Source organism: Vanellus vanellus, assembly GCF_965231255.1.
Source record: "Vanellus vanellus genome assembly, chromosome: 5".
Lineage (NCBI taxonomy): Eukaryota > Metazoa > Chordata > Aves > Charadriiformes > Charadriidae > Vanellus > Vanellus vanellus.
Window position 1 is genome coordinate 31,590,238 of NC_138910.1, and position 130,623 is coordinate 31,720,860.

A 130,623-nucleotide genomic window follows, 5' to 3' on the forward strand; every position below is an offset into this window, starting at 1 on the left:
GCTAAATTAAGCTTGCACTCTTGCCCTTAAAATAAATGAAAATAGTCTAGATTTGTGTTTTTGTAAATGAGCACAGGATCCAAACTAATGCAATACCTGTTGAGTACCTCTAGAGTTAGTTCTTAGGCTAGTGGTTTAGGTACACAATGATGTTGTCAAATGTGTTCTTACTGTTAATTTTATTGCTTTGAACTACCAAATGTGAAAGTTGAATATTCATTTGTATGTATACCTATGTTGGCTCAGCTCAGCCATTTCATTTTCTCCCTCTCAAACACCTTTGCAGTCTCCTCTCCTCATGGGGAAATGATCCATCAAGATTCATACAGCTGCCACTGCATCACTTTAAAACCTCCTTTCTAAAACAATGTCTGTCAGAGTGCCAGTAATGTTGTTTGGTACAGATGAGTTAAACTGTGAGCTGGCACACCTTTTTTTAACAGTGAACTTCTATTGTCATTGTTTCTCCTTAGCCCTGCTCCCCTCCACATTTTCATCTCAGTCACCTACTGCACATCTGTTACGCATACCTGCTGATGGTTGCAATGGGCAACCACATTTCTAAATGAATGTTTTAGATAAGAAGACCACGAGGTTTTATAGATGTAGTGGTCTGTCTCCCAATATCTTTGCTCACTAATCTACATCATCCCAGAAATCCTCACTTCTGTTATGAACTTTGCTCAAAGCTGGTACTGGGAACCTGTCCTGCTATTTAATCCTCCCTACCTCCAGTACATCTCCCTCACCTTGCGCCCTCTCCTTACCTACAGATGAATGCATCAGCTATGTCCTACTTCACCATTTTGCTGGAAAGAAGGAGCAAAATAGTGGGTAAGGCAAAGGAGAGGAGGGCTGAGCACTAACAATGCAGTGAATAGCAGTGATTACACTCCAGCTCTGGGAAGGGGCAAATTTGATAGCTTAGTTGTTCAGAGGGATCTAATGGTATGGAGCAGGCCTGAGATGGGCCGCCAGGAAGTAAAGAGCTATAGTGTAGTATTACCGTGGTTACTGTGCTAGTAATAATATATCACTGTCTAGAAAACATTTGGCAGTATGTACTTTTAGAATGTCTGTTCTACTGTAATATTGATACATTGCCCATCACTAATTTGTACCGTGTATAATTCTGATCTTTAAGATTTTCATGTACTAGAAGAACAGAAGGAGTGGATAACATCAGTTGTGAATCTCAAACTGGTTGTAGAAGTGGCAAAATGGTACTATTTGTGATCTGCTCTTCATTGCAAATATTTTCAAAATTGGATGCAAGTTCTTTGAAGTTCATCGGGTAACCCCAGAACTATTTCAGTGTAGTATGGATCACAATTTGATTTAGAAAGAAATATATGTTTCAAAATGGGAGGTCTCTTGCTTGGGAGGACAATAGAACTGGTGCTTATATCTTGTTCTACAAAGACTGATATAAATGCATATCTATGTGTGTAAATATTACAGTTCTACTTTCTTGCTGGAATGCTTTCAGTCAGTAAGTGGCTAAAGGAGTCACCTGGTTGTTTGATACTTAGGAAAGCAGTATTAATCCATATTGATGGCCCATGTCTTATAGGTTCCAAGTTTATCTTTTGGAATCTGAAAGAAAATATAAAATTCCATCATTTTGCTAAAGGGAAAGAAAACTTGCTGTAATTCACAAATGCATGTTCCTTACCAGCCATTCAAATGTCATTGCACAAACAAATCCCCACTTTCTCATGTTATAAAAGGTTGTGAAATCAATGAACTTACCTCTAGTCAACAGTGGCATACTTGTAATTGAAGAGGTAATTAAGCACATACCTCGATAGCACAGGTAAGCTCACATCCTGAAAGGCTCAGATTAGAGGAACTGACATATGAGGTTCCATTATGCAACATGGTTTAATGAAACTGCATTAAATCACGGAGGCCATGGTGTTTGCAAGAAAATCCTACATTTCTGAGGGCATTCCTGGAGACAGAACATCAAGTCCTGATGAATGGATAACAACTTCACCTTTATTTAAATTCAAAGTTGTTACCAAGTGTTTGCACAACACCTAGCCCACAAAGGTTCTTGATCTTGGTTATGACTTCTATCAATATGAGAAAGTCTCTCACTGTGAAAGACTTGACCACTGGATATCCTGCACAGAAGGTAACAGAAGTGGATGGATGTGGAGTTCACAGCCCCAACCTCCAGGCAGGTTGAGGTCAGGGGGTCTCTACCTGGCTACCATTAGAAGAGAGAGGGGCCCCCAGATTTGCCTGACCCTACTCATGTCACTTTTCATAGAGAAATTTTCAGCCTAGGGTACAACACAGTTGCTCAAACTCAGGTCTGTGGGGCTTTTTAAGTTGAAAGCTTTAATTAATGGACCTCGTCACACTTTGGTCTGGTGTTTCTTATTTTCCAGGCCACCAAACTGTTTGTTTAGTTTGCCTTCTGACTGGATTGAGGGGAGAATGGCTGCTATACTCTTGCTGTTTATCTGTTTGATAATTGCTCCTATACTTTACTCCTTTCATTATTTTTTTAATTATTTTTTTCTTTTTCTCTTCAACTTATAAACAAACAAACTTTGGGTAAGTGACAATGTCTTAAGCTATTCCAGATACATCTACTTTTACAGTGCCAAAAGGATGAGTACAATGGAAAACCTGTTGAAGTGGGACTGAAACTATTAAGTTAGAAAACAATGTCCTCGTTCCTGTCTTGCCCTCTTTTGTGAAGAAACCCTTGCGTGATCATTGTTGGCTAGGACAGATAGGAGGAGAGAAGTTGGCTCCTGCCTCATAGTCTTACAAAAATAAGTACTCTCTGGCAGGTTGCTGCTCTGTCCTGCCAACCCCTTCTAGTGAAGGAAGTGCAAGATACAAGAAGAGCAGACTGAAGGTATTACTCTGGAAAGGAAGACACAGAGAACTACAAGGGTAAAGGTACATTTTCTTGCCATTCTCATTTTGAAGGAAGCAGAAATAAAGCCCATAGATGGTTATCCAAATAACTTCAGCGACCATGAGGGAAATTTCAATAAAAGGGCACAGTCCACCAATTGTGGGTACCTGTTCAATCTGTGTGAGAGGGAAGATATTAGAAAATAGTGGTATGTCAAAACCAGCCAAATTTAGCACTGTGTTGCACTTCCAGAGTGGGGAGCTGTACTGTTCTCAAACCTACACGTCAAATCTACAAAGTAATTACGGTGCCTGAGATAGGCAGAAAATGGGCATCTTGCATGTTTGTCAAAAAAAAAAAAAAAAGGAAGATTGGTGTATCTGAAGTCCATTGTCCTTCTTAGACTCCATCATTTCAGTGTTTGCTGAACGTCTCTTCATTCCAGAAAACAAACAAGAGAAAGCATGACTTGAAGGTCAAGGTGGAGGGCTCTTATAAACCCAGCTGGAAATGGATTGTACCATGGGAAGAATCATTGCTAGCCTCTGCTTTTTTTTGTAAAAATCAAGGATGTGTTCACTCTAGCAGCTCTAGGAATACTTCTCAGATCACGACACAGAAAACGAGCTTATAATAAGTAACTGGGACCTAAACAGTTTAGGCCTTTACAGTGAATAACTTAAATTTGCACCCTTAGATTCTGTGGATGCCACTGTCAATGGTGATGCTTGCATGGAAACATAAATCTAATTTTTTTTTATTTGGGAGTGCTCCTGTGCACACAGCCTGTGTTCTAACCCAATATTATGACAAGACCTGGGTGCATGTCAGCCTGTATTTCCATCTCCCTGGTTTTCAAGGAAGAAAAGAAGGAATCTGGGGTAGCTGGTTCGAAGTGGAATCAGTCTAGACCAGGAGCAGAGGACAAGTGGTAGAACACACTTACTTTGTGTCTAGGCACAGTCATAGTTCCTAATAGAGATGCAAATAAAGTGACACTAAAACCAAAGTCAGGCTATAATCTGAAAACTACTTTCAAGAGCTTTTAGATTAAAAGAGATACATGAATTGGAATCATTACCACTGAGAAAATAGCATAGGTTCCTCAGTTCTGGACTGTCAGTTCTTGTTACTCCATCAACATAGCTGAGTAAAGTGCCACTGATTAAAGTACAAAGCTCTGCTAATTGTCGTATTATGAAGAAAAGAGATTTAGCTCACTGATTAGTCTACATGCACTATCCATTCAGATTAAAGAGAATTGGGGAGTTGGCTGGCTCACTTAAGAAATGAAAACACCCTTACCATCTCAGTAAAGACATCATCACAGGCCATTCGAATCCGCTCAACAGTCAAGGGGCTGTTCAGTGTGAAGTCCAGGGGCAGTCCTCTTTCTTTCCGTGCAGCAGCCACAGCATCTCGTATTGCAAAGAACACGGAGCTGCCCAAGAAGAACCCGGCCTCGCCCACGCCCTGACAGAGGAGAGAGGGAGCTGGAGACACTGGCCTTAGAAACTGGCAGCAGAGTTAAAGCAGCACATCTCTGCTGCAGTTATCTGAAATACTGAGCTGGTGTGATTCAGTGTATTTGGTCAAGTCCAGCATATTTGGATTCAACAATTTTCCTTGGAACTCTGAGAACTTTCAAATTGGAAAAACATCCAAGGACCAGGATTTGGATGATGGGGATAATTTTAAAATTCACATTACAGCTAAACTATCAAAAAAGCTTCCTGCTGGGACTTCAGTGCTCACATTATAAAGCCATGAAATAACTCATGACTTCTCACATAAGCTACCTTTTCTGTATCCAAGTGGAATTAATTCTACATGATGAAACAGGACAGACACCCATCCCCACCACCCCCTGGCCCTTGTTGCATGGATAAAGTTTGTGTTGTCTAATTGTGATAAGAAATGTGCTCTTTGTCTCTATCTATTTTCTTCATGTGGAAGAGCTTGTTTACTCATTTACACTTACATAGTGTAAATAGGCCATAAGAATATGGAGTGGATTTTCTTCTGGAAATTCCTATTCCTTTGTGTACTGGTTTTAGCTGGGATAGAGTTAATTTTCTTCATAGTAGCTGGTATGGTGCTATGTTTTGGGTTTGTGATGAAAACAGTGTTGATAACAGAGGGATGTTTTAGTTACTGCTGAGCAGTGCTTATACAGCATCAAGGCCTTTTCTGCTTCCCAGACTGCCATGCCAGTGAGAAGTCTGGGGGTGCACAAGGAGTTGGGAGGGGGTACAGCTGGGACAGCTGACCCCAACTGACCAAAGGGATATTCCATACCATATGATGTCATGCTCAGCAACAAAAGCTGGGGGAGGAAGAAGGAAGGGGGGGACATTAGAAGTTATGGTGTTTGCCCTCCCAAGTAACCATTATGCGTGATGGAGCCCTGCTTTCCTGGAGATTGCTGAACACCTGCCTGCTGATGAGAAGTAGTGAATTCCATTCCTTGTTTTGCTTTGCTTGTGCACACAGCTTTTGCTTTATCTATTAAACTGTCTTTACCTCAGCCCACGAGTTTTCTCACTTTTACCTTTCCAATTCTCTCCCCCATCCCACCGGGGGCAAGTGAGCGAGTGGCTGTGTGGGGCTGAGCTGCCTACTGGGGTTGAACCAGGACACTTTGTCATACCTGCTTTAGATTCAAGGCTGGAACAGTGGGCGTTCCTGTCTTTTAGTAGCTAGAGGCCTAAACTCCCCAATAATTCCCCTTTCATTTTGAGTTGCTTTTTTTTTTGCTTTTATTTTGAGTCTATGAACAGTGCCCAGTTCTAGTAGTGGGTACCTCCTCAAAGGATGATGTACCCCTAGAAAGAATGGTGCTCTGCCATGGTTAATGGAAGAACTGGGCTCTATTCCCATGCCTATGATAGGTTTCCTGTGTGATTCTAGAAAGTCACTTAATCTCTTATGTCATGACTTCTCAGCCTTTAAAAAGGATTATAATATTTCTTTCTTCCATCCTTTCTCCTGTCTAGGAAGTTTAAGCTCTTCAAGGTAGACTTTTTCACTTTTGATGTATAGCACAACGTGTAGGTACAAAAAAGTTTCAATTTTGATTAGGGTTTCTAAGTGCTACCGTAATACCAATAAATTATAGGAAGAAAATTAGTCCAAACCCTCAGAACATTGGTGTTTCACAATTTAAGTACAATTTGTTCCATGGCTGAAACTGGTTGTTTGTTGTTTTGTTTTTTTTGGGGGGGTGGGGGAGGGAGGAGAAGTCTACCATACCCTACAATCACTTACAGTTTTGCAGCAGAATCACCTGGTGTGCTTGCAAACAGTAAGTTTGGCGTGTTTACCTTGGAAGAATAGATAGCAATTGAGTTGCGCGAGTTTGGCAGTAAATAGACATGGAACTGCTCAGGAATGTCACAGATGGCAGGGATCTTATATGTATCTGGGCCAACAGTGAGCTGCTCTCCTTCTGGGGAAAAGTAGATTTCTTCCAATGTATAAAGACCAACTCCCTGAATGAAGGCCCCTTCAATCTGAGCAAAGAAAAAAACAGTGAACTTTTACATCTCATTCAGTCATTTTAAAAGATAAAAACATATATACAATTAGACTCACTTTCTAAGGTTACACATGAACTGCCACCTTGCCTTCCAAAAGCAGAAATTAGCCAACATAGACCAAAATAGGACCAAGCTGTCCTCATCAGACTTATACGAATATTTTCATTGGCTTGAGTTCTACTTTTCCTTATTCCTAGCTAAACTCACTGTAACTAGTACAGTTACCTCTGATTCACTTTGGCAAACTGGAAAATTGAGTCAAATCCACTGACTTCAAGCTTATTGCCACAGGAACTCCAGTGAGGAGATAGTTGCCCAGGGACTATGACATATATAGTCTGCTCAATCTGGAATTTGCTTAAAAAGATTTGTGGATAGCTAATGAAATTTATTCTAGAGACAAACATCTCAGACATAAATAGCTGATAGGTTACAAGAGACTGTCCTAAAGTAGGAAGGAACAACTAGTGAGTAGACACGTGGGCTATGACAGGGGTGACGTGAACACTGGTGCAAGGTGAACATAGAATTGAACTGCTAAGAAAGAACGATTTGACAAATTCGGCAATTCTTGGATGTGCAAAATAAACATAATCTTTTAGGCAAAGGACAAGTATTTGAGGATGAGCCTGTAATAGGATAAATAAGCAGGATAAGAAAGGCTTTTACATTTAGGTCATATTTTTAGGAGCATTTCCTTTAATTCTGCAAAGAAATGTAAAATATTTTTTACACTATGAATTCACCACCACTTTCTTATTTACAAACTACTAGTGAGTGACACCACTTTTGTCACTATTCAGTTTGTCTGTAGGTATAGGTAGTTGAATTCATAATACGAAGCTATGGATGTAACAGACCTTTAAAGAGAGGTTTGTTCCATGTCAATCTCTTTTTCCATTACATTTGAATTTCTTATCAGAGCTGAAGTCAACAGTGTTCTGCAGCTAGTTAAGATTTAGCCCTCAGTCCGTAATTCTAGGGTAGAGTAAATTGGTCAGGAAAAAGTCATAAGGAGATTCAGGGTGCTAATCCCACAAGACATTTCCGGTCTGTTGGATCTTCTCTTCTCATCACTTCTCAGAAGATGAATAAGACGTAGAAAATTTAACCTAGTATTTTTTATAGCTGTAAATAAAACCAAATACTAGTACATTGTCAATCCAACATCCCCGAGTGTTAATGGGTAGTGTCTCATAGGCTTCGGTGGCTATTAAATTGACCAATAACAGCAGTCATTTAGGCACAAAGAGGAATGTTCACTGACATCTAATATAAAGCAAAACTATGGAAGTTCATACCTGTCCTATATCTATAGCTGGATTTATGCTAAAACAGGCATCCATGACAATGTCTGTTCTGACGTTCTGTTAAACAAACAAAAGGTGTTATAAAGTTATATTTAAAATACACAACAACAAAGGGATCCTAAACAATATATAGTCTTACCCATGAAAGATGTATCATCACAAGTGTTACAAATTTATTCTGAAACAAGAAAGTTACTTGAGACAGGCTGTGTTGATGGACAGTTTATCTAGATAATGCATTTTTGGTGGTTGCCTGAAACTTGGAATATGATGTGCACATCCCATGAATAACAGGATGATCACGAATTCAAGAATGGCTTTGTTGCTTGTTCTTCTACAGAATCTGAATTGCTTGAAGTGATATTTAGCTACTTCCTATGCTGTGAGCGTGGAAGCACAGGCACCTGAACAGAAGTTCAGGGTGGGGACAGGGAACGATATCTACTGGGCTGTCCTTATATGAGGTCCAGTGTCTTCTCCTAAATCCCAGCCTGGTGGGTTCACAGACCTCAGGGATTTTGGAGTCTAACTCCTCATGGGCTACTAGATGTCTGGCAGTCACTGCACCCAAATGTGCTGCCCCAGTAGCTAGAAGACATTGGGTTGGTCTCCATACAATGCTGCTGAGAGCTATCCCTGTGCTAAATCCCCTTTGCAACAGGTCATGTCATGTGACTATGGCTTCACCTGTTTTAAATGTAACTCTGTTGAAAAGGGGACTGTAACTTATGATGTGGTCTTGTCGTTGAAGACCTGTAGGAAGATGTTCAGAAAGTCTAATTGAATTTCAAATCCATCATATGTGGTAGAAACATCAGACCTTTATTTTCTGCTGTTCTTATAGTGTTTCTTATTCTTATGGTTAACATCAGACTTCTATCACAAGAACTGGCATTTTGTTGAGTACATCCAACGGACTATGTCTCTGTTCTTAGTCAAAAGACGCAAAAGAAAAAGATTGTCATATCAATGCAATGATGGTGAGAAATTCACCCAACTCTGCTTCCAATTCATTGTATTTTTTGACACTACCTTGTGGGCTCCTGTTAAACAGTCAATTTCTACTTCAGAACACGCAGCTCCAAAGAGAAAATATGGGAAGGCATGGCCTTTCTTTGTGTCCCAGTTCATGTTTGTAACATAACCTCTGGAGGAAGTAAGAATATCCCTCAGATTAGACGAATTTGATCAAGATGCGCCCCCCTCTGCCTATCCTTGTCCTCACTGTTGAGACCACTACAGGAATCATGGAATCGTCTAGGTTGGACCTTTAAGATCATTGAGTCCAACCATCAACCTAACACTGCCCAAAACCACCGCTAAACCATGTCCCTGAGCACCATGTCTATCTGTCTTTTAAATACCCCCAGGGATGGCAATTCCACCACTTCCCTGGGCAGCTTGTTCCAATGTTTGATAACCCTTTTGGTGAAGAAATTTTTCCTACTATCAAATCTAAAGCTCCCCTGGTGTAACTTGAGGCCATTTCCTCTTGCCCTGTCTCCTGTTACTTGAGAGAAGAGACTGACCCCCACCTGGCTACAACCTCCTTTCAGGTAGTTGTAGAGAGCAATAAGGTCTCCCCCAAGCCTCCTTTTCATATAACATGATATATCCTAAACTCTCTAAGCTAAGTATTTTCATAGGATCTCTATAGTCAAAGACAACCTAGGGTGTAGCACCACTGATAAATATATGTTGTGTGGGATGGTTTGGGAGGATAGGAGAGTTGCAAACCATTATGGCCATGGAACAAAAGTCCTTGTGGGCCTCCTGTGTCCTACTGTAGTTGACCTTGGAGAAGACTCTGCGCATCAACTATTAAACTAGCCAACCAAGAATATCAAGTGCTTCTGAAATCAATATGGGTTGAAGAGAAGAATTCCTCTTGTCTAAACACTGCAGTCTCTGGTCCAGGCAACTTCTTAATTGTTTGTGTGCTGCATCTGATGTGGCCTTGAGAAGGTTGAATGGGGACATTCTTATCCTTCCTGCAACTTATTGACAAAGTAGCACCTCCGATGACAAGAAATTAAAAAAGACTAATTGTTTTCCTTACTTGAAATAGCCAGTAGCTGAAAGACTGATGCTCTGCTTGTGAGCCTCACTGATCTGCAAAAGGTATACTCATTATTAAAGAGAGAAAATTAAAAATTCTTTATCTCATATTTAAAGAGAAAGCGAAACTTTAAAAAAACATTTTTAAAAAAAAGGAGCCCTGAGTAAAAGCTTTACATTCCCTTGTACTCTGAACGAGTGTTTAGGAAGGCACACATTGCAAGAACTCTAAAGTTGGGTAGATTTATTTGGACATTATGTTGCACCACTTGCTTTCACACTGTTTCCTCTCCTCCAGTTTACTTCACACAAGGAGGCTCCTTCCTCCCTCCAGAAGAACGGCAGCTTTCACTCTGCACTGATGGGTTAATCATAATCTAATAGTAAGAAACAGAGAGAGACATTTACCCAGTCTTCCCATTTGCCATTAGGATTGTCTCTTCGTATAGTGTCCAGACGCTTCCAAAGGATTTGGCAAGCATCCTAGGGAGGAAGAAGGTTGGGCATCATTGACCAATCCACAAACCCAAATCTATCTGTTGTTTTCAAAGCAATATAAGTTCTTTCTTGGTGAAGCTAGTTTGTTAAATTCATTCTGAGAGTCATAACTCTGTTCATTTACCTACAGTTTACTCTGGTAACTGCCAGTTAGAAAGCAACACTTTGCAAAGAGCAGCATTGGCATTTGCTCTAATGTAACTGAAGTCTTCACATACTAGGCTATCACTGAAACCACCAACAAAAAGAAGATAAAGGACCTGACTCTCCTATTTTTATTTACGAGATAGAAAACCACTGACTTGAATGTTTTATTACAAATTAAATGAAAGCAGAATTGGTGTCAAAGCACTTAAGTGGATAAGGGCATTCCAGTCTGATTATTAAAAAAGTACCTGAAATATAACTTATGCTAAACTTTCCTTTAAATTGTGTTTAAATACAGAATAAAGTGAAAATCCATAAATTTATCTAGTGGCAATCTAAAAAAAACACCTCATTTGTAAATCTTATACGGTAAAGCCAAAAAGAAGTGACCCTTTTAAAGTGTTCTGTAATTTGCCTTGCTTTAAACTATGCATATAAAATAGATTTAGCAAAAGAGATTTTGAGATAAAAGAATTCACAGCTGCTCAAAACCAAAACCAAATTATGAATCCTCAGAGGGACATGCGTTATTCAACAGAACCACCGATTATGTGAAAAAATGGTAATAAGTCTAACCTGGACTGCTCTTGCATTGATTTCTGTTCCAACTGATCCTGCTGTGTATTTGCCATTAGGTACAGTTGTTGTGCTTGTTTCACAGAAATGTATATATGACAATGGTATCTTCAGTTCACGACTGACAATCTGTAATAAATTAAACAAGAAGATATCCAGTCCCACTTGAAGATGCAATCTCAAGTCAGGAACTCATCTTGCCATTCATCTCTCTATGTATACACACATGGATAAATGACCTAATTCAACCTTAATACTATGACTAGGACAAATGCAGAAGTCTTCCTTAGCAATTATTCTGTTAAAAAATATTATATAAATAAACTCAGATAACAAAAGATAAGATAAACCAATATAATGAAATATTATATGTTTTGCCTCTAATTAATTGCTCTCCCTAATTAGCTTTTGGTTACATATGGAAAATTTTTAATCAAGTTTTAAAAACAATGACTCATGGATTTTCAAATCTTATCTGTATATTTTATTGTCTAACTATCTCACTTGAAATGGCTTGATTAGTTTGCGTTCCCACTTTTTTGTTTTTCACAGTGTTCTAATATTCAGGTGTTCATTCAGCTCATTTTGAAGGAGCAGCCTCAATTTAGCCCCAGAAATGACCTATTTGGCACATAGTTTTGTTTATCACTATTTACACCAGAAATGTATAAAAATTAACTGATGACATCATTGGTGTTGGATACACAACAAAGTTAAATTTTCAGCACTTTAACTCCCTCTGAAAAAAAATGTTGAGTCATTTTTGCATGTGCTCTCTGTACCTTATTTATCCTGATAACAGTGATGTTTCCACAAAGATGTTCATCTCCTTTCCAGGTCTTGAAAGATCACTTTGATTATAGCTTATATTTTTCCTAAGTTCTATCTTCATCAGTAACTTAGAAGCAACAACCCAACATTAAAGTTAGCTTTCTTATCTCTATATTTGCCTATTGCACTTCTTTCTGTTGGCTCAGTTACCTTTCCTGTTGTATTTTGTTTACCCTCAGATGCTAACTCACTCACCTGTAACATCTTAGTGTGAATTCCTTGTCCCAGTTCAATTCCACCATGAGTGACTAGCACAGACCCATCTATGTAGATATGGATGAGAGCTCCAGCCTAGAGAAAAGCCACAGAAACTTAGTAATTTTCTTACTGCACTGAGCAAAGGCGCATAAGAAAAAGAACAAGGCAAAACCAGATTTCATTCACAAGAATCAGTATATTATTAAAAGGGAGTGGAAATTCTCCAGCAGCCTGACAATAACAAATTTCACTGCTCTAAGACAGGATAGACTCTAAATGAGCTAGTAGTTATTCACAGGAGTTCTGCAGGGATCACAGTAATTAGTTAAAATAACAGAAAAGCATATTTTTCTTCTTGTGAAATTGGGTGAATTAAGAACATGCTGCCTCTAGTTATGATGTATTTGTAGCCCCAGATACTATTCCCTCCTCATCCACAATAAAAGGAGGACAGAGTAGAATTTGAACCTAGAATCAAAGGCATTTTGGACAGATGGCAGGTATTTCCTGCTATGAACATCTACAGAACTTTTCTTTTAGAACAAACAATAGCAGAGTTATACTCTTGTTTTTCTGAAGCTGAGTGATTAGTCCTAGTCCTTTCTGTTTGCATGTATACATACAGGGTAATAATAAGCTGATGTTCATAGTATATAATTTTGATGGAGCAATGACACAACTGCTTTTCCATTCTCTCTCATAGGCTGTCAAGAGGATGGCTTAGAACCTCATTCACTTTCTGTTCGTATTTTGGTGCAGCCTTGTATTAATAAATAGCTATCTTAAACAGGGGAAATGCAAGAAGCAGGCAGGAATGGAAGTGATTCATAGTAAAATCCAGAACAAATAAATTCCCAAGGAATGGTGATGAAAGAAATCAATCTCATACAAGCCATCCACTCCTATGAAGGAAAAAGTGGATGTGAAAGAGAACTAGAAATTCTGTAGAGACATTTTGCTGTAGTGTGCAATCAGCTACCAACACTCAGAGAGCAAACAGTAGAGCCTGAGAAGTGTTGTGAAATACAGTGCCTCCAGGACATCTTCTTGTTATTAACTCTACATTGAGAAATAATGGTCATGTGATCTCTTTGGTGCCAACTTGTGAAGTATGCAATCAGATAACATTTTGCTGATGTCAGTTAGAGTCTTAGCTGACAGAGTCAAGATTAAGCTATAAACCTCCAAGATTTAGATCTAGATTTCTGGAAATTCAATGCAATGCCTGACCTTTATTTTGAAGGTTTTGGTGAAATGTAACTATTATTTATGCCTTTTTTTGACCTTTTGTATCAGATGAATTGTGATTCCTAGATTCAGTGTTTCTTTACCACAAGAATATGAAATATATTAATGTCTCTCTGAGCTCTTAATCTACAAACTTGTGCAGAAACAATCAAGAGATGGAACAAACAACTAACATATGGACAATATGGATTTATTTTTTCATACATTGAACTCTCATAAACAAATAAAAATGTTTGGTCTTTTAACCTGAAACTCATTTGAAAGAATTTTTGCTTCAGGGCATGAATTAAAAAAAAAAAAAAAAGAGCTGGAAAATTTCCCCAGAAATACCACTATCTTAAGCCACAGAAAAATCCAGTAGCAGAGGTTAACCTATCCTATAAATGGGACTATCCACACTATAGGGGTGATAATTTTTCTCACTATGGACCAGATTATGGAAGGTTCCAAGTTCCATGTTTTTCCAGTGAATTATTTAGCTTTATGCTGGATAAAGATAACATTTTGGGAATTAGAAATTCACATTGCAGTCCTGAGTAATGTGCTCTAGGCAATCCTGCTTTAGCAGGGGAGTTGGACTAGATGATCTCTAGAGGTCCCTTCCAATTCTGAAAAATCCGTGATTCCGTGATTTCTGTGAGTTGAATAATCATAGAATGGTTTGGGTTGGAAGGGATCTTCAACCCAAGGGAAGATCATCTAGTTCTTCCTCCACTGCCATGGCCAGGGACATCTTCCACTAGATCAGCTTGCTCAAAGCCCCATCTCATACTGAGCAAGCATTTATAAAGACATCAGCAAGACAGAGTGATATTCTTTCTGAAAGACAGTATATCTCAATGGATGATATTTTATGCTAGTCCAGCATGTTGGAATTATTTGCTCTTTCTCTTTCCTTCCTGCCTGTAGAGATTATACTTCCTCTAGTTATGAAGAGGAAAATAGAGATCTTATATCATAAAAGCACTATTTCAAAGAGGTTACCTGATGAAAATAAGTTGCATTAAATCCAACAGAAAACTTCATGGGAATGATGGCAATCCCTTTCTTTTTCCAATAATTTTTCATGTTAAAGTCTTCCACCATTGCTTTTCTGCTGTAGTAGTCAGACTTATCCAAACATTCTTCCCAACATTTCCACAGATTCTCTGCATCAAACTCATCTTTGAAGGATGTTAGGTTAACTCCTTTGTACATGTTTATTTCCCTAACCTAAACAGCAAACAAATTTACACAGTGCTGAAAATAAACATCACCTTATAATATATTGACATATTATATGTAATATAATATGTGAGATAATGATTTAATGAAATAATTAATAGTTATCTTTAATAAACATAATGTCATATCCTTTTCTCGAAGGAAATCACTGCTCAAATGGCCTGATTTTTTTGCTCATGTCAAATGCCTGTGAACTGAAGTGGTGTCAGTGGGATTGTTCACATGACTACTCAATGCAAAGAAGGTTGGTAAACTCAAATTGTATATAAGACTAGACAAAAAACACAGAAAAACATGGAGCCCGGTGAGAAGCTCAATAGCAGTGAATGAAGAGTATAATGGATACCTGGTAAATCTCAAGGAGACTTTTGAAAGTGGTGAGAGAACACTTGTGACATGTAAGGAAACCTTAGAGCAGCTCTGGGCAAGGCCCTAAGTTGACATGAGGAAATCAGTCAAAAGTGTGGAGCAAAGCTTGGGCTTGGAGATAGCAGGTGGATAAATAAAAGCAGAAGTTAAAAGCTAAAAAAAATGTCTAAAAAAACCCTGTTTGGCCTTTGGAGATGTGTCTGAAAGCTTTCCTGAAATGTGGTAGTGAACAGCAAGTAAATGGGAGAGGGAAAAGATTCAAAGAAATAGGGAAAAGACATGATGGTTGGCATCCTAGGAAAGTAAAATGATTTATAAACCATAGTTTGGATATACAAGAGGTTGGTACGTACGAAAGAGGAAAAGCTTACACTATCAAGGCAGTGTGTAAGGATAGATCTTGAAGAGTGGAGACGAAATGGCAACAATTAAAACTGTTGGGAAACTGTCTCCGAAGGCTGGGGAGAAGCCAGAAGTGTCAACCTGGTAACTGAGATGATGGGAGCCGGCTAACTAAACTGTTGATAGATGGATGGATGGATAGAAAAGATGGAAAGTCCAGTTCTGAGAGGCTGAGATGCAGGTGATAGCAGAACATACACAAAGTGATCTCAAACTGGTCAAACAGTACAAGAGATTATACTGTTTTGACTGAAACTGGTCACATGAATGGCAGTCATCAAACATTTTGCAACATATCCTGGGCCAGTTTTCTCCACTCTTATCTGTATTGTATCAAATATTATTCCATGGAAGCCTAGGTGCTGAATAAAGTACCATCCAGCCCAAGTAAAGTTAGTAGATCTGGTTCTACAAGAACTGGCTTAAGCACAAGGAGCTTCCAACAGTCTAGGTCCTAGAATTCTCTGTTATCCCATGTTTTATTTGGCAGTGTTAGTTCTTTTACCTTCTCATGTGGTATGCCAGTCTGAGTCGCCACAGCCACAACACAGGTCTCCACAAACAGACCGGCTTGGGGAAACCCAAATCCTCGGAAGGCAGTATTAGAAGGCAAATTAGTCTTGCAGGCATGACCCCTGACTCGGAGATTTGGGATACTATATGCATTGTCCACTTTCAACACAATGTACTCAATCACCTGTAATAGGAGATTATAGTTGTTAAAATGGATCAATTTCCTTTAGAAGGGAAACCTGTGAAAGACATTCAAGAGACCAATGAGATATAATTCTTTTAAGGAAGAGCAGAACTACTCTCAGGAGGCCTGTTCTGCTGTTTCTTACACCAGTGTAAGTAAAGAAACTGTTTAAATCAGAGAAAGTACGTTTAACTCATAGGAATTACAATAGCATAAAGAAGAATTACTGAGGGAAAAATCAGACCTTCAGTTTTGGTGAAGTGAAGGAATAACTTTATGACAATAGACTACCTAATAAAAATTCTTGTCACTCTGTCTTCACTGAACTTTTAAATCTGAATTTTCTATGTCCGATATCACCTGAGAGGAAATATTGTACCTCCTTAATGATACTCTGTAATCAACATCTGGTCCACAGATGCATTTTTATTTTAGACAGATGAGAGTTGTGCTTAACAAGAATAGACATATTCTTAAGAGAAATAAATTGTGACAAAGAGCTGTTTTTTGGGTTATTTTTGTGGCCAGTTCAGTCAGCGTAAGTGGTATCAGCAAAGAAGGACTTACCAACTCAGATTCATCTTTTGTACAGCCACCATTTATATAGCACTGAAAATCTGCGGCTATGATTCTACCATCATTCATGAATCCAACCTGTAATACAGCAACTGATGCATTAGTGGTCTTTTCTCTCATGTATTTCAAACTTCTCTTTAGAAATAAGATCACCAGTTAACAAATACCACCTGAGCTTCACACTACAGAACACAATGGGATTTTTTCCACTGAACTGGAAAAATTACTGGGTTGGTTTCTGTCTATAGGATGGTATCAGTTTGGATCTGAATATGCAAACGGAGAGCAAAATACATATAAAACCCACAAATCGTCAGAATATGCCAGCTGCCCGCAAAGCTATTCTCCCATGTAGACATTGACTATACACACACAGAATCGGAAAGCTTTTTCGCCACAAATATAGAGACCACAAAAAGGATGACAAGATCACTAAAGAAAATATTAACCATGATTATGATTATTCCGCTTTCTGAAGTATTCCTTTTGTAATCATCTATCATCCTGATGATTTCACCACCTAGACAACATAACAACATGAACCAATGATGCATATATTTTGCAGATTATGTGTTCAGAAGTATCCACCAAATTTGATTTAATTCTAGTTCTGGTTCCTTTCTCCTTAACTTTTTTTTAAACAAAGTAATATATAGGTTTATATTTTTAATAGTTTATATAATAGTATTTAAAGGGGAAACGATAATGAAAACTGTAAAATAACTGGCAACCAACTTGTTAAATGATGTAAACTTATGCAGATCCATCAGGATTAAGGACAAGAAAATAAGAGATAATGAATATTATTGCTGGCTAAATCCTGTATAGCTGCATGGACAGGATAAGAGATGGGACTGATTGGGAGAGCAGTTTTTGCTTACTGTAGTTAAGCAATTAATGCAGGTTTTGCAGTTATTACATTTAAGTAAAGGGAAGGTTAGAGTTGGGGTTAGAGTTAGGATTAGGATTTGAGAGATCAAGATCAACATTCTTTCTCCTTCAAAACTGTAACCATTACCCAAACTTTAGGAAAAAAATGGGAAGTTATAACTACATCAAAACAAAATCTGAACCATAAGTCTACAGGGACTTATTGAAAATTCTGTGAGAAGGATAATTCCTCCATGTTTTTTTTTTCCTCCAAAAGCATAACCTTAGTCATGATTCATAATCTTTACCCTAGCTTTAAGATAGCTAATTAATGAATAATGGCACCAGAATGAATATGATTAATTGTTTCTTCTGAATATGATTAATTGTTTCTTCTGCTCTAAATCCATACCTAAATATTTAGCTCCATGTAAGATTGGACAGTAAGATGGAGCTCAGGGGCTCAGGAAAGACTGTAAAAAAAAAAAAAAAGAATCAAACTTCACACTTTCCCTTCCCCCCCAATATCCTAACCCTAGCTTTTACAATACTCTGGTAAACAGTATCTGCATGAAAACTAAACGTAAAGCATGCCTCCTTTCCAATACCTACTCCCCTCCAGGCTCAGGTGCTAATGTAACATAGGAAATCAAACTATAGAATATTTCCTCTCAAAAACAGTAACCTTAATTTTGGCCTAGCTTCTAGAATCCTCAGGTAACCAGTATGTGTGCAAAATTTAAAAAAATGCTAGAACTTCCTCCAGAAATTCTTGCTATTGTCTATACATGACTCAGCAAACTTATCTTTGCTTGTTTACTTTAACATACTTCTAAATCTAAGCTTTGCCTAAGCAATTCTGGATAAGTGATATCTGAATCAAAGGTTTGAAATATATGTCGAATATAAGGTATGACTTGGTCCTCATCATAGCTTAAAGGTCCATGTAAAATTTAGAAAGAAAGTCCTTTTGCTTTCATCTTCCTAGGGACATAGATGGGTTCCCTAATGCAAATCTAAACCTATAATGGGGATTCTCAGTTAAAAGATGACTGAACCAAAATGAAACATAAGCCAAATTCTGCTTTTCCAAGATACCTATCATAGTACTTCAGGGACCCATGCAAGTAAAAAAAAAAAAAAAAAAAAAAAAAAAATCACACTTTTTATTCAACCCTTGACCCTAGTCCTGACCTTAGAAATATTTTATTTCTTCAGCAAAACTAAACATAAGCCAGGAACGTCTATCAACTGCAGCCCTCATCCTACCTCTGGTACCTGTGTAAGACTCAAAAAAGATCCAAGATTCTAATTTCTTGTTTTTCCTAAACTTTACTGTAATGCTAATAGGGCCGAAAATATTGCCAGTGCCTTCATCAAAATTAAACAGGAGAGTTCCCTTCATTCTTTTCATGATTCCCAAGTGCCTATGGAATAACTCAGGGGAAAAATATCTTAGCCCTTGTTTTCTTCACTTTGTTTCCAACTTTAACCCTAACACTACCATCAGTGATATACACATAACAGGAAGCTGCATGAAAACTAAATATAAGCCTTTTCCTTTTCTAAAAGCAAGGCTTATCAGAATTTTGAAGTTTGTACATGATACAGCAAAAAATCAACTTCCATTCCTTCTTTTCCTCATCTCTGCCTATATCTGCAATCTAAATCCTAATATTAATAACACCACTGTTATCAATATCTGCTAAGAAGTTTAAATAAACTGTTCATCACTTAAAACATCACCATCACCTCAGACCAAGGACAAAACTGATTATATTAGGCCTGTCTTCAAATGTGTCGGGTAACAGCTGTATGAAATATCTTGGCCTGGAAGTTTTGGGTGATTGATATACACATATGCAGTATATGCAATTACTCAGACCTGTGACCCCTGCAGGAGTGAGAAATAGACCAAAATTCTCCTTCCATTTTTTTCTGTGGCCATAGTTCTAATACTATTCCTAGTATCAAATATATATAGATGACCTATATATGGTACAGCAACTCTTCACTCAGCTAGCCCTCATCTTCGTTCCTGAAGTCTATGCAAGGCTCGTTAATAAACCAACTGCTTAACTACTTTTCCCCAAACCACAATCCTGCCCCTAACAACATATTTTATCCTAGATACAACCATAATCAGGTAATGGATATGCAGAAGAATATGAAATACATATGCTATTGACATCTGTCAGTCACAATCCTGTTCCTTGTCTTATGGTTACCACCAGATTTAACCAAAAATTAAACTTTTCTTCTTTCTTTTCCCAAACCAATTCTAAACCTAGTCTAATCATAGGCAGAATCTAACAGTATCTTTGTGAGCAATATCTTCAGCAAAATAAAAGATATATACAGTCTGTCCCAGAAACAGTTGTCAGCCAAACTCTACAGCTCACGCAAGAGTCAATAGGAAAACTAGCTCCTCAGCCCTTCTTTATCCGAACCATATTGAACCGTAAACCCTGTCCTGGAGGGTTTTAGTATGTGCATATCATACACAAACAAAGAGAAGGGGTTTTCCCCTGCTACCACCAGTTGCCAAGCTGACTTCAGTGCTGGCATTGTCTACCCACTTCTTTTTAATGTAATGATTTAAAAGTCAAAAAGAAGAGTTTTGCCACTAGCTGAATCTTGCATTGCATTGCAGGGCTGCCTTCATATCTGAGAAGTGGGTCATATTAATTCTGACTTATGTACTTGTCATCTGGGGATGCGGTAGGCCTGCTGTTAGCAGTATTTTGGAGTAAGAAAAGGGATGGATAGCTCTGCTTTTTCTGGATATTGCATGGGCTGTAGGAATACGATGATAGCTGTTGTTTTGATTCACAGTATTTGTCAGGGTACTGTTAGGACTCGGGCAAGGTTGGTACTGGGTTAAGATTTCAGAAGAGAAGGAGTTTGGTTTCTTGCTGCATCTTGCTAGTCAATGAAACGATGCTGATTTGCCCCAGAAGAAACTATCACCCAGAAATTAAGCAAAATACCTTCTCCTCTCACTCACTTTATATTTTCCAAAGAAAGGGTGCCGTCCACCAGTGATTAACATATCCATATTTCTTTCAAGGGCAAAACGAACTGGACGCCCGGTCCTAAAGTGAACATGAAGAAACACACTTTTATTACAGCCTATTCATGCAGATTGCAAAGACATTACATGTAGATGGTCAAACGCCTAGAGGTGGCAATAAATCAATCCATTCTATGTTCTAGTTTCTTATTATCTACCATGCCTGAGTTTAAGCTGATTCATCAGATTTAATTTTCTTTTTTTTTTTTTTTTTTGGCTACAGAAACAAAGTAGAGGAAATAAGCTTTTCAGCAGTTTCCCTTTAGCTTCTCAATAGGGGGATGCAAGTTCCATGAAGCATGCACAGGACATGGCAAGGAAGCCAGAGTAAAGGACAGCTCTGGCACAAAGGCCTGATGTGAGCACAGCTATGTATTAGGATGAAAAACCACTTGCACTGAAGATGTGGAGTGAAATTCAAGCCACTGTGCGTGGGAAAGGCCTGAATGGCTGGGACATCAGCCCTGAGAGAAACTGTATGTGGCCTTTGTTTTGGTTCTCAGATAGTAAATGAATTCCATTGTCAAAAGCAGAGAATTTTCAAGCCTCTGTCCAAGACATACTGCCAAAGAGATAAGAAAGATGATGTCATCAAGATAACTTCCCGAGTAGGGTTCAGGACTGAAGTTCCTTTTTCATTCAGTCTTGTCATTAATTTGTTTTAGTTAAATCAGTAAATTTGATTTAATTAAATCAACTTACTTGTTGGCTGCCACTGCTGCAATTACAGCAAAGAGTGAAGGTTTAGTAATCTTCCCACCAAATGCTCCACCAACACGTTTCACATGGCACATGATTTTATTGGACTGGAGATTTAAAGCTGAAGCCACTAATTCCTGCAAAAGTGAACATTCAGGATTTTACCGAGAATTGTTACCTACCAAAGTACATAAAATAATGCCTATTTTCCATGGCTAACCATATATTAAAAGCTAACAGGTCTAAGAGTCCTGGGCAGAAAACTAGAGTTGCTACAGAAACAAACAAACAAAAAATATTTCAAACAAGTAAAGATGCTAATGAAAGCACAATCTAGTCTTTAAAGAATAGTGGAAATGTAAAAATAGCTCCATAAATTTGTTTGATTATCTGATGCCAGATATGATAAACTCTACATAGAAATGCAAGCTTCAGCTGCGGCTGGAGATAAAGCATCCACTAAAATGTCAAGCCGAGTGATCGTTTACAGCACACTAGACAGTGTAGCTAAAATACTGATAAACCATTGCCTGCTTAAAATATCTCTGACAGTGCTTCCAGAGATGCAAATAGAGGTTTAACTTGCTGGGCTGACAGTGAAAGCTTAAAAAATGCAAGACAGTGATAAACTGCAAAAGCTAATCCAAAACATGTAGAAATTGACATATATTCTTTGAAACTGTTGTTTTCTATAGGTCTACAATCCAATACTGATGTTAGCTAGGACCTGTTAAATTTCTTTCCACGTAATTTCATGATTCATATGTTATTATTTACATATTATTTTATCATTATTTACACATGATTATGACCCCATAATCATCAATATAACTACTCACATAAGCAACACAACTTGTGTGAGTACTCTTTCTAAAGCCAAAGACACTCATTGCTGTAAAGAAGTGATTGTCCAGGATTGTACTGAGGTTTCTCACTGATTTTAGGAGGATTTGGCCAATATATCCGGGACAGAACTAGTCTTTTCTCAACAAGAAGATTACAGACATATTATCTATTCAAGCTATCCTTTGTTCATCCCATAGTAATACTGTTAATTTGTGTCTGTACTGCATTGGGTAATACAAATAACACAAGACCTACCGTTATATTCAGCTTCATCATTAGTAGTCAGGCCTCTTATTTTCATAAAAAGATTCAGATCAGTTAATCTCAATTGGAAACACCATTAGGGAGTTTCAAGAGAAGCCCAGAAGACTGAAAGCAACTTGGGGCCACACAGTTCAGCTTTAAGGTTATTTAGGTAAGAAACATGTATCATTAATACTTTGTTTTACCTGTACATCTGTTGCATGCTGAGTTGACACATACACATCCATTTCTTTATCCTCAACTCTTGGAATAACAAGCACACTGTTTGTTTCCAGGTAAAAATGTTCCTGTCCTCCCATGTGTAATTCACCTGTTATGTAAATAATGATAGGAAAAACTGAACTGGATTTCAAATGAACGGCAAGGAAATTTATATTTGCCTATATGTATATATATCAGGGAAAAAGAGTTTTGTCACAGTAGAAAAAGGGTTTAATTTATTTTTTATTTCTTTGTATCTGAGATTGACACCTTCTGGGACCTCTGTTTATTGAGAGGAAATTATTCAATCACTTAATCCTTGTTTAGTTTGATGGTTTTGGTTTTTTTTTGTTTGTTTGTTTGTTTTTTTCAGGATAAGATCAGTATCAATTTAATATCTCATGCTTTTTCTTCTTTAGGATGTTATATCTCTTCTACTATAACAGGATTATAATGTCTTCTTCTGAATCATTCTGTGACATGACATTTGATGGTGAACAGTTGGAAAAAGTCTAAAGAAAAAAATCATCAGAGATCATAAACCTACATAGAGAGACTGACAGAATTGAGGGGGCTCAGCCCAAAAAAGTGAAGGAAGACGTGAATCCTGAAATCCATGGAAGGCTGCTGCAAAGAGGAAGAGAATAGCCTGTGCTACATGGTCACAGTAGAGACAACAAGAAGCACAATAGTACTTAAATTGCAGCAAATTGTTAGCAACGAAGATAATCCTTCTAATGATAGGAGTGGTAAAGCACTGGAAAAAATTGCCTGGGGAGACTGCAGAGTCTTCATGCTCAGAGGTGTCCAAGAGCAACTTAGATAAATCTGATCGTTCTTTCAAACATGATACAGATAGAACCGATGTTGGAAAAAGGAAAAGGGGCTGATGGTCTGCTATGTTCCCTCCTGTGATCAAGCAGGTGTCAATTCATGTGTAGTTAGTATTCAGTGAAGAGAAAAACTCAGCTGCAGAAATTTGAGGAGTGATAACAGCAGAAGGTACGTGTGATAATATATGACATGAGAGGACAATCAGAAAAGCCCATAAGCAGGATACATGAGTCATCTAAGCATTTATAAGGTGCTCATTAACAAATTTCAGAGCTGCATTCAAGTGTTAGAAACACAGAATTAGGGGAAGTATTAAAACTGGCCAAGCCAATGTTAAGAGAAGCATACAATTATATCATATACCTTAATTTCAGTAAGTCTTTTTACACTGTCCCATGGACTACTCTCATAAGCCAGTTGAGAAGTACAATCCAGATAAAATCAAGCATACAACTGATTGAAAACTGCACTCAGAAAGCACTTGAGAGGATTGGCTGTCAAGCTGCAAAGATGATGCATGTAGAATCACAGAAGAGTTTCTTCTGAGTCTAATGTTGCCCCATGGTTGCTTTAATAACTGATGAGTAAACTAGGAATAATATCAAACTAGAAAGGGCTGCAAGCCCTTCAGGTTCAGATTTGAAAGTGATTTTTCTACATTGGAGAAATGGCCTAAAATCAATGTCATGAAGTTCAGTATGGGTAAGTTGCAGTACTTTAGATAGCACTATTGAACAAGATCCAAGCAGGGATTACAGAGGAGTACAACTTGACTGTATATCCACAACTGATAACACCACAACCACCTTTATCTCATTCTGTGATACTAACGTTTTATAGAATTTCTGGGAGATTCCACTTGGCATTGGTGAAACCTAATCTGAAATATTACCATAGTGAAGCTGGATGTAGTGAAATTAGAGATAATGGAGAAGTGAGCAGTGACAATGATAAAGGACAGCAGACGTGACTTATGGGGAAAAGAAGAGAGGATTCTGTTTAGAGGGTGAACCTTTAAAGTTTCCAGAAAGGGAGATTTAGATTAGGTATTATAAAAAAAAGGATTCTACTTTTAAAGAGAGTTAAACTCTAGAACTAACTACAATAGGAGCTCGTGGAATATTCTTCAGTGATACTTCTTAAACATAAGTCTAATACTTATGGCAGAGTACGCTCTGGGACTACTGGATCATGTTTATTATTTGAAGACAGTGAATTTGTTGACTGTAGGACTGGTATTCCACACCAGTTTACTCTGATCCCTTTGTTTCTGGGATTAGCCTTAAATCAAGCAGTCAAAATGGTATGAGTTAAGTTAGTTGACACCCATAAACAAAGCCTTATTTAGCTGTAATGTTTGTCCTAGGATTAGGGCACTTCATTTTAGTTAGCTGGGTTTTAAGACAAGGAAATAGTAGAGTTTAGTCCACATGAGCTAGCAGGTGTTAGCTAAGCTTCATTTAAACATGACCATTTCATCTCCATTCTCAGTGAAAGGGAAGAAATTAACAACAGAGTTAAGTTTTTTTTTGAGAAGAGAATAGAAATTTAAATTCAGCCACCAGCTGGAAATAGATTCTGATCTAGTATAACTCCCCTCTCTTGCCAGATGCCCTGCACGTATGAACTACCTTCTATGATTTCATCAGCAGACTTGAATCCTTTCTCAATATCTCCTTTTTCTATTTTCCTTTCTTCAGTAATGTATGATTTATGTTTTATTGCATCCTGCAGAAAAAAACCAAACCCAACAAACAACATGTTAATTGTAATTCAGAAAGTCTGATGGTCCTTATATAGTACAATCTTTCATCACACATATGATCCTTTTTCAGATGGACAGATGGTTGTAGCTAAGTATTAGAAAGAGCAGGATAGTTGTTCCCTTTCCACCATCAAAGAGAGCGTGTTTTTTTTTTCATTTTTTGTAGTTCACATAATTCTCTTCTTCCTCCAGATTAGAAATGCAAAATGTCTGTAAATGGCATTCAGAGCTGCTGAAAATACGTCAAAATCACATTGCTTGCTACTGAAAACCTGCCAGACTTGAAAATTTTCAGAACATGGATGCCGGATGTGTGATTCTAGAACTTCTGCAAACATAAGCTCTCAAATTCAATTCTATACTGACGTACTGCTGCTCGGAATTTGTCTCCTAGAGGCATGGAATTGCTCATTTAAAACTTTCTGAATATTCTTAAGCAATTTTGTTCTAGATCTACAAAGACCAGTCTCCGACATACTGGATGAATAGGTACCTAACAAGATTTTCTTTTTGTGTTTCTAAAAGTAAAACTTTGGAGGCCATTTATAAACTTTTTACACTTCAGAACCAATGAAGTAATATCTCATGCCAAAAAAAGGAAAAAAAAAAAAAGAAAAATCCAAAGCCTGGCAGAGCTCTGCACAAGGAGGTAAATAGTGAGTGAGGTGACTTATGAGCTCTATCAGACAAGGAAGAGGAGACAGATTTTTACCTCAATGGTCAGAATTGGCTCCAAATCTTCATACACTATCTTCACCTTTTCAGCGCCACACTTTGCCTGCGTCACTGACTCTGCAACCACAGCACAGATTATCTGACCAACACAGATCACCTGCAACACACCAATGTATTACCCAAGGAAAAAACACAGGAGTGGTTAAGTTTCTGTACAGAGAGTGTTTTGTGGAAATAGATTCTGCTCAAATGGCAATTTTATATTCTGTTTCTCTATGGATACTATCCCAGTGCAGACTTATCCTCATTAGATGAGAAGTCTATTAGCTATCTTTCATCTGCTGCAACGTTTCTGGCATTAGAAATGCTGCTGACATCAGTAGTCATGAACATTTCCCCTGTGACCATCCTGAGGTGGCCAGATACTGTGCTAAGTAAAATCCCATCTGGTACAGACTGCTTTCCTTGTCTGTACTCAGAAAGGAAGGAAATTCAGACAAGAAGGAATAGAGAGGTAATAGCAACACATTATGAATTATTCCTGCCCCATTGCAAATACAGTGTTACTTGTGCCAGATACAGCCTGACGCCTGGGACATTCTGTACAGTCACGCTGGCTGCAGGGATCCTATAAATTTCTTAGCTCTCTTGATGCTCAACAAAAAGAAACAGTGTTGTCTCCCATTGCCATATTCTACTGTATAATCTGGCAATTAATTTAATATTGGTTCCAGCTGAGCAATTCTCATTTTATTTATTTCATCTTTGGAACTCTCAAATGCCATGGCTATTTCATCCTTTCTCGGAATCCATGACAATCACTCATTTATCGGCCCTTAAGGAATTATGGCTCATTTATTCAAATCCCACGTTATTTAAGGGAGCTTTTACTTTCTCTCACTGGGGAATGGTAATTCTGTTCAGCCCAGCCTGCTCAGCAATGCATTAATAGCTCTTGTACTTATTTTCATTTCAATGCAAGAAGATGATACTTGCAAACACACTTTCCTTTTTTGAAAATAATTGATGCAAAAGGTCTAGACATTCCTCCAGGAGCAAGAAATACCTTATCTTCTGCATATGCTTGCTCATCCTTGCCATTTTTCCCTGGAACATCTCTTGCTGTCACTACATCAATCACTCCTGGCACCTGAAGGGCTTCTGATGTGTCAATTGACCTGGAAAGTAGAATATGCACATAAATGAGTACAGTACGTGGTACAAATATCTCTAGTATGAGTAGTTCAGCGAACTTTAGGACAGAAACATAATCCACTTGGTATTTTCACCACAGATCTCTACATAGAGAAGAAAGTGGAAAAGTGTTGATTGGCATATTGAGAAAAAATAAATGGAAGGCATGAGCACCTGTGTGTGAATGGCATAGAACCACTCGTTAAATTCTAGTTCCAGTACATGCAAAATCAAAGAATATATTTTCTTTCTAATTTTTTTATATTAAAAGGGATGAATACATTAATATGGACTCTTCTGTCCATATCTGACGCTATTTAAAGCACATAGTAAAGAAATTCTTACTTCATTAGTAATGCATACCTCATAATATGGCCAAATCAGACAATAAGAATAGATAATACTTGTTAACATACTTATGTGCATATAATTTTTTCTTACTTACATAATCTTTGCATGGGCTTTAATACTGGTGACCACAGCCAGTGAAAGTTCTCCATCCACTGGACGAATGTCATCAATGTAAACTGCTTCACCTGTGGCATGCTTAATACCAGACTGGTGCATGATGGGACGGCCCACAGGATCTTGTGGAGACTGTCCTGGGTCAACATCCTGCAGAACGGGAAGATGTTATTCTCAAGCCAGAACAGTAATTATAGAAAGCTTTACTCAAAAAACACTTTCTGAGAATATTTTGTGGTCATAAAATCCATGTGGAAACCATCTAGATTTTATGACAATATTTGTGGGGATGCATTACAAAGGTCTAATTCCATTTTTAGAATTTGTGCTGGCACCAAGGTGCACTGACAGAGATCTGAGAAATATACTGCATTAGATGCCATTCATGCCTCTAGTAAATAGCAGTCTCTTCTGTGGAAAGATTGCACTAAATAAATAGGGGGGGGGGGATCAATAAAAAGAGAGGTAAAAGGGACAAAATGACTAGTCCATGCAGTGCAACCATAGCAGGCAAAGGAGAGCTAAAGTCTGCAAATTATAGCCAGCCTGGCTGCTGGTTCCATAGTGCTTCTGGTTGTTCCATTTATTTGTACTGAGGACTACTGGACAGTTTGACTAAATTCTGCTCAGCTCTTGCATAGCTGAAAGCTGTGCCCCTGTTTCGGCAGTGTCAGGACAGTCTGATGCTGCACAACACCTTGAGGGCAAGGAGTGCCTCTGCACCATTTCCTAGAGAGGAAATCTATAAAAATATAAAAGATTTCCCACAGGGTCAACTGTTTCAGCAGTTTCATATTACAATTAGTGAAGACTGAGGAATGAAATGTTAAAAGGGCAAAATACTCATTAAAATAGAGGGTCTGTGGCAGTCCCAGCTACAAACACGCCTCACCTGATAAATTTGGACACCTCGGGGAACACCACTTTGTAGCATTCCCAAAGCACTCATCTTCTCCTGTGAGAGCTCAGCATACCTGAAGGGATACTGAAAGGAAAGTGATGTCAGAGCAGTGTTGTCAGACCCTTATTTCTAAACCAAAAAATTTCCCCTCACATATTTTGAAGTAAAGCCTAGCACTTTTACCCTTCCCTCTCATGTGCCTTAATCTTTAAAAAAGCAGAGTTTTCCTGATGTGGGCATGCAATTCTCGTCCAGTCCTTACCATCTGATGTAAACCGTGTAATACTTCCAGGTAAAATCTGAAAAGGAAGCTGACAAGCAGAGTTCTTCTATATTCTACTTTTCCACCCAGAGCTGATGGCGGGAGAAAAATTTCCTCCAGCACCAGTCTGCAAGCTTCATTCAGCATCTGATCATTCCATTGCCTGGTAGAAAAATAGGCTAACATGAACACACACTTCTTTATAAGTAACAGGCAGCTAAAGCTATTGTGAAGTATGTGGGAAGTAACAAGTGAATCAGCATAAGTTATACCAAGAAATAACCTATTGTTAGGGAGGACAGGTCAAATACAGATTGTGAGAGGCTGATGATGGGATCTCCGCTGGCAGAATCAAGCAGATCCCATGCATCACACGGCGACGCCTGCATTTTGCTTAAAGACATTAAGCTATCCAGTACCTTCCTATGAGTTTTTCACAGGACTTTCTTGCACTGAGTGTGGTTGAGCCAACGCCTCCATATAAAATACTCAGATCTACAATGGTGTCTGTGCCTGGACTGAAGAGGACTCGCATTCCAGAATTCACTATGGACAAAGCATTTTTCTGCCTTTCAGCCTGTCTGAAGGCTGAAATAAAGTCATCCTAATGGGAAACAAAGGAAGGAAAAATTTCATCAATGGCAGAAATTGACTGAAAGAAAACAAATCTATTATTCCTTGTATTTTAGGTCTTACCATTGTACAAAGATAGCAACATTTTTAAAGAACATTTGCTAGAATTACTGTTTCAGTAAAACTTTTTATTTTTCTTGCTGTCCTAAGATAATCATAGACAGACATAATAAGAGGGGACATTATCTGAGGTTATCTATGTGTAAAAAAACATGCCAAATTTTAAATTTTATCAGCAGTTTAATGACTTCAGAGTGCTGGAAAAGCAGTCCTGATATAAGCCACTTCACATATGCCTGGTATGTTCTTTAAGCTGAATTCCAGCTTAGAAAATAGTGATTTCTTCTCCAGGACATGGAGGCCCCACTGTGCTAAGGGACCTGATTTTGTGAAGATTTTACACTCAGACTTTTTACCTTTTATGCTACGGTAATGGCATTTACAGAGGAAGACCCTAGAAAGAGCTGGGCTTTCTATTGTCAGAAATACTTTGTTCTGGAGACAAATCCACACACTTTAAAAGAAAACATAACAGCAGTTTCTTTCATGATCAGGCACAGATAGGTTCTTTGGAGAAAGTGTATAAAGTGCTCTTTCTGTAGCGCCAGAAAGAAACTTCAGATTCAGACAGCCACAGCATTTTTAAAGTAGGGGTTAGCAGGTTAGATCTGTCACTATGAGTATGTGATACTCTCATGACAAATGTAAAACTCAGGATTACAGGATGAACAGTGAGTCTTGTCAGAGATGGAAAATCCTCTCAACAGGATTTACATTGCTTCACTGAAGCAATATTCACATCAAGCTACCCAAAACCAAAAGCCAGCAGCTGACAGGTTTCTGTCTATACTTTCTGTTGACAACTTGCAAAAAAAAAAGTGTGCACGTGCCTTTTCGTTGTTTCAGCAGAGTTAATCAAAAAGGCAATTGAGCATGAAAGTGAGTGGCAGAAGCAGCCTCCCTCCAAAATGGTATTGATTTGGTGAGGCTGCAGAATCTCACATTATTCACATGACTGCTGACAGATAAATTTCCTGCTCTTCAAAGCGACCTTTTGAGTGTGCTTGCAGTGTTATTGTCTTTTTTTCATTTTGTTGTGTCCACCTCTGCTGTTCTTAGGTGCAACTGTTTCTCTCTGAAAGTCAAGATTCTGAAATACCCTCTGTGACAGCTTTAGTTCTGGAGCACAACTTGTCATGGGACAAAGCAGGTTGGGATTTCTTTTTTCTTTTACTTTGTGGAGGGAACTAACATTCCTCCTTAAATTTCTCTTCCAGGCTGTTTTGCTCTCAAATCACCATCGAGGCTCAAACTTTCTGGGCAGCAGAAGCACTGTTGCTGCAGCCAGCAGAGATTATGCTATTGCAGGCTTTGAGCTCATGGGAATCTTGTTGTTTTTTATGGGAAACCTGCCATGGCTGGCCAGCCAGCCTCTCATGGGCAGAAGCACTCCTCCAGCATGAGGCCACGTTTACTATGCTGCATTGCAGTGGGCAGCTACTCTGGGGACTGACCCTCTGATGTCAAGGTTGGCAGAGACTCCTGTGGTCACTCCCTCATTGATTTCAATCACAACATACTAGCTTGTAGTTGGGTCTTCCTCTACTTGCCCCGTACTTTTCATCACATCCACTAGAGGGATATCTAAGAACACAGTAACAATAACACCACTTCCTCTGCCCTTAACCCCCTAAAGCCACATGCTGTCACCCTTGGTCACAGTAGTTAGAACCTTATTTTGTGAGTAGTTACAATGACAGCTCAGGACTGTTCAGTGTAAGTTGTTAATTAGTGAGAAGAGGCCAGAAATGAGCTTTATTATTGAAGACTCTGACAATATGGCACTTGTTCTGGAATATTCAAGCAGCCCAAATTTCTGTGTCTGGAAGGGGCACAGGTGCACTTTTCAGAGTGGGGGAAAAAGCAGTAAGAGGCCCAAAGAAGTAGAAGATGATGACCAAGCTGGAAGAAGTGGGAGAGGTGATGGAGGTATACCAGAGCTTTCTTAGCTACTTCTAAAGCAGTAGTAACCTGCATGTTTCAGTGCTTACTGAAGATAATTGAAATGTTCCTAATAACTACACTGGAACCTGAATGAAACCTCTGAAACATCAGGGTCTTACCTTCGTAGAGTATGGGATGAGAACAGAAACAATGACCTCCTTGGGCTTTATGTCTGCATGCTCACAGCCAGCAAGAAACTGGTCATCTAAAAGAACCTGCCGTTTACCATCTGTTGGAGAAAACTGTAGTCTGTTACTGAATGTGGAGCAAGAAGGAAACATTTCTGCATTGCAGATTCAAATTTCATCAAATTTGTGCAAAAGAATATAGTAAGGTAAATATGGCCTTAGTACAGCCAGCACCATTCAGGCTTTAGCCTTAGACTGCAAAATCCTTCAAGTGGAAAGCCCAGTCTTTATGATACATGTTAAGTGCGATATATTTCCCTACATGAATGCTATAGTCCCCTATCATACATAAAATACTGAGTATTTTATACTTTCTAGAAAATATATGTCTTACAAATGCTAATAATATTCAGAAATGTAGCGATTTAGATTTATGTATGGCTATTCAGTTTCTGCTCAAAAGCTCTTAGACCATTAAATTACTAAAGCACAGTAAGCTTTTGAGAAATTATCAAGCACTGAGATGAGATGTTGCCAAGATTTTCAAAATACCCGCAGATTCTGTGTGACAAGGGTGGGACTTGCTTGGGCTTGATTACTGGAAGTGTTATTTAACCATGATGCACATGTATACACACACACACATACACAAAAGTACCAGTGACTTCAAGAGAAGTTTCTAGGTGCATGGCCCTAGACAATGAACAACAGTTTTTCTTAAAATGAGGCAGACATACACAATAAAAGCAAACAGTGGTGGAGTTACAAGATAAAGCTAACCTGCCTGATAAATGGAGCAATATAGCCAAAGGCAGTGTAGAAAGGAGACCTTTCTGCCTGCCCGCCTTGCTTTCATGAGATTGCTAGGTGCTAGGATTGCTAGGTTTCATTTTGACTCGTGAAACAGAAAGTTAGTGTTTTCTAGTGGCAGACACTTTTTGCCAGTTGACAGGCAATTACCAGGATAATGTTGTCCTCCATTCAGCAACATGTACCATTCTAATTCATCTAGGAGATGCACAGTAGTGTTTCATTTGAAAACTGTCACCCATAGCCATATTCTTTGTTGCAGTGTTCTGCCGCTCCAGCAAAGATATTTGGCAGGGAGTCCAAAGCTTACCGTCTGATGCCAAGTTGAGGACAGATTTGCCAACTGATAAGATTGGGTTCAAGTCCCAGGTCGATCCCCTGCTTACAATGTGTCCTCCTAAAGACTTTAACAAACAAGGTTATTTTTAGGCTTGCCCTTCGTACATTTAACAGGGATCTATATCACCACCTAATTTTATTCACTTAAAAGGCCTGTTGGAAGAACTTATATTTGTTTTGTTCAGTCTTAACTGAAGTCCTTAAATGTGAACTGAAGTTCACATTTGTACTTTTTAATGTGATTTATTGTTCCCTTCAAAACTCCTGTCTCATATAATCTCTGTTGAGAGACCAGGTTTACTTTTCTGTCCCCCGCCCCACAAAGAAATCGCTATTCCCTTAATTAAAGGAAGAAATACAAGGTATTGAGGTAAGGGATTTTTAAAATAAAATCAGAGACAAGATCAGAGATACCTAATACATGATGGGTAAAGAGCTATGCGTTGATAGTTAAGCTAAAGTAGAATTGGCTGCAGGGCATGCAATACTTTAACAGAGAACCCCACTTTTCTTCTTTGCTCAGCCTCTTCCATTTCTCTGCTCAGCCAGTGAGCAGGGATACCAGAAGTTTCTTTGGTTCCAGTTCTCTTGATACTTGCCCCTGCTAACCAGCATAGGACTCCCAATTATTTCACACAACTTTGTGATGGTATTAACTATTTAGCCTTATGAGGCATGATCCCAGCCTCACCCAGCTTTTCTCCATGTATTTGTAAGTGACATTCATGCAGATATGTCTGTAGTGTTGGCTTATTTACTGTTACTGCTGAATACATACTGCCATGCTCCTGATCTGTTCTCCAGCTAAAGTTCTCAGGTGCTGCAAGAGAGCTTGGTAGATTTTTGTTTTCTCCTCTGGAAGTTTTGGGACTGTCTCCATCAGGATGTCTCTGAGCTGGGCCAAGCAGCAGGCAGCTCCTATTACTAGCCCTGAAATCAAATGAGTTTAAACAGTGAAATCATAGTGCCAAAATATAAATGTACCATACAGCTGATAAGGCCTCTTAAGATTTGCTTTTGTACACAGCTCTTGCCAGCAGGATGACAAAGAGAAATTCTAGTAAGATGTGTTTTATATTACATACAATAAGAAGTGCAAATGCTATTTGCTTATTCAGCAATGGTTCCCAATATAAGCACATACCTGAAAAATATACATTGCATATTTACACACAACAATGCACATCCTTTTTTTGTGCTGTTTATCCCCCAAAACAACAGTTGACTCATTGACTCATTAGGATGAAGGATGACCAAATTGTTGGAAACGTCCAAGACCACTAACACTCGATGACACTTCCAGTAGTATCCCAGAAGCCACTATCAAGGACTTCAGTAAACACTGGAGTAAGCCTGCAGAGAAATCTTCAAGTGTTGTGAAGCATTTTTTCTGAACAAAGGGGCAATGTTGTAATCTTTTATTGATGGATCTGCTTAAATGCAGAGGTGCACTGATATTAGCATAATAATTTGAAAATATTTATAACTCAGTAGCTGCTATAAATCATAGAGCTAGGAGAACATAAGGAGAGAAAGAGGCAACTGTAACAAACTTTTAATTTCTCTAATGTTTAATAGCTTGATTTCCCATGAGGAAGATGCTGCATTTCATTCTTTTGCTACAAGTGTAGTGCCTCCCCTCATGAAGGTGATGTTCCTAATAGGTTGGATTCTTGACTGATGGACATTAGTACAGCCCTTGTGATATCAATGCATCTGTGAAAAGAAAATCTTGTGATATTTTGGATTGGAAATTTATGCCTAATTTTTTTGTGTTGAAAACCTAGCCCTAGCGTAATCAATGTTCTGTGGACTTTGTTAAATCAATGGTTGTGACAGAAAGGCTCATGACCAGTGAAAACATAAAAAAAAAAAAAAAAAAAAAAGACTGATTTAGGGCCTTCCCCTGTGTTTGCTGTCTGCAGAAATTTGAGATTTGAACATATATATTTTCACAGAACAGATTCATAAATTGTCTGTCACCATCCATCATCTCCAGACCATAGGTGAGCTGACATATTGGTTAAAAGGCTTAGTGAAATGACTGCTACAGAGAGAAAAATCTTAAAACATTCCACACCAATGACAGTCAACAGTTCTTACTGCTTCTGGCATCAAAATAAAATCCCCAAGATAATTCAGTCACTACTGTTTGTACATCAGTAGAGGTAACTTGGATACTTACCATCATTCGTGCTACTCACAACATACATTTCTGGAATCCTAACAGGATGAAGAATGATTGGATGATAAGCATCATGGTTATATTTTTTGAGTCCTGAAAGGCAAAGTATGATAGTATGATTAGAGATCTGTTTAAAGAATTAACCATATTCCTTGACATGGAAACCGAAAGTTCGAAACCACTGTAACTAAGTAGTTTCAAAGTCTTATGGGTTTTTGTTGTGCAGTATCTTGAATATCACATTTTACTGCTTTTACCAGGCCCACTTCATCTGCTTCTTTCTGCAGTCCAAAGGCTGATCTGAAGTCCAAAGTCCAATATGCTGTTTCCTGACTCGTACTCCTTGTTCCTCTGGATATAGGAAAGGTTTCTGGTCCTTTCCTATATCATATTCAGATTTCACCTCTCACCTCAGAGCTATACACAGTTCCCCACCTGCTTCATCATATTTCTAGATACTCACTCCACCTTTCCATATGAGCTACAAAATTTTTGTGCTTCCCTTGTTCTCTTCTTGTGCAATGTCTTTTAAAAAACGTATTCCCAAACTAGTTTATACATGTAGTAACTAGATTATCTCATGACCGACCTCTCTCTGTTGTAAACCTCAGGCTTTCTATGTGTTGTGGTTTGGGCTGGACTGGCCACTGAATGAACAAGAGACGCCCTCTTTAACCTCTCTCCCTTCAGAGCAGGTCACTTCTCCCTTCAGAGAAGGGAGAGAAGAATGAGAGAGAGAGAGACTTATGGATTGAAAAAAGAAACTAAACTACTTTAATGAAGTATTAATGATAAAAAAGAAAAGATAATAATATTAATAAGAAAATAATGAAATATATGCAATATATACAAAACCTGTTATTGAGCTTCCAGGATGACAATCACATCACTGCCAGACACTGGGAAAGTCCCAGACTGGCCTCAGTGACGGATGAGAACTGGATTCTGGATTCAGGAATGCATGGATTGAGATTAAAGGCAGATGAACAGACAGAGTCCTCCTCAGATGTCAGCCATTGAAGAAAGAGAGCTAACCCCTTTGACCCATCTGCTTTTATACTAAGCATGATGCAGATGGGATGGAATACTCTGTTGATTAATTTTGGGTCTCCTGTCCTGTCCGCTCCTCCTGCAGGTACAACCCTTTTATGTTCTTCTGCTTCCAACCCTCCAACTTAGTACATAACAAAGTCAGCTGACTTTGGTTGTTATAGCATTAATTATAAGCAGGAGCCTCTCTGCATACCATTCTTTGGTATTCATTATAAACATCAGACCTTACCTGATAGAAGTGGACACAGTCTGAAAAATATGCTGTTAATTTCAGAGAGGTAGAAGATGCTTAACTGAAAAGTAAAATTACTGAAAAGAAAATTGGTTCTGCTTTATCTCAAACCAGGACACTATGGTAGTCCTTTTCATGGGCATTATTTATTTTGTGATGCTCAAGCAACATGGATGTGAAACGTTTGGCTCTCATCAGCGTAAATGAGCTCTTCCTTATTCACACAAATTGTCTCTCTGAGGTCACTGGGAGACATTAGGCAGCACAAATCCTGGGCTCAGGTGATGGTTGTACTAGTTCTAATCTAGTTATTAATATGCTACAAAAAACCCCACAGGAAATGATATTGTTCTAAATACTGAAGCACAATCATTGCGATGAGAGAAGGCATTAAGGATCTCCAGAAGATAAAATGCAAAATTACATGCCCACTGCATAATGTAATCTCTGTGTCAAAAGATCTTTCCATACCCACACTGGTGTTCCCCACAACAAGGGGTGCCTTTGGATACTTGGCTTTCAGCTCCAGAAGCTCATTCAGGCTAGTGGGAGAAATCCACGTTGTTTTCTTGCCATGGAAAATCAAAGTTCTTTGCTGCTCTTGAGCCATTCTCTGTGGTGGAAATGACAAAGATTTGGTAATTTCAACATCAGTATAAACAACCATATTGCTAAGTAGGACACTGTGCCATGATAGACAGCAAGACATTAATCACAGAATGACAGAATGGTATAGGTTGGAAGGGACCTTTGGAGATCATCTAGTTCAACCTCCCTTCTGAAGCATGGTTCACCTAGAGCAGGTTGGACAGGAACTCATCCAGGTGGGTTTTGAATATCTCCAGAGAAAGAGATTCCACAACCTCTCTGGTTCTCTGTCACCCTCAAAGTAAAGAAGTTTTTGCTCGTGTTGAGATGGAATTTCCTGTGTTCCAGTTTGTGCCTGTTGCCTCTTGTCCTGTTACTGGGCACCACTGAAAAGAGTCTGGCTCCATCCTCCTGACACCTGCCCTTTAGATATTTATAAGCATTGATGAGATCCCCTCTTAGACTTCTCTTCTCCAGGCTAAACAGACCCAAGTCTATCAGCCTTTCCTCGTAAGAGAGATGCTCCATTCCCTTGCTCAACTTTGTAGCCCTCTGCTGGACTCAGTCCAGTAGTTCCTTGTCTTTCTTGAACTGGGGAGACCAGAACTGGACACAGTACTCCAGATGTGGCAGAATAGAGAGGGAGTATAACCTCCCTTGACCTGCAGACCACACTCTTTTTAATGCACCCCAGAATACCATTGGCCTTCTTGGCCACAAGGGCACATTGCTGGCTCATGGTCAACTTGTCCACCAGGACACCCAGGTCCCTCTCTGCAGAGCTGCTTTCCAGCTGGTCAACCCCTAGCCTGTACTGTTTATGGGGTTACTCCTCACTAGGTGCAGGACCCTACACTTGCCCTTGTTGAATTTCATTAGGTTCCTCCCCGCCCAACTCTCTAGCCTGTACAGGTCTCACTGAATGGCAGCACAGCTTTCTGGTGTGTCAGCCACTCCTCCCACTTTTGTGTCATCAGCAAACTTGCTGAGGGTACACTGTGTCCCCTCATCCATGTCATTGGTGAATACGTTGAATAAGACCCTACCCATTACTGACCCCTGGGGAACATCACTAGTTACAAACCTCCAACTAGACTGTGCCACTGATCACAATCATCTGAGCACTGCCATTCAGCCAGTTCTCAGTCCACCTCACTGTCCACTCATCTAACCCACACTTCCTAAGCTTACCTAAGAGGATGTTACGGAAGACAGTGGCAAAAGCCTTGCTGAAGTTGATGGGACTTTTCATCAGAGGTTCTTATAGTGCTGTACAATGCTGAGCTTTTAACATAACCATATTATTGCTTGAGACACCGAGATGAGAACCAGCTAAATGACTTGGTAAGAGACACACTAAATAAGTGGCAGGAGAAGATTAGTCTTATGTTTTTCTTTCTCCTGTTCTGATGATTCTGAAAGAATCCCTTTGTACATAATGTAAACAATAAAGCAATGTGATTGGACTTTGTAGGAAATCAGGATGCCAAAATCTCACTGCATATGTGACAAAGAATACAAGAAATGTGTGTATTCTCTTAGCCAAGGAGGATCACTGCATCCCCATTTGCTGAGTGTCTTGTATCTACTGTAACAAACCCAGACTAGTTTCTACAATATGTAAAATGTTTTTGAAAATTAAAGTACCTATTTTCCCATTTGTCTGCAAGGACTAGTCTTTTCAGAAATATTGTCTCCTTGGGATGGTTGATGAGTATTTACATTTTTGTTTAATCAAAGTGTTTTTCAGGCACTTCCTGTCTTACAAGACTAAATAGATCCTTTTTTCCCCTGGAGAATACCACACAGAGCCTGGCTCCATCCTCCTTCAACCCACCCTTTAGCTACTTGTACGCCATAATAAGGTCTCCCCTCAGCCTTCTCTTCTCCAGGCTAAAGAGTCCCAGCTCTCTCAGCCTTTCCTCATAAGGCAGATGCTCCAAGCCCTTAATCATCTTAGTTGCCCTTCGCTGGACTCGCTCCAGCAGTTCCCTGTCCCTCTTGAACTGGGGAGCCCAAAATTGGACACAGTATTCCAGTTGTGGCCTCACCAGTGCAGAGTAGAGGGGGAGAATGACCTCCCTCGACCTACTGGCCACACTCTTCCCTATGCAGCCCAGGATTCCATTGGCCTTTTTGGCAACAAGGGCACATTGCTGGCTCATGGATAATTTACTGTCTACCACAACCCCCAGATCCTTCTCCTCCAAGCTACTTCCCAGCAGGTCCGCCCCTAACCTATACTGGTGCCTAGCATTCTTCCTCCCCAGGTGCAGGACCTTGCACTTGCTTTTGTTGAACCTCATTAGGTTCTTCTCTGCCCAGCTCTCCAGCCTGTCCAGGTCACGCTGGATGGCAGCACGGCCCTCTGGGGTGTCAGCCACCCCACCCAGTTTGGTATCATCAGCAAACTTGCTGAGGATACACTCTGTCCCCTTGTCATTAATGAATATATTAAACAAAATTGGACCAAGTATTGACCCCTGGGGGACACCACTGGTTACAGGCCTCCAACTAGACTCTGTGCCGCTGATCACAACCCTCTGAGTTCTGTCCCGCAGCCAACTCTCAATCCACCTCACTGTCACCTCATCTAGCCCATACTTCCTCAGCTTCCTAATGAGGATGTCATGGGAGACAGTGTCAAAAGCCTTGCTAAAGTCAAGGGAGATGACATCCACGACTCTCTACCATATATGTTCTTTTCATATTTGACAAGTGCCATGTGGAATCATGCTTTCAAAATATGCAAAAGCAATCACCAAGAAATGCCTGTTTTTGCACACAATGCCATAAACAAACAGACCAGTTGCAACAAACAACTGTTGCAACTATGGGCTGGCCTTAGAGGTAAAAGACACGCCTGAAACACCAAAAAGGAGCTATGTGCTTGTGGAACCAGTCATAATCTTAGTGATGTGGGCACCCCTCCTGCCATAGAAGAATCTGTCACTAAATATTACTGCCTAGATATTATTACAGCTGCTTTTCACATGCTTTTTTGAGTACTCCAGACATTTAATGCACATTCACCAAGCAGGTCTGATTTCTAAACGCAGGGCTTAATGCTCACCCTGTTTAAATCTACTGATAGCTTGAAACAGACTCCAATGGGATTTGAACATGCTTGGCACAGTCAGTGAAGGTCATGTTGAAGACCTTGTGTAGCCTGAAGAAGCAGTTTGCTCCTCCTAGCAGTTCAGTCTGAACATGTAGAACAGATGACAGCACCTCCTTTCTGGCTGAACAGCTTTTTAAGCCAGCAGCAGTTTAGCCAAGATCTTTAATCCAAGTATAGAAGTTGCAAAAAATGTCCACTTAGTACTTGCATTCTTAAAGCATGAGTCTCTCAAAGGCAGATCAAGTAGAAAATCTGCCTTCCACTTCAAAATTACATAGAGAAGCTTATGCTTTACCATGTGTGTTCTGCACTGAGAGGCAATCATTAAACAAGGAAGTTATACTCTATGACAAATACTTACAAAGCCAACTGTCTTACAGCAAATAGCATTCTGTAATGCAATAACAAATCAGAGAACCACGCCATGCTTTCCCAGAACTCAAATGAACTTTTGTGCCTCTGAGGTGGTTGTGCAATAGCAGCAAGAAGTGCCCATGAGTATTTGCACAAGGAGTGCAAACAACAAATTTCACAAGAAGCTGTTGAAACATAAGTGAGGATTAAAAAACCAGCCTGGACCTGCCTGCTTGGATTCTACTTAGCCTGGTCTGGGTAAACCCTGTACTACCATTTTCACAGCTCTCTTCTTTTGCCTCTCTCTGCAGATCATAGACATTTTATGCCTCCTCCTTTCAAGCCTCTATCTGTCCTTCTGTGACTCTCCAACAACTACTGCAATAAACCCTCTTCTTTCCTCTTCAAGTCCTTTGCCTTTCCTGTGGACCTACAGCATTTCCCACGTGTAAGTCCAGTATCAGGTTGCCAGGGTCTATGTAACAGTTGAAAGGAAACAATGGGTCCTCTGGTCACTTGAATGCAATAGAGAATCACAAGACAGGAAAGATGGAGAAGCTCATTTGGGAACTTTCCAAGAAAATACTACATTCCACAAAAAAAGGCCAACTGTTCTGAAATGAAATAGTTCTGAATAAGGAGTTCTTTTGGGAAAAGTCTGGAAACATAGTTTTGGTTCTGGGGAGGCAACCAATTTCTTTTTTGAAAATACAAGCTCTTTGTAATAATGACAACATATGGATTATCCACATTGAAATGCCTCATTATGTTTGACTAAAACTGATCTTTTCTTCTTATCTGAAAACAGATCTTTCAGCTTAAGAAAAACATCATGTTTTCAGCATCTACAGGAACTCAGTCATGCTTGCATTACAACAAAAGTCAATAAGGCCTACCATTAGTTCAGGAGGAAATATAAATTCCTGTGTTGGATCCATGGGTGGGAATTCTGGATTGCAAAGACCTGAATGAATCTGCAAAGAAATTGGGGAAAAAAAGGAGAATGCACATTTTCAGAGTAAGTTACAAGTCTTTGTCAACAGATGAGATTCTTTCCTGAGGTGACATTGACTTTTGACGCTTTATAGGTTGAGTTGCATTCAAAAATTCAAGATGTGAAAATTGATTTTTAATGTTTAGTTCAGTTACACCCATTCACAAACTACTCTAAAGACAGGAGACTATCATGCTAGTCACTCTCAAGCCTTTGCTTGAAAGACATCAAGCCTCAAGAAAGATCTTGCAGTATTTCCTGAAATTGGTCATAGCAAATGTGTTGCAGACATATTGAGCACATTGAATGAAGTGTCTACTGTGGGAAAATGCAGTGCTGGATGTACATTTATGTTCTTTTCGTAAGCTGTGCCTGTTTAAGGAGCTTTCTGACAAAGAGAGTTTGAGATGACAACAAACAATGTCTCAGTCCATCTGATCAGATAGACTTTTTTTCTGCTTAAGGAGAGCCTCTCCACCCTTGCATAAGTACTGCAAAAACTGAATGCTGACAGCACACCATAAAAATTAGCTTTTTCTACTTGTTTACAAGGCTTTTTGCTGCTGAGGCCTCTTGTGAGGCCATGCATCTTCGGAGCTTTCAGGAGCTTACATGAAAGGAGACTCTGGGTGTGCTGTGTTACCAGCACTGGTTAGTCTTTTCTGCCTCACTGATTTATTTTCAGAATCAAAAATCTTATCAGACCAGGTAGCAACAGGTCTTAAGTATATTGAATAGGAAAAGAGATTGACATATCCTAGTCTGAAGTCTTTTATCCCTTCCCCAAACAGTCACTATCTCTGGGCACTCTGAACAGGTCGTGGCCATGGTAACGGTAAGATCTAGCTGTGGATGACCTAGTTTACTGACTGACTCCATTGATGAAATGGCAAAAAATTCTGGCTCTTCCTTTATATTCACAATAATTAGGCACCTGGTATTTACCGTGGATGAAAGCAACTATGAGGAATGCAAATCAGTGAAAACCAAATAAAAGAGCACTCAAACGAAGTGCTGTTTTGTAACTGGCAACAGCTGCATTGCCAGATTCAATGCTTCAAACCACCTTGGCAGCAGCCAGCCAACAATTTGCAGTTCCTAAAGGGGCAGAGACAATACACACAGGCACAAACACACACACACATCCAGTTACACTCCTTGGGACTCTAAGGTTTTTCACTGTGAAAATAAGTTTTCTTCCAATCACCAAAGATATTTTACTTTAGAGTCTCCTTAAAGGTTTTCAGTCAGAGGGTCAGAGGAAATTTATCCAAATAGTTCAATTTCTCATCATGAAGCAAGATGGAGTCATATTAGGGCACTATGGCCTCTTGCAGGTGGATATACACAATAAGTTCTGAGATACACACAGGGAACGGAGGAACTTTAAGACCTTATGTGTACTGGAGTTCCCATGTGTACCCTTATACATAATAATTGTGGAACCTTTACCAGAAAAACACAAATGAGGTGACGTGATTTTAGAATGTGCATATGTACAGTGAGAATAAAACAATGTATTTTGAAGCAATACCAATATATCAATTACTATAACATACAGAAGAATTAGACACTTCTTCCCTGGAGATCTTGGAGCTGCTAATACACAGTAATGCTTGTGAAAGGCTTTACAAGTACAAACTGACATTGCACAGGAATAGCTTTGTTTCATCTTCAGAAATTCAGAGTTGGTGTCTCAAGCGCACAGAAACAAGCCATGCTGATGGCTGCAAAACTTCTGTTAAGGGAGTTCAACTTCAGATCAAGACCAGCTTTTTTAAAGAAGGTGTCTCTGATCAACAGTTTTCGTCCCCAAAAAACAAAGCAGAATTAACTGTGTAACATTGAGATCCACACTCTCACTAGAAAATGTCACTAAATAGGTCAAACCTGCTTGCATTCTGACTACACAGCAATGCAGATGTGCTTGTGCTACCTTTCTGCAGCTCCAAGAACACAGAGCATGGAGTTCAATCTGGGCTAAATGCCCAAGGTCAGAAAAACAGCTGCTGCCACAGTTCAAGATGGCCCTTTCCTACAAATTTTATAATGCAAACAGGTGATAACGAACAAATCTAATGTAACTTACCTGATTTCCTGTAGAAGATGAACACACACATTCTTCCTGATCCAAGCAACATTGTCCAGTTCCTCTGAGTTGGCAACATGTTGGATCCTAAAGAAATCATATATTACTCTACAAAAGCAATGAGGCAGCTTTGTGATTTACTTGTAAATTAATGTTTTGATTCTTCCTGTTCCAAAGCAGATTTGTTCAGTCACTTGAATTTGCTCCACGAGACCTCTTAAACCATAGTGCCCCTAAGAGTGAGTTCCCTTTGGGTATCCAAGTATCCATAAAGTACATGGAAAAAACTCAAAATTGCTTCAGTGGTGCCTGGGTCAAGTAACTGGAACTGATGCAAAGGATTCTTAAATGCATTGCAAGGGTACATGTAAACCTAAAGTCAGTGGCAGCTGTAAGTGCTCAGCACATTTAATAACTACAAGAGCCAGATTTTCCAAAGGCCCAGCCAAAAAAGAATTTCCAAACAAAGCTGATTCCAGATAGGTGCTTCAGGAAGGCTCAGCCTTTTCAGATACCACCAACTGTCCCAAAATAAGATATGCATTTGAAAATATCGACCTACCCTAGCAAATGATGCATAGCTGTCTATAATTGGCCTGTATCCTGTGCAACGGCACAAATTACCTGAAATAAACCATATGATAATCAATCATAAGAAACCAGAACAATGTTTGGGAGCACTGGCATAATTTGGAATGGTCTGGCATCAACCCTGTAGATATGAAATGCTGAGATTTATGTCCTTACTCTCCAATGGGCAAAATTACATCTGTAAAAGTAAGAAATATTACTTTAAAACTGATTATGATGTATGATTAAAATTTATTATTTTAAAGGCCATTTCTTATAATATTATGAAGTATTTTTATGAATGTATGTAAAAAATCAAACTATGAAAAGCATCCAAAAGTAAATACTATGATTGCTACTACCACTACAGTCTCTGGGTTTCATAATCCAATCAAAAATCTACTGCCATGCATCACTATCATGGTTTTCATGTACAATTAATAGCACTAGTAAAATCTCTACTGGAATTTCTGGCACTTCTCTCTTGAAGTCAAAATCTTCTGGTGGGAGAGGCCAATTCTTTTGGGAGCTATAGGAATGTTAGCAAACTTGGGACTAGAAAGCGAGTTGAAGTTGCTTCACCTACTGCAGTAAATCTTGCTTAAAGAGCAGACATTTTAGCACAATGAAACATTGGCATGTAATCTATTTCCCCTGTAACTGTTGAAATCTTTATTAGGGACTTCATATTACTGGTAGGTGAGTTCTTACACTGCAGACAAAATAGAACCTACTTTTCACTGTATTCATTGTAACACTGTACTCGTATTGCATTATATTGAAGCTGCTGGTGTAGGAGGCTGTTCTAAACACAGGGATTTTAGAAATATTTAGCCAGTGCTAAATGCCACTGTGTATCCCATCTGAAGTCTCCAGTGTGAAACATCTTTTTATGATTTTGAGATGTCCTTAAAACACCATGCTATAACAAAATACCGCTTTGGAACATCATCTACTGCTCTTTGAATCAAATCATACTTACGACCTTGGCAATCAAATATTTATCACTTTATTATACTTTTTACAATTTATTGTCTGAATCCTACCATCCAGAGCAGAAATTATCTGCTCCATAGAAGGTTCCGCATGGTTTCTCAATAAAGCATACATGGACATCACCATTCCAGGGGTGCAGAAGCCACACTGGGAGCCATGGCATTTGGCCAGCCTTTCCTAGAAAAAAAACAGAACAACAGGCCCTGAATTCAGGATATGGCTTCACTGGCTTTCTGAATAGCCATCTTCAGGTATGTCATTTACATGGCTGTAGGCCAGTAGCAGCATTTTGACCATCCTGCTATGAGGAGAATGCTCAGAGCAATCACCTAGTTAAAGGATATACCTGCTCCTGTTTAGACCCTTGTGATCCTAATTCCTTGATGTGAGAACAGAATAAGGCCCAAGACTTTCAGTTTAGACTTCAATCATATGTTAAATATTTCTAACCATGAAGGCCAGAACATAGAACATCTCCTCAACCAGAGCTTCTGCACAGACCAGTCCCATAGTCAAGACCCTTGGAAAAAAATACTGAGAAAAAAAGATGAGGTTTAGAAAACTTTCTTCAATCTATGTGGTCCGAGTGCGCTTTTCAGGCACAAGCCGGAGTGGAGGAAATAAAAGGCTGACCTAATCCAAGGGAAATCTCTGGCACACAGGGAAAAAAATGTCTAATTAATACCTGTCAATCTGGTTGCCACCTGGAGTTACTCATCCCTTACTACAACATATGCAGTATGTTGCCCTCAATGAGATGGCCAGATGGTATGCTGGTGACTAAATGAAATTGACTGATGCTCTTTGTTCTTCCCCACCCCCTTCTGAAAGCTGGCATCCTACATGGCAAAGGGTTGGACAGCCCTGTGTTGTGGAGATCGTGATGTGAGCCCTGCATGGTACTACATTAAGAGGAGCTCCTTCCATGCCCCTTACAGGGCCAATCACAACCCAGCAATTGCTGTATTAATTCCTAAAAATATCTGTTCATGTAAAAAGATTAGATAAAATCCAGATTTTCTAGAATCCCTTCAGAGACTCTACATTGCATAGACTCACAGCACCTTCTCACAGATCCCAACTTCATTACAGATACAGGACAGGAAAATCTCATTACCTTGCAGCCCTACACAGTCCAGCTAGGTCTCACCTGAATTGGATGAATCCTGGTTTTTATGCTTCCAACCCCTTCCACAGTAGTGACAGCAGCACCATGCAGTGAGCATATGGGGAGAAGGCAGGAGTTGGCAGGGCGATGTCTTTGATGTGTGAAGGAGAACTGTGGTGTTAAATAGCTTTGTCGTATGGGTTCATGGAAGAGGAAACAAAGGATATATACTGCAGCTAATCTATAAATGCTCAGATTGAGCAGAAAGACATGGGGAGAAGGATATGCAAGCATACAAAATCCTGCACTTGGTCTGTGAGAGTATGCATCCTGCTCCTGCAGGTGGGACTTAGGCATTAAGGGGTAAGTTTTTCTAATTAAAGAAGTGGAAGGTTAAGTTGGGAAAAAAAAAAGAAAAAAGAAAAAAGTACTACCTATTTTGTTGAAGCCCAAAGTCTAGAGCCAGGTGTGATGAAGATGTGAACAAAGTTTCAAGAGCCAGAGAGAGAAAGTAGAACTCTTAACTTTGCTGTGAGCAAAACTGTACAGTTACAATGCTGAAGTCCATGGAGAATTTATCAATGCTTACGTGAAACCTCTAGTGAAGACTTATTAACAAGGACATATCTGCAAATAAGCACAAGAGAGTCAGGAGAGGCAGATGACAAATGGGCTGCTGAAAACTCAAATCATAAGGAATACAATTCAAAAACATAATTTCCCCAGAAAGTTGGGGAGGAAAAGGGGAGGGTTGGTGCTGGATTTTTGTTTTGTTTTCAGAGATTGAAGGGAGAGGATCTAAATCTCTGCTACTGTGTGATAGTGTGGCCAACCCCGTAATCACCTTTGTAGAAGACGACTATAGGTAAGGCTTTTAAACATGTACCAGAACTCCCCAAAAATCATCTACATGGAAAAAAACCCGAATATTTCCCAGTGAATGTCAGTCTTCTCAAAACACTAAATTATTCTTTCCAAATATCAGTGTGAGGATACTGTATTTGCTTGGCAACTGGATCGTATGTGGATATCATCACAGTGCAGGCACCACAGCTTCCTAGTCCACAGCCGTATTTTGTACCTGAGAGACGGACTGCAAAGGAGACTGTTAAAGAAAAAAAGTTACAACATTCAAAAGTTATTTTTTTTACATTGTTGAGTCTCCCTTGGTTTATGTGCATGGAAGTATCTTCTAACCAGACAGCTCCAAGAGACAAGAAAATGTGTACAAGATAGATGAAAACAGAGCACATAAAGAGATAGGAAGGGTAAGGACAGAGAGAGAAAGGAATGTGAGGCAGACTTCTGATACAGTGTTTATCAGTCTCTACAGTCAATACCTGATAAAGTCACAAAAGCCTGAAATCAGGACCCTGTAACTGGGATGGGTTGAAAAAAGACCAATTGCTGTATTTCTATTAGGCTTATTCATAATACTTTCCTAATCCTTACATATAATTATCTGTATCTTGCATTTGCAAAACAGTACCAGCAGATCTCAGTATGTTTCCAGTGCTGCTTCCTGAACACTCAAGGAGTATAGTAATTTAAAATGGAGTACAATACCCAATTGCACACACCTAAATTCTGTATGGAAAGACTCCCTCCATTATGTGCCTCAGTACATAGGCTCCACCCTCAAATCACAATCTCCTCTTTCTGGTGTGTCGCAGTGCCCTGCAGTCCAGTGGAATCTACCATTTTCTTTCATCTTCATTTCTTTTCAGAATGATACATAGTCCTATTACTCTTCCCGCTGCGTGTGTGCATTTGCATCCATTTTGCTTAAGTACTAGATGATGTCTTCCATCTGATTTCATCATGTTTCTAGATTTCTTTAAACCCGGTGTAATTTTATCCACTTGTGCATTCCCACTGGTAATCAACATATGACTAATCATATCACACTGCTTGACTGTTAGAGATGTTAATTATTCTACTGAATGCTTGGACAATGCACAATGCAAGCTAATAAAAAAGCTGCAGCTAATAAATTACTTTCCACTACTGCCTTTCTCCAGTTAATCCTTAAATTAATGTTGTTTTGCTTCCAGCCTAGAAGGCTCTCAGCAGCAAAGCTACAGACACCTGCTTAACTTTATAATCTGCATGGCAGCAGCTTAGCTGGCACAACTTCCACTGAAGTCAAAAGAGCCCTGACAACAGTTAGCAACCGGGAAGACTCTCAAATGACAGAAAATAACGATAATAACATAATAAAATAAGCTTATGCAAAACTCTTTCAAGGACTGGGGTCTAAATAAATTATTTACTATGTAGGTAGTTCTGTGTTGATTTCTTTAGTCACTATTTTCATCACAAATGCACTGAAAGGTTTTTTGTGCTTTGGGAAGGTGTAAAGAAGATTTAGGCAGTATTTAGAAGAGTTACAACCAAACATTACAATGTTATACCCACATAACTAACACAAAATGCACATAGAGCACTGGATTGCTCTGCTGAGAAAAATTACAAGGTGAGTTTGTTAATTTTGCTTATTGTTCTGTTCACATTGGTTCCCAAAGAAAAGTGAAACAAATCCTCTTAATCCCCATTTGCAGTAATTTACAGAATTATAGAACTCAAAGGCAAAATTCAAAAAAAAGGATATGCTTCTTTCTTAGATAATACAGCAGCAATTCTTTGGGATCTGCCTGCCTCTCTATTACCTACATTATGAAATAAAAAAAGACGTTATGGGTTAGAGAGGAATCCAATATAATCGTCTCACAAGGATTAACTATGATGTTGAAATGCAGTGATTGTGGATTAATGTGGTGTGTTTGTTCCAGCAACATGATCCTGTCACTTGATCACAATCTGCAAATAAATAAATGAATGGGTCAGGCAGTATCCGTCAAATATGTCCTTTTAAAGTAATAGAAATAATAGTTTACTCAGAACTGAAAGGAAAGAGAGGCTTGAGTAAGCACTGGATGGACAAGAGTAGAAAGAAAAGCTTCTTTGGACTAGATCCTTTGTTGATTATTATCAGCATGAATCAGAAATCCCTTCATTTTAAAGCCATGGACTTGTGTTTGTGAAAATTCTGTGTGTTTTTACCTCCTTGAAGTTGATATTAACCCTTTCATTTGCAGAGACACATCAGCATAAAAGCAGAGGAAATTCTTAGTGTAAGAAGAGCAGGAAGGATATGTAACTAAGTATACTTTCAATATGATGAAGTTTAATGTGCATGAGTGAGCGTTATGTAGGCCTTGCTTTAACCTTGTCTCAAGAATGTTGCTGTATCGTCGGCATGCTTCAACTCGTTGGAGACCAGATAATACAAACAACTTTGAAAACATTTTTAGGATCCATTGCTGCAGAATGAAAACAGACTGAACCTCAGGCTTCTCTCGACAGTTCTGCTATACCAGCAGCATGCTCCAGTTTACCAGGTGTAAGACAACGTGAACTAGTTCAGGAATTTATTTAGAACTGCAGAGTGAAATAAGGTCTCAGAGTATGCCTTTAAGCACAGTTGGCACGTAACGACAGATAAAACACAACAGACAGAAAAAAATTGCATTCCTTTTCCTTAATTCACCCGGTAAAAAAAAAAAGCCAGTACCCTCTCTCTAGAGTATAAAAACATTGACTGAACAACTGAAAAATATCTCCACAAAAATACATAGCAAGGTTTGTTTCTTTGTTTGTTTAACAAAGAAATACATTTCCTTCATTTCAGCTTATAACATATTTTGGTGATGTGTTTGTTAATAGGAATTCTCATTCACTTGACCTGCAAAGTAAGAAAAGGTGACAAAACGTCTTAGAAAATGAAATGTGAGCCTTGGCATCAAGAACAGAAAAAAAAAAAACTACTAAACTACTTTTGGTGAATTACTAAAATTATATTAGTAAGCAGCATCTTTTTTTACTAGTGTATTTACTCCAACTACATCAACTTTAGGAGTATATTAGTATAAGGTTTTAGTAAACAGATAATTAATTATAATTCTAAAAATTCTGTGATATAAGAGGGTGATACAAAATCACTCAGACTACGTAAAAACTGGTGGAAAGCAGGATGCTATAAGGAAGATCGAAGACGAGACATGATTATCCATGAATAAACTGTTACTCCAGAATAATAGCTTTCCTGAACAGGAACAGTAAACATTAAAGTAGTGCTGTTAAAAAAAAAAAAAAAAAGGTGTTTAAAAACTTACCTTCCTGCCATTCACAAAAAAGACAAGCTCATCTGATTGTTGGGGGCAAGCCATACTGTTGTGTTAAAATCTGAAAAATAAAGCTTTACACATCAAGAGAAATGAATTAAATGCTATATGCTCCTAAAGGTCAACTGAGTTTTCTTTGTTCCGCAGAATTTATTTTCAGACTGAGCATCAAATTAAGTAGATGGGGAGGAGCCAGTATAATGTATGCCATTACTCAGAAATTAATGCATGTTCAGATGGTAATGCACCAAACTTTCTACCCCCTACCTCAACTCTTGTCTTGTGAGCTGGAATAATCTGGGAAGAATTTGAGCCCCTCTAATTCTAACCATGTAAACTAAGACATAAGGCACTTATCTGTGAGAGGGGACTTCTGGGTTTGAGCTACAACTTCCAAGCCTGTTCTTTTTATATTATCCAGTAACTGATGAATTTAGAATATGAACGAATGCCTGAAGCTAGAACCCGGGACATGCAACATTACCTGCTTCTGTGGGGTGTCAAGTGCTAAGCTGTGGAGCCATGCTTCTCATTTTAGCTTGTCACTGACCTGAACTATATTTTTTTTTTCCTGCAAAGTGACCAAGTTTTAACAAAATAAAGATTACTACTACACTCACATTTAAAATTTCCTTCTGGTTATGTCTATGCCATGCTAGCTCTATACCCTGACTGCTGTGGGTGCCTTTATAAGATGACCATACTATAGATATACTATGTTCTTAGAGAGAGAGAAATCCCAATTCCTGACTTGGGATTCTAGATTCTTATCCATTTCTCCACATGTATGTCCAGGAAACAAGGCCATTAATCTTTAAATGCTTTATTACAGCTGGCCTTTATCTTTTTTTTAAAGGGGACTTAGGTATACAACTTTCAAAAGTCTTCATTTGTATCTATACGTCTTTTGTTTCATTTACCATTCATACATTTTACAGCAAAGGTCTCTTTCATTTAGTCAGTGTAGGCTTGCAGGACAAGGTAGTCATTCCCACATCTTTTACCACTCCCTACTAGAAGGAAAGAAAATGATTCTCAGCAGAGATAAGCTACTTCTTTTGTGTTTTAGCCCCTTATGTATTCCTGAGAGCTACCACAATGCAAGCACTGACGCAGTCATTAGGTACTGCAGGCAAAAGCCCTAATAAGTCCTGTCAACTGCAGCACTGCAGTAGTATTCCACATGTGTTGTAGGTACAACGATGCAGGTTAAAAGGCCTACGAAGAGAAAGAACCAGACCCAATGCTAGATTTTGGCAGTCCAGTATATTTCTAATATTCAGAGTACTAGGCCTCCAAATCAGAACCTAGTATTTATGTTAGGTGTTTTAGCTTCCACACACAGAATGGGAGTGCTGAGGGTCGATAGTTACAGAAACACTTAATTTCATGAATAAAACAAGTAGAAAGAGTTCTTCACAACCATCTCAACTTTGGGTGTTTCTGTACAGTGCACATTAATGTGTCAATAGTCATCCAACATGTCAATGCCTTTGGAGCCCTAACCTTTCTGCTTATCCAACACCCCGAGTATGCATATTTTAAACAATATTAAAAATGTAACAAACCACCCCTCTTTAACACCTGTATAGTCTAAGAAAATTTCTTTCATAAGATTCCATGTAGCCATAGTGTCATCTGTCAGGATGTTTAATTGCTGATATTTCTAACTTCCATGCCGTTTTTCAAACACCTAGAAGCCAGACGAGAGCTTAATACGTTTCAGCCCCAAAAAACCCAACAACCTGTGTTTGCTACGTGTATAGAGACAACCAGACAACAGCGCCACTTGTAAAGAGGCAGGGAGGAAACTTTGCTAATAATAATTGAGAAATACTGATAAGCAGATGTGTGATCTCCACTACAGAAATGAAAGTGCAGGTCTGGAACATGCTGAATCCCTGGAGTGCAAATAACTCAGCACTGCAGGTGGGGAGATGCGTTGCCTGCAAGGGATGGGCCACAATTTTTACAAGATTTGACTTGTCTGGAAGTAGCACCTGTGCTGATGCATAGGTACATAAGAGAACAACAGACAATGCATCTTCCCCTCATTTCAGTCAACTTATATGCTCCCTGCTTCAGCATATCCCAGGATTTACTCACGTTTTGAGGCTGTTATCGACATGTGGGGTTCTGAGCTGTCATTAAAAAGCCTATGCAGTGAAACTAAGAAGATGTTTCAAATCAGAAAAACTAATTATGGCAGTAGCATTCACATGTAATTTGATTTATTACATTTCTTACAATATATAAAATCATAGAATCATAGAATGGTTTAGGTTGGAAAGGACCTTGAAGATCATCAAGTTCCAACCCCCTTGCCATAAACAGGGACATCTCCCACTAGGCCAGGTTGCCCAAGGCCACGTCCAGCCTGGCCTTGAACACCTCCAGGGATGGGGCCTCAACAACATCTCTGGGCAACCTGTTCCAGTGCCTTACCACTCTCAAAGTGAAAAATTTCTTCCTAATGTTTAATCTAAACCTGCCCTCTTCCAGTTTAAAGCCATTCCCCCTCGTCCTATCGCTACATGCCCTAGTAAAAGGTCCTTCCCCAGCTCTCCTGTAGGCCCCCTTTAGGTACTGGAAGGCCGCAATAAGATCTCCCTGGAGCCTTCTCTTCTCCAGGCTGAACAGCCTCAACTCTCAGCCTCTCCTCATAGGAGAGGTGCTGCAGCCCTCGGATCATCCTCGTGGCTCTCCTCTGGACACGCTCCAGCAGGTCCATGTCCTTCTTATGTTGGGGACTCCAGAGCTGGATGCAGTACTCCAGGCGGGGTCTCACGAGAGTGGAGTAGAGGGGCAGAACCACCTCCTTTGACCTGCTGGCCACACTTCTTTTGATGCAGCCCAGGATACGGTTGGCCTTCTGGGCTGCGATTGCACATTGCTGGCTCATGTTGAGCTTCTCATCAATCAGCACCCCCAGGTCCTTCTCCTCAGGGCTGCTCTCCAGCCATCCCCCTCCCAGCCTGTATTTGTGCTTGGGATTGCCCCAACCCAGATGTAAGACCTTGCACTTGGCCTTGTTGAACTGCGTGAGGTTGGCTTGGGCCCACCTCTCCAGCCTGTCCAGGTCCCTGTGGATGGCATCCCTCCCCTCCAGCATGTCAACCTCGCCAAAGAGCTTGGTATCATTGGCAAACTTGCTGAGGGTGCACTTGACCCCACTGTCCCTATCACCGACAAAGATGTTGAACAAAAAAAAAAAGCCAAAGTAATACAAAGAAAGTGAAGAAAAAGTAGTAAAAACCAATGGGGCTTCATCTGCCTAAACCATATTTCCAGTGCCACTTCAGATGATTTGCTATAACCTGCTTGGCCTCCAGTTGCTAGGTCACATCTTCCAGTCCTGTGCTCTCCTATGTCTCTGTCGTCTTATGACAACTAAAATGGTCTAGACACCTATGTTTAGGCCGCTGAATTTCACCTGCTCATAGTGGTTACAGAGACAAATAAATTGAAATAATAAAGATTTCATATCTTAATAGCCAATGCAAAAACAGTTTAACCTACTAACCTGATTTCTGTCACAGATACAGTATCAACTCATAAAAAGGACGAAAGGCAAGAAGAGAAAATAGTCTGTGGAAAACTGAGGAGCAGTGAAATAATAAGAGCCTGGAGGCTGACATGTCAAACATATTGGAACCATTTATTTTCATTACAAATGGCAGTCTTCATGGCTCTGGAGCAATCCAACCTATGAGCAACTGAAAGAGCAATCAGCACGCTCAGCAATGAGTAACTGATGCAGAGGTTCACTGAAACCACACATTGAACATACAAACTACCTATTTTGCAATCTTCTTTATCGCAGAAGTGGCCAAGAGTTGGAGAAAGCTCTTAACTGTACTTTCATGGCTCAATATAGTCCTGAGCACCAGATTAAGCACTGCTTAAGAATCCTTCCAGAAATATGTTCATCTAGTCTCCTATTCAAAGCACAATGAACATGTGAGTTTTCCCATTAAGGTCAGAGGCTTTTGGCTTGCTCCACGAGAAAAAGAAAGCTGCCAGTGGAAATTACAAATAAGTGACTCTTCCAAATTTTGGGATAAAATTCGTCTCCTATATATGTAGATCAGCCATAGCAATTTTCCTGGCATAGCAGAATAACATCATAACTCTTGTTTCTTGCATGTTTTTAACACTAAGATGTCTGTGCTGAAAGAATCTAAAGCAGCTTTACTACAAATCAGAGCATCACTTCTGATCAAAAAGGGACTGAATCCAACAAACAAGGTTCTGATTCTTCAAAGATGTCTGTGTTTACACTCTACTGCAAGACTCAAATCCAAATTAGAAAATTAGCTGAAGCCATTAAAAAATCATTTATCATATGAAGTTGTTAAATGTAATAAGTGGCAGTAAGCTAATATACCCTTCTACTTCATCCTAACTTTCTTCTCCTGAAGCATTTCAGCTGAGCGGCTCAGCAGATCTTTCTTTTTGAATATATATGCTTCAAATGCAGCAAATGTATTCCTAGCAATTAAATGCAGCCATTTAAGCAAAGCACTGTAATGAATATACTGGATGGAGAATGAAGATAAGGATAGGAGATGCAGTGTGCATATTTTTGTTAGCTGATTCTATTCTGAAAATGAGAGAATGTATTTATCTGTGCATTGATTAGTGTGTATTGGGGCAGTAAATTAGTTTTCCATTCCATTCCATTCCATTCCGGTCTTGTGCGCTCTGGTTTGTCATTCACACAGATACGGCCCAAGGAGAGGAGGAAGCAGATTCACTGTTTGTCATCTAAAAGAACAAGCAAGAAATAAAAAGAGTGACTTCTTAATGTTATTTGATTGACGTACTCCCAATATTGCCCTTATCAGGAGCCCCCAAGTCATTCAGCAGGGTGTTTTACAGGAGATAACTACAAAGATGGTTAGAAGGCTAGATCACTAGAAGGAAGGTCAGTGATAACTGAGGTCAGGGCCAAACAGGGATGGAGATGCATGGTTGCTGCACTGGTGGACCTCACCTCCTGCAAGCTCCTGTGATGACAGTAAGCACAGGAACCTATTGATCTGGGGTCCATTGATGCCCCACAATGATCACAGAAAGACCATGGGAGTAATCTGTGAGTGAGAGCTCTAGAGTTTCCATGGCAGAGCTTCAGAAATTCGGGGCACAGTATGGATTTATATGCTGAAAATGTGCTTGCTTCACAGATGTTGTAGGCTAAATAAAAACTTACATAGAAAAAGAATTATAGCCTGAATAGCAATGGGAACATGACTACAGTGAACAGTGGCAGAAAACATAGAATATAAAAGACCAGCATTATAAGAAGTGTATTGCCTCATTTGTTTTTCTTCTGTATCTTTTTGTTAACTCCAAGTTACTTATTTTTCTTCCAAAGAGTACTGGGCATAGCAAAGAGTATCAGAACAAAGTGACAGTGTAAGAGTGCAGGTTACTTGGGGAAAGCACCAGGAAGGAAACTGAAGGTGCTTGGAGGCTGATCTGTTGCATGTCAATAAGAGGAGCTATTTAATCCTCTATGGGATTTGACATACAGAAGAAAGGAGGAGGCTTCAGTGAAAGAGGGGATTGTAAAAACTATGTAAATGTCAAAGAAAAAAAATTATACAAAACCAGGGAAATTCCAATACAATGCTTGAATGGCATTTGTTGGAGTAACTTGTGTGAGTGAGACCTGTTACCAGACATTTAAGTTACAAGGAGCTATATGATATTGCTGTACACAAAGCACAACCAATTAGGCACCCCACCATTCAAGGGTGCCACAAGCAGTATGCAGTTCTATCCAGAGATACTTAAACAGATCTTTCCCCCACCTTCCAATTACCATCTCAGTAAAGTCATCTGCGCAGCTTGCCCGAATTTGATCAGCAGTCAGAGGGCTGTTCAGTGCAAAGGTGTTTTTCAGTCCTCTTTCATTCCTCACACTAGTGACCGCATCTCTCAAAGCAAAGAACACAGAGCAGCCCAAGAAAAGTCCTGCCTCACCTATCCCCTGAAAAAGAAAAAAAAAAAAAAAGTCAAACAGGTGTAGGTTTTGAGCAAATGAGAGCAGTACATGCCATACCAATATCAAATAAAAAGCTTAAAAATTGGTGATTCAAAAAGTGTTGTCCTTCAGTAAGGAAGTTTATTTTAGATTTAGTAGAAGCAAGTTTAGATGACATCAGGTCTTCTGATGGTAGCTGCTTTCAGGGAGCTAAAAAGGTTGATGTCAAATACTGGCTATTGATTTTAGAATCTTTTTGGCTCATTGCTAAACTGAGATTTTGAATAACTGGCAGATAAAATTAAAAAAATCCAAAGCCAGGTACAGATACAACTAAGAAACAAAGCCTGAACTCATGATAATTCCCTGCAGACAAACACCACTTACGTGAGTGGGCTTGTCATCCTCACACTGGTTCTGACATAAGATTCACATTTGTTTCTTATCTCAAAGGTAGGTCAAATGCACCCTTATTCCACAGTCCTCTCAGTGCTGTGGTACTGAACACTTTAATCTGGACTGATTGCGATATTGCAATTGAATCTTACTTATCTCCTTGCTAAAATCTGAGAACCAAATGTCTTCCCCAAACACGCTGCATGAAGACAGAATCACACCTTCTTACAGTGAATTTTAAGGTTAATTATAAGAAATAAATTCACAGAAAAGGATAAAAGCTCTGTTTGAAGAGTGATATTAGTATCAGCTGTCTAAATCAGCTCCCTAGATGAGAATTTTTTCAAACAAATACTTTTCTAATTATGTATTACTGAGACACCTTTAAATAATTTTAAAGGACCTATTTGTTCTTCAATAACTTTCACCGTAAAATATGCTTTTTCTTCCTGTCGTGCTGTTATATTTTACTGTATTCTAAGAGCATACCTAATACTTGAAATGGCTGGAAAATTGCAGAATTATCTTCATCTTGATTTACCATTGCTACTTACATACAACTGTCCAGAATATTTGCTGGTGTAAACTGAAGCAATGATTATACCAACTGAATACTTGAGCCAACCTCTCGTATAAATACACACATACAGTCCTATTTCTTATTGCATAACACACATAAGTAAGCTGCACACTCTCACTGTCATTATGATTTCTCCATCAATTTATTTGGCATTTTTATTCTAACCCTTCAGTTTATTAGCAAATTTTAAAAGTATGGTTTTAAATTCAGCTTCCAGCTTCTGTGTACGGTCTGTTAACAAAACCCTCAAATTACAACTTGCCAACCATGAAAGATATGCAGCAATATCCTGCATTATGTCTTTTCATATTAGCTTCCCTGATGTCAAGTGATCACCTCTTCTCCCTGGTGACAAGTTCAAGTTATGTCAGGGGAGGTTTAGATTGGATATTAGGAGACATCTTTTCACTGAAAGGGTTATTAAACATTGGAATAGGCTGCCCAGGGAGGTGGTGGATTTGCCATCCCTAGAGGTGTTTAAAAAAAGGGTACTTAGGGTCATTGTTTTTGTCAGGGTAGGTTACTGGTTGGACTTGATGATCTTAAAGGCCCCTTCCAACCTCAGCAATTCTATGATTCTATGTCGTAAAAAACCCAATTTTATGTACACTTGTTTGAAATGCTAAAGAAGAGGAACTGAAAACTTACATATGTTTTATATCACAGTAATTTCTCTGTCCTGGGATCTAAGAATTACACCCTGTAGTGGTTTGCTTACCTTGGATGCATAGATGGCATGAGGATTTTGGGAAGATGACAGCAGGGAAACGCTAAACTGTTCTGGAATATCACAAACAGCAGGGATCTTATACTGATCTGGACCCCGAGTACAGAGAACTCCTTCTGGAGAGTACTTTAATTCCTCCATTGTGTACAGTCCAATGCCTTGAACAAAGGCACCTTCAATCTTTAAATAAGAAAAGAAAGAGCATTTACATTCTCATGTTTGGTAAAATGGGTAAAACTTTGGCAAGAACAGATTTGTATCACTATCTGTATCACCATCTGTGATTTGTATCACAATATCTTGTATCTGCTGTTAGAAGACCATTTTCTTCCCCGTTTGCCTAATGGGATCCTTCAACATTTTGGGGCTACCATGATAGTAAAGCTTTCACACTCCTCTCACACCTGGCAGAATAAATGCTTTCATGATGAAGTTATGAGATCTGTGGGCCCGCCCGCAATGAATAAAGGTGGGGAAGGCAGGTCAAACAACAAGAGAATTTGGAGACCGTAGATCACAAACAGGATTTAAGTCCAGGAGATAGTGGGCATATATACATACAGGAAGTACTACAGGTTGACACCATAGGTAAAATTCAAGCTTCAGTGACATCTACAAAGCTCTGACACTGACTCAAACGGGGCAAGTTGGCAAGTCTACAAGTAAATGAGAGGACCTTCTAATATGATCTATGACTTATAACATTATCTAGTAAGACATTAACATTTTCTGAATTGATGAGGTAATCTTCACTTCAGATAAGGCTATCAGTGTAATAGAAATATGACAGCAGGAAACTCGTGGCACATACCTGTCCTATATCCACAGCTGGATTTATGCTGCATCCAATATCCATAACAATGTCTGTTCTGAGGTTCTGTCAATAAAATTCAAATGCATATTACTGAGAGAGATAGATGGAATTGAGGCATTAGAACATAATGTGTGTTAGAGTTGGTACTCAGTGGAATAATATATGCTAAGATAGAGGCCCTTCCATGTGCACAATTTCAAAGTAATTTCCAACACCCCATTACAAGCAAAACAGGCTTGTCTCAACTTTAACAGTTTAGCCAGAGACAGCCCTGCCAGATTTTTCCCACTGCACAAGGAAATCCCCACATAACTAAGTACGGATAGAGGGCGTATGATCAGCAGTCTATGACATTTAGCTGTCCAGATAGTCAAAACCTGGAAACAGAATATTTAGCTCTGCTGTAATTTGTTTGCTGGCAAACAGGGCGAGAACAAGCAAAGAAAATGTCAGATGTCTGCCATAACTCAACAGGTGAACCCATATGACGCTAATACAGATATGCCAAAAGCTGGTTAACGCTGTGCAGCTTTCATTCTGCTCCATGTGTAATTTGCATTTACACCGTTGATATACTTACAATCACGTGAAGACAAGTGACTTATTAATGCAAAAATGGTTGTTGGAGCATCCAGTGATACAAACACCATTGACATTATTCACAAAACTTCCATAACACTCAGTTATTACCTTGTGATCTCCTGTTAGACAGTTAATTTCAACCTCTGAACAAGCAGCTCCATAAAGAAAATATGTGAATGGCTGTCCTTCTCCTTTCTCCCAATCCATGTTTTCAGTGTAACCTCTGATGGAAAAAACAAAAGTCCACAAGAAGAAAATCAACAAGTGTTCACGTCGTAACAAAGCAGACGAGGACATGAAAGTTTGAAACTACTTCAAGCGAAATCTTAAATAACAGGTCAGAACCCCAACAGTTAAGTTCCCTGAAATCCTACAGAGCACTAGTAGTTTAGGTTTGATGGATCTGGTATTTATAGAAAATTTAGCAGACAACCATGCTACTTCAGTTCAGGAGAGTCTATAACCAGCACAATCCCAGAAATATACTAATAAAGACATGGTAATCAAGTAGAACATAAAAATTTAAGGTAATGGTTGCTGAGGTAATAGCACATAAGGGAATTCAGAAAAAGGGAGGAGAACTGGTCAGGACCTACGAAAGAATAATTTACAAGAGAAATGAAAGACTTAAAATTACAGAATGAGTGAGAGGGTTGAAACATGAATATTAAAATAAAGGTTTAATTACTTAGAAGGGAGTGGGACTAACTGAGGAGACTATAGTAATCAGGACTGATGGGGTAAATTCAACAGACATGAGAGGACAGTGAAATGGGGTATGTCCCAGCCACGTGAGCTATGTGACCAAAGCATATTTTCTGACCATGTATGACTGAAATGTCTTTGTTGAAGATATTTAAAGTTATACACCATAAAACCATTACAGTATAATTCAGAGCATTGAACCATGCATTGAAAAAGGGTTACACAAAGTTCACGTATTCAGTTTCTCACATTCCATCTACCTCAGCTGGCTTTGAGATTCTTGGATGTGGAGTATATGACTGGATAAAAACTAGATCAATACAGGATTTGAGGCTCAGGGATCTGCAGATGTTTTTGGACACCACTGAACTTCAATAGCAAAGTATGACTGTTGTTCATTGCTTTGGAGATAACAACAATCCTAAAGGGCTGCATAAGCAGAAAACATACTTGAACAGATTTAACAGTAGGAAGGGACATTTTGTTTGGGCTTTTCTCAGTGTTTTAAATAAGTATGGATTTGTGAAGTGCCTCTTCAACTTACTCCAGACTGCCTGAATATCTGAAAAGCTGCTATTGATAGGTAGGTAAATGCAGGTGTAGGGCACAGCAGGCTAAGACAGAAGCTTTGCTTTGAATCCCACCTGAGTTACAGCACAGGAATTTTTCCTTCCTGGTTCTTTATAAATACTGTGAAAGAATTCAGAGAAAAAAGGACCATGAGACTGCACTGAGAGAGAGCAGTGGGAATTGTGTTTAAGATTACTGTGTCCTACAATAGCATGCTATTGTGAATAAACACGTATCTAAGAGTATATATGGAAGGAATTTTCTGAGGCTCCAGAAGCAAAGAGCTGAAAACAATGACTCCAAAACTAATGTCAGTGAGCAAAACCACTTCTCATGCGTGCATTAAGTCTCCCCTCAGCTTTCAATTAATGCTGAATCATGGCAAAATAAGTAAGTTTAAAAAAATACCATGGGTATTAAAAAAATACAAATATAAAAAAATACCATGAACTTTCTCTTAAACTTAACCAGATGTTTTCAATTCTCCTTCCTCTAAAGAACCTTAAGGTTCAGATCTAGAATTAAATAGGCCTAATTTTCCACAAGTGCACCTGACTACTAATTACAGGTTTGTGCTGGATAAATATTCTAATGCTGCTACTTGTTTTTCCTGTCATGCAACTATGTGATCTTGTTTGTGGGTAAAAGTGTAAATAATCTGTAGTATAACAATATTTATAGCTTATAGCAAAACAGCCTCCAGTAAATAAACTGTGTTCTACTTTGCACACCTACTGTTATGGGCAGCAGTCACTTTCTTGATGCTTTCTGGTTTGCTAATGGCCAAATCACAGAGCAAAGATGGGACAAAATATTCTTTTGACAATTTTGAGAGAATCCACATAGGGCTAGGCATAAATTAGCACTTGAACTTTATACTCCAACCCCCCATATCAAAGAACTACATAAACCATAAGTTGAACCATTAGAAAGAACTATTGGACAGGATCTTCTATTCACGGCATTGGTTATCTTCAGAAATCAGTCCTGGTCTAACCTATGCATTTTTAAGGAGTAAAAGTATATTACCTAAAGTAGCCAGTAGCTGAAAGACTCACACTCTGTTCAAAAGCTTCTTTAATCTGTAAAATATAGCAGTGTTTGTGGAAAACCAAGGAAGGAGTCAGAAAGGAAAACAACATACATATTTTACTTAATTTACATATATTTAATTAAAAAGCAAACTGTAACAAACTGTGACCAGCTGAGTTAAGCATGTTTAGCTGCACATGGAGCCTAATACTGTAGAACTAAACCCCCTTTGGATGAGCAATCTGAATTCTTTTGGCAATACAATAAGGAATAGACCAGTCAACAGCGGTGTTCTTGCAGAGTCTTTACTACTGCTAATGCCATAGTCAGAAAGGGCCCCCCTCAATTTTTCTGCTCAAGTTCAATAGAAATGTCAATTGAATGGATCTGGTTGACAAGTGACTGAGATAAAAGATCTGCATGACCTATTTGCACAAAAATGACAGTTGACAGGGGAAAATGCTCTTCGCAGTGTTCTTCTGCCAGTATAAAAATGAAAGCATGAGGCCTCAAATCCCCTTTCAGTGATTCTCATGTTAATTTTCTCAGTTTACAAGCCAAGAATTTATTTTTGTTTTAAAATTTGTAATTAGTTTTAATTTACTGACTTTTCAAGATGTAACATTAGTTCTCTGAATATATTAACATTCTTTCTTAGCTCAGCCATTTCTGCTAATATTTTGGGTGTGTCTAAATTATCCAAATTAATTTTGCACCTATTAGAGGAGATTATCTTTGCATACGTAGCTGTCAGTTATCAAGCTACCACATGTATTCTAACATTATTTGCTATCGCTAGGAATTACTACTGCCAGGAGAGTCTTTACATTTTCGCAGTTACTGTAGTATTTAATCACTATAGGTGGAACACCCTAGTGTACCACATCTGTAAATGCCTCAAGGCAGGGATTGTCCTTTTCATTAGGCCACAGATAACAAGCAATACTGGATAAGAAGACATAACAAACAGGTTTTTCTTTTAACATCTCAAAACATAGGGCTAGATTCTCAGCCATATTTTCATAGAAATAGTTGATATTATAGTAGAAAGCTTTAGTTAAGAAAATTCAATTTCTAGCCCTAAAATTCTATTCCAGTTTCAAGTGGGTACCAGACAGGGGCCATTTCTATAAATAGCTTTAGCATTACTTCCATACTACTCTACTGCAAATGTAACTAATATTGTAACTAATTACATATTAGGGCAACAGGAGCAAGAATTCCTGCTATCTTTTGTGTAGTTCTGTAATATATTCCATAGGGGAGAGAGATGGAAAGAAGTTGTTGAAAAGGCTTTTCTTTATTGATTTGGTAAAAATAAAGAATAGCCATGTAGGAAAACTGACACTGTACACATATACCCTGACAATCTTTTGGCAACAGCTTGTCTGAGGGTAAGCTGGGGTGGGTCATGTTATTGCACAAGCTGACATCTTTTGTACATTAAAAACTTCCATGCCTTGAAATGTGACTTCACAGACAGCTTCCCCTCCTTTCCAACTAAATATGATCTGGGGATTGTTTCCCAAATATCTAAGTCAAGCACCAACACGACATCTTTCTGTGAAATAACCTGTTTCTACAGTTTTTAACTTTACGATTATTAGGCTGAACAGACTGATAGACAACACCACGTATATCACAGTTTCTGCAAGCACATAAACACATTTGGTAGGATTCACATGTCTTACCCAATCATTCCAGGTCCCTTTTGGGTTCTTGCTGATGATAGGCTGCAGGCGTTTCAGAAGAGTTTGGCAAGCATCCTGGTGAGAAGTCAGGAAAATATAACACAAAATTAACATACATACATTTGGTAGTATTCAAGATATGTTCTAGTTAGTATATGCTTTACTGTCATCTCGGTTTGAAAAAGTATGATAGGAGGTGTCATTTTAACTGCATAGACACAAACCTTATTAAGGGTTAAGTTACAAGGGCTGCAATCTGCATGAATCAGTAGATTTAGAACCAGAACAGGGTACAAGATTCATATGGGACTAGTTAGTTTGTTAGATGAAACAAGGATTTTGTCAAACATAAGCCTTTTGGAGAAAGCTCAGATTGTATTCTGAAAACTCATAAGCACCATTACTGTGAAACTGTCAACAAGTCATGTTTCGTCTTGGCAACCACCAGTGGTATTATTGGCAATCTCAAACTTGATTTCTATGGTATCACTAATTATTAAAGTTTGGCAGGCATTAAATATCATGAGGGACAGGTTGTTTTGTTAAACTAAATACCACTCTACCTTCACAGCCATGCCATTGACATCTGTCCCTGCAGATCCTACTGAGGCACAGGCATTGGGAACAGTTGTTGTGCTTGTTTCACAGAAGTGAATACGTGACATGGGGATGTTCAATTCCCGACTAGCAACCTGTTTCAGGAAGAACAACATATTATTTTCTGTTTTAGAAACATTCTAAACACCCCAACAGTTCCCCAGTACTTGCTAGAAGTCAGCGATACCAGAAAAAATAAAGTTTTAGCAAGTCTTCTTCCAACCTCCAGCTGCAATCATTCTGCCCAGTTTGTCAGTACAAAGAAACAGAAAAGGCCAATGCTTTAGCTATACTTAGACTCTGGACTGAGAGTCCAACATTCGGTTCCTCATTTTGCTGCTTATATTCGGTATGACTTGGGGCAAATTATGCAGGCCCAGATTCCAAGCTTTCATTGACCTGATAAATGTCTTTACAGATCTGTCTCTCAATTATCCATGAAACAAATATGATCATAATAACATTGTCTGTACTGTATACTAATCTGAATACTGACTGTCTTTTTTTACCATGGGTTTTATGGGATCAACCCCCCAAAATCTTATTTCTAATAAGTCATACCATAATTCCATACCATTGGAAGAATTAAAACCAAGCAATCTGTTTTTAATTCCTGCTGTCTCTATGACTTTTAATGAAGGTATCTTTGCTTTCTAACTATCAATGCAAAGAAGCAGTGCTTATGCTGATAAAGAAACTGTCCTACTAGTACACTAACTAACCAAGAATAAAACCTTCACACTGTTTATCTGTATGACAGATAAAGCACAAGGTAATATTTGTTTAGATCGTTTGATACCTGGATCATTTTTGTATGAATACCCTGCCCCATTTCAATTCCACCATGTGTCAGAAGCACAGACCCATCAGTATAAATATGAACCAGAGCAGCAGCCTAAAAAAGAAAACCAAAATCAAGATTAGACAATGAGAAATGTGTTGTATATGGTGATGAACTGATGAATCAAAATAGACAGACACAGTTTTGACGTGTATTCCAATTTACCTGTTTAATGCTTCTGAATAGAAAGCAAAATTTGGAATGCTAGTCCCCTTTTCTCAAAAGGAAAAGATACAGACCTTTGGAGGTCTGCTTTTTCCATTGATAGATCCTCAAATAAATCTACACCTGGCAACAGTATCTCAATGGTTCCAAAAGAAGCTAGAGGACCTCCCTCACTAATGGCTGTACGTGCAAATTGCTGCAAGTTCCATTTTCTCTCTCATTGATGTTTGAGAGCCTTTGGACACAGGTTTTTCAACAGCATAGGTTGGGCAGGCTGTCAGCATTAGACACAGCAGTGAGGTTCTCAATGAGATTTTCCTCCTAAACTTGTTTGGAAGTAACACTGTAGGCTACAAAGGCCCTGCAACTTCAGCCTTGAATATGTTTGATATGATACAAGCCAGTCAATTAATTTTCAATTGATAAAATAATTTCTATTCCAGAAGCACTGGACACCTACATTAAACAAAATACAAAGATCAAAAATACTACTGTCCTTTTCTTCCTTAAACTTAGTCTTTGATGACATCAAAGGTTAAGTCTTCAAGAACAGCATCCCATAGTACCCCTGTGGTTGGGAAGAGTAAGCTCAGAGTTATTTCTAGAATGGATAACTTATCCAATGAACACTTTGCCATCAGTCCTCAAAAACTTTTCATAAAAGTGTTCAGCTCACTTATACCAGTATCACATCACAAGACATGGGACTGGCTTTTAAGGAGGCAGGGTCCAAGCTGCCTGGGTCCCAAAAACCAAACAACTTTGAAGGGAGCTTGAAGGGAGATAGTAGCTACTGTAGCCTTCAAGGAACAACCATTAGGAGGATGATAGTTTTCCAGAAGTTGAAAGATAACACATTTGTTTTGTATGCTAAGGTAGAGTAACTGTAATCTTCTATGGATAGAAAGCTTAGCTCACTTACTCTTTAAAGGAACTAACCTGAGAAAGATAACGTGTGCCTATTCCAAACGGAAACTTCATTGGTACAATGGCAATCCCTTTTTTCTTCCAGTAATTTTGTTTGTTAAATTCATTGACAGCTGTTTTCCTAGTGTAGTATGCAGATTTCTCCATACATTCATTCCAACAACGTATTAAGTTCCGTGGATCAAGCTTTTGTTTGAAGTGTGTCTGCTCGTTCTCCTTATACATATTTATTTCCCTAATCTGAAATAATTAAATTAACAGCTATTACACAATCCTGTTAAAGGCAGACTGACAATTTGGGGGGACTAGTAGATAGCAAGAAGATTAGCATATGCTTTTTGAACAATTACCAGTTTGGTTCAGTTTGTAAGAGCATGCTATTCATTCAACAACCAGACATTGATTAAAAAAAAAATTAACTTTAGCACAAGTTATGCTTGACTTAGAAAAGTGTTGTTCAAACAGTTGAGCTAATCTAATGGGCTTTAATTTTCCAACTGCACAGACTTGATTTCAGGAGTGAAGATGCCTTAATTTCGTCACCTTTTCTGGTGATAAACCGGTTTTATCTGCAATTCCTGTTATCCAAGTTTCTGTCACCAGTGCTGACTGGGGAAAGCCAAACCCTCGGAATGCTGTGTTTGATGGCAAGTTTGTTTTGCAGGCATAAGCCCAGCATCTCAAGTTGGGAATCTTGTATGCATTGTCCATTTTTAATAAGGATACTTCTGCTACCTGAGGTAGGGGACAAATAAGTATAGTTAAACATCAGAACAGTGCCTCTTTCAAGTTCACATTTAAAACTTCTTCATCTCATACAAAGACCTTAACTCGAGACAATTAGGCTTAACATTCGGTTTCTGTCAATCACTGGTAGTAGGAATACTCTTATGCACACATAGACTTTATTCATACATTTCTCATGCAGCATATTAATTTTCAGTTCTTTTTTGATATTCACAGAACACAGATGATGTTACTAGTAGTTGAGTGTTGGTCAGTAGTTCAGGATGTAACAGATCATTTTATGATTGATTTTGCTCCTACTGCAATATCAAAAGCCACACAGAACTAAAAATAGGGAGATTAGATTTAAAGCAATAGGAGCTATGAAAGGAACTGATGAAAGCATTCTGAATTATCACATCCTATGGAAATTCACAGTTAAAGTTTAGTCCCACCAGAATGCATGTGTACTGCAGTCTCCAGTGTGTTCTGGTTCTTACATTTTTCTTTTAGAGATTTCACATGACAAACACAAAAAAACAAGAAATGGAAAATCCCATATTAAATACCTCAATTTAGGCTCTAGGAGTCAGTATCAAAATAAATAAATAAGTTTTAAAATGTTTTGATGCCTCAGGAAGAGGCCACTGGCTCTCTTCAATGTCAAGTAGATTTCTCAGAATGGCAAATTTAAGCCTGTATTCCTACTGTTTCCACTGAACTTCAAACAATAAACTTCAAAACATTTCTGCACAGAAACAACTGAAGATAGTTTTGCTATAATAACTGTACATATGGATTATGTCATATAATGCTACCTTTTCACTTAGGAAACAGAAGTTGAAATATTATTTGCAAAATGAAAAAAAGAGTTGTATTTTGTGTTTTTTGTTTTTGTTTTTGTTTTTTGTTTTGTTTTGTTTTTTTTTAAAATTATGACCACAACTTTTATGGACTTCAGTATGTGTATGAAGCTGATCAGTCTTAAGAGGGTTATTGATAAATCAGAGTGAATACAATGTATTGTTATAATACAATTCTTAGCTATGCCAAAGTTTCTTCCCCAAAATGTCTGCTCTAATCTTGATGCAGTCATAGAGAGTTAAAACATATTATTAATTGCTGACTGAACAATAACTAAGTTAAGCATAGATTACTGGTATTCAACTCCCATGCTGGAAGACCAGTTTTTATAATGATGAGTGTCAAGCATCTTGGCTCTGTCTGGGGCTAGGCTCCCATAGAATAAGGTGTTCTCTAAAGAAAGAATAAATCCCCAAACACTGTCTTGGGAATACACAGATAAGTCACATGGGACTAGAAAAAAAACCCAACTCTTAAGTTTGGTAAAGCGTATAATTCTATTTCCAGTAAACCTATTTCTCCTTTTTAAAGTCTTGAATTATTAATGCTATACTAATAGAATCAAATGGAATCACACAGCTAGACCACTGGTTATTGATCTAATTAATTTGGGAGTGATGTTAGAGTTAGGCTGTTATCACACGTGCTATTCCAGCTGCAGCTGAGTTGGGTGGAAAGGTTACTCAGTTGGTTATCACTGCCTCCAATTCTAGGTCCACCAGCTTCACTGTATTATTGCAGAATTTCATCTTAAGATGGTTCTGACATATGATCTTCATTAACACACATAGCTAGTTACTGATATTAAAGCAAGCAACATTTTATACTTTGCAGACCTGTAAGTGAGGAAGCGAGGTATTCAGCACAATAAATGCAGACCCAGTACAGAAATGCATAGAGATACTAACAGGACAACTATCACTGTGAATTTTCTGAAGGTTAAGAAAGGTCTTTCCAGCCTTGTAGACATAAAGCTTTAGGCAGGCACAAATGTAGGTAACGTATTTTAAAAGGAATATATTGTTAGTTGACATGTTTATAATGGGAAAATAAGCCTGAGAAACCATTCATGAAGTCAACGCATAGGAAAATATCAAAAAGTAGTATAGTGATTCACTGAACTGTATAAGGAAAGGTTAAACTGCTAAGTGTAGATTTTCCAACAATCCATAGTCCCTACCTCAAAAGGCTACGTGATTAACAATACATGTGCAATGGAATTCGGCCTTCATTATTTTCCAGCTAATTATTCCTCCACGTTCTAAGATTGTCAGCTTGTAAAATCCTTACCAGGACAGATTCATCAGGGGTGCATCCTCCATTAATGTAATATTTGGCATCCACAGCTCTGATCCTACCATCATTCATGAAGCCAACCTAGAAAGATCAACAACCTGTTTAGATTTTGGCATTTACTAATTTCTTCAGTGCTTGTGTATTTTGCAAATGAATGTAACCCATACAATTAGGGTCATACTGCACTATTAATTTCTGGGCAGCATTCACTGAAACTATAGAAGGGCAAGACAGAAAGAATGTTCCTAAGATATTGGCTTTCCCACCTGGCATATAATAAGCAACATCAGCTCATTCAGAAAGGAAGACGCAGGAAAGCCACGTGGCTTCCTGTGTACTGCCTGAAATGGCTGATAAGTGTGTCATCTAGGAATGTTCACTGTAGATAAAGTCAAATCCCACTCTGATTGTAAGAATAGTGTCTGGCAGATGGAGTATGACATTTGTTTTTCTTCATGAAGAAATGTTACGTTTATCTCACATCTCTCTCTTCACCTGTTGCCACTGACAGTTCCTGAATTCTCAGTATGAGCTACAGCTCATTTTCAACTTTAGGGAAGCATCTTATAAAACCTCTTTTACTTTACCAATGTGCAATTTGGTATACTACTTATATAGAGCTTGTTTAGCATAACTTGCTTAGTATTAGCAGCTAAATTTGCTGAAGCCTTAGGCCACAAGCTGTGAACTTTCATCTAGATATGTTGAACTTTTACCTAGTTAAATAGACGGTGGCCTCAGAGATGGTTCAAGCTGGATGGCAAGGAAGCTACAATCACCAGCAGAAGCTGCAACCTTAGAGATAAGAAATGACCCACCTAGAGACAGTGAAAGGACCCAATGAAGAACAGGAAGACCCCAGCTCCTAATATTACTATTGGTCCAAACTGTCATGTGAGGGGTGGGGAACTTAGATTGTAAGGGTACAATTGCCCAGGGACTTCTTTGTTCAGGGTGCCTCTTCGGAGACACCCAACTCGAGCTGTAGTGCTATTAATAAAAAGTACTTTCATAGAGGAATCTGTCTTTCAGCTTATTGATTCAGCACAAATGTGGAGTCAAACCCTGTCATGGTGGCTGGCACGTGTAATTTCCATGACAAGTAGAGACAGAAAAGTAGGCAGAAACTGTCCTAAAGAATAGCTATCACTGATGACAGTGCATGAGCAGGGAAGAGATTAATTTCTTCCATAGGGTGAGTTTTCCTGTATGACATTGTTCCTGTGAAAAACTAGCTGCTCCTTTGTGTGAACCTAACCATATGGATGGTTTAAAATAAACCTCTGCAGAAAAAGTCCGAGCTAGTTTAGCTTGCCATTCCCATAAAGACAGAAAGAGCTATAAAAGGAAAAGGGACTACAAAAAAACCAAAACAAAATCCTGCAGAGATAGATGCAGAAGCAGAGAAAGGGCTGTACAGCAACTTAATCTCTTGGTTTCCTGATTAGTTTAAAAAATTGTTTTGAAATTGGCTTTTTGTTTTAAAATTGGATTGATTATACTCATTTTCATTAATAGAACAAATATTAACCAGTAACATTGAAATACTTATTGACAGAATATGGGCAGGTATTTTTTCTCTGAATTCTTGTGGCACTCACTTTATATTTACCAATAAAAGGATGTCGGCCACCAGTGATTAACATATCATCCCCTCGACTCAGAATAAGACGGATTGCTCTGCTGGTTCTAAATCAAGAAAAGAAATGTCAAATTTCAGTCAAAATAAGAGAGGTTATCAACAAGATATTCATCATGTATCCAGATCTAGCCATGCATATAAACATGCATTTGGATTAAAACTAACTTTAATAGGCTTAAATATGTGCTTAAAGCTATATCCAGAGTTCATATTTTTTTTGCATTTACAATCATATCAATATTTTTATTTCACCTCTTAAAATCCAATAAGATAACTCAGTGCAAACTTCTTCTGAAGAAATTGCTATTTCAGCGTTAAGATTGAACTATGTTAAGTGAGCTAACAGCAGTTAGCATTCAATCTTAAGCAAGAAATAGTTGCCTCTTAGCTATTCAGAATCATACTGAAATAGGGTGCCTTGAAATAAAACCAAAACATGGATAATCATAAAAATATTAAAATTAGTCTACAAATGAATATACCATTTAAAATAGTTACTTTTGAAAAAAATGACATAAAATGTAAAATAAGGTCCTAACAATAAAAAAGAATGTTTAAACTATGAAAAAGGATTATTTTTAGCATGTCCTGGTTAATCCAAAACACCGATAACATGGCCAAAAATAATCAAGAGCATTGTTTGTAGAACAATGTCAGTAGTAACAAGAGAAATGTATTGAACTAACCACTCAGATTACAAGATCATTTTGGCTAAGGCAGGATGTAGCCTGATGTGCATTCTGCAGCATATCAGTTACGCTTATAAAAGAGGTTACTATCCCTTGACAGCTAATTGCCAATATCGTGCTTACAAATTTGGAGGGTGGGGGACAGAGCTTTATGCGTCAAGGTTCCTAAACTAATACAAGTAGTATTAGCAAAAACATAATACCTAATAGATTTAAGCTAATTTTGACTGAAAGATGTTGGGGACTGAACTAGAACTACTTGTTCTTAAAAGCAATTCCACTCATGGACTCTTACTTCTGCATCCTGCTGTCCAAGTGAAGTTCACATCTGGGTGGTTAATATGTTTTAAATGTACATAAAGCCTCGGGAGTTAGGGACTGATCCTTTTGAAGTGCTCCATCATTTCAAGAATATTTCTAGCTTATACAAATTTCTTCAAGTCCCTCTTAGTTGAGGATAAGGCTGCTCAACACAAGCAGTCTAACAAAACAAAACAGTCTTACAAAACGCAAACAGTCAGGATTTTATCACTTCTTGGTTAGCAACTTTGGGAAAGGAGAAAGCATTTTAACCAAAATGCAAAACTTGTTCACTGCGTTTTCTCTTCATATCCTAATACACACGTATCACACTTACTTGTTTGCTGCCACTGCAGCAACTGATGCCAGTAAGCCAGCTTTCAGGAGTTTCCCACCAAAAGCTCCACCAACTCGTTTAACATGGCACATGATCCTGTTGGCTGGAACGCCTAAGCTTGCAGCTACCATCTCCTGTAAAATCAGTTTTAATCCTTTATGCCAACTCAAACTAAGCCTAAAAGTTGGGTTCTGAAATAAAAATCTTTTATAGAAAAGGGTTCCATAGATGTTTCTAGTTTGTTGCTTTTTTATTTAAATCAGATGAAAATATTTCTTCCTTTACCCTAGATTAAAAGGCAAGAAAAAGATAATAACAAACACTCAGCAGTGTTCACATTTAAAATCTGTACCATGGTGACTGTGAAAGGGCCATGGATGGAAGTGAAGAATAATACCCTTGGATTTCATTATCTAAACAGTAAGAAACTTCAGGTATAAAAAAAGTATTCTAATCCCTTTTTGAATTATTTTTATTACGAAGACTGTGAATTAGATTGTAATTTTTAATTCAAATGAAACCATTTTTTTCTTAATAATCTAAGGTCTTGCTAGTGCCAGGAATGTCCTTGCTTCAAATCATTTTCTCAAACAGAAAGTTCTTCATGCTTCTTGGCCAGTGGCAATTTAACGATAATGGAAATGATAAAAGGAGCTGAACTGGGCTTTGAACACAAAATGCCAGTGTTGAGTCTGAAATACTATCAGTTTCATGCCCCGTAGCTATTGCTGAGACCATACGCTATGTCAGCTTTGCTTTACCATTTACCACCACAAAAATGATCAGAGGGCTGGAACGCCTCTCCTATGAAGAAAGACTGAGAGGTTGGAGTTGTTCAGCCTAGAGAAGAGAAGGCTCCAGGGAGACTTTACTGTGACCTTCTAATATATAAAGGGGGCTTATAAAAAACAGAGAAAGACTTTTTACCAAGCCCTGTACTGCCAGGATATTTTTTACAATGAGGGTGGTGAGACACTGGAACAGGTTGCCCAAAGAAGCTGTGGATGCCCCATCACTGAAAGTGTTCACAGTCAGGTTGGACAGCGCTTTTAGAAACTTGATCTAGTAATGATAAACCTGTTTGCAGCAGTGGGGTTGGATTAGATGATCTTTAAAGGTTCCTTCAAACCCAAACCATTCTATGATTATGATTTTGGCATGGAGAAGCAGTCTCACCTACAGCTATTAGAGTTGATAAACCCTCAGCAGACTCTGCGCAGGGTGCTGACTGCTCCTCACTTCAATGGAAAGTTAACAGGGATGGAGGACCCTCAGCACTTCACAGGGAGTTTTTCATGCCTACAATAGTGGGGCAATGAAGTACTTTGTTCAAAGGGAAATTAGAGACTTCTACTTCCTCCTTATCCTCACAGTGTAGCAATCAGTGTTTATCAGGATACAGCAGTACTACAAAGCAGCTGTTGTTGGATAATCCAGATGTGCAATTCCATGTTCCTACTGCTTCTAAGCTGTTAAGATGGATTTTAAACCAAACGTAAACAGCTCTATTGTCACGGGTTCAACCTCTTTCTCTGAGAATGCTTTGTATTACCTGAATAATTGCTGGATGCTGTGTTGATACATACACATCCATTTCTTTATCCTCTCCTTTTGGAACAGCAAGCACACTCTGAGTCTCCATGTAAAAATGTTCCTGTCCCCCAATATGAATTTCTCCTGATTCAAAGAGAAAAACATGTGTTACTGAGGGAAAAGGACAGACGAAATTAACCAGGAAAGAACTAATGGCCCATCATCATGTAAATTATGGTAATCAGCGTCAAATCTTCTGATACTTCTTGTATAAAGGAGCAAAATCTAAACTAAAAACACAGATTAAAATCCTTGCAGGATTAAATCGGTCTTGTTCAGTGGCATCAACAGAACTTGACTAAGAGCAGAACAACATTGCCTACAAGTGGTGATGACATTAAATAAAACATAGATAAATTAAACAAAGCATGGACATACTGGACCAGGTTAAGAAGAAGGCCACCAAGATGGTCAGGGGGCTGGACCACGGGATGTATAAGAAAAGGCTAAGACAACTGGATTTATTCATCCATGAGAAGAAAAGGGTTAAGGGGAGGTCTTCTTGCTGTCTACAGCTATGTAATGGGAGGGTGTAGAGAAGAGCGAGTCAGACTGTTCTCAGAGATGCACAGTGGAAGGATAAGAGGCAATGAACACGAGAAATTCCAACTTGATATAAGAAAAAAAAAATACACCATGAAAGTGGTCAAACATGGGAAGAGGTGCCTATAGAGCTTGTGGAATCTCCATCTTTGGAGACATTCAAAACCTGACTGGACATGGTCCTTAGTAACCTACTCTAAGTTGACCTGCATTAAGCAGGAGGTTGGACTAGATGACCCCCTTCCAGCCTGATTATTCTGTGATTCTGTTTCAAGGACAGAAGATGCAGAAAGCTTGAAGGTAGTAGCAGGACCACAAGACCCCTAGGTTTAATCATGCTTTCTTTCTATATGGAGAAAAGGTAGAACCGGGACTTAAAGAACAGACAGACAAAACCAAATACTGACAACAACTTCTCACCAAATGCATTCTGCAGTTTACCTTCAATTATATTATCAACAGTTTCAAATGCCTGATCAACATTTCCTTGTTCTAATTTTCTTTTTGGCTCAAAGAATGAGTTGTGCTTTATAGCTTCCTGCAGTGGAGAAAAAGAGAAAAATTTTTTAAAGTATTTTAAAGTTTCTCAGCTTGATGTTGCGTTTTACTCTCAGGAGAAACACCATTCTCTTTAGAGATTTGAACCACCGGCTACCAAAGTCAACAAACAACCGTATTTCATCACTTTATTGTCATTGTTGATGAGCTTGTTTATTCAGTTCCAGCAACTCTTTCCTGATATATCTTGTGTTACTGATGCTAGCAGTCTCTAAAGGAAATTAATTCAGTTTATTCATAGAATCATAGAATCATAGAATCAGTGAGGTTGGAAGGGACCTTTAAGATCATCAAGTCCAACCATTAACCTACCCTGATAAAAACACCACCACTCCTAAACCATGTCCCTAAGCAGCTCATCTACCCTTTTCTTAAACACCTAAACCTACTCTTCCCTCACAATACAACCTATTCAACCTACTCTTCCCTCACAATACATCTAGCAAGTGACAAAGAGAGCACAGAATAAGAATGCAACCACATCATCCAAAGAGTGATGCCATTCAGAGATCACAAGGACTAAGTAAAAGTGGAATATATTTATTAAATATGATTTGCTTTATTTTCTAATAAGGCTTCACTGGAGTTTTAACTGTAATTAAATATTGGTAAAATTTGCCAGTCTTTAAAACGAGACTACTTCTATTTTTATATTGGAAAGACTGTTCTGTTACACCCCACATGCATTATGGAAACAAGCTGTAAAGTGACTACCAGAACTAATGCTGGTTCCCTGCAAATGTGTCCTTTGATCGTTACTTCCACTCATCTCTTTAACCCAGCATAAGTTCATTTTGCCTATGACTCCCACATCACATTTCTAAAATGTTCTATATCCCTAACATGTTTCACCTTACATTCCCCCAATACTTCCTATGTCTCCAGCCTAGCTTTGTTGGCTTGCTATCTGGAAAACAGATAAATCAGGAGCTGATCGTTCAGCTACATGCTGATTGCCGAGCTGGTAGCTACCAAAAGAATTATAAACACCCAGTGTGCTTATTGCCTTTTCCTCACTGGGAACCTTAAAAGAGTTCTTCTTTTGTACCCTTATGTTTATTACTATGGAACTTGTGGATCTTAATACTTTTGGGACTGTTGCCTATCAATCAAAAAGGGTCAAAATTAGCCAAAAGGTTGAAAATTTTTAGAAAATCGTGTTTAAAAAGCAACTGAACAATGTGAACTGCTGCTTCCATTAATTAAATAGATAAAACAATAAAAAAGCAAGATAAAAGAAATTATTTGCACCTCAATTGTTAGGATCACTGGTTCCAGCACTTCATACTCTATCTTCACTTTTTCAGCTGCTTGTTTTGCATGAACATCTGAATCCGCAACCACAGCACATACAATCTGACCCACACAAATCACCTGTAAAATACACATCACTTAACAGAACCATGGATTGAAATTATTCCCATATGTGCTGCTGATATTCTTCTTTCGTGTAACCACTATTCATGTTTCCTTTTTAGAATTTTGTTTTGAATTAGGAGTTTTGTATTTTTTAGATCATCCACGAAGCTAACAAATTATTAGAAATACCAGTATAAATGGAGAATCAAGGAAAACACAATATTCAAAAATGGATAAGTGATTTGGGAGCCTAACTTTCAATGAAATATATTCTCCCAACAACTCAGACGGTTTTGTGAGGTTTACTCTGTATTCTTCTGATTTATATATTTTTCTCTAGGCAGAATATAATATATATCAGCTATTTCAAAGCTGAAAAGGGAGTGGGAAAAAAACTAAGAATTTCCCTTGTCATAAAGTGCTATGGCTAAGGTGATTCCCTGACATAAACACAATACAGAAATTCAAGAGTCAGCAAGTAAAATTTCATTATAAAAGGCTGAAGAAAAATAGTAAAATGAAGAAAATTAGTTTAAAAAAAGATTGTAGTTATACCTTTTTTCTTGCAAATACAATCTCCGGATCATCAGAGTAGTAGAACTCATTTGTAGCTGGTACATCATGAGCTGTTATGATATCAAACACACCTGGTCCGTTCAGAGCCTCTGAGGTATCTATAGATCTGATTGGAATATGGGCAGAGAGAAGTGTAATTCATTAGCTTCACAAAGCGTTGCACAGGCCAAGGGAACACAACACAGAGGTATGTTTCTTGTACTGCCAGGATCTGCTCATAGGTTCAGACATGTTTTTCCTTCTATCTCCGGCATGCAAAGAAATGCAGGTTAAAGACAATTTAAAATTCTACTAACCTGCTTCATTTCTAGGAAATACTCTAGATGCAACAGGGAAATCTTTGGCCCATTAGACTGCCTGAACTTCACTGATTTAATAAAAATCACTGCACAATTATGACCTACAATTGCAACTTTTTAAGACCTCACAGCCTACACAGATACCAAATTGATACAAATAAACATCTACAGAGAGTTTATGTAGAGAATTATAATAGAAATCGCCAGACCAGTATAAATGGAGAATGAATTGGAATGTATGGGTGTAGAAGGATCAGAAAGAATGGCAGAAGGTTTTTAAGAATGGCATGCTTTGATAGCACCTAGTTTAGCAGGTCTTCAAGACCACAGCACATTTACAGGCCTCTTCTCTGGACACTCAGATCAGAAGGCAAAGGAGAGTGAATAAATCATACTGACTCACAGAGATGGGGGGGATGTCAGCTCCCTGAGGGTACCAAAAAGAACACATCCAAACCCAGCATGCTATCACCAACCTAAGAATAAGCCAGGAAATATGACAAAGGTGCTAGAACTAGCGGCCCCAGTCCTCTCTGTGATCACAATTAATCCTGACCAGGTCACCTGGATACGCGTCTTGGTGCCTGAATGCTGGGCAGACAACTTGGATATGTGCATTTTGGTGCCTGAATGTTGAACAAACTGCTGGAATAGGTGTATCTTGGCAGTATAAAAACATACATGAAAACAGTTTTCTTTCAGAACAAAATCCTCTTCCCATCTTCCTCTCCTATAAGGCCTCACCTGAGCTTTGCTACCTTGTTGCTCCACTGTTGCAATGCTATTTCCTATATTTTCAACCATTTTCTTTTTTCATAATAGAGTCGAGATTGCACAGCTATGTTGGTAAAGCTGAGTTTTAGTGCCTGTTTACACTGCACAGCTCGGCGCTTTATGGAGGTACGTAGGCTAGGTCTAGGCTGGCTCATGGACCAGAAACAGTTCAACCTCATTAGCACAGTAATACAGAGCGAGATACTTAAATCCAAAGCCTTCTACTAGAGCAACAATATTGCTTCCAGCACCTGAGCCAGTGCGGGTATCAGGCATGCTGTTCCATATAAACCTAACTCATTAGTCTGCTCTGAAAATCTCAGTCAGCAATTCATAATAACACTTTCTTCAGATACACTTTCAGCACTTACACAATCTTAGCATGAGCTCTGGAACTAGTGACGACAGCCAGGAAGAGCTCCCCATCCACAGGAGGAAGGTCATCAACGTAAGCTGCTTCACCAGTGGCATGCTTAATTCCAGACTGGTGCATAATTGGCCGTCCTACAGGATCCTGGGGAGACTGACTCGGCTCTACGTCCTGTATGGTCAAAAATACATACCCCCCATCCCCGAACAGTTAAAAAAGAATAATCATGTTATTCTTATAGTAACCAGAAAATCAGATGAAGGAAAAACTGTTCATATTATCATCAAATATGGATGCAGGACCTGACTGCTACTCCTGGGCATCTCTTCAATTTCTTTTCTTAAGAAGCCTCCCAAGAGCCTTGCACAGGTTTGTCTACTTGGATTTTTTTCCTCAATCATTTACATCAAAGTGATACCAACAGCATTTCTTTTTCAGAAGGACAGTTTCTTCTCTTACTGATTGGTGTCATGAAGCTCTGATAATTTCTGAATTATCCTCACAAGATTCTGCTCGGTATTTTACCAGTGTCTGGTGTTGTATTTTGAGCTACTTGCAGCGATTCATAGATTTGTCTTCCTGTCCTGGTTTGAGGTCCCTCAGGTCCCCAGTGGTGGATTTGGCCTAAACCACGACACTTCCTTACTGAAAGATTGCAGCTGATCAATGTAAATCAGCGAGAAAATGTTGTTTAAATATTTCCTTCCTGATTTTCTTTCCTTGCACCTGTGTATGAATTTAGTGCCTTACTAATGTTATTTTGCTAAGTCTTTCCTGAAAGTTAATTCAGTGTTGCCAGTTAATCCTGCCACACCAACTAATTGTTGCCAACTTCCAGAACACTTTTCCAATTTCTGAGTCAGTGTTCACACTAACTTTTTCCTTTTCTACATTTAGAACTACTTAATTGCTCACGTCTCAGACCCTTTTCTCTTCTATAGCTTCCAGCACACGTGTCCCAGTTACACACTTCTACCTCCTGTGCTTTCTGGCACGCTGTTTGCTATTAGTCCAAGGCCAAGAACAAACATTTTTCACTTGACTGCCTAAAGTCTCAGCCAAACCATCTCAACTTTTCCACAAACAGAATGACCAGGTATTTATCTTTCATCATAAGCATTCTTCCCCCTACCCCCTTCATTTTAAAAGCTTAATAATGTTCAGATGAAGAACTCCAGACAAAAGATAGGGACATGTAAAAGTCAGACAGAAATTTAAAGTGAAAAAAGCAGATTTTCTGGGTTTCTAAATAATTGCTGTTGTTCGATGCCAACTGATCTGAATAACAAATTGTTTCCATTTCCGTTTAGTCACTTTCATGCAGCTGGGGAATAAATTGCCAAAAGTCATAAAGAACTAGTTCCTTTGATCTTGGCCCCTTTTATAAGTCTGTAGTGTCTATTTTTTAATGATAACTCTCAAGGAAGCTGAAGATAATGACTTGAACAAATTTAAATATTTCAGCTAAAATGTTATTCTAAAGAATATCTGAAAAGAAACAAAAAGAAGTTTACCTAGATTTCATTTGAATTCTCTTTAAGTCTCCAAAAACTTGAGATTTTTACTTGCGTATTGAGGGCATCAAAATATCAAAAATCCTTGCAGGAGTTACCACTATGATCTAGTCACAAGGGTGACCTCAGAAAATCCAGGTGGTGTTCTTTGCTGCCCTCTACTGCTGACTTCTCCTTGAATGCTCTTGTTAATTTGATCAGATAGCCATCACAAACTCCATCTTGATTCCTAAATCTACAGTAAGATCTAAGAGTCCTCCGAGATCTTAAGGAAAGTGTATCTTGAAACAAGAATACTATAGTGATAGCTATAGACTTGGGCTTTTAGATCCTTTTAATTTTCTTTGATTTTTTTTTTTTCCAATTGGGTTTCACACTGCCATATACCAAGTTTAAGCAGTCTGACAACGGAGTTTGTTCAGCATATTTATCTTTTGAGAACTGTTTAGAAGCGAGTATACCTGTATGAGTCTATTTTTACAGACAAGGTTTTTCTAATTGAGATATGGTTAATATCTACCACTAAGAGCCTGTTGCCTTCAATCCTTTAGAAAATTTGTACCTGAGCTTTACAGCACAGGTCATGCTTGAACTGTGACTTTTTACCAAGTCTTATAAAGCACAGAACAATCTTAGAATAAAATCACTTGCCTGGTATATTTGGATACTGTGGGGCATTTTGGTTTGGAAATCTTGTAGGACACTCCTATATTCCATAGGTATGCCAGGATATTGGCAAGGATCCTGAAAAAGAAGTGAATTATTACTAAAACTCACACTTTGAACATTTCAATCAAAAAGCTAACAACAAAAATCATCAAATACAAACTCTTTATACAGGGAATTCCTTCAAGACTCTCACAAGCTAGAAAGGCTCTGAAATAATAATTTTAAAACAATTTAGAGTTTTGAGATTTCACTAAATAATAACTTAAAGTACGTTGGACTCAACAAATATGCTTATTTAAAGAAAGAAATATAAAGCAGGGATAGTCAGAACAGCTTTGTTCTGGGGTCTGATAAAAACTGACACAGTATCGCTCTTGGTAATAGGAAATTACCTAGTAATGGTAATTCAGAGGAAAGAGTTCAAGGTAACACAGAATAAAAAAGCAAAAGGGATATTTTTCCTCCTAAGAACAGATTTAAGACAAAATCAAATAAATTGCACCTTGACAGTATTAAGAAGTGAAATTTTAGAGTCCTCCTCTCCCAGTCAACAACTCATACAAGAAGGAGGGTTGGTTTAACACCTACAGTTGCTCTCCAAAGCCTTTATTTCTATGCTGTATATTTATGTTTTGCACTACAGACAGATGGAGGAAGACCTTATGTATGTTTTCTTTGGGCCTGGGAGCTAAATACTGATATATTGTTGCATTAACATTGCTCAATTTTTTAAAAGCCTAATGTCCAAAGTGAAGATATCTGAGCACCTAAAAGTTAAATGGGCACCTCTCCACCAAACTCTTTGGGAGTTAAGTGCTTACGTTCCTCTGTAGATTTGAATCCCAAAGACAATATTTAGCACATTGTACAAATTGCAAGCATCAACAGATAGAAAAAAACCTTTCATCTGCTTGCGAAAAAGCAGACTGGAGAACTAATTTACCATTGTCTTCAATGACTGCAATACTTCCAGGAAAAATCTGTAGAAGAAACTGACTATCAAAGTTTTCTTATAGTCTACTTTTTCACCACTGGCTGATCCTGGAAGAGCAATTTCTTTAAGAACTAATCTGCAAGCTTCATCCAGCATTTGTTCATTCCAGTGTCTGTCAGGAAGAGTAATAGAAACAATCACATCAGGACTCAGAAAAATAAATCCAAATTGCGGCAATACATCACAGGCATAATCCTGCTCACAATGAAGCCAAAATATTGATTCTAATGATGGCCTGCAATTTTGAAAACAGTGTAGGGCAATGTTGCTCACAGAAGTGAAGTCCCCTAAGTCAATCGAATTGAGTGCTACGCCAGCCTTTCAAAAATAAATAAATGAAACATATTACAGTTTAAAAGCTGATTTAACAGTCTTATAGATTATCAGTATTCTGCAGATACTGTCCTGTATTTAAAGAAAAGTGAATAATGATGTTTATGCAAACTGTAGGTGCTTTCAAGGAATCTGATTAGTGCTGGATAGTTGTTCCATTTTCTGAAAAGGCTGTCTCCTTGAAGTATCTCAACACAGTTACTTATCCATAGTTACACAACCCGAGATATCAAAATATAAATCTGTTAGAATAATTTTAATCATTTAAAGCAGCAAAAAATAATGATTACTTCAACTAGAGAAAAACAGTTGCCTATTAAATGGTAAAACAGTCCAGTAGGTGTCTGCTTAGATAAATGGTTTCATACTGGTTGAATTGTTTGTAATTTTTTTCCTCCAAACCTTGGAAAGATGCTGCAAAGTGGGAGGGAATGTTAGGGATTAACCTCAGGGATTAATTTCAGAGATTACTAGGATTTTGTAGATGAAATAGTATTGAACAGGTTAGCTTGAAAAGCACTTAGGTTGTGCTCCTAAATTTATTGGGCACATCTGAAGTTCTCAGATTTTGTATCTATTAGAGACAAACTGAAGGACTCAAGCACACTGATACTAGGCGATTATCAAACCTATGGGATACACCATCATTTACCAATGCTTGAGTTCAGGTGCACAACTGACTACGTATACCTCATCCACCTATCTCACAGCTTGTCTCTCTCTTATATCTTTCTGGACACTTCAGATCGGAGTTGCACCCACGTGCCAACTCCAAAATGTAACAATCCTGAAGTCATCATTAAGGTTTGACCAGATCATTCACTTGAACATATGTGGCATCAGCCAGGCAAGTGAAATCTTTCTGTACTTTCATGCTCCAAGGAAGTACACCCAAGCTCTCAAAGTCCCTTTATTTATAGATACAGAGAAGGCAGAGAAATTGTACCTTCCAATGAGTGTACAACAGGTTTTTGCACAGATCGTGGTCGAGACAGCACCTCCATAGAAAATGCTTAAATCCTTTATTATGTCTGTACCTTCTTCAAAAAGGACTCTCATTCCAGCATTGATTATCGGGAGAGCATTTTCCCGTCTTGATGCTTGTCGAAATGCAGAGACATACTCCCCCTAAGCAAGATCAGACAGAAGTGTCAATGTGGCGCTGACAGGATCAAACGTAAGGAATTCAGAAAGTGAGTAGTAGCAGTGTTACTTTAAATATAGGGATTATGCCACATCCTGCTCTTTATTTAATAGTCTTTAACTCTGCATAAAGCAAATCTAAAAAAAAAAAAATAGTAATTTACCTTCCTAGAATGGGGAATATGGACAGAGACTACGACCTCTTCTGGCGTAATGGTATTGTTACCAACTCCATCTGCAAAAACATCACTCAAAGGAATCTGTCGCTTTCTTCCTAAAAAAAATAGCAAATCCAGAAACTTCTGTACAAAGTGCAACTGAGTAAATAATAACTGCAGAGTTTATATAACAAACTATGAGTATGCTCTATAAATACAAATGACTGCTCCATCTTCCATAGTATCATAACACCAGAGTCCTAAGAAAGTGCCCAGAGATCAGTCCCCATTACATAATCCTCCCTTCTGATACTGCCACGGTGATCCCATCCTCACTTCTGTCAATCTGTACCAAATCTCTGCAGCTGCTGTCATCACTAGCTTTCCTTCTGAAACATGAAGAATGAGGAAGAAAACTGAGAAATTCTGCAAAAGTAAAAAAAAAAAAAAAAAAAAAAATCTGTGGGTTTTTTTTTTATTTTGATTTTGTTTGTTTTTTTTTTTTTTTTTGTTCTGAGATTCTGAACACTTCTTGGAGTCCAGAAGGGAATAAATGCTATTGCCTTTTCCTTTCTCTTTTTAGTAGACTATTTTAAAAGTGACTATGTCTGTCTTTCTATGACATATACTATAAAAGATGGGATTTTCAAAAGGGAAGAGGACAAAATTCTGCAAGGAATCTAAATCTGTATGAGTCCTTTGAACATTTAAAGTTAATCTATGTGAAATCATTACACAGTTAAGCTAGCAAACCTTCTGGAAATGAAACATTTTAACACATATAATTGATTCTATTAATTAAACAAGTTCCATTGGCTCAAGGAGTTCTGTTGGTACAACTGCAACTGTACCAGTAACACAATTGTCAAGTACCATTATCGTTCTGCAAGAACACAGGGGCATAAATATTGTACAGATGGAAATCCACAGTGATTCACCTGTGTGAAATTTAGCTACATGTGTTTGACAGATGAAGTCCAAGTGTATTTTTTTACTGTTTTCTATGTCCTTTGTACTTTTCACATGCTACCTAAGGGGTCCAAGGCATTTAAAAATAAATTATTTCTTATTACTAGACAATATTTATCTTGCAGTAGCCCTGACCTATCCAAAGACTTTCTAGAACCAGATAATTTTCTGTGCCATTTTTAAAAGGTTCATATTTTAAAATACTCCCCTCACATTCAATGAGCACGATACTTCCAGACCAGCTGCTTTACAGCAAGATTATTTTCTTCATGTTTTTCATGTTATGTGTGATGATTACACTGTCACCTGTCCATCCTAGAATATTATTTAGCATTAAAATTGCATTCCTCAAATACAACTAGTGTGACAGCAAAACTTTACTAAAGGAATTTTATTTTGCTGAAGTGTGAATCTAAAAAATAACACTGTTAAAAACAGCAGCACTAGTGTTTCTGGATTTTTGTCTCTGTAATTCCATCCAGAATACACTTGGTTTACATACATAAAGATTAATGTCCAATCCCATCTATAAGCCTGCCAGGATCTAGGAAGGTGCATTTTCCCTTACAATGTGATCTAAGACAAAGACTAAGAATTAACAGTGTTTCTGCAATCTCCTTTTCTTGAACAATCCACTTTTCCTATGTTTCACTGACTACCACTTGGTAAAGAAATATGTTAAAAACCTGTGAAAACACCTAAACCCCTCTCCCAGCAGTAAAGTTCTGCCAGATTAACAGAAAGATATATCAATCAGTGATCCTACTCATCACTCAAATAAGTACGCATATCATTAGAATTGTGAAGATGCAAATGTTTGTACTTTCACCTGTCAGAACAACATTCTGAAGAGTGTGGCCAGCAGGTCGAGGGAGGTCATCCTTTCCCTCTACTCTGCCCTGGTGAGGCCACATCCGGAGTATTGTGTCCAGTTCTGGGCTCCCCAATTCAAGAAGGACAGGGAATTGCTGGAGAGGGTCCAGCAAAGGGCTACAAGATGATTAGGGGATTGGAATATCTCCCTTATGAGGAAAGGCTGAGGGACTTGGGTCTTTTTAGTCTAGAGAAAAGACAACTGAGGGGCGATCTTATTAATGCTTATAAATACCTAAAGGGAGGGCGCCAGGGGGATGGGAACAGTCTTTTTTCAGTGGTGCCCAGTGATAGGACAAGAGGTAATGGACACAAACTTGAATATAGGAAATTCCATCTCAACATGAGGAGGAACTTCTTTACTTTGAGAGCGGCAGAGCACTGGAACAGGCTCCCCAGAGAGGTTGTGGAGTTTCCCACTCTGGAGACATTCAAAACCCGCCTGGATGCTGTCCTGTGCAACTTGCTGTAAGTGACCCTGCTCAGGCAGGGGGATTGGACTAGATGATCTCCAGAGGTCCCTTCCAACTCTGACCATTCTGTGATTCTGACAAGTATTTTTCCTCTCAGTGCCAATCTGTGCAGGAAGAAGTAATGGAAATCACACGGCATAAGTTTTTCTGTATCTGTTCCAAGAAATCCTGCCTCAGAAAGACTCCCTTAAAGAATATTTCAGGGTGTTGAGTGGAGTATTACATGCCCTGAAAATGGCAACACGGACTCTGTCTGGATCAAGAGCAAAAAGGACACGAGCCATCTAGAAGGGAGAGCATGCAATTCCAGGCCACCAGATAGCTCATGTTTACCAATTTCATCACCCTTCCCATAGTAACGTAGTGCACAAAAAAAGGAGCATGTATAGGGGAGTATATATACAGTGATGGAAGGAAACCAAGGAAATGATCATGGAAAAAGGTGCTGGACTAGTGGCTTCCCGTATCAGGAGTATCTGTGAGGAACGAGAAGCCAGAGTTGTGCTCAGGGCCAGATGGTGATTTTAAAACCAGAGCAAAGCATGAATTAAAGAAAAACTACCAGGGAAGTGCGAAGCCAGTATACAGCCACTCAAATTGTGAGGTTTTATGAGTGTTTATAGTAATTCACTGCCTGCAGAAGTACAGGTGATCTGGTTGGTCTGAATGCTTACCCTTGACATGAGAATCTTTGACATGTTCGTCATTTGCAAATTGCATCTCTTGCTGATGTGATCTTTTACGGGAGTGGGAAAAGGGGTCCTTAAGAAATGCTCACCTGTTTTTATCTCCCCTTTCCCGATACAACAGGATCCTGTACCTCTGGCACTACTACAGAGACAGGCTATCTCCTCTTACCTCTTGAAGCCAGATTGAGCATACAGTTGCTGGCTGCCAGAATAGGATTCAAGTCTGAGGTTGATTTTCTACTCATGATGTTTCCACCTAATGACTTGAAAAAAAGAAATTTATGTCACCTTTCTCCATCATCTTTGCAGGTTTATGTTAAGTAATAATATAACATGCAGACTATACATAAAATTTATACCGATCAAAAGCTCAAAAAAGATGTATTGATAGAAAATTCACTGCTAAAAACAGAATTAAAAATGCAAGTTTTACACGTCGTTAGGGGTAATTTTACATTTGTTACAATTTGTTACAATTGTTATTGCAAGTAACAACATACAGCAACATTTCTTATCTGTTCTCCACCCAGAGTTCTTAATTGCTGCAAGACAGCACAGAAAACCTTTGTCTTCTCCTCAGGGAACTCTGAGATTGCATTTGTCAAGATGTCTTTCACTAGAGAGAGGCTGCAGGCGGCTCCCAGAGTTAATCCTGTAACCAAAAGATTATGAAATTGTAATGTGTGCATTGCTTTATTGCCTGGGTTTTGAACTATGTTCAGACTGTAGAGCTAGGACTACTTATGTGGAATACAGGCAAATACAAGGAGAGGGGCCTTTGCAAATTGATGGTACAAGGACCTTTCCTTTCAAGAGACTTGAGGGTACTACTTCTACTAAAAGGGAAATCCCTTCTCTGCCTGAAGTTGCATATTCCAACTGCTTCCCTTGTACCAACTTTGATTGACTAAATGTTTAGGTCATGTTTCACTCAAAGCTGAGTCAGCTTCGAAATGCTTTCAATAGGCTCTTCCTATTTTTAAACATGTTTTTCATTACAATTTGATCTTGCTTTGTATATGTACATTCCAGTTATTCTCCTAAGGTATGGGTAGGTAGTATCTGCAAAAAACCCCAAACAGTCCTAATGCTGAATGTGGCGTTCTTTTTCCCACTAGGAAGACAACCTATAATGATTTAACGCATTTATCTGAGTAGTTATACTTTTTTTAAGATTATACTTTATAAAAACGCCAATATTATAAAATCATAAATGGTGCTTTTCTATTCAAAATTATTAATAGACTTTATGTATGTAATGTATGAATGGTTAGAATGAATACTGGAATTCAATCAAAAATATAAATAAAAATATAATTTTAAAATGGCTTTTTATTAATCCAGTACAGCAATACTAAACATTGTGTATTTAAAACAAAAATTTAATCAAAAGATGTTTTGCATTTAAATGGGATTAAAGAGAGGAAATAATATTTCTGGCTGGCAAACTAAACTGCATATCTCTCTTTTTAGGATTAGTAAGTCTCACCTTCTCATAACTAGGTTTTATTTATAGATTAAAAAAAGCAGCAAACATTCTCCCTGCTTCCTTTCAATTCCCAACCACTTTTCAGCTGAGAACAAACTAGTCATTGACTACAACTGGATGACTGATCTGAAATGACAAAGATATTGCAAATGCAATGATAGAACTGTCAAATACAGTTTACCACTACAAAAAAGCAGCTTCAGGCATATAGCAAGTAACTGTCACCAGATATAGGGTTTGATTTTCCTTAAAACTTTGGCAGTAAACTTGCACAATGTAATTCATATTTAATTAATTTAGGCTATTATAGTAGGTTTAAATCTATTTCTAGTGGTTATTACTAATTTCAATAGAATTTATTTAAAAACTAAAACCTAGTCTAACTTTAATGAAAAAAAATCCATGCTTATCTTAAATACACAAACTGAGGTACCAAATTTTTAATCTACAATAATTAAAGCTGTTACGATTGAGGATAAGATTAGTTAATGCACATTAGCTAGGTCAGTTTAATCACAGCCTTTTTTTCTAATGTAGACAAGCATGCAATGTTGCTAACCTCTGTGGTTCTGCATGGGTCTCTCTCTGCTATACAGCAGAGCATGGTACAGAGATCACAAAGCAAATATTGCATGACTTAGCACAAGAACCTGCATTACCAGAATAATTACCCTTGCACTATTATGACTAATAGGGCCCAAGATAATATTTCTGGTCAGTACTGTGCTGTGTCATGAAGACAAAACTCTGTATCATGCACTGTGGGATGGTGTTCACAGCCACCTTGACCTGGGAAAGAACCAAGCATGTTTAGGAATGAATTGCACAGCACTTCACATCTTCAGCACTATGGAATGGAGCGACACTCCTTACTGCAGAGGAATCTTCTATCTCTGAACAAAGTGAAGTCTACTGACCGTCATCTGTGAACTTCACCACATTCAGATCCAGGATCCTTGCAGGAGCAATAACAATCGGATGGAACACACCTTTAAATTTCATCTCAGGTCCTACCAGACAGGAATAGACTTAGACAAAAGACATTTTCCATAATGACAACTCCAACATAGTGGAGAATAAGCTTAAGGATGAAAATTCAAAAAGAATGATAAACATAGTCCCACTCCTCCCATGCACACTGGAACTATGGCAACAGGAGCTATTCTGATTGTATACATACCCACACTGGTGTTCCCAACTACAAGAGGTGCTTCGGGGTGGGCAGCCTTCAGATCCACTAATTCATCTAAGCTTACAGGAGAAATCCATGTCATTCGGTCCCCACGAAAAAACAGAGTTCTTTTTGGTTGATTTTCAGCCATTCTCTGATCAGGAAATATGCCAGATTTAAATATTTAGACATATAAACAGGTGCAAGGTCTAATAGACACTAGACTGAAAGCCAAAAGAAGTTCTTAAACAATGCCAGTTTACATAATCCTTCAAAACTGGACAGAAATGGGACTGTTATGCTGGCTCCTTGCACAGTGGTGAATTTCTAAACTGCATAGGTGAAATGTCTTCAATTAATTCCAATGGGCTAATAAAAAAGATTGACAATAAATTGCCCCCCAAGCAAAAAAAAAGTAAGAATAGATGCTGCAAGTTCTGAAATTATTAGAAAAGGGATAAAAAATACTTAGGGAGGTGTTTGCACACTTAGCTCGCTTGGAGGTCACCAATGACACTGGCAGCAGCATCCCTTTCTAGATTAAGTAAGCATGTGGATGTCTCTGGCTGTTCTAGCACTGTTCAATGATCGCTTGGAAATAGCTTGTGAACTAGTGGTGGTAAAAACACACAGTGAAGAACCCCTGTCCCACAGTTATCAACCTTTCTCCATAAGCAGCCAGCTAGTACCAAAAATTTGGCTTTGAATCTATAGATTGACAATAATGTAAAGCAAACAGCTTTCACTTTTTCTAGGGCAAATACTGCTGTCAATAATTAGGATGCCTGACACTTTCCATTCCAGTGCCCTTATTTCAGCTGCTTATATCTTTGTGATACTTTAATCACTGCGGCTAAATGCTCCCTGGTCTGGGTGGCTACCTGGGGCTGACATTTTGACAGAAAAGACCAACAAAACTATTAAGACACTAAATGGGGAAAAACTTTGCAACTTCATTTTCCCAATATGAGCAATTTTTGTATGTGAATATTCAATAAGCTCACTGGAAAAAAAAATTGTGTAATTTTGGATTTATATTAAAATGTTATGACATTTCTTCTGATGAATCACTGCTAAACAGGACTTCAGAATGAGTTCTGAACTATGGACTATTAAGGAAAAAACAGACCTGAAAAATAGGCCATAAGCAGCAAAAATTACCATTAGTTCTGGAGGAAATATAAGCTCCTGAGTGGGATCTAAGGGCTGGAATTCATCTGTTGAAAATAGTCTGGTGGAAACCTTAAAAAGAAAGAAAATGAGCAAAGACCAAGAATTTTCTCTCATCATTAATTCCATCAAAAAAAAGAAGCAAAACCAAGAACATACTATGAGGGTCCCACTGAAGTCAGCAGAAAATTAGTAATGCAATTACCATTTGGATTTGCTGCTAAATTACCATGCCTTATTTGGAGCCACTGAGGTGAAGGAAGTGTTCATAACAGCTTCTCAGAGTTCACAACTGACACAAATGAGAGTGTAGAGGCAAGTGACTGAAAGACTAACTACAGGCTTCCTGTAGTCCTACTCTAAGAAACTAGCTGGTTTCATGCCAATCTACAGTACCCAAAAAGCAAAAACACAGATCAGATATTATTGAAAGAAAATTGAGAACAAAATCAAATATTTGTATGGACAAGAGGTTTCATATAAAATTAGAATCATTACTCTGATTTTTAAGAATGTATCAGTTCTTCAGACTCAAGCAAGCAGTTAGATTCCTAAGAGATCAGTGGTTACATTCAGATCATCACTGATCATTGATTTAAGATAGTTCCACATATGCCCTGAGTTCTTCAATATGATGAATGCTGTATGAGTAGAGCTGAGACTATTAATACTCCTGAACTTGAAGAACTGCTCAAATCTCAGCTCTGGAGATCCAAACTACCTTATACCAACTACCTGCCACATCATTGCCTCCTCATACAAATATACTCAAAGAATCCTTAATTTTTAGAAATATCTTCAAATTTCTTGCAAGTAATAAAATATCTTATTTTACAAATAATATTATGTAAGGTGAACAAGGTGAAGGATAATGGCAGAGTATACTGCATTTACTTTAATTACAAGAAAAAAGCCATGCAATAGTCTTTCTATAAGTTTTATATCCAAGTGGGACAGGTAAAATACTTAAAACCCTACCTTCTCTTCTTTGTCAAACAAATCATCTTCCTGATCCAAGCAACACTTTCCATTTGCTTTCCTTTGACAACAAACAGATTCCTAAAGTAGGAACATTCCACTAGTCAAATATTGCCCAGAATGGCAGTAAGTTATAACCCGCTTAAGCCAACAAGAGTGTCTCTTTGTATTTCAAAAAAGTTCTAGAGGAAGTTTAATAATAAGCTAAATGGAAGGATTATGCGTTAAAGAAGTGATATTCAAAAATAACTTAAGCCATTGAACACTGAAGTCCTTAATACAAAATAATTTATACTACGTGAAATTCAGTTGACCTTGTGAGAGCACACACAGATAGTCTGCATTATTTCTTTTACTCACTGTTCACTCTCCCATTTCTTTCACTGTAGGTTTCTGACATGTCAAATTACATCATAAATTACGAAGAATATCGATCCAAATTCTGTTTTTATTTATGCCAGTACTGACCCATGGTAAAACACATGGAGTTACTTCAGATTACTCTTCATAATCCAGGCTAGACACCAAGTTCATTTATGTCAATCAATTAGTGCAGTGGGTTAGGCCACTATACACCTTACTCAGACCTACATCTCTTAACAGAAGAAAGAGATAACCGTAATGAAAATCCTGATGGTTAGTATATATACACATATACACTAGCGAGCATAATCTAATATTCCTATCATCATTACTTCTTACCTTACAGAAGGTTTTACAGGCATCTAGGATCGGCCTATATCCAGTACAGCGGCACAAGTTCCCTGGGAAAGGGAAATCAGTAAGAAAAAGCTTTGTTCTAAAGCATGTGGCTTTAAAATGTCATGCCTTTATATGAGGTTTGTGTTTTTGAAGCTTAAGAAGAAGTGTTAGCTCTCCAAAAGACAAATAAGACCAGTATCACACGACTTAAGACCCTGCAACTCCTGAGGAAAAAGGCTACTTTTTCAAGGGGAGTATGAAACACTTGAGAGCTGCACTAGAATGCCAGCTACATCTTAGTATGCAGGAGATTGTACAAGTTTCTTCACCCACCCAAAATGTTTTTCTCCTTCCCCCTGACTTATTTCTAATAATGAAGGAGGTTAGCATTACACCTCCATCTAAGTTCACCTCATAGTAATGGGAAATGCCTTTGGCTCCACTGTGTCTCTAGAGCACAACAGATGAAAGGCGGCTATTTTACCTGCAATAAATGATCATGTTTTCTCTTAGTGAAGATGGTCTGCATCTCTCTCCCTTATTTGACTTTTTTATTCCTACCACAAAGGGGCTCCCCTGTGAGGCTTATGACATTATCAACTCCAGATTGAACAGGATCTCCGAGACCTTCAGATGCAGCTACTTCTCCAATATGCCATCATTTTTGCACATCTGATTTAAAGCACTTCAAAAGACAAATATGGGGATGTTTTGAACAGCTGACCCTGAAAAAATCCACAGGTCCATGCTTCATGGAAAAGACTGACAGGGAATACAAGGTCTGTATCCAGTAGGAACTCTGCCAAGAAGCACAATTTGTATAGTGTGCATATGTACATGCATGCACGTGTACTTACACAGACATGCACTCACATACACAAAGCATCTGAGGAAAATGGTTCAAGGACACACCTACAAATTAAAAAGTGGCAATATTTACCAGCCAGAGCTGCAATCATCTGCTCTGAAGTTGGTTCTGGGTAGTTTCTTAGCAAAGTGTATATGGACATCACCATTCCAGGAGAGCAGAAACCACACTGGGAGCCATGGCACTTGGCAAGCCTTTCCTGAAACAAAATACCACAAATAGCACTCCTTCCAATGTACATCACCATTGTAATGAACTCTGTCTTAAATGGGGGACTTTCACAGTAAATCAGACTTTTTAAGTAAAACAATTTAAGCAATCTCAAGTAAGAATTTTGGGTGTGACGCCCAGGCACATCTTACTAAGGAAGCTGATTAACTTTCAGTGGACTTCTGTCTTTTTTGCATTCATACTAAAACATCAGCTAAAGGGGCACTGCTCAAGACATGCCCAAATAGAACCCAAGCCTGATCCACTCCAACAATTCCTACGTACCAACTATTTACCAAGCTGTCAGTATTAAAGCAAGATCCATCATGAGCCATACCTCATCAATCTTGATCAACTAACCATCAGAAACTTGTGTTGTCTTCTGTTATCTTTTAGGAGGGAGAATAATCATCATGCGAAATTCCCATGCCCTGAAAGCACTGCCACTCAAGCCAGCCCATACAAAGGAAGAAATCCTTAATCCTCTTACACAGTAATATCGTAGTCTCACCTGAACTGGATGAATCTTGGTTTTTGTACTTCCAACACCTTCCACTGTGGTAACTGCTGCACCATGCAAGGAGCAAATGGGAAGCAAACATGCATTTGCTGAATAATGTCTTTGGAACATAAAGAAGAATAAAGAACATTAATATTATTTTGTTATAATAAAGATGCATGGATATTATTTTGCAGTCAAATCAAGACCTGGTTTATACTTACAAAGCAGTCATTATCATAATTTGGAATGAGAAGAGAACAAGCTTTACAGAAAGGATCACTTAAGAGCTGTGTCTCTTGTCCCCAGTATAAAAACTGTCTATGAGGACAGTTCTGTAGAATTTATGTCTTCCTTAATACTTCAGTCTTCTCTAATTGCCCTCTTACCTTTCTTACCCACAAGCAACCTGTCAAGTGTGTATTGGAGGCGAAAGATGGGGGAAGGGGGGTTGATGTAGTTTGCAGGAAGTAAAGAATTACTGCTGAAAATTTGTTATCAAATTTCTGACCAAAAGGAAATCCTGATGTAAAATAACTATCATTCTAAATAGGAACAACATACCAAAATGAAAATTCTTCAAAGCTTTTCATCATTAGCGATAAAATGTTTTGGTTTTTCTACAGTTGAAATATTTCAACTGTCCTTCTGACTGTTTTAATTTCAACTCTCATTATTTAAAGATCTTCATTTGCAGTGCATTCCAATGTAATGCAATTGTCAAAAGGAACAAGTGGAACGTTTTTACTTTTTCCCCACCTAAAAATATTCAATTGACAATGACATGCTACCATTTAAAAATCTGACTGGATTTTTCTCAATTTAAAAGTAATTTATTCCAGTTTTTAGCTTAATGAAACTCTGGTTTTGAGTTTCAAAGTCCTTCTTTTTGTGGGTGGGGTGGAGGGAGGGAGTTCAGTATTAAAGCTGTGGTAAGACTCAAAAATTCTGCCTGCCCTATCTTCCCATCAGTCACATGACAGGGCTGCAGGTAGGAGCCCCATTCCAGTGGTCAATACAAAGGGAGTTAAATGTATGCCTGCTAAAAAGAAAACTCCTTGCAGGAGCTGTCAGCATATATGAGCACATTAAGCATTTGAGCATGATATTTCAGCAAATTCACAATATAGCTGAACAAACAGTATTTTTCACAGTGTTGTCTTTTGGACCCTTCCTTTTGATTCCTTTACTATTACAACTTTGTTTTTACACTTTCATATCTACAGTCATAAAATTCTGTGTGGTTTTCAAAATTTTCTGTTAAGGATACCGTATCTTCTTTGAAGCTTGCTCATAAGTTGATATCATCACCGTGCAGGCACCACAACCACCTCCTCCACAGCCATACTTAGTTCCTGTAAGACGGACTGAAAATGCTGTCATTAGGAAAAAAAAAATTAACAGGTTTCATTTGGCCTTTATTCTGCTGAAAAGCTTAAGGCCACCTTTTCTCCTGACCAGCTAAGGAACAGAGAATTCGTTTGGTATGATAGCATATGTGTCAGACTCCTTTCTATGTTGGATTAAAATTTTCAGTGAAAATAAGATTGAAGCTAAGGAATGACATGACCAAAATCCTGTTCCCAAGAAAACAAAAAACTTGACTCTGCCTTCTTTTGGAAGAGGATGAAGTTGGGACAGAAAGAGGAAGTGAAAAATAGTTTTCCAAGTGTAAACATGAAAGGAAAAAATGTGTAATGGGCAAAATAGCTATACATCTGAAGTTCCACTGGAACACTAAAACCAACACCCCAGTTTTTCCCAGAAGGCCCATTTATAGTCAGGATATTAACCTTGCATCTCATCTAAATGATCACACCTACAAGAGAAGTGCTCATTTCTATGAATCTGGAGCAGTGGCCAATCTGAAGCTGTGAATCGACAAACAGCTAAATAAATGTTCTACAGCCACCAAAAGGAAGATGCCTTACCCCCCATTTCTTCCTCCTCTTCTGTCCATCCTCTTACCAACGTTACCTTCTCCAAAACACAAGATGTCTTGCACTAAGTCTTTTTCGCACCAGACCCTTCCATGAGCTGACTAACGATGAGCTAACTAGTGACTGAGTACCTAATCCAGCTGAAAGCCTCTGTTTTTTAGAGGTCTGAGGAATTCCACAGCTGGAACAAGGTGCAGGAAGAGAACTGTGTACCAGGAGCCAGGAATGACAGAGTGGAAACAGACCACCTTCTTTTCACACCACATCATCAAAAGAAAAAAGTGTTTGCCAATGTGAGGGTTAGCACTCTTCACTTGCAGTAAAGCTTTGAGATGCTTTAAGGTCTTATCTAATTAAGGTCTACCACTTTTTCCACTGTAAAGTGCTTTACTGAGCCCTTTCACAGGCATCCCAACCTGTCAAATAAAGCAAACACACTTTAAGATTCTTTCCTTGTTGTACTTCTATTTACTTATTAATTTACAATGGGCCTTCCAGTTATTAAGAGTGGTCTAATGTGCAGATTCCTAAAGCATTTAACCTCAAAAAAAAAGATGACAGGATGCTTAGAGAGGTATTACACTGTACCTTGACATTATAAAACACATTACTGGAAGATGCTAAATTTCTTCATGCTCACTCAGGCAATGATTTCACATTATAAAGAGTTTAGCAACATCAGCGTAAGATATTCCTGTCCTATATTTTTGTTTCCTGACATGAATTTTTGTCTCTTTACCAAAGTTAGCTGTCCCTCTATCTATGTTAACTATACATAGAGGCTTGCTGTGAAAAGGATCAGTTCCCCTATCTGGTTAAAAAAGCGGTCTCGGACACAGCTGGGCAGCCACATCTCAGGGAATAGCACACTGTTATACAAACCTAAGCAAGAGAGGGCAGAAATACTCAATTATTTGACATTTAAACTGTATGGTGGAATCAACTAGCTCCTGAAAATCTCATCATCATTTTATAAACAGGGGACAATGATACAGAAAGGTTAAATGATTTTTCAAGGTGTCAGAGCAAGTTAGTGCAGAACTACATTATCTCACTGACAAATGTGCTTTAACCAATGAAGTACAACTCTTGTGGTAGGGCTGGGACCGAGCTATTTGGTGGGTGTTGGTCTCTTCTCCCAAGTAACAAGCAATAGGACAAGAGGAAATGGCCTCAACTTGTGCCAGGGGAGGTTTAGATTGGATATTAGGAAAAAGTTCTTCATGAAAAGGGTTATTAAGCACTGGATGGGCTGCCCAGGGAAGTGGTTGAGTCACCATCCCTGGAGGTATTTAAAAGATGTCTATATGTGGCACGTAGGGAGGTAGTTTAGTGGTAGACTTGGTAGTGTTAGGTTAATGGTTGAACTCAATGATCTTAAGGGTTTTTTTCTGACCTAAACGATTCTATGATACTACTTTTTATAATCCAATGGAGTCTGAAATTGTTTAAATTACTGAATATTTTCATAAGCACCATAACTACAGCAACCTATTCTGCTCCAGACTTGTCCTTACAACTGACCAGTAACAAACATGTTTTGACATAAGTTTTTCTTTTAAGACAAATATAAAAACTCTCTCCTTTGTGAATTCTACAGTATACAGTATATCATTTGCCCTGTTGGGATATGTTTCATGAGACAGTCTAGGAAGCTGCAAAAAGGAGAGATTCTGTTCTTCCCCATATTTGCTCCCTGCTCCTGGCTGTGATTCCCTACGCATGTGTTTAGAGTATTATGCAACAGTTTCATGAACAGTGGGAATAGCTTGTTGCGCAGCAAATCTTGGAAAACTCCTAAGAACAACTGAGAGCAGACACACGGTCAGACCTCTGAAATGGTGAAGGCAAAGAGAGGAAAAGATCTGAGCAAGTGCTGCACAATTTGTAGCAACCCAGAAAGCTGTGGACGGAAACCAAGACAAGAAGAAAGAACCTTGTCTGCAAAGGGCAGGGTGAGAGCTCTAGCTCTCCCAACTTCTGTTGTCTTGTCTAACAAATAAGGTTTTTTTTCTGTTTTAAAAACATACCTGTTGATATTTACTTACTATTAAACCTGCTGTTTGAGTTTAGAAATCTGTTTGGAGTTCTTATCACAAGAAAAAATAGATTACCTCAAAATTCCAGCAGACACACAAGCCCTCACAAGATCTCCCCTTTCTTGTGAGAGAGAATTTTACAAAATTTGGAGACTCCTATTCTATCAAGCTTTATGTATACCGGCCAAAAGGCTCGTAGGTTTCTTTATGGGGGGAGAGGGGAGGAACACAAGATACACACATAAACATCATGCCTGATGACATAACCTTGTTTGTTTAGGAAACTAGGCTAAAAATACAGCAGCTCACTGAAGAGTATTGGGCTTAAGACAGACACATCATTTAATAGGGTTGTTTTATCTTAAGGGAGTCACAACTTCCTTAACCTGGTAAATCACCTTTGAATTATCAATTATGAGACTTTTGCTCAAATAAGGCTTTCAAATTAGTGACTTAAGGGAACAGACAAGAAAAGGATACGTCTTTTTCGCAGATAAGATAACAGCATGTGTTCAGGATCAGCATTTTTCTCTATTATCTGCAGTAAGAAATGAAAAGTAAGGTCTAACTAAGAAACCAAAGCTTTTCAAACTTCAGGGCACAGACTGCATTGCCACAAAGCTAGAAGAGAATCCTTCTCTGGTTCTCTGTCATAGAACTAGACTAATTACCAAAGACCACAAGAGAATTTGGGCTCCTTTTGGAAATTCCTTCTCAGACAGACACGTTTCCAGGAAAGAAGTGCCAGGCCACCTTGCAACTACTAAAAATAACTGCTGCTCAGTGAAAGGTCATACTGAAGGAATTTAACTTCAGCCACACTAGAAATAAAAATGCAGCAGAACTTTGCTACAATAGAGACAGCATAGCATCAAGAATTAATGATTTGCAGATTTTATAGTCTCCCTGGCACTTTAAACTATTGGGACAAACACCAGAGGAACCCTGTAAGGATATTAGCAGGAACCACTTTTCTTCTGGCTTTATTTATATAAACTTTCACTTGCCATAACAGACTAACAACAGAGACCTTCAGAAATGCCTACATTCTTGATCAATTACAGTATTTCTTATTCCATTGCTTAGAATCTGCTAGTTCCTTCCAGTTGCATTGAATCCACAACCTGTTTAATTTTGTTCCTGCAATAGTATCTTTATGTTGGCCAGTAGTCCATATTTTAGCACTTGAGTCTTGCTGACTTTCTGTTGTGCCACTGAAAATCTGATACCATCTGATGCCTCTTCTCTGACATCAAAGATGAGAACACAGGCACATACAAGTGAAAAAACTAGTTTGCTCACCAGCCAAATTTGATATCCAGCTGAAACTTTGACATGCTTTCCCCCTCCAAATGCAGCAGAGCTAGCCAAAATGGGATGTTGTAATCATCTTTGTCCTCCTCTGCTGCTTCTCTCCTTCTAACAGCACTTGTTGTAGGCAGAAGAGTGTCAGCTAACTAAAGTAATACTTGGAAGCTGATTCACTTTTCACCCAGCAAGCAGGAAAATAGGAAGGAATGCTTCTGCAGGCTTGTGTAAGGATTCGTTTATACTCCCATAAGGAAGAAGTCTGAGGAAAACAAATTTGTGCCCATACCCTTCGGGGTTACTTCTGGAACAGCAGCCCCCCTTCCTCCACATTCTTTCCGGGCAACACTTACCTTCCTCCCGTTCACATAGAAAATCAGCTCCTCAGCCCCCGCCGCCCCTTGCAGAGACATTGTACCCCAGCCACGGAACCAACAGCGGCAAGAAATCGCGGACAGCTGCAGCAGCGGCAGCTACAGAGCCCATGGTAGGCGGGGGCGGGGCCGCTCCGCAGCGGGGCGGGCAGGGCGGCGGCCCGGAGAGGGCGCAGGGGCGGCCGGACAGAGTTCCGCCGGGCCCTGCCGAGCCCTGCGCCCCGCCGCCAGGAGCTGGGCTGCGGCGCCCCCTAAAGGGACAAGTCAGCTGTTCTTAACACATAGCGCTAACCACGCAATGTATTTACTGGATCCGTTTAAGGTATAGTCAAACGCTCCGACATACCTCCCACTTTCTCAAAGGACGTGGATGTTCCTCCAGAGCAAAATGGCAACACGAGCAATGTGAATTGTTATGTTCCAACAATAAAATCTCCAGAGGTGATTTTAAATCGTGGTAAAATCCAGCAATGTAGTGATCAGGAGCCCAATGGGAGTTTTGCATAAATTTGCACTCACAAAATAATCAGCAGTAACTTCCAGGTATTACAAGCACTTGTAAGGGCTACTTGTGCAAGCAAGGGTTTATAGAATCATAAATATGTTACTCTTCCTGTTTAAATACCTAGAATTAATTTTCCTACAAATTTTAAAACAATCAAAATCTTTATTAGTGGTAAACTAAAATATTAAATGTAAAAACATTTAGATTGAATAAACATGAGAAAAAGCAACTTTGAAGTTATAAAAAGAAGTTCAAATTACCTTATCATCAGCAAAATAATCTTAATCCCTGTGACAGCTACAGATTTTTATCTCAAATACCATGAGCTGTTTTAACATCTTATTCCTGGCAAGAGCTTCTAATATATCAACTGATCTAGTAAAAGAATCACATTCGGTGAAGATTCAACAGGAAATGTAACATTACTTATGTAGAACCTAAAGTAAGCTACCATTTTGCAGAACAATTAGAAGAAATGCATCTTAAAATATAACAAAGTAAATTTTCTCTGTGTATAGAACATCAATTTGAGTAACAAAACCAGTAAGGACAGAGAAAACAAGGAAAGAAGGGTAGCAGCAACAATGATACGATTTCAGAGTTACTTAAAATAACTTCTGTGCACCTTCAGGTCATTTTCTTTATCCTTCATTACTTTGAAATACATCTACACTAAAAGGAACGGAAGAAACTAAGACATAAAGCCCTAGGCCTTAAACTTTTATTGAAAATTATATGCTTTTATTTGGAATGCCGTAGCATTATACCTGGTAACACCTGAGGCTGTGTGGAACAACAGGACCTTCACTGAAAAATAATTAAGACCATCTCCAAAACGACTTGTTTTTTTTTCTCCTGAGAAAATGAAGCATGTGCTTCTGTTTCTAGCTTTCAAACCACAGGCAACAGAGGGAAACAACCACTTAAAAAACCACTGTGTTTTGCTGCTGCAGCGCCAGCACAGGGAACACAAGTTGTAACAGATACTTCTTTTGGATTTCTAATGACACAGCTGGTAATGTTGATAAACAGTGAACATTTCAATTAAAAACCCCCACCCAATTAATTACAAACTTGATAAAAAAATAAGAAAGAATGTTTAGAAATATTCTATATGTAATTCTTTTTTAAAATCACACTGAATCAGGATAGAATCTATCTTCCCAACCATTTCTACACCTCTGCATAATGGCCTTGCTCATGTACTAACATACACAGTCTGTTTGCTGAAACTTCTCAGATAAACTTCTCTGTTTTCCAATACAGACCACATGGCCTGGGGGATAAGGTAAATTTAAATTTTTAAGGTAAATTTTCTTACTGATGGAATTCTTTTTTGTTTTCCTGTGAGGTTCTATACGAAAACATCTTGCTGTCCTTATTGCTGTACATTTACAATCTTTGCATGGCCTCTGGAACTGGTGGCCACAGCTAGACAAGCTGTTTAGGGGATAAAGGTCCCCTATGTAAACTACAACTACCTCACTATTTAACTCCAATTCATACATGGAATGTACTACAGGATCTTGGGGAAGCTGCCCTGGGGCTACAGACTGCCATTAACACCCCCCCCCCCCCAAAAAAAAAAACCCACAAACAACAACAAACCAACAAACCCAAAACAAAACAAAAAAACCCAAACAACAGAAGACAGTTGTGGTATTATGATATTGCTTATTTGTAAATAATGCTTTTGTGCCTCTATTGTTTATGGTTATAGTTCAAGACTTACATGTAGAACGGCCACACCTGAAACATATATCCAGGAGTTCATTTTGACATGTATGACTCATTTTTCTGTCAAAATACGCAGCTGAAATTCTGGCAACTCACAGGAGAAGGACATAGGTTCCCCCTGTTGAACTTCATGAAGTTCCTCTCGGCCCATTTCTCCAGCCTGCCCTCTGAATGGTAGCATAACCATCCAGTGTTTCAGCCACACCTCCCAGTTTTGTATCAACTGCAAATCTGTGTAGGCTGCACTTTGTCTCACCATACAGGTTGTTAATGAGGATGTTAGATGTTACAGGCCCCAGTATGAAACCCTAGGGAGCTCCAGTGTTTTGCCTCCAACTGGACTGTATGCCGCTGATCACAACCCTCTGGGACTGGTGGTTCAGCCAGTTTTCAACTCGCCTCACTGTGCACTTAACTAACACCTACTTCGTCAGCTTGTCTGTGGGATGTTATCAGAGATGATGTGAAAGGCCTTACTAAAGTTGCATCAAACAATATCTACTGCTGTCCCCTCACCCACCAAGCTAGTTGTCTCACTGCAGAAGGCTATCAGCTTAACAAAGCATGATTTCCCCTTTGTAAATCAATGCCAACTACTCCCAGTCACCTTCTTGGCTTTAACATGTGTGGAAACAGTTTCCATGAATATTTTCTCCATGAACTTCCCAGGTTACAATGGAAGCTACAATGAAGTACAAAGAGCACAGTTTGGTTTGGTATTTTTAAGAATATATTATAAATTTAAGAGCACTAGTTACACCTCTTAAAAAGAGGTGTACTGTATCAGACCAAAGGTCTAGTTAACCAAAGAACTGGTCTCTGAAAGTTTCAACAGTGAATGCCCTTTGAAAAAGTACAAAACTTGGCCAAATGCATAGTAAGGCTTCTCCAGAATATTCTTCCAGCCTTCAACAATTTGCAATTCAGGGACATCTTGTTCCAGAAATTGTGTTTCTGTTAATTCCTCATAGATTTTTCTTCCATTAATTTGTCCTACCAATTTTTAAGCCCACGTAAACTAATAACATCAACTCCTGTAACAAGGAATTCCTCAGCATAACTGCGTGCTGTGTGAAGAATCTCCTGCTATAACCAAAAGAAGTTAACTTATTTGTATCTCATTAAAAATGAGCTACGGCTATCTTGGTTGCAAAATGAGCCTGAACCTTATCCGAAGTAATCTGTAAAAGTTGTGTTTCACTGTGAGTTATGGCCTGCAGCTGGCAGCAGCTATGGTTCAGAAAATATCAGAAAACTGTTTGTCAGCTGACAGTGCATTATGGAATGCAGAAGTGATTCATGAGAATCCAGAGGGGAAGCAGTACAAAAACCTCACAGCTGAACGGTATGATGCGGTTGTATTAGCCATCACACTAGCACTCTCTCAATTGGAAACTGAAGGTGCTGCTTTGTCTGGATCCTATTTACTATTGAATTTATTACTGTGTTATATTCTCTCTGGCTGCCTCTGGCACATACTCCGGACACTAGACTTCTCTCTACTATTCCTCAAAATGAGACTTCCTCATTCAAATTTCAGTATGACTCTGTCACATCCAAAAGTTAACTACCAGGAAAAAAAAAAAAGACCGTCTCCATCTATTTCAGTCATTCATCAAAATTTGGGATACTTCTGTTTGTTCCAACCAGCAATGAGAAATGGTTGTATTCATGGTGAATATGAAAACCTCACAATAAAATTCCCGAAGGTGATTTATTTTTAATTCTCATTAAAACATACATTTTTCTTACAAATTAAGAAGTTCTGTAAACCCTTTGAACAAATTATAAATTACTGACCAGAAATGCAAAACACAAGAGTGGAGCCTAACCTGTATTTGCCTTCCTCAGTAAAGTATTCTGTGCTCCTTATATAGAGGCTCCTTTCCAGGAAATTCCTCTCTGGAAGACCTTTACTAATCAAAGAACTATAAACACTCTATACTGCTAAACGTAATATATATATATTTAAAATTGTACCCATTTTAGAAGTATTGTTCATAAAAGCAATTCTCTTGTCTTCTTCAAATAAGTTTTGATTTACTTTTAAAACTTATTTTATTTTTTACTTTATAGATTGGGGAATTCAGAAATTGTGTATCTGTAAACTGATCCCCACGCCTTAATTTGCTGTAAACAAAAGAAATAAAAGACATCATGTATGAATATCACCAAACACCTATGCAACTATAATTATAATAATTATGTAATTATAATAATACCAAATGGTAAATACTCTCAGTGAAAGCTTGATACACTAAAGAAAATAAATTTATGGAAAATAAATGTCTGAAATAGCAAGGCATAGATAACTACTGTTTTCCAAAATAACGCTAAAAATAGTAATCTTTTTATGTGGCCTGTATCATATTAAAACATGAGTAATCATAACTTATTCCTGTAAGAGAAAACTAAAAAGTATTTAAACCAAAAGTTTAACAGCATCCATTCGGGTCAGTATACTTGAAAATAAAATATAAATCGGAAACAGTAATCCAAAATCTTGAGTGACATCCACATTTTTTTATCTTATTAGTAACCATCTCTCTCCAGAAATACAGAACCTTATCATTGTGGGGTAAAAGAGGAGAATGTGTCAATATCGTATTACAGCATTTTAGCATCCAATTCAATTAGTAAAAGAAAAATATAACTCTAATCCCTTTGCATTTCTTTTACAAGCTATGTGGCATAAATATTTCTGAAAAGCCAGTGGTAAAGTGAAAAGACACTTCCTACATCACTTTTAGCTCCTATTTGTCCTCAGTCTCATTGCTTCAATTAATTGTTTGCTTAATTACAGAGGTAAACAAAAATATTTTGAGGGTGTATGAGAACACTGTGCTGGTTTGGTTTTTTTTTTTTTTTCAGTTTGTGGATTTATTTTCTTCTCCTCCCACAGTTTTTCCAGAAAAGGTAGATATACTCCTTTTACACCTTTGTCATAAAGTAAGTTGCTATAATCCTTTCACTGTCAACACTATTATGGGGAAATCTTGATACTGTCTTTACCTCACACAACACAGTGTGATTTTTCCTTAAATTAATATTATACTTAAAAAAAATACAAACCACAAAGCAAACAAAAAATCCCAACCAACTTTGTGGCAAAAAACTCAGAATATTTTCAGAAGTAATCAGCTTAAAGGTCCATTGGGATTTAGATCTATTTCCTCAATGCACGAAAGACATCGAGATTTGGAGCATGTCCAGAGAAGGGCAACAAAGCTGGTGAAGGGTCTAGAGAACAAGTCTTGTGAGGAGCGGCTGAAGGAACTGGGGTTGTTTAGCCTGGAGAACAGGGGGTTGAAGGGAGACCTTATCACTCTCTACAGCTATCTGAAAGGACATTGTACCCAGGTGGGGGATGGTCTCTTCTCCCAAGTAACAGGCGATGGGACAAGAGGAAATGGCCCAAAGTTGCACCAGGGAAGGTTTAGATTGGATATTAGGAAAAAGTTCTTCACAGAAAGGGTTATCGAACATTGGAACAAGCTGCCCAGGGAAGTGGTGGAATCAGACATCCCTGGAGGTATTTAAAACAGGTAGACGTGGTGCTTAGGGACATGGTTTAGTGGTGGTTTTGGCAGTGTTAAATTGATGGCTGGACTCAATGATCTTAAAGGTCCCTTCCAACCTAGATGATTCCATGATTGTAAGTGCAAATATATTAGTTTTCTTAATGGAAGTTTGGCTTTAAAATGCTCTTTTAAAATTTTAATAGTAATTACAAGATTGTTAAAAGACAAGACAATTGTGTAAGTCCTGTGCCACTAAATTCGCTAAGAACACTGAGAGGTAAATAACTAATATATATATTAGTTAATAATAATAAAGAACTAATTATCAAATTAATATATCTTAAACTCAAATGATTTCTTATATTAGATACAGCTAGTTAAAGCAAAATGATTGAATTATATGATTTTAGTGCATAAATTATCTTGCCACTTGACAATATTACAAGGACATTATTATGGTATAAGTTTACATTTAAGTATAACATTTACAATTATTCACCTTTGAAAGGGTTTATATCATGACAAACATTACAAATTCACCATTATTCACTACTAGTATAAAATGTTATATTATACCCTATATTTAAATTTTGAGACTTGAATACTGTTGGTGTCTTTTTTTGGCACTTCGGAAATCCTGCCAGACTAACAGGAAACGTTCTATATCAACACTTAAATAACTTTACAGAAGAGATTTGTGAAAGAGATAGTTCAAGTCTTTATTTGGGGGGTTTAATAGTAAATCTTTGCTGGAGATAGTTAAGTATTCAAAAAAACCCCAAATCCCAAAAGTCCTAATTTACATATACCTACCTGCTTAGACTGGGTTCTTTGTAGCAAATAGTGGCTCTTTGTCGTCTAAGTGGTGCTGCTGAATTTTCTTCTAATGTTTTGTGGGATTTAGATAAGGAAGTGTGAGACTGTATGTTAGTATTTGTCAGATCTTGCAAAGCCTTTCTCCCTGTGAATACAGTAGTTTATATGCCTCATTTTAAATATTTTCTTAATCATGAAGTAAATTTTCAATTCATAATTATTTTTTATTATTATTTCTTAATTCAGGTACTTTGGTTACTGCTCCTACTCTGAAAATGCTCAGCAAAAAATGGGGTAGATGATCAAAGAAAATGCCACTACAACAGCTTTCAACCTACCAAAATTTGGAACCGCTTGGGACATTTTAAGAAAGCCCCATAAGCACTGCAATTTTCAGCCAGCTGCTTAAGACTGCCAAGAGCTGTTGCATTTAAAGTAAAACTGCACACAGCTCATGGCCTTGAATGAAGGGGATATATGTGTAGTCTGAGATTAAGCCTGTACAAGAGTTGTCTAATACTGCATTTTCCAACTTTATGCCTGCACTTCATATGCACATAGGCATATGTGCATAAAATGAGCATAGCATGGCGATTAAGTGTATCTCCTTATCTTCAAAACTGTATGCTACCAAACTACTTACAATGCTTTGTATTTTGAACCACTGAACATATCCAAGAGGAATACTACATAAAAAAAAAACGTAACCAGCCTTTGTAGAATAAGTACTATTTGTGCCAGCTTTCTGTAATCCTTTAAGACCAATTCAGAATGCCAGACTAAACAATCAATATTTAATTTGGAGACAAATACTTCAATAACCTGGGAGAAATATTGAATTATTTAGCCCACATTTCAAAAAATTCTAATCCATTTATAGATCACAGTGCCTCTGAAAAACACTAAGAGTTAATGCAGACGCAATCCAAGATGAAATAAATAATCTTAATCTGTATTCCTTGAAAGTTCTTCCAAGAGTGTACATTCCTCACTGATACAGATCAGGTATTAGATTTACTACATCCAGATGAGAACATTTGGAATGTAGTTTTTCAAAAGAACTGAATTTAAAACTCTTATCTTCACTTCTTGAGTTTCAGTGCTTTACCTTAAATCCTCTGTGGCAGCAAATGGATGCTATTGATCTCGTAGAGGGAATTCATACACATATGGGATAAATGATGCTTTTTTTGTTGTTCCTATCTTGAGACTAATGAATTATTTCAATGTATATTCACATCTGTGTCAGAAAAGTGAAGATTCTCTGAATGCCTTGTACAGTCTAGCATACAGATTCTTAATGGATGGTCAAGCTGATAGTGCTGAATTACTATTGCCATGTAGTATAATTCTGTGTTGAGATCAAGTACAATATCTCAGTGGGCAAGACTGATCATTTCATCAATAGTCTTCTGAAATGTGTTACACAAAGACAAAGTCAGAGGTTCTTCATTGGATTTCTGCTAACTTTTCTTCTAAGTATGAGAGACACATTAAGGTGACTTTGGACTGCTTGCAGCAAGCCCCTCTGATTTGTGAAAGCAAAAGAAAAAGCATTGCCTTTTGAAGGAATTCCATTAAGAGCAATGCTCACTTGGTTTAAACAAGAGAGCTCTCTGATCATGAAAAACTTCCCAAGTTCAAATTTTGATTTGTACTAGTTTTAAAGTGAAAGTAAACTTTATTCTGAGCTTTTCCTAAAGCTTAAAGTTAAAGATCAGGTCAGCCTATTTTTTTTTTTTTTTTTTGAGCAGTAACAGTTTTGAGACATCTGTGAGTCTGCATTATTTAGGAAAGATGGATGCCTTTGTGTCTGAATATTTATGTTCACATAGATCTAGGTATATAGAGATTTTCACTACAGCAGACTTTCAAGGTATATTTCAAAGTACAGCGTAAGGCAGTGATCAGAAGAGCTGGCATCATCACAAAAGATGGCATTTCCTTGCTTTCTTTTACTTCAAGATATGGAATTATATGTAGGATGAAAAGTGAACCGGCTTTTGAACTATGCTTAAACAGATGAAGATCAAATTATTAGCTTGCTTTTTATGTCAGTAGTCTCTGATACTGCTGATCACAAGAGTTTACCAATTTATCATTACAGCTAATAAAATTATGGGGTCCTTTTTCTACCTTCCAAAGAAAGAATCGAAGATGAGACAATGCAACTGCAAATTACCAGGACTAACACCTCACGCTATGGTCTAATTCTGCCAGTATTCCTATTCTGTGGTTTTGTAAAATACGAGATCTTTTTTGGCCATTGTGTCCTAGCATTCAAATGAAGCCAAGGCAGTTATTTGCTTGATAGTTTGGGATTCAAACTATTAATTTAAAATGTCTAGGCGTTGGAACATTCTGTTAAGTAAACAGAAAGTTGTTGAGAATAAATACGTTTACAAAATAGACCCCTCATGCTATAAAACTTCAAAGCTACATTTTAAAGCATGTTTAAACTCTATCATAGATGTGTTAGTCATATATTCCTTTAGCTCCTTTACAGTAATTTAATTGTGTGATAGAAGAATCTAAACCTATCTTCCAGACTACACTAAAGTTTGATTATTTTCTTAACTTAATGTATCTTACTTTAAAAAAGAGGTACTTTAAAAAAATTTGCTCGTGGGTAGACTGTAGAGAAAACTTGCTCAAAGTACATTTTTTAGATCTCCGAATTCCTGTTGAATTGCAGTGTTTCTAAAGAAACACCAATGAAATCTTTAAGTCCAGCTAGGCTCTCCATTTATGAGGGGAACAATGTAGTTCACTCATATCCCTTGTATAAAAGCTCAAGCTATTGTGTCTTTTCTATCCCCAACTTTCTGAATTCCATCACATTCTTTGAAAAATGAATACATGCTCCAACTATAATTGCTCCTCAAGAGTATAGACTACCTACATCTGCCCAAACAAATGTCATCTTGGAATATATCGAAAAGTAACAAGGGTATTAGATGCCACAATTAAAAAAAGAGAGTGACTGATATATTCTATAAAATATGGATAAGTTTCCACTCCTGTTTTATCCACTCTAAGCAAGAAATAAGAGTAGGATTGTATTAAGATACCTTACCACTATTTCAGGCACTACCTAATTCAAAACGCCATTTTTTTTCCTCACCCATACACTTACCATGACAAGGTGTCAGAGTCTTTATGTAAGTCTCTCTAGAAATATGATCCAGTTTTTGTTCTGCTTTTCCAGCATCCAGTGCTTTATTATGATCATTTTTCCCACATGTTTCAGAGTTTTGCAGCATAGAGGAGTTAATGGAAGCACTGTGGTTATCAGGTGCTGGGAACTCCACATTAGAAAGACCATCCTGGAAAAAGCCATCTACATTTAATGGCATATTCTTAGAATGTTCAACAGGTAAGGATTTTATAAATTCTGATTTTTCAACCATAGGCTTTAACTTGCTCATAAAGGAATCTATCTCATGAGGAACTTGCCAGTCATCCAAAATATTCTGGTCCCCCTGATCAATACACCTGAAATAATTTTTTTCTAGTCTGGTCTCAGTAACATCCGAACCAAACCTCCGTTTGTGCTTTACTGGATTATCAGAATTACTAATGTGAGGGTTTTTATGTGCCACTGATGAGGAATCTACTTTCTTTAATGTATTAGTATCATCATCAACTTGTTCTTTAGCTTGTGGTGTATTCGTGGCTACACCATTCTGAAAAACTAAAGCTACTTGCATTTGCTGACTTTCAGTTACTTTATTTCCACAAACAGCCTCTGCATGCAATGCATCCTTATTTTTTAATTCTTCATTTTTACAAAGTGAGAATTGTGTAAGATTTTCTTTTGGTATTATATATGCTTTCCGGCTAGCCTTTGCCAATGTACGCTTTAATCTGCCTGGTGAAAAATGGCTACTCTTTTGGTTTATCTTCTGAGTAATTTTATGAATGCTGTCACTTGCAGTTTCTACACTCTCTCTGCAACTACTTTTTTTGTTGTATTTTCTCTTTACAATCTTCTTCTGGTCTTGTTTTCTCTTGCTTTCATGTTGGTGTATCTCTGTTTCAGACTTTTTTGAAGCATGTTCTCCATACTGCCCATTTTCCTCTCTACAGTGTTTTGCTGTGTTCATTTTAGAAAGGTTTTGAAAAGTTTTCCTCTGTATTTTTCGTCTGCTATGTTTCTCATTTGTATGCAGAAAGTCCTGCTGTAAAGGCAATACATTACAAGTGTTATCTTGGAATGGTAAATTTTCAGCACAATAAACTTCTGGTGGGATCTTGTTAATAGATGAGTTTGAGTCTGCTTTTTGTATTTTGCTTTCCATTTTGTCAAACATTTCTGAGAAAGTTTCTTTATTTGTCTCCTGTTTTCTTGGACTCATTAAGTTATCCTGGTATGTCCTCCTAGTATCTTTAGCTTTACTTCTACAATTTTGTACTTGATAATCTTTGCTAGTATTTAGCAAACTCTGTTTCCCTACAGAATTTCCTGTAGGCAGCTGTTCTGTCTGACTTTGGAATAGTTGAGTTTGTGAGTCAGTAGTTTTTGTAACTTCACTATTGTCAGGCCTAGTGTGCCTTTCTGCTGCATACAAATTTGAACTGACTTCACTCTTGTTTTTAATTTTCTCTTTATCCTTCTTAGAATATTTTACTTTTCTGAAATTTGCTAATGTTTTATCAGAATTGGCATTACTATTTTTATTTCGGTGTAATTTATCTTTGTCTTTTGCTGAAACTGTGAGTAGTTCACCTGCATCACTGGCAGTCAACTCCATATCAGCACCATAAACGGTTTCTTCAGGCTTCATCTTGTCAGTAATAAGCATCTTCTTAAAATCTATCTCACTTTCATTGCTAAATTTAAGAGGTGAAGGAATAATGCCAGGCAAATCACTTGAATTTTCCCGCAAATTCATGTCATTGGTGGTGGTGCCGCTGTTGATACCATGATGAGGCAGATTATTTGAACTACATTTTTTATCACAGTCCTTTATATTAGGTTGAGTTTTTGACTTACAAAGTACTGCATGTTTCTTTCTTTCAGTCACATTTCCACAGAATGGCAATGAACTATCATTATATTGTTGTGTAAGCTCCTCAGACTGTCTTAAAGATTGTGTATTTTTTACATCAGTCAAGAAGGCACTATGGCAAGTTAGTTCTGTGCATAATTGATTTTCTGCAAAGAGAAAAATATCAGCAGCTTGGGGAAAGAAAGAACAGAGTACAGTTATCAGAATAAGCCCAATTACTGAAGGTTGTACCTGAAGCATGGAAAATTAAAAACTGCTTTTTCTTTTTTTTTACTGAATACATGTATTCACACATTGGTACTTAAAAATTTAATTAACTAGAACTAATTTCATATTTTACCAAAGTTGGACTTTTGAAATTGGGTATAAATAAAAATGTATTTTTCTATAACTACTTCAGTTATTATTTGGTTACTTTACCAAAGTTTTATTCTGTTCACATTAATTTTGTTACATTTCAGCTGTGTTATTTCAATGAACATCATTCTACAAGTGACTGTCAGGACACCTACACTTATGAGTGAGCATTCTATTTTTCTAGTAAGATTCCTAAACTGCAATAAACTAATACCTTCTGTATTGCACATCAAGTAATGAATTATTAAACACTAATTCTCAAATAGCTCTGAAAAATAAATCACCTGTACAGAAACACATCGTACCTTTTAAAAATACATTTTTGTCAACAGTTGTTTCAATCTGCTCTATTTCAATTAACTTTTGGTTATTTTTACAAGGAGGCAATGATATTGCAAACTTGATTTGATCTGAATGCTTTTCCTTTGACAAAATAGTAGTACACTTATAAGAATTCGGTATTTCACACATGGAAGGGCTATCTTGCTGTTTTGCTTTAGCTGTCACAGTTAAAGGAAGCTTCACTGGCAATTCTACAGATCTGAAAAGAGGAAATTTTACTGTGAAGATTCTGATTACATTTTATGCGATAACATTCAACTGCTTAAAACATTCCCTTAATAATGTATAAAAGCAGAAAACAAGAACTCAGGTATGAAATCTGGTTCTGTCTTAGGGGCAAATGTATTTCTTTTATGATAGAGAATCCTGCTTTTTGCTGGTGTGATCCCATGAAGAAAGAAGCAGTTATTCAAACACGAGTTTTATCTACCCCTCTCTCTATATATATAAATTCCAAGTTGCAAATAGGCAATTTCTGAATAAGACAGGAAATTGTTTCACACTTCCTCACCTTCCTTTGTATATAGGACTATATACCAAGATTAGCTGTAAAAAAATCCACACTTACCAAGTTCTGCATGTAATATAACCACCTACCTAGCAGACTGACATGTACTGTTGAACTGGTCATCAGTAGGGCTACTTGGACCCGCTGACAGAGGAAGGGAACTCTGAAGATTCTTAAAAAGAGGAACAGTGGGGAAGTAGAAACAGTTGAATATTCTTTTACATTTTAAGAATCAGAAATATCCACAGGAGAAAAAAAATGAATGGGCAAAAATTAGAAGTACTGATGAAAGGTGCATGATACTCAAACACACACAATAAATTTAAAGCAAAATATTTTGTACCAAAAAGTATCAAAATCTGCAACCTACTTGCATCCCAAATCAATGTATAGACTTTTTTAATGTAGTCATAACTAATCCAAAGTGCATTATAAATATAGAAGCACAGAGCAACACTGAGCAACTGTTTAGAAGAGACAACAAAAATAATATGTTTTAAAAAATTGCAATTTTGCCATGACACAAGGGCTAACATGGACTAGGTTTTCTGATAAAGTTTCCACATGCAATATATTTACTGCAACACTAAGCAAGGAAGGCAAGTAGCTCGCCCATTTGTGAAGATTACCACATACTGAAGTACTATGCTTTTTTTTTTTTTTAAACGACATGACAACAAGCAATAGCAATATTTAATTGATTTCACTAGACTAGGTTTTCATCCCAAGCTTTAAGGAATTGGGGTAAATGCTTTAAAATGCATATATGATTTCAACATTGCACTCCTTTAGATGCTTTGAAAATATTATCCTGGAAAATTAGTTCAATATGATAATAGCTGAAAAAAACATCTTACCTCAGAAAGACTGGTTATTTCTATTGCAGTTAGGAGGTTATCATTCAAAAATGCTTCTATTTCTATAAGAGTTTTATTCTGCATGTAAGAAGAATAAAATATTTTAAGTGGCTTCTGGCTTAAGAAAAGACAAATTTAAAAGTGAATCTAAGATATTTATTTTTTTTTTACATGCAATTGGCCACAAACTGTTTTTTAATACCATCTCAATACCTGTAAATATAAAGGTGAAGCTGATGCTAGAATAACTATGGATAGACATATACACTGAAAGGACAAAATAGCAAGTACAAAAAAATCCTTTGAAAGAAAAAACAAAAAATCAAATGTGAATACTATGCTATCAGATGATATAACTTCATAAATCTGAGATGTACATTTTAAATCACCATTTTAAGAAGCAATATTGTTTCCAAAAAATTATAAAAGCTTGGTTTAGCTGATTTAAGTTTAAATATTATTTGCAGCATACCAAACAGTTTAGTTTTTGACGAAGCATGAGATTATGAAGCTGCAACTTTTCTACTTCCTTCTGAAGAAAAATCTTCTCATTCTTTAGCTTCCGAGAATTTTCTTTCTCCACACTCAAAGCCACAGCTAATGCTCTATTGTTTTGTTTTAAAGATACTTTAAACATAGATGAGTTATCTAAAGGAAACAAAATCATATTATTTTCAACAGCTTCAATTCCAGGCCCTCTCTGCATGAGCTATCACTATATTACATTTTTATCTGTATGTTTTGGTGGAACAATAGCAAAGACTAAAACTTTCCAAGATAAAACTGTTTCTGTTGGCTGCCATTCTGATGACTACTGTCAGCTTCAAGTGCAAGTTTATTTCATGCATGGATTCTGCTCTAGTCTGGATTTTTTAAGATAAGGTGACTTTAAGAAGCATTTAAAAATAGATAGTTTCACAGGCATAAAAATGTTTCAAAATTTCTAAAAAAAAAAGTATACATTTTATATATTAAAAAGTTCAAACATTTTGAGTAAAAACATGAGTTTTGATAACAGAAAAGCACTGAAAATACTCAGAGAATTAGATAAATATAAAACTTAGAATCATGTGTTTTGACTTTCAGACTCTCCTAAAATTCTCAGCATACCACATTAATACTTTTAACAGGCAGCAATTCAGCAAATCACGTTAAATACAATTACTATTCCTTTTGAAGTCATACATTCTAAGTGCAGTAAACGTCTTCAGTTTTAACAGTACTTACTTATTAATTTAGTTTTGATTTTAGATGCTAAAGAAGCATTCCATTTTGCACCTTGTAGTGTTCCATCCCTCTTCTTCATATGTCCTTTAACAGCATCCGAGATGAAAATGGTAGATGATTTAGCAGTTGCTTGTTTATCCATCATCAAAATGAACCTGTACATTGTCAAGAGGAATGCCCAAATAATACATGACCTTTCTCACACAATTTTAAAATTACGTTTCATTACGTCTTATCAGGATTTGTTATCTCTGAAGTTTAGAAAATTGTTCCAGTCTTTACCTTTGTTCAATTGATTCAAACAGGTTAGTGAATTGTTCCTTGAGACTTAGGACTTAATATTTAACTATTAAACAAAGACTAAAAGGATCACAGATTTCTGGTCTCATCCATTCCCTCAAGTTATCTATCTAAATTTACACTTAGAAGGGGAAAAAAAATCCCCAAGATTCTATCACTTCACAGTATGACCAGACCAGCTTTTGCTTTGTCGGGACAAATTTTAAATCGAGGCATTTAAATCCACCACATTATAAATGCTGCAAATTTAAGTGAGCGGGGAGAGAGAGCGGCCAGCAAACACAGGTAGAACAAGGAGTGGTGTCCCCGCAAACCGCTCCACGCAGGCAGCTCCCGCCGCCAGCCGTCCCTCGGCTCTCTCCCGTCCTCACAGCCAACAGGCGGCGCGCGCCCGCTCCCGCCTCGCCGCAGGGGCCACCAACCGCCGTCGGGCGGCGGCCGCCGTTGAGCCGAGCCGCTCGCGCGCCCCCAACCGACGCGGCTTGCAGCGCGGGGAGGGCAGGGCCGGGAGAGGCAAACAGCCCCTGACTGACCGACCCTCAGGCGAGAGGCAGAGCTCGGCCGTTTTTGGTTTTTTTTTGTAACATTTTTGATGCTCTGTTGATAAAACGGGAAAAGCGCTGTAGCAGTTTTGTCACGTACATGCAAAGTCACCCATGTTAAAATAGTTCACATGTACTTTTACACACGGTCACATACATTTCTTTTCAGAAATGGGGTATGCATAAGTCCTTAACCTTTAATCCACAGTTCCAGTTCTTTAGTGACATTCCTGGGTGTTTTAAAAAGGAATGGTATGTGTGTAACTTTTCAACTATATGTCTTTGCAAAGCCATTTTAAATACCAACAATTAATAATGCTAAAATTAAAAAATAAATATTAATTTTATAAGCACTTAGCATCAGTCCTAGTACACTGTGAGGAAGGGATCAGAGAACTGCAGATATCACACCCAGTTGTGAAAGAGTTTTAGGAAGAGTTTGAGGTATTTGGCTTTCTGTTCAAAGAGTTCCATTAGGTTAAAAGGAGAAATCCATGTAATTCCTTCTCAGTGGAAAGTTAAACTTCTTTTTGGCCGATATTTAGCTACTACTAATAGATGAAATAATAAACAATTAATAGAAAGTCATCAAGACAGTTATGGAAACAAAACCTATATATTTAAAAAACAATAGATTATAACAAGTATGCATGCTCCCTGCTTACTTACTGACTTGTAAGGGTAGGAGTCTCCAATGTCAGAATTTGAGCAAGCCCACTTTTAGTTTGGTTTAGGTAATATTAGGACTGAGAATTGCAAGGAAGTAATTTAGTCTAATAAAATGCTTTTCCCCAAAATCTGTTCTGAGCACAAAATCCCTTGCTCTTAAACACTCCCTTCACATACATTCTCTTTCACTGACTACATATGCCCAGTTCTACCATTAGTTCAGGTGGACATTAGTTCTGAAATTTGATCCAGGAATCAGTTTATCAGTTTAAATAAATTTATTTATACTTTATATATATATATAAGCTATATTTTATCAGTTTAAATCAATTTATAGCAAAGTTTTGATAAAATCTTAAAGAGAGTTAGTGTTTTAATTCATTTGAAAATTTACAGAGATGTGGAAGGTTGAAGTAAAAACCAGCCTTGGGTTCCATAAGGTAGTAATTGTCATGAGAATCTTACCTTTCTGGGAGCTAACATTACAATATGCTATAAAGTAAATCAAAGGAATCACACAATAAGTATCATCGGCATTATCTGACAATGTATCTTTATGAACTTATTTTCATAATCTGCTGCAAACAGCATCTGGAGAGTCTCTTTTCTACTTTCTCTGAAATTGTGTATGATATATGGCACAATATCTCAATGTGGCCCTGAAGCTGCAAAACCCTTTGCTTCTATGCAATCCCCTTAAAATAGAGTTGATCCAGCACAGCTCATATACCTTTGGTACATTTCCCCTCACAAGGCAACTTGGAAGTGACTGTAGCCACTTTAAAACTCTGGCCAAATAAAAAAACAAATAACCTTATGTAACTTTAAAAATAGAAAACCAATCAAATAAAACTTACCTCCTTTTCCTTTCCAGAAGGCAGTGTTTTCCTCCAGATCCAATCATGAGTTTTCATTTCCTCCAGTTTTACAACAGTCCCAAGTCTTGAAGGTGCAATCACAAATTTGCTTCCATTTAATGTTAATGTCACTACTGCGGGCAATAAATTCAAAACAAAATGGGAAGTAATGTGTTTCCACCTGTGGTCATACTTTCCTTTACACTCTGCTGAGGAATTCCCCCACTGTAACATTTCACATGTAAAAATCTCCAGTTAATTGCCAGTTGCTCCAAGTGGGGAAGAGCTTAAAGCACTGCCAAGTTTCACAGCCTGTATATCTTAAATATATATTAAGAGCAGAATTCTGGGTTTTGGTCATTTGGGATCCTATGATTAGTCATTAAACTGAATAGAAATGAGAGGGAGTGAGGGAAAGACAAACGAGGACAGACCTGTTGTAACAGCCCTAACTATGTGTTCTATTGAATTTGTGTCTTACTAGACACCTGCAAATCCATCTCTGAGAAAAATCTTGGTTGAGGAATTAATCCTGTCGGGTCTAGTAAAGTGTGAGCTATGACCAAAGCACTTCTGGTGGGCAAATGATGTATAACAGCTTCTCCATCTGTGGATTCTATGATGTCCAACAAGACTTGAGCTTATGCTGTAGTTTTTCCTGAAATTATAGTATTAAGAACACATTTTCCTCTAATCACACCCTTTCTTGCACAAGCTTGGTGAGAATTCATTTCTTAATGCCTCTTCCCCTCTGTCAAATTTGACTGAAATTAGAGAACTGAAACAGAAATATATGGAGGATGAGTGCATAAGCCTTTGGAAATGAGTGAAAAACAAAATGAGTGAAAAAAAAAGTGCCAGTACTCATTTCCCAAGAACACGCGGCTCGAAAGGCAGTTTGCTCATGCAAGCTGGTTATGCTACATGCTTCTATACCAAGCACCTGCTGTACTAATCTCAAATAGTAATGATATTTCACATGGTGAAATCTGAGGTCCAAAACTTACTTATTGCATTGTTTGTGTGCATATACATATTTTGACTGAAACCATGTATATTGTTCTGGTTTCCCAATGCAGAAATACACGAAGAAACATTGTTAAGACTTTTGAGGCAAAGCCAAGCAAGATTAAAGGAGAAAACAAGCATGGAAACCTGCAGCTTCATTAAGTGAATGTTTTAGAGTGAGAAAGACGGGAATTTGTAACTTAAAGTATATTGTAACATTTGACAACAGCAACCACGTTTAAGTTGCAATTGCTATGTATGAACTATTCCCAGTGAGTAAAGGACATCACACATTATATCTTTAGTAAAGATACAGTTAAACCAGACACCATTATTCCATAAAAATAATCTATTATACTTATTTTCACTTATTTTATAGAAAACCCAACATCCATGAATTATCAGTCTGAATTGCATTCAGTGGCATGTTGTAACTTGTGTACTTATTTAATTAATTAGATATTAAGCACTAAAGACCTGGCTTCTGGGTACATTCTTAGAGGACTGTTCAGAGAGCACACGAGAGCCATGGTGCTGGACATGCCATTTCCTCTCTTTGATCCAACTGTAGCATGCTTAATTGCTAAAGAAAATGAAACATGAAGTACTTACTGTAGCTTTAACTGCCATTCTAATGCAAATCTACATTAAGATAAAAAGAAGCAAGTTCTAAGCAGTAAGTGATCACTCAGTTACACAATTTCAATCAGAATTGATTATCTCCTTACTAGGGCCAGATGCAACACGATTTGGATGGCTCTCTCCTTTAGCGTCCTGCACTTTACTGAAGCCTGAATTACAACTCTGTGATCCTAAATAGTAACTGAAAATATGTCAGCCTATGAATATTTGGGTATTCTCAAAATCAAAATGTAGTAACAGACCAGAATACGGTGAACTACACAGTTGGAACTGTGGCTGCTCTGTGATTGTTTGTTATGTGCCCTTTGATTTGACCCTTTAGCAACTGACCTTACAGTTGAAGTTTTAAATACAGTAACAAAACACCTTCAAGGGGACATGGTGAGTAAAAAACCAGGATGGTACAAGATGAAAATCAACAGGAATTGTAAATAATGCTAAGGTAAATAGTTTATTTACCTTAGCAAATTAAATACAATGTGGGCCCAATTCTGATATGTGCAGTGTAGAGTTAAACAACTGGATTTCTACTGTACTTCAGATTGCAATTAAAATATATTGTTAACATTTGGGATCTATTTATCTCTTACTATATTTTCTAAACATATAATCATCTCATACCTTCCAGAAAGTTTGAAGAAACCTAGAGTACCCTTAGGGATAGGTTCTTACTGAATGCTATAGCAAAAAAACCCAAAAAACAAAAAAAAAACCAAACAAAACCCCCCTCTTTTTTATTTGCTTACAAATTTAAGTGGGAACTAGACAGAGAAACTTTTTTTTTTTTTTTTTTTTTTTTTTTTTAGAAAATATGGCTGCATCTTAGAACTACTTTTCACGCATAGGGAAATTGTTCATAATGAGGCTGATACATGAGCACAATGAGAATCTAATTTTTTCACCTTTCCATTGTTTATGCATGCATTTTGGTGAGCAAGCGACTATATGTCAGATATAAGCAATTTCTTTTAATATGACACTGTTTCTGCAAGTCTTTGTGAAATAGCTGTATGAGGGCGAAGCACCCTTGCCTGCATTCATCCCTGCTATTTTAGAACAGAATATAATACTTCAGTTGGAAGGGAGTGCATTAATAGTTCGCCCTAAAATATGCATACAAGTCTGAAGCACAAAAAACTCTGCATTTCACAGGCAAGCAACACAAAAGCAAAATAAAAGCTGTGATGACTGCATTCATATATATTAAATAAAACTACTCAGACTGCTGCTGGCACACAAGCTCGCGAGTTGGTCAGCTCAAAGGCACAAGCAGTCATCTCAAAGTCTGCCAGAAAACACTGGCTGACCTGAGGCTAACTTTTAATGCCTTTGCCCCCTATTTTAACCAAAGCCGACCCGTCCATCTCCGGACTCAGAGCACCTACCAGCATCACATCACCCTTGTGAAATCACCTGTGGCAGTGCTGCCACTCAGGACACACAGCCACAAGAAATACCAGTGCCCATTGCTCAGGCTCCGACCTTGGGCCCAAGCCAGGGCCCCAGCCTGGGCTGACCAGAACGGCCCCCAGACCACCGTGAAGTAAAATGGGAGCATTGCAGGTTATAAGAATAACTCTAGCTTAGATATTCTTGAACCTACAGAAAAAAAAAAAAGAAATTGAATCAAAACCCAGTTTGAGTAAACACTGACTTGTAAATAAATAAATAAATTTATCAGGAAAGGTTTATGCCTTACAGAGTAGCCGAGTTTACATGGGTCAGCCTCACTCCAGAGGATGCAGACAGCAAAGCCGTGCCTGAGGGACCCCCTCCGGGCAAAGTGGGGGAGGCAGCAGAGCCGTGGGGGTCCCTACACCCGGCTGACCCGCCATACCCGCGGGTAGGGAAGCCTGGCGGTGCCCCCCGGGAAGGGGGATGGCGCCGCGGGCAGCCCGTGCCGCACAGGCACACGGGCTGCCCCTCTCCTCTCCTCGCTCGGCTCCGGCCCGGCCCTTCCTGCCGCCCGGCCGCCATTTTGCGGAGCCGAGGCAGCCCTTCAGGCGGCCCAGCCAGCTCGAGCTCCAACCCCAGCGAGGCGGCCTTGCCGCGGGAGGCGACGGCGCAGGTAACGCGGGATGGCGGCTGCTCCCGCCCCGCGGCGAGACCCCCTTGCCCACGGGCGGCCCCGGGCAGGGAGCTGAGCCCCTTTCCCCGGGTGGCTGCCGGAGGGGCGGGGTGGGCTTCCCCACTTCTGGCGGAGCAGCGCCCCACGAAAGGGAAGAAGCGCCCCTGCCTGCTGTGGGGGCGGCTGCCCCCCCAGCGAGCTGCTGCGAGTTCATCAGTTAATTTTGGTGCAACAATAGCAGGTGCTCGGGCAAAAGGCGCGTAGTGGGAGTTAGTACTACTCAAAGGACGTGCTCTAAAAAAAAAAAAAAAAACAAAAAACCCAAACAAAAAAACAAACACAAACGTTTTGAAGATTTTGTTCTTGAGCCAATTTTTTTCTGGCTAGGCAGGCCCCCCCCCCCGCTGCAGGGAGCTTAAGGCAGGCACAAGTGTGGCATTAATGACGTGACAGCTTCAACAACTAGTTAAAGCAACTCTAATTAAAAATCACATTTTAAAGCAGCCAAGTTGTTAGTACAAAATTACTGCATTTTTAGTGCATTGAGCTATACTTAAAGCAAGATATCCTAGAGGTCCCTCCAGTGCTGTGCTCACACATACTGACCACGTAATTCTGCTTACCCATTTGTCTCAAAAGAGTAACCTCTGTTTTTCCTAGCAAAGTAAAATACCATAGTTTTTCGTAGTAAAGGTGTAGAATATTTGGCTATTTGCATTAGTATGTCTCCAGAGCTGTTTTCAAAGCTGATTTACAGTATCGTGTAACAAACACATAAGAGCTGAGCTAATGCTTAGATCTTGTATAAAATATGTTGTCTTAACTGGAATTAGATTTACTTTTGTTTGTATCTGTTACAGGTTTGAATAGCTCGTAATTGCAAATGCAATGGAAGAGGGCAAGACTGAAGATGTCCAGGGTATACTACGACTCAATGTGCGAGGATGTTTATACACAGCCAGGCGCGAGTCTTTATGCCGCTTTAAGGATTCAATGCTAGCTTCTATGTTTAGTGGACGCTTTCCTCTGAAAGTGGATGAATCAGGTAGATATGTTCAAGCTGTAAATATGACATTCTGATCAGGGAGTTCTGTGGCAAAACCACGCTTTTATATACATTTATGCACTTTTTAATATATCTCTTTTCCCAATCTGCTGAGCATCAGTTGACTTCTTTAATTCCAGGACATAAAACAATTTGTATGCATGATTTTATACTTACAAGCAATTAATCTGAATTCCACAAGACTACTCATGTTCGCAAACATACATTTTTGTACAGTGCTTATCCCTGCCTTGTCCCAGTCCAAACTGTGGCTTTGGAATGTACTTTTTCAGTATAAATAAGAAAATAGATAAAATTGTTGGCAAAAAAAAGTTGGCAGAGTATATGGTATTTAACTTGGATCCTGTTTATGAACCCCGATATTCTCCGGAGGAATCTCACTCTCTCTGTTCATTACATAAGGAGATTTGGGTCTAATCTTTGTTTCCAAATACTTCATTACCCAGTAAAGATTGCATTTTTCACCACTATGGCTTGATATGAAAACTTGAATAAAACTATTCATGGGTCAAATTTCACACTTGTTTGTGACTTGGAAATCCTGCCAAAGTATGTCCAGTTTAAAGATATGATGGATGGAGAATAGTAATTCCTTGTTGTACGCTTTTGACTTTAAAATATCTGAAATGTTTAACATTTTTATGGGCAGGGCTTTGCTACCATCTTTCAGTTGCAGTGAACAGCTTATTGTATACAGCTGTGTATAGTTTCGTCAGTATCCATAGTGGTCCTTGAGCCCAGTGGGCAAAGGAGAGAAAAAGAAACAAAAAAATACTGTAAAACTTGAGCAATATTCAGGGAAGGTTAGACTAGATGTGTACTGGAGCTGACGTTACCATTAACTCTTTTAAATTGCCTAGATCCAAGATTGAAAAAATTCTGCAATAGCGAGAAAAGATGTATCTGCAGTTAGAATTAGAAATGCATCTAGAATTATATTTTAGCATTTTTAAGTGGAGGGCAGTACAGTTGAGGTTGTATGTTGGCATGGTCCTATGCAGGTTAGTGATTTCACTGAAATCCCAAAGAAATGCTTTGTGCACTAAGAATTTTATCTTCAAATAATAAATATTCCAGGGAAACAGAATAGTAGTTTTAAAAGAATAGAGAAAGTATACATACCCCTCAGTAAGTAAAACTAGTACAGAAGTTTTATGTAAAGGCCTTACTTGATGATTTGGTAGAATGTGACAAGTCTGTCTTCATTTGCTGGAAGCAGCATTTTAAATAATTTTATTTGTTTTCAGGAGCATGTCTAATTGATCGAGATGGAAGCCTGTTTAAATATCTTTTGGATTATCTTCATGGAGAAGTTAGGATTCCTGAAGATGAACAAATTCGAATTGCGCTGCAGGAGGAAGCAGATTATTTTGGCATCCCTTATCCATACAGTCTGTCTGACCATTTGGCCAATGAAATGGAGACGTATTCTTTAAGGTCAAATATAGAGCTTAAAAAGGTCTTGACATTTCTTACATTTTTAAAGATGTACTCTGTAATCCACACCATTCATTAGCATCAGATATTAAAACTACAGCATATGCAAGTTAGCATTTTTTAATCATCACATTAAATCACCAGTAAATTCAGAGTTTTAGGTATAAAAAATGCTAGAGTTGATAATGCAGTCATAGTAATCACCTTTTCTCATCATTGCAATACAGCAACAGTTTAAATTTGACTCTGTTTTACATGCAAGTCTGCTGTAAAACTTGCACAGTAGGAATGACATTGTTCAGTTCCCTATTTGGCTTCATATTTTACTTGCAATTAGATTTGATCCCTTCAAGATGTTTGGCTTTTTTTCAGTTTTACAAATTCATCCTAAAACTTGAAAGATAAAATGTACTTTGCCATTTTTTTAGAACAAGAAAGGAGAAATAAAATTAATATATTATTTAAAATCCAAAGATTTGTCTGTTTTAGAGTATTGTAACTTAAAAGCTAATTCTAATTAACTTGGAAATTAACTCATATTACCATGTATGGCTGTGTTAGTCCTGACAGTCATCTATGTTCTCTTAGTAATCTATTGTTCTGTATATTTCACATTCTCCCTTATTCATTTCCTTTTGAAGAGCATAAAGCGTTTCCAGGCCTTTCAGTTTCTCTTCATACTAGGGATTTGCCATGCCTTTAAGTATTTCTGTTGCTTTTCTGTGAATTTCTCCTAGTTTTACAGTATTCTCTGGTAACATCTGCTAAGAAACACTGCACACATTGTTCTAGATAAACTGCATCCTGGATTTACTTAAGACCTCAGCAGTACTGTTAAGAAAACTTAAATATGAAAGCTTATTCAACTAAAAAGACTGTATTCTTATTAATATTTTAGTATTTTGTGTTCTATGTTTTTTCCAGGCTTTGTTAGATTTCTGCGATTCTTATGATTTAGTTTGTACCAAGCCTACAGTTTGGGTCCTGCACTATCTCAACACTTCTGGAGCAAGCTGCGAAAGTAAAATTATCGGTGTGTATGCCACAAGAGCTGATGGGACTGATGCAATTAATAAGGAGCTAGGAACGAAAATTCATAGTAAAAGCATTTACAAAAGGTACGATGACTGTCAAACACATGAAAGCACTATGAAGTCAGAATGAATGCTCACATATTATAATAATACCTAAATATTATATGTTGCATTATTGTTCTATAAATCTGTGGAAGGAATCAGATTCTTTCCAGCTTCGAAAACAGCTGGCTATTACAATGCTCACATTAAACAAACAAACAAAAAAGATAAAAACTAAGCAAGGAGTACAAGAATTTGAGAGACTGTACAAAAGGTGGCTAGCACACAGTTGCTGTAAGTTCTTATGTTTTACTTGCTATTTTTAAAATGTCTCAACCATTTAAAATTATTTTCTGATTTAGGATGGTATTTACACTAAGTACAGTGAATGAATCCCCATCCAAAAAGAGTTCTAGAAATAATCACGAAGATGGTTGTGATTGATGCAATTGTATTTTGCAGTCTTCTAAGACATTTGAAAGAAATATTTAACACTGAAAAGAACTGGAGATGAAAGGAAATGGGTTTAATTCTTTAAAGGACACATACATCTCTACTACGCTATTAATGTATTTTTATGACAGTAATTGTTAGTTATTGGTAGACCTGTACTTCTGAGTGTCTGGAAGCAATTTGTCTTTCTCTTGGTCCTGCAGTACAGTGTCAGAAGTGTACTTCACTGTGTACCTTTTGAAACATGATTAAGACACAGCTTTTGATGTTTCATCATCTTTATAATTAACGTGCTTATTTTCCTAAATTTAGGCTGGGAACATTAATATTTATTCCAAGAGTATTTGGACACATAGTATCAGGTATCTGTCCTCCTACTGTGTTCTCCCTTTAAATAAATGAGATTTAGAAAATAGATTTTACACCATTAATTGTGTAATTATTCTTTTATGAACATCTATTCTTTCATGAATACCCATTTTTAGCAATAGGTGTTCACAGGCATGCAGATCATAGGAGGATGGCTATTTAGAACCTCTTATACAAATGAAAATGAAATTTAAATAACATTTTCCTTTCTACTTTACCAAACATTTACTATTAAGTGCTTATAGTCAGAATTTGGTAAAAAGAATTATACATTTCATCAGTGTTACATTTTTAAAGACTTAGCTAGATTTACCACATAACTGTTACCTTTAAAACAATATTTCTAGAGAAGCTGGAAATAACGTCCAATACATCTGGAGTTATTACTCAGTAGCTGAGTTGAAAAAGATGATGGATGCTTTCGATGCCTGGGAAGGGAGAGGTAGAGTATTAATTTTTTTTTTTAATTTTATTTCAGTAGTACTACTTCTTTACAGAAAAATAAGAAAAATATTTGCCAGTTAACTATAATAAACACTCTGCATACTTTTTCACTCATTCACTAACATGTTGTAAAATATCCCATAGTAGTGGCCATTTGAAAAAAAAAAAAAGTTTTAAGGAATGTTCCAAGATGATGACATGAGTTGACAAGAATCAATAGGTGTAGTGAGAGCCACCGCATGCAAGGGGTGATAGCCCGCTAGCATTGGGCACTCTGGTGGGAGGCCTAGAAGCGCGTTGGCTGTAAGCAATGTTTGTGTCAGCATAGTTTCAAAGCTGAAATTCTACTTGATAAAATACATGCATTCATTTAGTCAGGTGTATACATGCATAATATTGACTGTGTTCTCTCAGCTCATCAATACAATGTCCCTTTGAAACACAGGTGTCAGCTACTGGAGAGTGCCTCAGGAGCTGATTGAATGTTGGACTCTTGAAGAACGCCCTTTGAAAGGCAGTTTGCATCATATGCCTCCAGTTCATAAAAGGTATGCTGATTTGCATAGGTGGCTTAAAATAAAGCATAAACACAGCACAATTTTATAATTTTGGGTTCTTTGAATAGCTATGAATGTTGAGTTTTTGATGGTTTTTCTATTTACGTTTTTAAAAAATGCATTATAATCAGAGAGCTTAATTGCAGAACTGAAATTGCTAGAAACAAATTACCGTCTTTAGATTGCTGAAACTCTTCTGTTCTACTTCTTTGGACTTTAAAACATGTGGTAAGGAATAATTTTAAAAAGTAGAGAGGAGTGTTAGTTAAATGGACTACTAAAAAAGAAATTTAACTGAAAACTTAAAACATATCAGACCAGTATTTAGATTTTGAATCTAATCTGTAGCATTTTAATATTTTATTTCTACAACTCCACCAGCCTTCTTTCTTGTTGATTTTCACTTAGCAGTTTGTGCACTGTATCTCTTACCATATTTAATGAGTAATATTACTTACACAGGTAGAAAAGATTGCTGGTACTACTCATGTAAAAGCAAGCCTGACTGCAGTGATGAACAGTTAAGAACCATAAATGATACTGTAACACTCAAAAATGAAAAGAACTTCAGAGTTGTGGATGGCTGTAGCAGATTGTCTGTTTTGTAATAATGTTATAAAAAGAATAATTTATGTACATAGCTTGTTTCTTTAATTAAAGTTCTTTGTTTTACAGACGATTAATTGACTTCACTGAAGAGGAAGACTATTTACCATGTAAAGCGGGTCCCAAGCCAATTAGATTCTCAGGTCCCTCAACAAGTACCCGTATCACAGTCAAGAATTCAGCTGCATTAAAGGTAGCTGCTTGCAATGCTTCACGTTCTGCAGTGACTCTTAAACGACCCAATAGTGAAAGTCTGACACCGCACAAAGTAGCTTCTGAAACTGTATCCACAACACACACATTGGTGCCCAGTAATTCCCAGGCTCCCTGTGGAAGGCAGAGTGCTGACAATGGGACACCATGTCAAATGACTTTCAAGATCGCAGTGTCTAGGAAACCCGTAAGCAACCGTGTAGTAAAGCTGAAGCGAACTCCACTTTTTCTTGTGACACCTGCTCAGCTGTCTTCTTCTGTGTCCAGTAAAACAGGCGAACAGGACAGTGCTGCTGTTGAAATTCCTACTACTTCTATAATACTAAACAAGAAAGAACCAGCTGTATTAGCGGAGAGTAATAAGCTGAAGAATGATAAAGTGGATGGATAATGTTTGATTCAGCCTGATAGACTGGATAGCTTTGTATCATTTGGTCAAAGAAGAGATCATCATCTCTTGTGGTCATTTATTCAAAGATTTGGTAGAAAATTATGATGAAAAAGTGCATGAAAAGTATATGGAGAAATTGTTTTAAGTGAACACTGAAGTGCATTTTCTGCTTTATTTCTAAGTATTTTTTAGGTGTTGGGAAGGAAGAAATATAAATTAAAAAAACCCTCACAGAGCATGTGCAGTCTAATGTTACAGTATCTCATGTTTGTATTTCTGTCAGGCTGTACTAGTAGAACTGACCTTTCTAAAGGGAGTAAATGCACAGCATAAGAGACGACTTCTTTATCAACTTTTAACTACATTAGTTAACATTAACTAGAGTGAATGTCCTTAATCTGCATATTTAAAGTGAGGGAAAATAGGTAACAATAAGTAGCTTTTATTAGATACAAGTTTGCCACAAGTGTGCAACATAGAGTACTGCAAAGATTCTGCAAGTTGAATGCACCAACTGGTACTTATGGGGAGGATAAATCACCCTTTTGTTGTTAACAGCAGTTAAAGGAACCACCTTTCCTTGTACACTGTGTGAAAACTCAGCAATACAGGAAGGGAGGAGCATGCCTAGGGAGTAACAAGGCAAGTTTTTCGATACGTGTACCACTTTCCTAACGTGGTGTGATGTGCCACTGGGGTGAGGCTGCTGCAGGCTGCCAGTGCAGCCTTGGCACAGGTCTGAGTTACAATTGGCCTTCTCGTGTCCTCCTGCAGGTCCTTTCAAACGAGGAGGGGACAACCTCAACTTCTGTGCAGCAAAGCAGTGTTAACAGAGGTGTCCTGATTTGAAGAAAGGTAAAAGAACCCCTCCTTCCCCCAGAGCAGGATAGATTTTGAGTAATGATACTGAAATGAAGAGCTGTCAGCACAGGAAAGTCAAATTTGGCTCACTGATTTTAAAAAGGGTCTTTTAGTTGTTCAAATTAGTGAATGAAACCTGGTTTTGTTTTGTGCCCATGCTTGCTTGCAGTGGGGTGCTGGTTTTTTTTTGTTGGTTTTGCTACTATTTTTGCTTTTCCAGCACAACAAATACAGCTGTCCCTAAACATTGAAAAGTCGTATCACATTGCCAAAATGCAATGTTCTTAAAATTCCTGAGACTATTAGAATTACAGCAGGGTTCTTTAAATGTCTTATTTTCTAAATCATTTAGAAGCGATCACATTTTGAGGCTTTTCACCTAACCACAAGGACTTGAAACATCATTTGCACAAGTGAAAACCCCAAATTTTCACGTAGTAACATATTTGTAAGGAGACACTTTGCCATGGACAGTAGTCACTGTAAAGGTATGTTGTAGTCACTGTAAAGGTGTGCAGTACTCTAATTTTCTGCCATTGGTGTGTATCTTGAAGACCAGCTTACCTTTAGAATCTTTAAACTAGTGTTTTTTCTTAAAAAATAAACCTAAAGAGCAACAATCCCAAGGCTCTTCCTATCCCAACAAAAAAGAGTTTCACTGAAGAAAGGGTAAGGCAAAAGTTGTAGAAAGATACTAACAGAATGTAATCTGTTCTTTAGACATGCAATTCATCATTGACACTAAGCTTGTGAAATTTGTTTTCCATAATAATCTGACTAAAAAGCAGTTATTAATACTTACCTTGTGTGACTTCTACTTCACTATTTATTGAATAGCTGAACACTTTACCATGTACCTTTAAATCTTTTTACAATGCTTCCTAAAGCAGAATTCCTTCCTCTTCAACTTTTGAATTTAAAAGGCTTTTATAAACATAGAATCATTTAGGTTGGAAAAGACCCTTAAGATCATCAAGTCCATCAGGCACTGAAGCTCAACATCACACTAAAGCTCACAAGAAGTACGGAATTTTGCGTGTGTACAAGAAAAAAGCTTTGAGAATCATTCTACAGGACTTTCAGAGTTTGCACTAGCTTATTTAATTATTCTGGTAGCACGGTATTTTTTGAGTAACAATCATGTCATTTGCATTACAGTGGCTTTAATGAGTCTTCTCTTTGTCCTGGACATACTGACTTGTGGTTAAAAGGAAAAAAAAAAAAAAAAACAAACAAAAAAGAACTCCCTTTAATTTAAATAGATGAAATGGGAAAGTGGCTGTGGTGGGGAGGTAGAGCAAGATTAATTATTTTTCAAGGGACTTGATTTATTTTTAATTGCATGAGGTGCAAACGTGGCCTTTTAAATTATCTAAGTAGGCACTTTCAGTGTTGTTTTTTTTTTACACCTATGAATCTTTTTAAGCTTCTCTTAACTGGACTGATATTAAACAGTTGAATAGCATTAACCTTCATGGTGACTTTCACTATAAAACCAGCTTTGCCCTTATCTACCCAAAGCCTTTTAAAATGTGGAAGTAAAATAGAATTTCATCTTCTCTCTGGGAGGCCAATAGCTGACAACAAATGAAACTTGCCAGTCCAAGGACTGCTCATCCCTTAACCTTGTTAACAGACTCTGTTTTTTCAGGCCTGGAACAAGAAGTTCTGGAAGTCTGAGTTCCCTGAAGATTGAAATTTCCTCAAAACTGTACCTTCCTAAGTTTCTTGAAAGTCTGCAGTTTTCTTAACATTTCACTTCTCTAACTCAAGTAATGAAGTACCAGCTGATACTGCACTGATAAACTGTGATACACCATACGTACATACTGGATAGTTTGACAGCGGAAACCACTACAGTTTTATAGCTGGGATTAGATGCATTGTCAAGTGGTGTGACAGTGGTTTATCTTTGTAAAATTATCTTTCATTATAGAAGAGATCATGTTCAGAAAAGACCACGGTCATAAAGTTACTCCAATTTAATAATCTAATGATTATTAGTATCTAATAACTGAACTCTACAGGCTGACATATGTACACCAGTGCAGTTTGATGCATTATTTTTTTTCTCACAAATGCTGTCAATTTTCCAGTTGTTTATTTCTCACTTTCACACTGCTGTCTTTCCAAACCATCAATGGTATGGCATCACATGGGTTAAGGAGACAAGAAAAACAGGATTCCAAGTTAAATTTCTAGAAGATTACTCCTCTGTGACTACACATGGGCTTGTGATGCAGAGGGCCTATTATCAGCAAGATTTGATTCAAACAGATGTAATTCTATCTGTATACTTCAGACTATGGAGAACTCATTTGTACTTGATATAAGCAAGCAGACATTATTTCATGTGATAGGCATATGTTACCACTGATCCTCAGGGAGGGTTTTCATCACGCTTGTTTTTAGCTGAACAGCCATGGAAATACCAAAGCTATTTTTTTTTTTTTTCCTTTCTAACTGTTCCACTTATTTCACTAGTGGCTCTTCCAGAGCAGAAAAGTACTCTTTTAAACCAGCTTACATTAAATTGCTTAGGTAATAAACATTATGTAGTTCAAATCTTGCTATGGCTAAAAAGAAATACTAACCTTACCCAGGAATAAGCAGATCTCATCTACTTAGTTCTTCCCAATCCGTGAAGGACAAATTCTCACCCAATAAAAACAGGAGGCCAGTTGTCCCATCAAAAACTCAGGAGTGAAGCTGGCTGTCCCTTAGCTGCAGTTACAGAGTCAAAGTGTGGTTAGAAGTAAAACTCTGTAAATACTCTGTAGTAATAAAGCCCCACAAAAATCTAGATTCATTTTGGGCAACAGCTTTTAATAAAAAATGTTAAGCAGTAGAAACAGGTAAGGCTGATGTTACAGATCTTTGCTGCTTTCTGAGCTTCTTGGGTATCTCCTCTTACAGAATTTCCTTCTTGCCAAAAATATCTGGCTGTTTATACCAGAACTGATCACTCTTGGCTGAAAATTACTTTGCAAATTCATGGGGTGACATAATCAGCTGTGTAGCATGCTCAGAGTTTACATCAAGGATTTGGCCCTTTTCGAAGCTGCCTCTTTCCTATATATCTCTCTTTTCATTCATTCTAGTCTCTGGTACAACATACATGAACACTTTAGTATCGTTTGTTTTAGTAGTTTGCCCTACTGAAATAGCTGTATTGTCTCAAATTTCTGGCAAATTTCTATTATATCCTCACGTGGGTAATTGGCAGTGGTACTGGAACTTGAGACCTCTGGATCCCACGGTACCTCTGCTGTAGTCACAAGTATATGAAGAGGAAGGACATAGCTGATTTATAAAATCTTGATGCAGCTTAGTCACTACATGGGGAAACAGCCTCACAATATGAACTGCCATTCATACAAGCTCAGAGCATGTGTGCCCCTACAACAACAGGGTGCAGGAAAGCATTAAAAGATCAATGTATCCCTTCCAGAATTATTAGTTTCTCCTTCAGGGTGACATTTTCAAACATGTTAAATGATTTTTTTTTTAACCTTTTTTCCAAACATGCCTAAATAGCGTGTTTTCCAAATAGCTTGGCTGTGTTAAGTTACCTTCTCTTTTTAGTTTTCCAACTGCATATACCTGGTCTTTCATTTTGCTGAGTGCTGTCCTTACTCTGAGGTTAATCTTACACAGAAGATAAACAGATCCAACCTGATTTAAAATACTGCCCTTTAAGGTGTGTTTCCACTTTTGAAAGAGTGTATAAAGTGCAGTGGGAATTTCATGTTTGTGCTTGAGTGATGCCAAACAGCTGTATTTGCTTTGCAAATCGAGGGTGCTTTTTTTAAAAAAGATGGCTGGCCTGAAAGTCAAACCTTGTCCTGCCCTTACTTTGCTCACTGACCCCTGTACAAATTCCTTGCATTAAAAGGAGTCTCACACATAGCTAGCTCTGTAATTAGAAGATAAAAAAGGGTTCTGTTGAAGATGGGCCCAAGAGCATTCAATTACTTACAAGTATTGTGAACAGTAAAACACTCCTTGAAATTGGCAGATATAATTCCAAGCATACAGAGACACAAGAAATGAAAGATGAAGAGATACCGTTCGGACACAGCTACA

General features: G+C 38.0%; 3 protein-coding genes across 5 annotated transcripts; 1 reads left to right on the forward strand and 2 right to left on the reverse strand.

Moving 5' to 3' along the window:
- Nucleotides 1-1,418: 1,418 nt before the first annotated feature.
- LOC309672608 (aldehyde oxidase 2-like) lies at nt 1,419-50,036 on the reverse strand (the record flags this gene model as incomplete). Its single annotated transcript, XM_082484149.1, has 35 exons — nt 1,419-1,596; nt 4,187-4,354; nt 6,205-6,393; nt 7,722-7,787; nt 8,763-8,877; nt 9,790-9,842; nt 10,197-10,271; nt 11,010-11,138; nt 12,036-12,131; nt 14,271-14,498; nt 15,787-15,978; nt 16,546-16,632; nt 20,432-20,519; nt 21,200-21,333; nt 22,492-22,616; nt 24,973-25,069; nt 25,819-25,938; nt 26,848-26,959; nt 27,421-27,590; nt 28,333-28,425; nt 28,604-28,766; nt 29,023-29,207; nt 31,360-31,469; nt 32,489-32,582; nt 33,296-33,447; nt 34,703-34,795; nt 36,459-36,600; nt 40,947-41,024; nt 43,134-43,220; nt 43,696-43,757; nt 44,750-44,876; nt 45,850-45,958; nt 46,804-46,900; nt 48,419-48,476; nt 49,983-50,036. The coding sequence occupies 35 exons, from the start codon at nt 50,034-50,036 to the stop codon at nt 1,543-1,545; spliced, it is 4,002 nt and encodes a 1,333-aa protein (XP_082340275.1). The 3' UTR covers nt 1,419-1,542.
- Nucleotides 50,037-53,628: 3,592 nt separating this feature from the next.
- LOC309672607 (aldehyde oxidase-like) lies at nt 53,629-98,208 on the reverse strand. 3 transcript variants are annotated; one of them, XM_082484146.1, is made up of 35 exons: nt 98,076-98,208; nt 96,895-96,952; nt 93,706-93,802; nt 92,448-92,556; nt 91,799-91,925; nt 90,859-90,920; nt 90,157-90,237; nt 89,170-89,250; nt 88,018-88,162; nt 87,755-87,847; nt 85,849-86,000; nt 85,518-85,611; nt 82,351-82,460; nt 81,990-82,171; nt 80,660-80,822; nt 79,699-79,791; nt 77,535-77,704; nt 76,070-76,196; nt 75,407-75,529; nt 74,039-74,135; nt 73,014-73,138; nt 71,462-71,595; nt 70,095-70,182; nt 68,488-68,574; nt 66,151-66,342; nt 65,620-65,847; nt 64,474-64,569; nt 63,641-63,769; nt 63,078-63,152; nt 61,384-61,436; nt 59,188-59,302; nt 58,495-58,560; nt 57,675-57,863; nt 55,819-55,986; nt 53,629-54,758 (listed from the first exon to the last, which is right to left on the reverse strand). In XM_082484146.1, exons 1-35 carry the CDS (start codon nt 98,133-98,135, stop codon nt 54,708-54,710), a joined length of 4,020 nt encoding a protein of 1,339 aa, XP_082340272.1. In that variant the 5' UTR covers nt 98,136-98,208; the 3' UTR covers nt 53,629-54,707. The 3 variants fall into 3 exon arrangements, with proteins under 3 accessions (XP_082340272.1, XP_082340273.1, XP_082340274.1); XM_082484147.1 differs by having other exon boundaries at nt 55,808-55,986; XM_082484148.1 differs by lacking the exon at nt 90,157-90,237.
- A 21,744-nt stretch (nt 98,209-119,952) lies between these two features.
- On the forward strand, nt 119,953-125,881 carry KCTD18 (potassium channel tetramerization domain containing 18; the record flags this gene model as incomplete). Its single annotated transcript, XM_082483501.1, has 6 exons — nt 119,953-120,109; nt 121,378-121,589; nt 122,492-122,685; nt 123,813-123,907; nt 124,355-124,457; nt 125,142-125,881. The coding sequence occupies 6 exons, from the start codon at nt 119,953-119,955 to the stop codon at nt 125,674-125,676; spliced, it is 1,296 nt and encodes a 431-aa protein (XP_082339627.1). The 3' UTR covers nt 125,677-125,881.
- Nucleotides 125,882-130,623: the final 4,742 nt, after the last annotated feature.

What these genes read in the sequence shown, in the direction of transcription:
- LOC309672607 (XM_082484146.1), bottom strand. Translation starts at nt 98,135, where the DNA reads ATGTCTCTGCAAGGGGCGGCGGGGGCTGAGGAGCTGATTTTCTATGTG. An exon ending in TCTATGTGAACGGGAGGAAG is followed by an intron (nt 96,953 to 98,075) that starts GTAAGTGTTGCC and finishes TTCTTACTGCAG; the next exon opens with ATAATAGAGAAAAATGCTGA. An exon ending in GATGATTGCAGCTCTGGCTG is followed by an intron (nt 90,921 to 91,798) that starts GTAAATATTGCC and finishes TCCCTTTCCCAG; the next exon opens with GGAACTTGTGCCGCTGTACT.